This window comes from Hordeum vulgare, chromosome 3H, assembly GCF_904849725.1.
Source record: "Hordeum vulgare subsp. vulgare chromosome 3H, MorexV3_pseudomolecules_assembly, whole genome shotgun sequence".
Lineage (NCBI taxonomy): Eukaryota > Viridiplantae > Streptophyta > Magnoliopsida > Poales > Poaceae > Hordeum > Hordeum vulgare.
In genome coordinates this window covers 189,699,482-189,843,660 of record NC_058520.1, presented here as the reverse complement: position 1 = coordinate 189,843,660, position 144,179 = coordinate 189,699,482, and positions in this window count along the sequence as shown.

Genomic DNA, 144,179 nt, shown 5'->3' with positions numbered 1-144,179 from the left:
ATTTTGGTATGCTCTACCCCTCCGGATACATCTGATTATCCGACTGACGGATATCACCCCTCTGATGAGCAACAAGGCAAGCAACCATTTTGATCACCCCGATAAATCCCATGTTCTCGCTCCTGTTCTTACTTATTGCATTAGTTTAAAAATGCTTTCAATGCTTTTCCCACGTTAGTTGAACCCACTTCCTTTGCATGACCTATCCTTGTCACAGTAAATAGCTGACCTTGCAACCTAGCATACCTGGTAGATGCTTGAGCCACGATGTGTCTTGTCCTGCTATGCATGCTATGCTTAGAGTTGTGTAAGGTCTGTCATCTAGGTGATGAACAGTATCGTGAGAATGTGTTCAGTTAATAAAGGTTGTGTGTTGAACCTGATTTGGTAAAGTTATCGGTGAAAGGCTATGTAGGAGTACATGGCGGGTTGTTTCATTGGAACCGTCCTTAGGAACTGAGTTCCGTGTATGTAATCCAAGACAAGATACTACCACATGTTGGGCCCTGAAATATGACCCCGCTCGACTTATTAATCACTTAGTACTCAGTCCAGGAATTGCAAGAAATTTCTGGTGTTTATAGTTATGCTAGAGGTCGTGCGTAGCGCTGACGTTAGAGGTGGGCTATGATGCGGTAGGCAGTGGAACGGTGGACCAAGTGGCACCCAGATGGTGGGCTTGGGAACCCTGCGCACATCGTTTGGGGCCGTGGCGGAAACCTCGGTCGTACTTCCGTGCGGGTTACCCTCAGATAGGCGATAGACCTGGACTAGGTATTAGAGTGGTTAACGATCGTGGCCGACTCCCTCGCTGGGCTTCCGCTTGAAGGTTGCCGAGGTGCATGACGTGCACATGGCGATAAGTGGCGAGAGCGTGTGTGAAGAAGTACACCCCTGCAGGGTTATGATCTATTCGAATAGCCGCGTCCGCGGATATGGACTACTTGGAAACATATGTTGTTCATAGATAACCATAATGGCTACTCATAAAATTTTCAAGATAAGTGTGAGTGTCGTGGATGGCATTTCCACAGGGAGACGGAATGATTCCACAATGGAGTATTGTTCTGGTGTTAGTGGACTCGTGTGTGACGAAACAAAGTTGTCAAAACTATTTGAAAATGCAAGTTTGTCTAGCCAAGAGTCAAATGCTGGCTTTCTGCATGAGACCCCACAACTCCTTGTTGATACATTGCATGAGTAGATAGATTATCCTAAAGTCTTGTTGAGTATGTTTGTATTCGCGTTTTCTTAATAAATTGTTGCAGAGGCTGTTAATGACCCTAGTGGTGGGTTCTATCTAGACGTTGCCGACGACGAGTAGCTGGTGTCCCAGCTACGATCTGGCCCTAGGTTGGGTCTGTAGATAGTCAGGCCATGTGCCTTTATCTTCCCATCTGTGTGTACTCAGACAGTTTTAATCTTCCGCTGGCTTGTAATACTTGTGTGTATGACTTGTGATGATGGGTCGTGAGACCCCTATCTGTGTAATATTATGTGTGTGGCTCGTTTGAGCCTTCTAAATAAAGTTTGTATGTTTATGGTTATGTTGTGATGCCATTGATGTATCTATGCATATCGGTATGCCATGCGTACGTGTGTTGTACTTGATATGTATGGGGTTCGAATACCTAGTCGTATGCCTTATTGGCACTCCTTACAGGGAAATGCCCCTTTGTGATTCCATCGAGCCATGGTAGTTCGCTACTGCTCTGGACACATTGGTTGACCGGCGTGTGTCCTTCTTAGCTGTTGTGTCTGTCACTTTGGGAAATGTCACACGTTGTAATGGATTTCTTGTAGCTTGCTACGACTCGTCTACATTCACTGATGACCGACACCTGCTTTGCTGGGTCATGTATGCCTGTCCCTGTACGGAACTGCCGCTTGAGTTTTTGACTAGACATGTCGATACGGGTTCTTTGACATTGGATTGCTAGCAAAACAATTGCATACGCGAGTCAAAAGGCGCAAACGGTCCCGGCTAAGGTAAGGTTGCAGCCGTGGGGATAACTGTGCGTGAGACCGCAAAGAGATGTGATGTGTTACAGGCTGGATTCCTATGGCCTAGGATCGGGGTCCCGGCAGCGTTGGTATCAGAGCCTGACTGACTGTAGGATTACTAAGCCAAACTGGTCGAAGTTGAGTCTAGAATTTCTTTAGTTATATATAAGGGAATTGTTTGTGGAAGGGAACGTAAGACTCTTGCTTCTCTTCTTAAATTATTCTATTCTGGTCATCCTCGTCTTTTCTGCGGGGATTAAGGACTAGGATACTTATCTTTCTCTTAGGATCGTGTGTTATTGATTGGTAGATTATAGGACAACGAGTCGAGAGTTACTCCAGGATTCTTTCATTCCATGAAAAAGAAAGTAAGTTTTGGTGACCATGGAATTGCACTTGATAGTTGAGTGGTTATGCTATCCTATCTTTGTGGGTTGTCTCAAAATTGTTTTTGAGCATTTACAGCCGTTATGCTGCCCAATTTTGTCTTCAGAGCTCTAATGTTGTTGCATTATTATCTATTTTCAGATGCATGGCCGTCCTTCTCGTCAGGTGGTCCATCTGACTAGGTGCATTGATATGCCGGGTCACACGGCCATGCTAGTCAGGATGATGTTAGTAGCCGGTTACCGCTGGTACCCAGAGTACACAGTGGAGGAGAAGTACCGGGATTTTAATCAGAGTCAGTATCTGTGCACTGTTAGGGTATTCCCAGATTACCCTGGAGCCGAGGAGCCAATCCATTGGTCTTATGGATTGGGGTCACTGTTGACATGGCAGTACAAGATGCTTCCTACTCAATGCTGACCATCATTAGGGCCAGACATGCACTGTTGCAGAATTCAGAGTTCCGCTATGTTCCTACCTCTCAGCAAGGGGAAGAAGGATACCTCAGTGGGGTCTACTTTGATTCCTCTATGGAGGATCCGCTGCTGCAGTCCACCGCTGAGATGCTAGAGAATAGAGACAGGGATGCTCGTTCCCTTCTTATGGAGCTCTATGCTACACGTGCCCGTCTGTGGACGGCTTTGACACAGCTGGCACCTGTAGTCCAGACAGGGTATGGAGATATGGAGATGCTGAACCCTGTTAGGACCCATCTTCCAGCTCATGTTGACGGGCCTGCTATAGGAGGAGTCACCCCTCTTCGGGGACCTCTACTACCACCAGTCAGGGGACCAAGGCCACACCCGTGCCCTTACGGTTCCCAGGGGTCTCAGGCTCGAGTATTTCCTAATGTGCAGGTTGAGGTCCCAGGCCATGGAGGCAACCTTTATGAGATGTTCTATACGGATGCCTGAACCCGTGAGTGGAAGAGTAGCATGGTAGTAACTGTACTTCCACAATCCTGTGTGTCTTGTGGAGTATGCTTATGTCGAGAGATGAATTCTGGAGGCATAGATAAATAATGTATAGGAAGCTTGGAAAGCCTCTGGTGAGTAGTATCATCGTTTCAGTAGTTTTCTCTTCGGTTAAGGTTGTCCTTCACTATGTAATGGTGTGTATGAACCATGGTGTATATATAGCAGTTGCTTGTTACCATGTTGTTCGGATGTTCATTTCCGCATTCCATGTGTTCAGTGCATTCTTAATCCATAGCTGGTATTGATGTTGATTTTGGTCTAAGATGTGAGTTTGTTTGTCAGGATGGTGTTCACCAGGTTGAACCGTGCCATGCTCATGAGCAAGGAGAGGGTAGTCAAGCATCGCAAGAGGAACTGCCTCACCCGCCCTCTTAGGCGGAAGTTATGCTTGAGGCAGAAAGAAACAAAAGAGACCAAGCATCTGCTAGAGCGTATTGAGCAAAATACGGCTCGTCAGCCGAGGAATTATGCAGTGTCCCTCAATGACATTGTGAAGCTGAATCCTCCAAAGTTTCATCATTCCGTCGACCCCCTCGACGCTGATGACTGGTTGTGCAGTATATCATGCAAGATTCGCTCTGCAAATGTTTCCGAGGCCGATAAGGTGACTGTTGCGGCGTACTTTCTAGAAGGACCTGCCAATCTATGGTGGGAGAACTTTGAAGCTATGCGTCCTGCCGGACCAGCAGCCACATGGGCAGACTTTAGTGCAGCCTTCTGTCTGCACCATATTCCAGAGGGTCTAATGGACAGAAAGAGAGAGGAATTATGTGCATTCACCCAGGGAAAATTGTCCGTGGATGCTTATATCCGCGAGTTCGGTAACCTCGCCTGCTATGCAACCGAAGAGGTGTCAACTGATGCCAAGAAGCAAGCAAGATTCCGCAAGGGTCTGAGCCCTGAACTTCATCGTGATCTGCGTCTCCATGAGTGTACAAGTTTACAAGCTCTTGTTAACAAGGCGATCAGTGCCGAGACTGGTCATACCGACTATGAAGCCACAAAGAAGCACTTCCATGACTCTGGTTCGTCATCTGGCTCAGCATTCCCAAAACGAAGGCTGTGGGTTCCAAATAGTTCTCTACCACCAAGATACACCCCGAGGCCATCCTATGTGGCGCCTCAGGCGAATCAGACCAACCCTCCAGCAAAAACCTATGGTGGTCCAGCTAGCAATGCTGCACCACATGCCAATCAGGTGATCGGTTACAAGTGTGGAGAACCAGGGCACTACTCTAAAGAGTGTCCTCAGAATATGGGTGCCAAGCAACCTAGAAAGTCTGTTGGGCAAGGCAAGTCGCGCAAAGCTTACTATGTGAAGCCAACTCCTGCACGTGGCCGTGTGAACTATGTTTCAGCAGAAGAAGCTGCAGAGGATCCCGATGTTATACTGGGTATGCTCCTTGTCAATCATCACCCAGCGTCTGTTCTTTTTGACACTGGGTCATCTCATTCCTTCATTTCAGAAAGTTATGCATAGTTGCATAACATGTCTTTCTGTGATATGCCAATCCCATTGGTTGTCCAAACCCCAGGTAGTAAGTGGCAAACCTCCAGGATAACCTATGACAATGAAATTCTAGTAGACAGGCTAGTTTTTCTAGCATCTTTGATAGCCTTGAAATCTTCGGATATCAGTATCATCTTGGGTATGGACTCGATGTCGGCCCATTATGCCAAGATTGATACTCATTCTAGAAATGTTCAGCTTACCCATCCCTCGGGTGAGATAGTCAATGTCTCTTCTCGAGTTGCCAAATGCCAACTCTATTCCCTCAATGCCAACCCTCTTCCAGAAATTGAAGACATTCCGGTAGTCCATGACTTTCCAGATGTTTTTCCAAAAGAAGTGCGAGGAATTCCACCTGATACGGATGTAGAGTTTGTGATAGACCTTTTTCCGGGAACTGTTCCAATAGCCAAAAGACCTTATAAGATGGCATCCTTGGAGCTAGCTGAACTTAAGAAGCAACTAGATGAGGCCTTGAATAAAGGTTTCATTCGTCCTATCTCTTCTCCTTGGGCTTGTCTCGTCCTCTTCGTCAAGAAGAAAGACGGAACGGATTGGATGGTTGTAGATTATGGACCAGTTAACCTGGTCACCATAAAGAACAAGTATCCGCTCCCCAAGATCAACGACCTGTATGATCAGCTCGCTGGATCCTCAGTCTTCTCCAAAATGGATTTGAGGTTGGGTTACCATCAAATCAAGATCAAGAATGGGGACATTCCAAAAATGCCTTTTGTCACTCGTTATGGCCAATACGAGTACACCGTCATGTCCTTTGGGTTAACCAATGCCCCAGCCACCTTCTCTCGCATGACGAATTCAATCTTCATGGAGTATTTGGATAAATTCATCGTAGTATACCTCGATGATATTCTCATCTACTCGAAGAACAAACAAGAACATGCCGAGCATCTAAGGCTGGTATAGATGAAACTTCGAGAGCACCACCTGTATGCCAGGTTTTCAAAATGTGAATTTTGGTTACCAGAAGTGACCTATCTAGGTCACGTAATCTCTGGTAAGGGTATTGTTGTCAATCCCGAGAGAGTTCAAGCCGTCCTTGATTGGACTCAACCTGAATCGGTTAAGCAAGTTAGTAGTTTTCTTGGTCTAGCGAGCTATTGTCGCCGCTTTTTCGAGAATTTCTCCAAGGTTGCAAAGCCTCTAATTGAACTCGTCAAGAAAGATAAAAAGTTTGAGTGGACACCACAGTGTGAGCATAGTTTTCAGGAACTGAAAAGACGCCTGACTTCCTCACCTGTGTTGCTAACACCAGACTTCTCTAAGGACTTTGTTATCTATTGCGACGCCTCGCGACAAGGATTAGGTTGCATTCTCATGCAGGATCGTCATGTGATTGCATACACATCTCGACAGTTGCGTCCACATGAGGATAATTATCCCACACATGATCTTCAGCTTGCAGCTGTAGTCCATGCACTTAAAACCTGGCGACATTACCTTCTTGGTGATCGTTGTGAAATATTCACTGATCACCAAAGTCTGAAATATATTTTCACCCAGCCGGATTTGAATCTCACGCAAATACGGTGGGTTGAGTTGATCACAGATTACGATTTAGGGATAACTTACACCCCGGGGAAGGCCAATGTTATGGCTGATGCACTAAGTCGTAAGTCTTATTGTAACAACCTGATGCTACAACGAGGTCAACCACATCTCTATGAGGAATTTCGAAAGTTAAATCTTAAAATTTTTCCTCAAGGATTCCTTTCTAACCTGGTGGCGAAGCCTACTCTTAAGGATCAAATCGTAGCTGGCCAGAAGTGTGAGAAGGGTATATCACGGATCACGGAGAAGATTATTAGTGGAAACGCTAAGGAATTCTCCATGAATGATCAAGATGTTGTCTTCTTCCAGAATCGTCTAGTGGTTCCTAAGAATCCACATCTAAGGCAGTTAATCCTTAAGGAGGCTCATGATTCTCCTCTCACCATTCATCCCGGTAGTACTAAGATGTATCAGGACCTACGCCAGAGGTTTTGGTGGACTAGGATGAAGAGGGAAATTGCTGAGTTCGTTGTTAACTGCGACGTTTGTCGTCGAGTTAAGGTAGAACATCAAAGGCGTGCTGGCACCCTTCAACCTTTAGCTATTCCTGAATGGAAATGGGATAAAGTCAGTATGGATTTCATCACCGGATTTCCCAAGACCAAGAAAGGAAATAATGCTATCTTTGTGGTCATTGACCGTCTTTCCAAAGTAGCTCATTTTCTTCCAGTTCGTGAGAGTATAACAGCTAGCCAGCTAGCAGAGTTATATGTCTCTCGGATAGTGTCTCTTCATGGTGTTCCCTTGGAGATTAACTCGGACCGTGGGAGTATCTTTACTTCTCGCTTCTGGGAAAGTTTTCAGAATGCCATGGGGACTCACTTATCTTTTAGCACTGCTTTCCATCCCTAATCAAGTGGTCAAGTAGAAAGAGTGAATCAAATCCTAGAAGATATGCTCCGAGCTTGTGTTATATCGTTCGGTATGAACTGGGAGAAGTGCCTTCCATTCGCCGAATTCTCTTATAACAATTGTTATCAATCAAGCTTGGGCAAAGCTCCTTTTGAAGTTCTCTATGGACGAAGATGTCGAACACCTCTTAATTGGTCAGAAACTAGAGAGAGGAAACACTTTGGCCCGGACATGATCCAGGATGCAGAAGAGCAGGTTCGCATTATTCGTGAAAAGTTGAAAACAGCCCAGTCTCGTCAAAAAGCCAATATGATCGTCATCATAAGGTTGTGACCTTTGAAGTTGACGAGAAGGCTTACCTTCGGGTTACACGTTTGAAGGGAACCCATCGTTTCGGTATCAAGGGCAAGTTGGATCCTCATTATATTGGTCCTTTTCGCATTCTTGCCAAACGAGGAGAAGTTGCCTACCAATTGGAAGTTCCTCCGCATCTTTCCAAGGTTCATGATCTATTCCACGTCTCGCAACTCAGGGGTTGCTTTTCAGATCCTATCCGCGAAGTACACCATGAAACGCTTGATCTCCAAGATAACCTTTCATACCGAGAATACCCTGTGCGTATTCTTGATCAAGCTGAGCGTACCACTCGACGTCGAAACCTCAAGGTTCTTAAAGTTCAATGGTCAAATCATTCTGAAAAAGAGGCAACATGGGAAAGGGAGGATCGTCTTCGACTTGAGTATCCCGCGCTATTCCTGACGACTTCTAAATCCCGGGACGAGATTCTTTTGAGTGGGGGTGAGTTGTCACATCCCTGATCCCTGTTAGGGTTTAGCAAGTTGTGCTCATGTCTTCTTTCCTTGCATCCAAGAAAATAAAATTAAATCCAAAAGCAAAGCAGAGAAAACCAAAGCAAAACCCTAGCCACTCTATTTTCATGAAATAATTCAACTAGTGCCAAATCAATGAATCCAAAATGGCCATTAGAAAAGTTCATCTTTTCTGATAAATGTTGAAAACAAGATATCACGGGTAAAATATATTTTCAAAATGCTTTTAGCATTTTATTTTAAAGTTAAAAGCTAATGAAATCAATTATATATTTGATTTCAAATATTTCAAAGTTTCCAAAAATGCTGAAACTTTTATAAATATTTGGAAATATTTCAAATAACATTTCAGCATGTTTCAAACAATTTAAGGAATAGTTTGGAGCCAATAATAAAACAAAACAAAGTCACTAAGTAAATAACAGAAACAGAAATGAAAAAAATTGAAAGAAACCTTACATGTCGCTCACCTGAGGCCCAGCCCACCTCCACGCCTGTCGTCTTCCTTGTGCGAGTCGGCACCAGGAGGTGGCCGCCGCTCCTCCGGCGCGGGCACGCACGTGCATGCCTACCTGTCCGCCGCATCGCGCTGGCGTGGAGGAGATAAGCTCCCGAAGCCATCCCCATGCTCATCCCTTCGCCATTCGCCCCCAGCTCCTTCCCCCTCTCGGCCCCATTAGAGCCCGAGCTGAGCTCGAGCTCGCCGTCACTCCAGCCCCTCTTCCTCTCACCCGAGCTGCGCATTAGCTCCGCCTTGGTCCCCTGAAGCTCTCCATCCAGTCGCTCGACGCCGAGAACCCCCGAGACGCCGTGACGCCATCGTCTTCAACCTCGGATCCCCAGAGCTCGCCGCCCTCGTTCTCCCTCCTCAGACCAACCCCGAGCCTGCTCTCGTCGCCTCTGCACTCCCCGTGAGTTCAGGGTTCTTTTCCCCTCATTTCCCCCTTCGATTCCGAGCTCGAGGCCCCGGTTCCACCGGAGCCCGACAAGATCCGCCGCGGGACCTCGTCGTCGGTAGCCCTCCAGAGATCGGCTGGTCATTCTGAGGCCACCAATGGCTTCAGTGCGTTGCGTAGGTGCTGTAGGAGCCTAGACCCGCGCGTGTTGAAAGAAAGATTATTTTGAAACCTAATCAGACACTAACATGTGGGTCCAACCCTGTTAATTAGCTAATTAAGTTAAATTTAAACTAAAAACTGGCCAGAGTCACTGACCAGTAGGTCCCACTGGTCAGGTTCGACTTTCAACGGCCATATTGACCCGATGATGTCATGCTGATGCAATAAAACATTTTTTGTTTAAAAATAATTCCAGAATAAGTTCAAAACTTCGGAAATTCATAGAAAATTGAATATAACTCCAAATTTGACAAATAATATATGTAAAATGATCAAAAAAATTCAAGGAATCCAATGGTGCTATTTTCATGCATGAAAAACAAAGTTATGAAACAGCATCAGGTCAAATCAATTAAAAGAATTTGGTAAATTATAATTCAAATGATATTTGAATTATGATTTCAAATCAAGATCACCCAAACAGGTTCTGTCAGTCATCTCAAACCATGCTACATGGCATTTCATGCATCATTTTGTTGCATATGATTGACATTGATTGTATGATATTATTTCATTAGGCTCTGCCCCTCCGGATACATCTGATTATCCAACTGACGGATATCACCCCTCTGCTGAGCAACAAGGCGAGCAACCATGTTGCTCATCCTAATAAATCCCATGTTCTCGCTCCTGCTCTTACTTATGGCATTAGGTTAAAAATTCTTTCAATGCTTTTACCACATTAGTTGAACCCACTTCCTTTGCATGACCTGTCCTTGTCACAGTACAAAGATGAACATTGCAACCTAGCATACCTGGTAGATGCTTGAGCCATGATGTGTCTTATCCTACTATGCATGCTATGCTTAGAGTTGTGTAAAGTTTGTCATCTGGGTGATGAATATTATCGTGAGAATGTGTTCAGTTAATAAAGGTTGTCTGTTGAACCTGATTTCGTAAAGGTACCGGTGAAAGGCTATGTAGGAGTACATGGCGGGTTGTTTCATTGGAACCGTCCTTAGGAACTGAGTTCCGTGTATGTAATCCAAGACAAGATACTACCACATGCTGGGACCTGAAATATGGCCCCGCTCGACTTATTAATCACTTAGTACTTGGTCCAAGAGTTGCAAGTAGTTTATGATATTTATAGTTATGCTGGAGGCCGTGTGTAGCGCTGACCTTAGAGGTGGGCTATCATGCGGTAGGCAGTGGCACGGTGTACCAAGTGGCACTCGGATGGTGGGCTTGGGAACCCTGCGCACATCGTTTGGAGCTGTGGAGGAAACCTCGGCCGGACTTCCGTCCGGGTTACCCTCAGATAGGCGATAGACCTGGACTAGGCATTAGCATGGTTAACTGTCGTGGCCGACTCCCTCACTGGGCTTCTGCTTGAAGGTTGCCGAGGTGCATGACGTGCAGATGGCGATAAGTGGCGAGAGCGTGTGTGAAGAAGTACAACCCTGCAGGGTTATGATCTATTCGAATAGCCGCATCCGCGCATATGGACTACTTGGAAACATATGTTGTTCATAGATAACTATAATGGCTACTCATAAAATTATCAAGATAAGTGTAAGTGTCGTGGATGGCATTTCCGCAGGGAGACGGAATGATTCCACGATGGAGTATTGTTGTGGTGTTAGTGGACTCGTGTCCGAGGAAACAAAGTTGTCAAAACTATTTGAAAATGCAAGTTTGTCTAGCCAAGAGTCAAATGCAGGCTTTCTGCATGAGACCCCACAACTCCTTGTTGATACATTACATGAGTAGAGAGATTATCCTAAAGTCTTGCTGATGTACATTTGTACTCACGTTTCCTTAATAAATTGTTGCAGACGCTGTTAGTGACCCTAATGGCGGGTTCTATCTAGACGTTGAGGACGACGAGTAGCTGGTGTCCCAGCTATGATCTGGCCCTAGGTTGGGTCTGTAGATAGTCAGGCCATGTGCCTTTATCTTCCCATCTGTGTATACTCAGATAGTTTTAATCTTCCGCTGGCTTGTAATACTTGTGTGTATGACTTGTGATGATGGGTCGTGAGACCCCTATCTGTGTAATATTATGTGTGTGGCTCGTCTGAGCCTTCTAAATAAAGTTTGTATGTTTATGGTTAAGTTGTGATGCCATCGATGTATCTATGCATATTGGTATGCCATGCGTACGTGTGTCGTACTTGATATGTATGGGGTTCGAATACCTAGTCGTATGCCTTAGTGGCACTCCTTATAGGGAAATGCCCCTTTCTAATTCCATCGAGCCATGGTAGTTTGCTACTGCTCCAGACACATTGCTTGACCGGAGTGTGTCCTTCTTAGCTGTTGTGTCTGTCCCTTTGGGAAATGTCACACGTTGTAATGGAGTACTTGTAGCTTGCTACGACTCGTCTACATTCGCTGATGACCGACACCTGCTTTGTTGGGTCATGTATGCATGTCCCTGTACGGAACTGCCGCTTGAGTTTTTGACTAGACATGTCGATCCGGGTTCTTTGACATTGGATTGCTAGCAAAACAATTGCATACGCGAGTCAAAAGGCGCAAACGGTCCCGGCTAAGGTAAGGATGCAGCCGTGGGGATAACCATGCGTGAGACCGCAAAGAGATGTGATGTGTTACAGGCTGGATTCCTATGGCTTAGGATCGGGGTCCCGACACCAAAAATACAAAAATACCTTGCTGCAATTTATTTGTTTTGTGGTCTATTTATCCTATCTACCACTTTTACCTCACGTTATTTGCCTATCTTGAGGCGTCGTACCCGAAAGGGATTGACAACCCCTTTAACACGCCGGGTTGCAAGTATTTGTTATTTGTGTGCAGGTGTTGTTTACGTGGTGTGAGGAGGTTCTCCTACTCGTTCGATAACCTTGAATCTCATCACTGAGGGAAATACCCACCGTCGCTATAGTGCATCACCCACCCACAGTCAAACGGCCATGCGGAAAGGGAAAACGGCCTGATCCTGGACGGCATCAAACCAATACTTGTGGCATCACTCGTCAGGTCAGCCGGCTGCTCGATCAAAGAGCTGCCGGCTGTACTGTGGAGCCTCTGCACCATGCCCAACCGGTCAACTGGCTTCACCCCATTTTTCCTGATGTAGGGTTCCGAGGCGGTCATCCCCATGGATGTTGAGTTTGACATGCCTCGTGTCACCCTGTACATAGAGACAGACGCAAAAGAAGCAAGAGAAGACGACGTCGACCTACTCGAAGAGGCGCGTGAGCTGGCCTTATGCCGAACGGCTATCTACGAGCTCAAGCTGAGACACAGCCACAACAAAAGGATCATGCCCCTCTCTTTCCGCAAGGGGGACCTAGTACTTAGAAGAATCCAGCGAATAGCCTGCTAGCACAAGCTAACATCCCCATGGGAGGGACCCTTCATCATCAGCAAGGCACTGCACAACAACGCGTACTATCAGATAGATGCCGAGAAGCCACAAAAGCATAAACGAGAGGCCTTCAGCGAGGAGACATAGCGTATGTGGAACGCGGCACTCCTTCGCCCGTTCTACTACTAAGAGAAAGAAAGAAGGCAAGTGTACGTATGTCTCTCGTACCCTTTTGGGCTTAAATGAATGTAGTGGATGCTCCAAACCAATGTTTGGGGCATACCTTCTCGATTCCCCAAATATGTTGGTTTCTGAACACACTTCCCGGTCCGACCCCTCGGAACCGGGGGGTTGATGGCTGGCCCGAGTCTTCCCCCTATTCGTAGCCGAAGACAAGGTGCGCGTCAAGCCAAAACCCTTACCACCCGCCTAGCTACACACCGGCTCCCGGCTGTCCGGCTAGCGGGTCCGTAGGATGGAAGGCTTACCACCCGCAAAGACCGACTATGAAGGTGTAACCGGCTTGAGCTAGTCTAACTGTCTCTGGTTCCTTTCTTAGCCAGCCTCTGCCGACCTGTCCTAAGCCTAAGTGTTCTCACAACTTCCAGAAATCCATGAAGGACACCCCAAATATAGAGGCCCCATCCCAGTCATAGACCGGCTCTCGGCTGTCGGACTGGCGGGACAAAAGCTGGAGAAGGTAAAGTTTTGGGTAGCCAGAAGCCAAGGGAAAAAAAGATCGAAAATGAGTCGACAAGCACAATTTCTTTCAAGCAAGCATTCAAACACATGCATATATTACACAAAAGTGCCAAAGGCCCATGACCAAGGTTATTACACCACACCCCCAATGGGTGGAGCTGCGAATTATCTACAAATGCAGGAAAAAGGAAAAGTTCTAGCTGGTGGCGGCTCCACCCTTGGCACCAACATCAGCCATGACAGTCGAGCCGGAGGCTCCGTTATCCGCTCGGGCACCTCCTGCGTCGGCCTTCGTGGTCATGTCCACCACTGCCACAGAGTCAGCATAGGCTTCATCGTTGGAGTCGGAATACTCGAGATACGTCTCACCAGTGCTGCCGGCGGGATCGTCAAGGGCGAGCCGGTATTTGTCCTCCGGAATCGGACTGCCATCAGCCTTCCACTCCAGGACGTACTCGCCCTATGGGGCAAACAACGCAAGGTCACTGGACTGCACCAGCTTCTCATACTCAGCTGCGTCCAGCTCCGCCTTCGTGCCATCGCGCTATGCCACGAGCAGGCCCAAGTCGAGGTTCGGGTACCACGACTTGGCAACGCGAAGCGACATGTACGCTCCAGCTCGTGCCGCCAACGCGCGCCAGGCGCTCACCCGAGGGCTCCCTGCCTCGAGCCACGGCGACAACCGGCTCATGGAAACCAGCTGCACCACATCCGGCCAAAGGGCGTGAACTACGGCGAGTCCAGCTTCCTGGAGCCAGGCCGTGGATCGTGCCAGCTCGAGCAGGCGAGCTTTGGCGGCGATCGCCACCTCGCCCACGGTCCAACCGGCAAACGCCTGAACCTGGGCGCCCGCAGCTCACTGCTCCTTGCAGTGGCCTCCACAGCCGCATCTGCCACCTCCCGCGTCCCTGGGAAGAGGTCCGGGGAGCAAAAATGGACGCACAGTGTAACAAAAAAGGAACAAGAGTCTGAATCAACATCAGGATAGTGAAACAAGACAAGGAAGACTCACTGTCGAGGAGTATGTCGACTTCTGCCGCCTCCTCCTCCAGCTCGCGATCCCAGGTCGCAAACGCCTGGACCCGGCTGGCGAGCTTAGCTCGCGCAACCCGCGTCGCCTCGACCTCCTCTTCTAGCCGGGCGTCCTTGTCCTTCAAGGCCGCAGCGTGGGACGCGTCCTGATGCTTTAACTCCCCGTGGTGGACCCCGTCCAGCCACTCCAACTCTGTGCCGCGGACCTCTTCCTTCTCTGACATGGCATCGTGATGGGTAGCATCCTGCCGCTCCAACTATGCACGATGGGCCGCCTCGCGGTTCTTCTTCTCCGCCCGGAGAAGCTCCACCTCCTGCCGCAGCCGGGTGCCCTCCTGACGAAGGGCATCCCGCTCCTGACCGGCTCGGGCCAGCCGGTCCCGAAGATTGATCAACTAGCCCTCTGCCTCCCTGTGCCGGCTCAACAGCATGTTGTGAGCAAGCTCGCGGCGGTCGTGATACTCCTGCAATGGAAGAAGAAAAGAGTTAGCCGTGAGTAAGACTCGACCCGGTTGATAACCATCCGGCTCGACTCTTCACTACTAGGGAAAACCCTAGCAGTAGCGCGGGTATTTGTTGTATCAGTAGCGCGGGTAACCGCACTACTGATACGACACTACAGCTAAAGCTTATCAGCAGCGCATCTTGGCACGCGCTGCTTCTATCCCTACTTAGTAGTAGTGCTTTCTGTACCCGCGCTACTGCTAAGTGTATTAGTAGCATGTTTTGACACGCGCCACTGTTACTTTAGCAGGAGCGTTTTCCTGTCCAGCGCTAAGGAGCGCTGCTACTATATTTTCTCAATTTGTTTTCTACGTATTTGCGATGTTTCTGTACAGTTTTTATACAGTATTTTAACCATATCATAAACATGCAATATGCTCATCATATCATACACATAATAGTCTCATCATATCATCCAACACAAATCATGTCGTCACATCATAATCACGATAGAGCTATACAAGTTACATGACATGTTTCATCATACATAATGTAGTACTTCTTGAGGCGTCGGTTCGTATACCTCTCTCGCACTAGCCTGGGCCTGACATTTCGGCCACTCGTCATATACTCCTGGCATAGCACTCTTCGCCATCGATGATCTATGCACCTGCATCGTCACATGAGTTGATGATATGCAACATACATAGTTGAGCAACAGTAAGAGACAGACTTGGCAAAAATAGAAGCAACAGATCATAAGCATACAAAGTTCATCGTACCCAAAATGCCCTAACTAGAGTGATCTTCGCTAGTTGAGGAGGACGGTTTAATTACATCACAAATAAAGTTTCGTCGTGCATAACTCAAAGTTTCGTCATAGAGGAAGTATGGACTAAACAGACACATTGTCATATATCGTCAATATGGAGGAAGTATGGACTAAATGTGCATAACTCCAACATGTAGTGCCATCCATCCAATTTAGGGAGATAGTCCCTGAGCGCTGTGAAAGGCTTTAGGTCAAGACGTTGAGCGGCTACGCAAGTTTGGACGTCTTCCCGCGACATTTTCCCTTCTTCGTAGAACATACCTATTTTTCCGAGGACCTCCTTCATGATGATTTGGGCAAGTTCACGCTGGATGTGATAGAACTCATCTTGGAGTCGGTGATCCGGGATATCTCCTAGGTTCTTTGCCCATTGCAGAATACGGGCATCGCCGGATCTAGGTGACATGCGAAGGTTCTGCTGATCCCGTCTGAACTCCTGCATGTGGTGGAGGACATAGAATCAATCACTGATAGTACCACTCGGTTGCTGGACTCAACAGAAGTCAGTCTTATGGCCGAAGAAGGGCACGCGGTTCCTTGTCTTCCTGTGCGAGATCTCTCCATCCCGTACGCCGTACGTAAAGATAGGACTATCGAGAACAGACTTGATGTGGGTGTAATCATTTTTCTTCATGTTCTTCGACGAGTCCAAGTAAATAGTGTGGGAGACTCGGGGGTAAAGTATGATGAGGACGGCGCGCCTGTCGCTGCGCAAAATAAGTACACCTCAAATTAGCCTCCACGCGTGCAAATGAAATGATTGAAATAGAAGGAAGGATATCCGCGTGGATGACTTACATGGGATGATAAGGCACGAGAATCGTCTCCTTGTCCTTATTGCCGACCAGGAAATCAACGATGTAGTTACTCGCGTATTCACGGTGCTCTTTGCAGACTGCCAAGAAGCTCTCGTGCATGATGTACGGGTCAGCGACACAGATATAAGGTATCTGCTCAATCCTGATGATGTAGTTCATGTGCAAGGAAAAAAGGCGGACGAAAGTAAAATCCAGCTTTTTCACGTGAAACATGTCAAAGATGTAATCAAATCGAAGGAAGAACTTTTCCGCTGGGAATGTGTCGACGTACAACCTTTGTTGCAGCACGTTAACCACCTAGAGCAGGTATCCTGGATTTTGTGAGGCGATCAGGCTTTTCTCTCTTCGCAGCACATCGTCATGAAGCCTCCTGAGATCGCTATATATGGCCTCTAACGCTGCCTTAGGTAGGATTGGTTCACCGGGGATATGGTATTTCGCCGCATCTATGATAGGTATAGGGTCTTGAACCCGAGGCTGCGGAGGCGGCTGGATCATAGAAGCAACTTTGTTGCCTTTCGTCACTCTCTTCCTATGCTTCTTTGCTAATGGAAGGTCGTCTACAATACTTTCAGCCTATGGAGGCGGCAATTCAGGCACCGACTCATGACGCTCAAACCCTGAGTACTCATACTGCTGAGCCATCACTCCTCCATCATCTTAGGTGCCAGTATTGAGATACTGTAGAGTGTCATGATCATCCTCATCGATGGCATCAATATCATGCATTGCTTCTTTGTTGGCGGCGACGTCATCAGCGACTAATGGAGCCTCTTCCTCACCCCGTCCGCTATCACCCGGCACGACAGACGATGCTAATTGGGTAGGTGGGGTGTTGATGTTCATACCTTCTGAGGCTGCGTGCTCGTGGGTGTGTTCCTGGCCGCCTCCATACAAAGCAGACTCTTTGGCCACAACAGAACCCACCTCTTGCAATCGCCAAGCCGCTCCTGGGTCTCGCCGATGTCTCCCCTAGTAATGGAGAAGCCAAATTCTCGTGGCCCAATTTGACACTTTGGAACAATTGTTCCTTCGGCTTCACTATCATCTTCTTCCCCACGTCCACCTTCTGGCCGCAGATGGTGTACAATATGCTACACGGGGTAACGTCGGCCTACAAAGACATGTCTGCGACGTGAGACATCCGAAAGGCAACGAAAACGGGAGATTACGCATTTATTGAAGAGGGCCGGTGTGACAGGTACCATGAGGTCGTCGAGCTAAGACAAAGACGAAGCACCGCCGAGCACGTCCGAGACGGAGGAAGGGATGCTATGAGCAAGTGCGGGAGCCGGTGAAGGAGCTGGTGCAGGAGCTGGTGCGGGAGCAGGTGTAGAAATCGTGCAGGAGCAGGTACGGGAGCTGGTGTAGGAGTTGTTGCTGGAGCTAGTGCAGGAGCCGGTGCAGGAGCAGGTCCTGGTGCAACGCTAGTCAAGCTGCTCCCAAAGAAGTTGGACAGGGGAAAGTCCGCTGCCTCTTTATTTGGATTTTGCCTACCACACGTGACGATATCCGGAACCAAGACACCATGCAAAGCTGGAATCTCCTGTTTTGCGGCAGCTACCGCTGCTGCGACCGCAATGGCAACCTTCTTGTCGATGATTTCTTCATTTAACCTCCGTCTTTCCTTTCTATCCTCCGTGGTCTCATGGTAGTACTTCTTCCGTGTGGCGTCGTCTTCGACACCGTGCACGCATCCATACGACGACCGAGTGTCCATCGGGAGTCCTTTCAATATGTTGAAGGCCCGGTTGAATCGGTTGTCCCACTTGGGCATCGCCAACGCCTCCGGCGGCAAGTCACTTTCGGCCATGATCCTTTGCTATTCTCTCTGCAAAAGGAACAAGGATCGTTCACAAATATGCCTAAATGTGCAGTCAAGTTGATCAGAAGCTAAAAATTACCAACAGTATGTGATACGTCCATTTTGCATCATGCTTTCATGTTGATATTTATTGCTTCTTGGGCTGTTATGTTACTTTGTGGTACCATACTTATGCCTTTTCTCTCTTATTTTGCAAGGTTTATTTGAAGAGGGAGAATACCGGCAGTTAGAATTCTGGACTAGAAAAGCAGCAAGACTGAGTCCACTATTCTACGCAACTCCAAATGCCCTGAAAGTCAACGTGGAATTTTTTGGGTATATATAAAAAATATTGGGCGAAAGAAGTGCCAGAGGGGAGCTACCAGGAACCCACAAGCCTGGTAGCCGCCACCTACCCCCCTGGCGGGGGCTACAGGGCTTGTGGGCACCCTGGCGGCCCACTGGCCCCCTCTTTTGCTATATGAAGTGTTTCGTCCAGGAAAAAAATCAGGGTGGAGCTTTTTCGTGGATTCTCCGCCCCCACGAGGCGGAACTTGAGCAGAACCAATCTAGAGCTCCGGCAGGACGATCCCGCCGAGGAAACTTCCCTCTCGGAGGGGGAAATCGTCGCCATTGTGATCACCAACACTCCTCTCGTCAGAGGGGAGTCATCTCCATCAACATCTTCATCAGCACCATCTCCTCTCCAAACCCTAGTTCATCTCTTGTAACCAATCTCCGTCTCGTGACTCCGATTGGTACTTGTAAGGTTGCTAGTAGTGTTGATTACTCTTTGTAGTTGATGCTAGTTGGATTACTTGGTGGAAGAGTTTATGTTTAGATCCTTGATGCTACTCATTACACCTCTGATAATCATTATGATTATGCTTTGTGAGTAGTTACTTTTGTTCCTGAGGACATGGGATAAGTCATACTGACAATAGTCATGTGAATTTGGTATTCGTTCGGTATTTTCATATGATGTATGTTGTCTTTGCCTCTAGTGGTTTTATGTGAACGTCGACTACATAACACTTCACCATATTTGGGCCTAGACGAAGCATTGGGGAGTAGTAAGTAGATGATGGGTTGCTAGAGTGATAGAAGCTTAAACCCCAGTCTATGCGTTGCTTCGTAAGGGGCTGATTTGGATCCACTAGTTTAATGCTATGGTTAGAGGTTGTCTTATTTCTTCTTTCCTAGTTGCGGATGCTTGCGAGAGGGGTTAGTCATAAGTGGGATGCTTGTCCAAGTAAGGGTAGTACCCAAGCGACGGTCCACCCACATATCAAACTATCAAAGTAACGAACGTGAATCACATGAACATGATGAAACTAGCATGAACGAAATTCATGTGTGTCCTCGGGAGCGTTTTTCCTCCTATAAGACTTTGTTCAGGCTTGTCCCTTGCTACAAAAGGGATTGGTCCACTTTTTTTCACCGTTGTTACTACTTGTTACTTGTTACTTTTCACTTGCTATGTTTCACCTCACTGCACCATCACTTGTTACCGCTACTTTTAGTGCTTGCAGTTATTACCTTGCTGAAAACCGTTTATCACAGCCTTTCGCTCCTCGTTGGGTTCGACACTCTTACTTATCGAAAGGACTACGATTGATCCCCTATATTTGTGGGTCATCAAGACTCTTTTCTGGCGCCGTTGCCGGGGAGTGAAGCGCCTTTGGTAAGTGGAATTTGGTAAGGAAACATTTATATACTGTCCTGAAATTTATTGTCACTTGTCACTATGGAAACTGTTCCTTTGAATTTGTTCGGGGTATATTCACCACGAACGGAAGTACCAGGAGTTGCTCCTCAACCTGAGTTACCTACTGAAAATATCTTTTATGAAATTCCTTCGGGTATTCTTGAGAAACTGCTGGCTAATCCTTTTACTAGAGATGGATCATCACATCCATACTTGCATCTAATCTACGTACAAGAGGTTTGTGGTTTATTTAAGCTTGCAGGTGTTGGAATTATACCCTAGAGGCAATAATAAATATAGTTATTATTAAAATTCCTGTATCAAGATAATCGTTTATTATCCATGCTATAATTGTATTGAATGAAGACTCATTTATATGTGTGGATACATAGACAAAACACTGTCCCTAGCAAGCCTCTAGTTGGCTAGCCAGTTGATCAAAGATAGTCAGTGTCTTCTGATTATGAACAAGGTGTTGTTGCTTGATAACTGGATCACGCCATTAGGAGAATCACATGATGGACTAGACCCAAACTAATAGACGTAGCATGTTGATCGTGTCATTTTGTTGCTACTGTTTTCTGCGTGTCAAGAGTTTTGTTCCTATGACCATGAGATCATATAACTCACTGACACCGGAGGAATACTTTGTGTGTATCAAACGTCGCAACGTAACTGGGTGACTATAAAGATGCTCTACAGGTATCTCCGAAGGTGTTAGTTGAGTTAGTATGGATCAAGACTGGGATTTGTCACTCCGTGTGACGGAGAGGTATCTCGAGGCCCACTCGGTAATACAACATCACACACAAGCCTTGCAAGCAATGTGACTTAGTGTAAGTTGTGGGATCTTGTATTACGGAACGAGTAAAGAGACTTGCCGGTAAACGAGATTGAAATAGGTATGTGGATACTGACGATCGAATCTCGGGCAAGTAACATACCGAATGACATACGGGATTATATGAATCCTTGGCACTGAGGTTCAAACGATAAGTTCTTCGTAGAATATGTAGGATCCAATATGGGCATCCATGTCCCGCTATTGGATATTGATCGAGGAGTCTCTCGGGTCATGTCTACATAGTTCTCGAACCCGCAGGGTCTACACACTTAAGGTTCGACGTTGTTTTATGCGTATTTGAGTTATATGGTTGGTTACCGAATGTTGTTCGGAGTCCCGGATGAGATCACGGACGTCACTGGTCCGGAAACGCAGATTGATATATAGGATGACCTCATTTGATTATCGGAAGGTTTTCCAAGTTACCGGGAATGTACCGGGAATGACGAATGGGTTCCGGGAGTTCACCGGGGGGGCAACCCACCTCGGGGAAGCCCATAGGCCTCGAGGGTGGCGCACCAGCCCTTAGTGGTCTGGTGGGACAGCCCAAAAGGGCCCTATGCACATTGGAAGAAAAATCACATAGAAAAAAAAAGAGGAGGTGGGAAGGGAAGGAAGGACTCCCACCCACCAAACCAAGTCCAACTCTGTTTGGGGGGGAGACCTTCCCCCCTTGGCTCGGCCGACCCCCTTGGGGCTCCTTGTGCCCCAAGGCAAGGTCCTCCCTCTCCCACCTATATATACGGAGGTTTTAGGGCTGATTTGAGACGAATTTTCCATGGAGCCCTGCTGAGACAAGGTCATGACCAACCTCCGGAGCGCCGTGACGCTGCCGGAGAACTCTTCTACCTCTCCGTCTCTCTTGCTGGATCAAGAAGGCCGAGATCATCGTCGAGCTGTACGTGTGCTGAACACGGAGGTGCCGTCTGTTCGGTACTAGATTGTGGGACTGATCGCAGGATTGTTCGCGGGGCAGATCGAGGGACGTGAGGACGTTCCACTACATCAACCGCGTTCACTAACGCTTCTACTGTACGGTCTACAAGGGTACGTAGATCACTCATCCCCTCTCGTAGATGGACATCACCATGATAGGTCATCATGTGCGTAGGAAAATCTTTGTTTACCATGCAACGTTCCCCAACAGTGGCATCATGAGCTAGGTTCATGCGTAGATGTCTTCTCGAGTATAACACAAAAGTTTTTGTGGGTGGTGATGTGCGTTTTGCTGCCCTCCTTAGTCTTTTCTTGATTCCGCGGTATTGTTGGTTTGAAGCGGCTTGGACCGACATTACTCGTACGCTTACGAGAGACTCGTTTCATCGCTACGAGTAACCCCGTTGCTCAAAGATGACTGGCAAGTGTCGGTTTCTCCAACTTTAGTTGAATCAGATTTGACCGAGAAGGTCCTTGGATCAGGTTAAATAGCAACTCATATATCTCCGTTGTGGTGTTTGCGTAAGTAAGATGCAATCCTACTAGATACCCGTGGTCACCACGTAAAACATGCAACAACAAAATTAGAGGACGTCTAACTTGTTTTTGCAGGATATGCTTGTGATGTGATATGGCCAACGATGTGATGTGATATATTGGATGTATGAGATGATCATGTTGTAATAGATAATATCGACTTGCACGTCGATGGTATGGCAACCGGCAGGAGCCATAGGGTTGTCTTTATACTAACGTTTGTGCTTGCAGATGCGTTTACTATTTTGCTAGGATGTAGCTTTAGTAGTAATAGCATGAGTAGCACGACAACCCCGATGGCGACACGTTGATGGAGATCATGGTGTGGCGCCGGTGACAAGAAGATCGTGCCGGTGCTTTGGTGATGGAGATCAAGAAGCACGTGATGATGGCCATATCATGTCACTTATGAATTGCATGTGATGTTAATCCTTTTATGCACCTTATTTTTCTTAGAACGACGGTAGCATTATGAGGTGATCTCTCACTAAAATTTCAAGACGAAATTGTGTTCTCCCCGACTGTGCACCGTTGCTACAGTTCGTCGTTTCGAGACACCACGTGATGATCGTGTGTGATAGACTCAATGTTCACATACAACGGGTGCAAAACAGTTGCGCACGCGGAACACTCGGGTTAACCTTGACGAGCCTAGCATGTGCAGACATGGCCTCGGAACACATGAGACCGAAAGGTCGATCATGAATCATATAGATGATATGATTAGCATAGGGATGCTTACCACTGAAACTATACTCAACTCACGTGATGATCGGACTTGAGCTAGTGTAAGTGGATCATGAACCACTCAAATGACTAGAGAGATGTACTTTTTGAGTGGGAGTTTAGTGTATAATTTTGATTAAGTTAAACTCTAATTATCTTGAACATAGTCTAAGTCCACTTTGGTTATATTTGTGTTGTAGATCATGGCTCACGCGACAGTCACCCTGAATTTTAATACATTCCTAGAGAAAGCTAAGTTGAAAGATGATGGAAGCAACTTTGTAGACTGGGCTCGTAATCTTAAGCTAATCTTACAAGCTGGGAAGAAGGATTATGTCCTTAATGCTGCGCTAGGAGATGAACCACCTGCTACGGCTGATCAGGATGTTAAGAACGCTTGGTTAGCACGTAAGGAGGACTACTCAGTAGTTCAATGTGCAGTCTTGTATGGCTTAGAACCGGGACTTCAACGTCGCTTTGAGCGTCATGGAGCATTTGAGATGTTCCAGGAGTTGAAGTTTATCTTTCAGAAGAATGCCCGGATCGAGAGGTATGAGACCTCCGATAAATTCTATGCTTGCAAGATGGAGGAAAACTCGTCTGTCAGTGAACATGTGCTCAAAATGTCTGGGTACTCAAACCGTCTAGCTGAGCTGGGGATTGAACTCCCACAAGAGGCTATCACCGACAGAATCCTTCAATCACTGCCGCCAAGCTATAAAGGCTTTGTGTTGAACTACAACATGGAAGGGATGAACAAGTCTCCCGGCGAGTTGTTTGCGATGCTGAAAGTCGCAGAGTCTAAACTCCGTAAAGAGCATCAAGTGTTGATGGTGAATAAGACCACTAGTTTCAAGAGAAACGACAAAGGCAAGAAGGGTAATTCAAAGAAGAGTGGCAAGCCTGTTGCCAATCTGACAAAGAAACCCAAAGCTGGACCTAAGCCTGAAATAGAGTGTTACTATTGCAAGGGTATGGGTCACTGGAAGCGCAATTGCCCCAAGTATCTGGGAGATAAGAAGGCGGCCAAAGAAAAATCTGGTATATTTGATATACAAGTTATTGATGTGTACTTAACCGGCTCTCGTAGTAGTGCCTGGGTATTCAATACCGGTTCTGTTGCTCATATTTGCAACTCGAAACAGGAACTGCGGAATAGACGAAGGCTGGCGAAAGATGAAGTGACGATGCGCGTAGGAGATGGTTCCAAGGTTGATGCAATCTCCGTCGGCACAGTTTCACTTCAGTTACCATCAGGATTAGTTATGAACTTAAATCATTGTTATTTAGTGCCTGCGTTGAGGATGAACATTATATCTGGATCTTGTTTATTGCGAGACGGTTACTCTTTTAAGTTAGAGAATAATGGTTGTTCTATTTCTATGAGTAACATCTTTTATGGTCATGCACCCAATGTGAGAGGATTGTTCATATTGAATCTTGATAGCGATACACACATACATAACATTGATACCAAAAGAGTTAGAGTTAACAATGATAGCGCCATATTTTTGTGGCACTGCCGCTTAGGTCATATTGGTGTAAAGCACATGGAGAAACTCCATGCTGATGGACTTTTGGAGTCACTTGACTTTTATTCACTTGACACGTGCGAACCATGCCTCATGGGCAAGATGACTAAGACTCCGTTCTCCGGAACAATGGCGCGTGCAAGTGACTTGTTGGAAATCATACATACCGATGTGTGTGGTCCGATGAGCGTGGAGGCACGCGGCGGATATCATTATTTTCTCACCTTCACTGACGATTTGAGTAGATATGGTTATGTCTACTTCATGAAGCACAAGTCTGAAACATTTGAAAAGTTCAAGAAATTTCAGAGTGAAGTTGAAAATCATCGTAACAAGAAGATCAAGTTCCTACGGTCTGATCGTGGGGGTGAATATCTGAGTTTCGAGTTTGGTGCTCACTTAAGACAATGTGGAATTGTTTCACAATTAACACCGCCTCGAACACCACAGCGTAATGGTGTGTTCGAACGTCGTAATAGTACTTTATTAGAGATGGTGCGATCTATGATGTCTCTTACCGATTTGCCGTTATCGTTTTGGGGTTATGCATTAGAAACATCTGCATTCACTTTAAATAGGGCACCATCAAAATCCGTTGAGACGACGCCATATGAACTATGGTATGGCAAAAGGCCAAAGTTGTCGTTTCTTAAAGTTTGGGGATGTGATGCTTATGTCAAAAAGCTTCAGCCTGAAAAGCTGGAACCCAAAGCGGAAAGGTGCGTCTTCATAGGTTACCCAAAGGAGACAGTTGGGTACACCTTCTATCTCAAATCCGAGGGAAAAGTGTTTGTTGCTAAAAACGGAGCTTTTCTCGAGAAGGAATTTCTCTCGAGAGAATTGAGTGGGAGGAAGATAGAACTTGACGAGGTTGTCGAACCTCTCATCCCTCTGGATGGTGGCGCAGTGCAAGGGGAAACCTCTGTCGTTGCGACGCCGGCTGAGGAGGAAGTTAATGATGGTGATCATGAAACTCCGGTTCAAGTTTCTGTCGAACCATGCAGGTCGACGAGACCACGTGCTGCTCCAGAGTGGTATGGTAATCCCGTCTTATCAATCATGTTGTTGGACAACAATGAACCTGCAAATTATGAAGAAGCAATGGTGGGCCCGGATTCCAACAAATGGCTAGAAGCCATGAAGTCCGAGATAGGATCCATGTATGAGAACAAAGTATGGACTTTGGAGGTACTGCCTGAGGGCCGCAAGGCTATTCAGAACAAATGAATCTTTAAGAGGAAGACGGACGCTGACGGCAATGTAACCGTTTATAAAGCTCGACTTGTGGCAAAGGGTTTTTCACAAGTTCAAGGAGTTGACTACGATGAGACATTCTCACCCGTAGCGATGCTTAAGTCCGTCAGAATCATGTTAGCAATAGCTGCATTTTTCGATTATGAAATCTGGCAGATGGATGTCAAAACGGCGTTCCTTAATGGTTTCCCTAAAGAAAAAATGTATATGATACAACCCGAAGGTTTTTTCGATCCTAAGAATGCTAACAAGGGGTGCAAGCTCCAGCGATCCATTTATGGACTGGTGCAAGTATCTCAGAGTTGGAACAAACGCTTTGATGAGGTGATCAAAGCATTTGGGTTTATACAAGTGGTTGGAGAATCTTGTATTTACAAGAAAGTGAGTGGGAGCTCTGTGGCGTTTCTAATATTATATGTGGATGACATATTGCTGATTGGAAACAACGTGGAGTTTTTGGAGAGCATAAAGGATTACTTGAATAAAAGTTTCTCTATGAAGGACCTAGGAGAAGCTGCTTACATTCTAGGCATTAAGATCTATAGGGATAGATCAAAACGCCTGATAGGACTTTCACAAAGCACATACCTTGATAAAGTTTTGAAGAGGTTCAAAATGGAACAGTCCAAGAAGGGGTTCTTGCCAGTTTTACAAGGTACGAGATTGAGTAAGACTCAGTGCCCAGCAATTGATGAAGATAGAGAGCATATGCGCTCCGTCCCCTATGCTTCAGCCATAGGTTCTATCATGTATGCAATGTTGTGCACTAGACCGGATGTTAGCCTGGCCATAAGTATGGCAGGTAGGTTCCAGAGTAATCCAGGAGTGGATCACTGGACATCGGTCAAGAATATCCTGAAGTACCTGAAAAGGACTAAGGAGATGTTTCTCGTGTATGGAGGTGACGAAGAGCTCGCCGTAAAAGGTTACGTCGATGCAAGCTTTGACACAGATCCGGACGACTCTAAGTCGCAAACCGGATATGTATTTATTCTTAATGGGGGTGCGGTAAGCTGGTGCAGTTCCAAGCAAAGCGTCGTAGCAGATTCTACATGTGAAGCGGAGTACATGGCTGCCTCGGAGGCGGCTAAGGAGGGTGTCTGGATGAAGCAGTTCATGACGGATCTTGGAGTGGTGCCAAGCGCACTGAATCCAATAACCTTGTTTTGTGACAAACGGGTGCCATTGCCTTAGCAAAGGAACCACGGTTTCACAAGAAGTCCAGACACATCAAACGATGCTCCAAACTCATCCGCGACTACATCGAAGGAGAGGACGTAAATATATGCAAAGTGCACACGGATCTGAATGTAGCAGACCCGCTGACTAAACCTCTTCCACGGCCAAAGCATGATCAACACCAGAACTGTATGGGTGTTAGATTTATTACAATGTAATTCGCATGATGATGTGAGGGCTAGATTATTGACTCTAGTGCAAGTGGGAGACTGTTGGAATTATGCCCTAGAGGCAATAATAAATATAGTTATTATTATAATTCCTGTATCAAGATAATAGTTTATTATCCATGCTATAATTGTATTGAATGAAGACTCATTTACATGTGTGGATACATAGACAAAACACTGTCCCTAGCAAGCCTCTAGTTGGCTAGCCAGTTGATCAAAGATAGTCAGTGTCTTCTGATTATGAACAAGGTGTTGTTGCTTGATAACTGGATCACGTCATTAGGAGAATCACGTGATGGACTAGACCCAAACTAATAGACGTAGCATGTTGATCGTGTCATTTTGTTGCTACCGTTTTCTGCGTGTCAAGTATTTTGTTCCTATGACCATGAGATCATATAACTCACTGACACCGGAGGAATACTTTGTGTGTATCAAACATCGCAACGTAACTGGGTGACTATAAAGATGCTCTACAGGTATCTCCGAAGGTGTTAGTTGAGTTAGTATGGATCAAGACTGGGATTTGTCACTCCGTGTGACGGAGAGGTATCTCGGGGCCCACTCGGTAATACAACATAACACACAAGCCTTGCAAGCAATGTGACTTAGTGTAAGTTGCAGGATCTTGTATTACGGAACGAGTAAAGAGACTTGCCGGTAAACTAGATTGAAATAGGTATGTGGATACTGACGATCGAATCTCGGGCAAGTAACATACCGAAGGACAAAGGGAATGACATACGGGATTATATGAATCCTTGGCACTGAGGTTCAAACGATAAGTTCTTCGTAGAATATGTAGGATCCAATATGGGCATCCAGGTCCCGCTATTGGATATTGATCGAGGAGTCTCTCGGGTCATGTCTACATAGTTCTCGAACCCGCAGGGTCTCCACACTTAAGGTTCGACGTTGTTTTATGCGTATTTGAGTTATATGGTTGGTTACCGAATGTTGTTCGGAGTCCCGGATGAGATCACGGACATCACGAGGGTTTTCGGAATGGTCCGGAAACGAAGATTGATATATAGGATGACCTCATTTGATTACCGGAAGGTTTTCGGAGTTACCGGGAATGTACCGGGAATGACGAATGGGTTCCGGGAGTTCACCGGGGGGGCAACCCACCCCGGGGAAGCCCATAGGCCTTGAGGGTGGTGCACCAGCCCTTAGTGGGTTGGTGGGACAGCCCAAAAGGGCCCTATGCGCATTGGAAGAAAAATCAAAGAGAAAGAAAAAAAAAGAGGAGGTGAGAAGGGAAGGAAGGACTCCCACCCACCAAACCAAGTCCAACTCGGTTTGGGGGGGGAGACCTTCCCCGCTTGGCTCGGCCGACCCCTTGAGCCCCAAGGCAAGGTCCCCCCTCTCCCACCTATATATACGGAGGTTTTAGGGCTGATTTGAGACGATTTTTCCACGGCAGCCCGACCACATACCTCCACGGTTTTTCCTCTAGATCGCGTTTCTGCGGAGCTCGGGCGGAGCCCTGCTGAGACAAGGTCATGACCAACCTCCGGAGCGCCATCACGCTGCCGGAGAACTCTTCTACCTCTCCGTCTCTCTTGCTGGATCAAGAAGGCCGAGATCATCGTCGAGCTGTACGTGTGCTGAACGCGGAGGTGCCGTCCGTTCGGTACTAGATCGTAGGACTGATCGCGGGATTGTTCGCGGGGCAGATCGAGGGACGTGAGGACGTTCCACTACATCAACCGCGTTCACTAACGCTTCTGCTGTACGGTCTACAAGGGTACGTAGATCACTCATCCCCTCTCGTAGATGGACATCACCATGATAGGTCTTCGTGTGCGTAGGAAATTTTTTGTTTCCCATGCGACGTTCCCCAACAGCAGGTTTGCCCGAGGATGAGGTAAAGATGAAAGTCTTTCCTTTATCTTTGAAGGATAAGACATTGACATGGTATAGGCTATGTAATGATACTGGATCATGGGACTACAATCGGTTGAAATTGGAATTTCATCAAAAGTTTTATCCTATGCATTTAGTACATCATGATCGGAATTATATTTATAACTTTTGGCCTCGTGATAGGGAAAGCATAGCTCAAGCTTGGGGGAGGCTTAAATCAATGCTATATTCATGCCCCAATCATGAGCTCTCGAGAGAAATTATCACTCAAAACTTTTATGCTCGGCTTTCTCATGAAGATCGTACCATGCTTGACACTTCTTGTACCAGTTCTTTTATGAAGAAGGATATTGACCACAAGTGGAATTTATTGGAAAGAATCAAACGTAACTCTGAAGATTGGGAGCTTGAAGAAGGTAAGGAGTCAGGTATAAATTTCCAGTTTGATTGCGTTAAATCTTTTGTTGAAACAAACACTTCTAGAGATTTTAGCGCTAAGTATGGAGTTGACTCTGAGATAGTAGCTTCTCTATGTGAATCTTTTGCTGCTCATGTTGATCTTCCCAAAGAGAAGTGGTTTAAATATCACCCCCCTGTAGAAGTCAACATTGTTAAACCCAATCTAGTTGAATAGAAAGTCATTGCCTTCAATGATCCTGTTGTTCCTTGTGCCTACGCTGAGAAACCACCTTACCCTGCTAGGGAAAAGGATTATTCTAAAGCTCCAACTGTGATACGTAGGGGTTACATTAGACCACTTGCACCCCCTGAGGAAATTAGAGTTGAACCTAGTGTTGCTATTATCAAAGATCTCTTAGCCGAAGACATAGACGGGCATGTTATCAAATTCTGTGAGGACTCCTCTAGAATTGCTAAACCTCACGCGAAAGACAAATACGGACCTGTAGTTGGCCTGCCCGTTGTTTCTGGCAAGATAGGGGATCACTGTTATCATGGTTTGTGCGATATGGGTGCTAGTGTTAGTGCAATACCCCGGTCCCTATATGATGAAATCAAAGATGAGATTGCACCTGCTGAGTTAGAACCCATTGATGTCACTATTACGCTAGCTAATAGAGACACTATCTGCCCTCTGGGAATTGTGAGAGACGTAGAAGTCCTGTGTGGTAAGACGAAGTATCCTACTAATTTCCTCGTCCTTGCTACTGCACAAGATAGCTTTTGTCCCATCATATTTGGTAGACCCTTTCTCAACACTGTCAATGCTCATATTGATTGCATTAGGCAGACTGTCACTGTTAGTTTTGAGGGTGTGTCTCATGAATTTAACTTCTCCAAGTTTGGAAGACAACCCCATGAAAAAGAGTCGTCTGGTAGGGATGAAATCATTGCTCTTGCCTCTATTGCCGTGCCTCCTACGGATCCTTTAGAGCAATATCTGCTTGAGCATGAAAATGATATGCATATGGATGAAAGAGATGAGATAGATAAAATTGTTTTAGAACAATATCCTATTTTCAAGAATAATTTTGCTGTTGAACTGCTTGGCGATCCACCCCCACCAAAGGGTGATCCTGTGTTCGAGCTTAAACAGTTGCCTGATACTCTTAAGTATGCCTATCTCGATGAAAAGGAGATATATCCTGTTATTATTAGTGATAGCCTCTCAGATCATGAAGAAAAGAAGTTACTAAAAACTCTGAGGAAGCACCGTGCTGCTATTGGATATACTCTTGATGATCTTAAGGGTATTAGTCCCACTCTATGTTAGCACAAGATTAAAACTGACCCTGATTCTAAACCAGTTGCTGATCATTAAAGGAGATTCAATCCTAAGTGAAAGAGGTCATGAGAAAAGAAATATTAAAGATTCTGGAAGCAGGAATCATTTATCCTGTTGCTCATAGTGATTGGGTAAGTCTAGTACATTGCGTACCTAAGAAGGGACGTATCACCATCGTTCCTAATGATAAGAATGAATTAATCCCACAAAGGAATATTACTGGCTATAGGATGGTGATAGACTTTCGGAAATTAAACAAGGCAACCAGGAATGACCATTATCCTTTGTCGTTTATCGACCAAATGCTAGAAAGGCTATCCAAACACACACACTTCTGCTTTCTAGACGGTTATTCAGGTTTCTCGCAAATACCTGTTGCACAATCTGATCAGGAGAAAACCACTTTCACCTGCCCATTCGGTACCTTTGCTTATAGACGTATGCCTTTTGGCTTATGCAATGCACCTGCCACCATTCAAAGATGTATGATGGATATATTCTCTGACTTTTGTGAAAACATTGTTGAGGTTTTCATGGATGACTTCTCCGTTTACGGGTCTTCCTTTGAGGACTACCTCACCAACCTTAATCGAGTCTTACAGAGATGCAAAGATACCAACCTCGTCTTGAACTGGGAGAAGTGCCACTTCATGGTTAATGAAGGCGTCGTCTTAGGACACAAAATCTATGATAAAGGCATTCAAGTTGATAAGGCTAAGGTTGATGCAATTGAGAAAATGCCTTGCCCCACATATATCATAGGTATACGAAGTTTCCTAGGTCATGTTGGTTTCTATAGAAGGTTTATTAAAGACTTCTCTAAGAATTCTAGGCCTCTTACCAACCTCTTGCACAAGGATGTTCCTTTTGTTTTTGAAGAGGATTGTGAGGAAGCTTTCGAAATACTTAAGAAGGCCTTGATAACCTCACCTATTGTTCAACCACTTGATTGGAACTTGCCCTTTGAAATCATGTGCGATGCTAGTGATTACGCTGTTGGTGTTGTTCTAGGACAAAGAGTTGAGAAGAAGTTGAATGTCATTCACTACGCTAGTAAAACTCTAGACATGCCCAAAGAAACTATGCCACTACGGAAAAGGAGTTTTTAGCAGTCGTGTTTGCATGTGAAAAGTTCAGATCTTATATAGTTGACTCGAAAGTCACTATTCACTCTGATCATGCTGCTATTAAGTACCTTATGGAGAAGAAGGACGCTAAGCCTTGGCTAATCAGATGGGTTCTCCTGCTACAGGAATTTGATTTGCACGTTGTTGACCGAAAGGGTGCTGATAACCCTGTAGCAGATAACTTGTCCAAGCTAGAGAATGTCCTGGATGACCCACGACCTATTGATGACAGCTCTCCTGATGAGCAATTAAATGTCATCCGCACTTCACATAGTGCATCGTGGTATGCTGATTACGCAAACTATATTGTAGCCAAATACATACCACCCAGTTTCACCTACCAGCAAAAGAAGAAATTCTTCTTTGATTTGAGGCACTACTTTTGGGATGATCCTCACCTTTATAAGGAAGGAGTAGATGGTGTTATTAGACGTTGTGTGCCTGCAAAACATGAACAGGGATAGATCCTGCAAAAGTGCCATTCCAAAGCCTACGGAGGAAACCATGCTGGAGATAGAACTGCTCATAAGGTATTGCAATCAGGTTTCTATTGGCCAACTCTCTTCAAGGATGCCCGTAAGTTTGTCTTGTCTTGTGACGAATGTCAAAGAATAGGGAACATCAGTAAACGTCAGTAAATGCCTATGAACTATTCACTTGTCATTGAACCATTTGATGTCTGGGGCTTTGATTATATGGGACCCTTCCTGAGTTCCAATGGGTATACTCACATCTTAGTCGCTGTTGATTATGTCACTAAGTGGGTAGAAGCTATCCCCACTAGAAATGTTGATCATCACACCTATATTAAGATGCTGAAAGAAGTCATTTTCCCAAGATTTGGAGTCCCTAGATATTTGATGACTGGTGGCGGTTCACACTTCATTCATGGTGTTTTCCCCAAAATGCTCGCTAAGTATGATGTCAACCATAGAGTTGCATCTCCTTATCATCCTCAGTCTAGTGGTCAAGTGGAGTTGTGTAATAGGGAGATCAAATTGATATTACAAAACACTGTCAATAGATCTCGGAAGAATTTGTCTAGCAAACTTGACGATGCACTATGGGCTTATAGGACTGCTTATAAGAATCCCATGGGCATGTCGCCGTATAAAATGGTTTACGGTAAGGCCTGTCATTTACCTCTTGAGTTGGAACACAAAGCTTATTGGGCAATCAAAGAGCTCAACTTCGATTTCAAACTTGCCGGTGAGAAGCGGTTGTTTGGTATCAGCTCATTAGATGAATGGAGGGCCCAAGCATATGAGAATGCCAAGTTGTTCAAGGAAAAGGTTAAGAGATGGCACGATAAAAGAATACAAAAACGAGAGTTCAATGTAGGTGATTATGTCCTGCTATACAACTCTCGCTTAAGATTCTTCGCAGGCAAGCTTCTCTCTAAATGGGAAGGTACTTACGTTGTCGAGGAAGTATATTGTCCTAGTGCCATCAAAATAAATAACACGGAAGGTAATTTTCCTAGAGTGGTAAATGGGCAAAGAATCAAGCATTATATCTCTGATACTCCCATAAATGTTGAGATCAATATCATCAATATCATAACTCCAGAGGAGTACATAAGGGATGTTTATCAGCCTGTTTCATACCCTGAAAACGAAGAGGTATGTGTTTCGGTAAGTAATTGGACTCCGAAACTTTTCCTATAGGAAATTTTCTCCGTTTTGGAATTTATGGAAAAATTGAAAAATAAAAAAGCAGTTCAGAGAGCGCACGAGGCGGCCACAAGCTTGGTAGCCGCCACCTACCCCCCTGGCGGCGGCTACAGGGCTTGTGGTTACCTCGTGTGCCTCCCGGACTCCGTTTTCGTGCGGAGCACTCCTTCTGGTCCAGAAAAAATCATTATATATACGCATCGCGCAGTTTTCCTCTGTTTTCGTTTCGAGCCTGTTTTCTGCCACAGATCTAGGTCAAGGTGTCTTCTCAGGATTGAGAGGGGGAGAGCTATGTGTCTGATTACCTTGCTAACCCCAAGGTCTATGGGGACTTTGAACCATATGGTTAGACCACTGACGAGGAAGAGGACTATGATCCCAAGGGGAAGGAACAAACGAGTTCCGACGAAGAGGAGGCTCCTCTATCTCAACCTGAACGCACTCATGTGGAGTTCAAGAAGTCAAGCCTCCCTGACCAAAGGAAGAAGCCTAAGACCTTGTTTATCCCTTCTCGTTTCTTGGAGGAGAGTAAGTAGGAACTTTGCCATAGAGTGTTGAAGCTTGAGGAGGAAAATGACGATCTGAGGGAGCAGAACTTTATTCTCAAGTGGAAATTAGATAAGCTCAAGACTGCTTCAACAACTCCACCACCATCACCACCAAAGGAAGACAACTAGTCATTGGTATGGGCAATCCCCTTGGCTTTTTCCAAGCTTGGGGGAGTTGCCCTGGTATCGTATCACCTTTATATCTTTTGCTTTTACTATTTTTTAGTTCTTTCCTTTTTCGGTTTTTATTTCTTCTCTTAGTGGATTACGTCTTTAGTGTTTAGTTTGAGTCTTTTGCCTTGTGTCTCCCCCGATTTATTCGAGCTTGTGAGCTATATAATAAAGAGTATCTTAGTCAAGGGCTTTATTTTGTCCCGTGATCAAAAATATGAAAAGAACGATAGCATGAAAGATCATGAGATGATCCTATGGAAACTGATAGCTTCACTTATAACAAGTATGATGATTGAAACTTGTTGAGAATAGACCAACATAGACCCCAGCCATTGTTGCAATTAATAAGAAGTAATAAGGGAAGAGAGGTTCACATATAAATATATCATCTTAGACACTTTTTACAATTGTGAGCACTCACCAAACTATTACATGCTTTGAAGTAGATGTTGGACAAGGAAGACAACATAATGAATTGTGTTTGCTTGGTTCCAAACAATGTTATATGATTAGAGATCCCTTAGCATGTGACGATTGCTTCCACCTCATATTAGCCAAAACTCCCGCACCAAGTAGAGAGACTACTTGTGCATCCATAAACCTTCAACCCAGTTTTGCCATGGGAGTCCACCATACTTGCCTATGGATTGAATAAGATCCCTCAAGTAAGTTGTCATCGGTGCAAGCAATAAGAATTGCTCTCTAATATGTATGATCTATTAGTGTGTGGAAAATAATCTTTATACGAACCTATGATGAGGAAGACATAAAAGCGACAGACTGCGTAATAAAGTTCTTTATCCCAGGAGGCAATATAAAGTGACGTTCCTCCGCACTAAGAGGACACGCATCCAAACCTCAAAAGTGCATGACAACCTCTGCTTCCCTCTGTGAAGGGCCTATCTTGTACCTTTACTTTTTTCCCTTGGAAGAGTCATGGTGATCCTCACCAATTCCTTATTTTTCCTTTGTCTTGGCTACCGTCACATGCTAGGGAAATATCTATATTCATATATCAACTTGGAGATGAGTACTTATGGTTTATTATTGTTGACTTTACCCTTGAGGTTAATGGTTGGGAGGCAAAACTATAAGCCCCTATCTTTCTCTGTGTCCAGCTGAAACATTGATACCATGAGTACCACGTGAGTTGTAACAATTGTGGAAAAGAAAAGAGATGATTGAGTATGTGGGTTTGCTTTACAAGCTCTTATTTGACTCTTTCTGATGTTATGATAAATTGCAATTGCTTCAATGACTACGGACTGTTGTTGGCTACTTCTCGGTAAGGTTTTTATTTCATACTTTGCTTTGTGAAGGAATTGTTACTTTCCCATAAGAATCTTTATGATTTATTGTTGTTCTATGTGTGATCATGATGCCCTCATGTCCACATTATGTTTTATCGACACCTTCATCCCTAAACATGTGGACATGTTTATGGATCTTGGTTTTCGCTTGAGGACAAGCGAGGTCTAAGCTTGGGGGAGTTGATACGTCCATTTTGCATCATGCTTTCATGTTGATATTTATCGCTTCTTGGGCTGTTATATTATTTTGTGGTACCATACTTATGCCTTTTCTCTCTTATTTTGCAAGGTTTATTTGAAGAGGGAGAATACCGGCAGTTAGAATTCTGGACTAGAAAAGCAGCAAGACTGAGTCCACTATTCTACGCAACTCCAAATGCCCTGAAAGTCAACGTGGAATTTTTTGGGTATATATAAAAAATATTGGGCGAAAGAAGTGCCAGAGGGGAGCTACCAGGAACCCACAAGCCTGGTAGCCGCCACCTACCCCCCTGGCGGCGGCTACAGGGCTTGTGGGCACCCTGGCGGCCCACTGGCCCCCTCTTTTGCTATATGAAGTGTTTCGTCCAGGAAAAAATCAGGGTGGAGCTTTTTCGTGGATTCTCCGCCCCCACGAGGCGGAACTTGAGCAGAACCAATCTAGAGCTCCGGCAGGACGGTCCTGCCGGGGAAACTTCCCTCCCGGAGGGGGAAATCATCGCCATCGTCATCACCAACACTCCTCTCGTCGGAGGTGAGTCATCTCCATCAACATCTTCATCAACACCATCTGCTCTCCAAAACCTAGCTCATCTCTTGTAACCAATCTCCGTCTCGCGACTCCGATTGGTACTTGTAAGGTTGCTAGTAGTGTTGATTACTCTTTGTAGTTGATGCTAGTTGGATTACTTGGTGGAAGAGTTTATGTTTAGATCCTTGATGCTACTCATTACACCTCTGATCATGATTATGATTATGCTTTGTGAGTAGTTACTTTTGTTCCCGAGGACATGGATAAGTCATGCTGATAATAGTCATGTGAATTTGGTATTCGTTCGGTATTTTGATATGCTGTGTGTTGTCTTTTCCTCTAGTGGTGTTATGTGAACGTCGACTACATAACACTTCACCATATTTGGGCCTAGAGAAAGGCATTGGGGAGTAGGAAGTAGATGATGGGTTGCTAGAGTGACAGAAGCTTAAACCCCAGTCTATGCGTTGCTTCGTAAGGGGCTGATTTAGATCCACTTGTTTAATGATATGGTTAGACGTTGTCTTAATTCTTCTTTCGTAGTTGCGGATGCTTGCGAGAGGGGTTAATCATAAGTGGGATGCTTGTCCAATTAAGGCCAGTACCCAAGCGAAGGTCCACCCACATATCAAACTATCAAAGTAACGGACGCGAATCACATGAACATGATGAAACTAGCATGACAGAAATTCCCGTGTGTCCTCGGGAGCATTTTTCCTCCTATAAGACTTTGTTCAGGCTTGTCCCTTGCTACAAAAGGGATTGGGCCACTTTGCTACACCATTGATACTACTTGTTACTTGTTACTTTTCACTTGCTACGTTTCACCTCACTTAACCATCACTTGTTACCGCTACTTTCAGTGCTTGCAGTTATTACCTTGCTGAAAACCGTTTATCACAGCCTTTCGCTCCTCGTTGGGTTCGACACACTTACTTATCGAAAGGACTATGATTGATCCCCTATACTTGTGGGTCATTAGTATCATGAACTCAGTCGTGACCGCGTCCGTCTCGAAAACCTTCTTCACTAGGTCCCAATGGTACCGGGCCCTAAGGACGTCACGCTCCTGCGGGACGGTAAACTCCGCCAAGGGGTCTGGGATGCCCAGACTTTCGCGTTCCGCGTCCTCCTTGGCCCTTATGGACCTCTTCCCCGCGTAACCACGACTTCCGAGGTGGTGGCACCCCATGTTCCTCTCTTGAAGCCCCTTCATGTACTCCAACTTGTCTTTGGCAGCTTCGGCAACGCAAGCCGCCTTGAATATTTCAAACTGGTCTTCCGTAATTGTCGGATTATCCTTTACAATCTCGGAGTAGGGTTCCTTTTTGTCGATGATCCTTGCTTCACCGTTACTTTCCAGGCGGACAACGCGCCGCTAAACTTGCCCATGGCGCGTTTGTTTATCTTCTTCATTGTCGAGTCTTTACCTGGATTTTTATAATTGATTTCATCCTGGCCCGGGAACAAGAACACCTGGTGCAGCTTCGTTAGGAGGGACTGCCTCATATCTGGTATCTTCCATAGTTTCGCGTCGTTGATGGTGGAAGTTGCCCGTAGGATCCAGCCTATTTGATTGCCAAAGCACGCGCGCGCTTCCGGAAGGTCTTTTGGCTCAAAATTGTCGTCGTCCACGTCCGTGACCACCAGTCTACTATTGATGAGCTTGTTTGGGCGCCGTTACCTCTTTGGTTTCGGTTCTATACTGACTTCGCCAGGCTTGGTGCGAGTCTCGGCGCCGGTGTCAGTCTCGTATGTGACAGGTGGGCCCTGCAACAACCGTTGCTCATTGAGAAGGTTCAAATAGGCGTGTGCTGCCACGTAGATGTTGCAATCACCAGAAACATGTCCTTCATCGTTTCTAGCCATGTTCCCTATGATTAAATCTAGTCAATTAATTCTAGACCTAATAAAATGAATAATGACATAAAATAAGGCCAATGTTTATAGGAATGTTGATTCATTCCCGTTGCGGCAAATCCCGTGCACTCGATATTTCCTAGTTTCTAGCACAAGTCATGCCGAAATTCACGGAAAATTTTGGCATGACCTTTGCTACATACTCGACAAATAAAGCACGTGAAATTTGCTGGAATGGAAATGAATCAACATTCCAGCAAAGCATAGGCCACTCAGAATCATTCCCTGCTAACAGAAAAAGGCCACTTGGGCACAATCGAACCACTTCAATGAAAAGATATAACATGACCACTTCGGAAAAAAGAAAATAAGCTAACTAGAAGAATTTGGTATTTTATGTTTTCTTCTTCTTCTTCTTCTTCTTCTTCTTCTTCTTCTTTCCTTCTCTTTTTTGCTTCTTCTTTTTTCTTCTTCTTCTTCTTCTTCTTCTTCTTCCTTCTTTTCCTTTTTCATCTTCTTTCTCCTCCTCCTCCTCTTCTTCTTCTTCTCCTCCTCCTCCTATCCTCTTATCCTCTTATTCTACTCTTCTATTTTCTTCTTCTTCTTCTTCTTCTTCTTCTTCTTCTTCATCTTCTTCCTTCTCCTCCTCTTCTTCTTCTTCTTTTTCTTCTTCTTCTTCATCTTCTTCTTCCTCCTACTTATTCTTCTTTTGTTCTTCCTCTTTTTTCCTCTTTTTCTACTTCTTTTAATTATGACTAATTAACTAAAACATATCACTAATCTAGTCTAATCTAATCTAGCACTAAACCTAACAGAAAAAAAGAAGAAAAAACAAAAAAAGCTCACCGGAGGGCGCCGGGGTGCTGGGCGGCAGGGTGCGAAGGAGGGTGCTGGGGAGAGGGTCGCCGGCATTAGGCAGGGGGCGCACGGGGAGGGGGATCGCCGGCGCGGGGGAGGTGCGGCAGCCGGTGGTGCTGGGCAGCCGGGAGGGAGCAGGTGGGAGGGGACAGCTCACGAGGATGGGGTTGCCGGTGCTGGGCAGGGGGCGCACGGGGAGGGGGTCGCCGGTGGCGAAGTGGGCGAGGGAATTTGGGGAAGAAGTGGTGGCCGAGGGGCCGGGGAGAGTAACCGTGCGGGGGTTAAGTCAAAATTAGGAGTAGCGCGGGTAAACAGACAACGCTATTGCTAAGTTAGCTATAGCGCTTTCTGCAAAGCACGCTACTGCCATTTTATTTTGTTTTTCATTGTATTTTGTTTTCATTAGCAGTAGCGCTTTTTCCAGAAAATGCACTGCTACAATAAACTTAGCGGTGGCGGGGTCCAGGCGCACGCGCTACTGGTATTCATAGCCTACCATCTTAGTAGTGGGAATTTTAGTAGTAGCTCTTTTCCTAGGACACGCGTTGCTGCTACACACTTATCTGTAGCGCGGTTCAGGTGCACATGCTACTGGTAATTAGCAGTAGCGCTTTATTTTAACAAGCTCTACTGGTAAGATTCTGTGTATAAGCTTTTCCCTAGTAGTGCTTGGGGGCTACACCCTGTGGGTGCGCTCGCTCGCCCCCACTCGAAGAAGAAGAAACAACTAGTCGTGAGTAAGACTCGACCCGGCAGATTCCCAGCCGGCCCGATTCTCGGAGGCTACACCCACAGGGTGTGCTGGCACGCCCCCACTGAAGCAAAGCAAGACGAAAAAATCCCAAAGAAGACACAAGGGGATGGAAAACTTACCATAACCGATTGCTCAAGGCAGAGCAACTCATCCCGCGTTTCCTAGGCTACCTATGCCACATGATTGCGGCATTGGGCGAACCCTGTGATCAGCGCGGGGACCCCGCTCACCGGGGCATCGGGGACTCCTCCTCAGGTCCCTAGGTCTCCATCGACCGATTCCTAGAATTTGAGCCAGCTCCAAGCGTAGCCAGAACGCGCATCGACACGACCACGGTTCCGGCCCCCGGAGACACGTTCCTAGCCGGCTCCCTCGGTGCGTCGGGCTAGCAAGGACCTCAACCCTTGGGGCCCCGTCTCCCGCCTTCGACACCGACCCATTCGAGCCATCCACTCCGCCACTCGGGGTCTCCGCCCTTGGCGGCAGGCCCTCTGCCTCAGGCGCGTCCTTTGGTGCGTCCGGTGTGGTGTCCGACTGAGCCTCGAGTGCTTATGGTGCTGCCCCGGCCCCCTCCAGTGGATTGTCGAGCCCCGGTTCGGGCTCCTTGGCCGCATCCGCTGCACTCACATCCGCGCGCGTCGGCTCGTCATCCTGCACGTCCACTCTCTACTGCTACACCGGGTCGTGCTTCTTCTTGCAGCGCTTCTCTTTGGACGGCGGCTCCAGTCTGGAGTCGTTCGCCCACTTCTACGCGGGGTCCTGGTTGGCAGCCGCCTTCCAGGCCGCCTCCTCCCACGGACGGTGCTCCTGCTCATGCAGCGCCTTTTGTACATCTTCCACCTCAGCACACGTGGCGTGCTCCTTCTCGGAGCCCCCTCTCCCTCCTTCATCGCCATCCGAGTGGGCTTCTCCAGGGCGCCAGCGGCCCTACTAGACGTCTCCCTATGGGTGAGGAACCACGCAAAGGAAAAAGGGATGCAAAGGAAACAGGATGCTCGGTCGACTCACCCTGTGCTGACAGGAACCGGCCACCTGGAGGGCCCCGCCAGGGAGAACCGTTGCTTCTTCGCGCCGCCTCCACAACCTCTAGCCGGAGGCCCACCAGCCGCGCACTTGGGAGCCGGGAGTGCACCAACCGGCTGCTTGCCCTTCTTCCTCATTGCCTCGTCATCTCTGACTTGGTCACGGTCAGTTTGGCACAACCGTCTCCTCGGCATGCCGGAGGCATCTTGCCGCTTCTTCAAATCCTCTGTAGTGGGTGCACCATGCAACTCGAGTGACTCCACATTGTCATCAATCCAACCAAGCAACCCGGACTTGAGAAACTCACATGCCGGCTCGGATCCGTCCGACTCCGCCGCGTCATCGCTCGACTTCCGGTTCCTAGCAGGGACGCCTCATGCGGATCCACCTCGTTGATGTCCTCGATCTCCTTGGGGTCCTACTCGAACATATCCTCTGCTTGCTGGCCGTAAATCTACAACCAGGCAAACAACTATCGACGGAGTCGGCATCCCGCGTCAGGAACCGGGGTACGACACGATCAACAAGAGAAACTAAGGCCGATGCGCGGCTTACCGTCGAGGCCGGATGCGCCCGGTCGTAAGGGGCCTTGCCCCAAAGCCTCCCGCCCTCGTCCATCGAGGCAGAGGATATTATGTTCACCCACACTGATATGGTGGATGCCCGCAGTTCCATTGTCGAGAGTCGGCACGGGTCGCGCCGGCTTCCCATCTGGCAGATAAGATGCGGTCAGCGCTGCAGCGGCAGGACCCGGCGCATGACCATGGTGGCAAGGAGAGCCACGACAGTAAGGCCCTCCGCCTTGAGGAGTTCTAGTCGGGCGCAGATCATCTCCACCTCCACAACCGGAAGCGGCAGGTGAGTCTGCGAGTTCTGCTTCTCGATCGGCGACGCGTTGACGAAGGGAGGCAGGTTGATATGGTCATCCGCCGGACTGACGTTCTTCACATAGAAGAACCACCTTTGCCAGTTCGTCGCCAAGTCTTGGATGGTCAGTCTCGGGACGCCGGATCTAGACCGGTGATAGATGAGCGTAGCGATGCAAGCAGTCATCCACTTGTTGCCGGTGGCCCCGTCCTTCACCGACTGCTGCTTGAAGAAAAAGAGTCGATGCTAGAGGTCCACGTGCGGCTCGATCTCCAGGAAGCCGTCATAGAGGGTGACATAGGCGGCCAGCTGCAGCACGGCGTTGGCGGCAAGGTGGTGCTACTGTCGGCCGAAATTCATCATGAAGCGGAAGAAGAAGTTGCTCGTCGGCAACCCAAACCCATGAGCGAAATTCTCGACGGACACCACCACCTCGTTGGCTTGTGGGGCTGGGTAGTTCTTCGCCCCCAGGATGCACGCGATGACAAGATCCACCGACAGCACCTTGCGGCGGTGGCGGAGGAACTCGATGTGTTCCTCATCAACATCGCAGCCGTCCCATGCACCCCGGGTCACCGACATGCCGGTGGCGGCTCAAGGCACAGTGCTGAAGGCGAGCAAGGGCGACGAGGCGCGTCGGGCGACTGCGGTGAGCGGCGGCGATGAGCGCGCTATCAGCGTCTCTCTCTCTCTTGCTTCGGGAAGGGAGGGGCGTCGGAATAGCATGGGACGGGTGCGAGGATCGAATGGCTTCCTCGGCCCCTCCTCCTGCCCATTTATACCCCGCGCGGGATTGTGAGGGAGGGGATCTGTTACACACGGACTCCACCCCATCCACGCCGCGCGGTGGCTTTATTGCTCTTCGAGGGCGTCAACTGTCGCCCACAAATCCATCAAAGATCCGCACGCGTGGGCCGAGGCCACGATCGTGCGGGCCCCGCCATGCGGCCCAGTGTTGTCATCTGCGTGGCCTATCAGGGCACGGCCAACGACACGCTACACGTGGCACACCAAGGCATTAACGAAGAAGCCGAGGCATCCCGCCTGTGCTTGCCGGCGGCAGTCCCGACCGTCTCTGACCAATGGGCAAGCCTGCCGCATGTTCAACGGCTTGCGGGTGCCACTTCCAAGCCGACGAGGTCCATCGCACCGAGCCGATGGGCCCTCGCTGCTTCGGGGACTATTGACAGAGGGATAACCCTGGGGTAGGCTCATCGAGGATACTCCTTCACATTTCGGCATAGTACGGGATGGATGCTTCCGTTACGCCGGCTCCTCCTGGGCGGATGCGAGGACGGCGCCGGTTAGGGACACGACGGCTCGCCATCCGGCTCGATGGCTAACCGCCAGACGGATGGTGAGCACGTGTCGCATCAACGCGACTAATGTGATAGGTGCACACGACTAAAGGCATGTGCACGTCAGCTCAAGTACCACAGTGTGACATGCACGTGGCTATGGTGGAGGCGGCCATACCGCTGACCGGTGCCGGTTGTGCTGGTCGGCCTCGCACAGCGTGGGCACGCCTCCACCCACTTCATTACCTGCCCCGCTGACCGGTGCCAGTTGAGTCGGTCAGCCTTGCACTGTGTCCGCACACCTCCACCCACTCCATTAACCACTGTGTCCGTGAGAGGTAACACCCCTAGTCCCTTGGTTCATTAACCACTTCGGCAGGACTAGGGGTGTTACCTCTCACGGAGGGCCCCAAACCTGGGTACATCGTGTGTCTTGCACCGCTAGTTACCAATCCTGTTCCCGGAGCCCTCTAGTGTCCTTTCGGCCCCAACCACTCCCGATAAGCCACCCCATGGCATATGTCGTGAGAAAATGACGACAGGGACGAATTGCAATTTGGATCACGAAGACATTCGACTACATCAACCGCGTTATATACGCTTTCGCTTAGCAATCTACAAGTGTATGTAGACGCACTCCCCGCTCTCATAGGTGTTAGTCTCCATAGATTGATCTCGGTGAGTGTAGGAATTTTTTTGTTTATCATGCGACGTTCCCCAACAATTTCTCCATGTGCGGTTTTTGTAATTAATGAAAATCCCTATGAACTAATGGTTGTCTTCAGTTATATTTGATGGATTTGTCCATAGGAACTTCTCGAAGTCCATATGTTGGTTTCAAGGAGTTTATATGGTGACCAAGGTCGTATTCAAGGTTTACCCAAAGATTGGACATGTCAGAGTTGAGAAGATTGTGTGAACATTCATGTTTACCTTCAAGACATCACCTTTATGAACAGAGAAGATAATATACAAGGTTGATTAAGACTAAGTGAAAGAATGAATAAAGTTGACCAACACACAAAGCATACAATATGTACCAAGAGGGATCAAGTGATCCACTGGCATGGTAAGAATTGCCCATTACACTTTGTGTACTAACCCATTGTCTACGTGAGAGTTCTATGTGTGGTTAGATATGTTTCCATGGGCTTGCGTCAAGAGGAAGATCTCATACAACCCATGGCGGATGACATCAAGTGGTGATTGCTATCAAGATTGTAGTGTGCATGTTCAAGTGGAGCATCACGAAGATATCATGCTTGAAGCTTGTCGTACATTGTGGTGACAATGGACATGTGAAGATGTGTCAAAAAGTGGCTCACAGATAGTGGAGTATGAGGAAGCAATCTACTACTCTTCTTTGAGCCGGCTCAATCAAGAAAGGCGGTCCATATTGCGGAGGAAAATATCATCATCATCTAGCTCAAGTGGACTATGTGCATGGCAAAGGTTTGTCCTGGATATGTTTTCTAATTTATTGGCCTAAGGGCATTAGTTGGGAGACGGTGTTATATGATAGACTGTCGTACTATCAACGTGGGCTCTCAAGAGAGTACCTTGGACGTATTGTTCGTTGAGAGCTCAAACCATTACATTATTGGCATCATCACCTTTCTTGGATCTTCTTTGGTTTTTCCCTATGTTCGTTCTCGAGCTTATGGTCATCTTCATGACAAGTCCAAGTTCATTGAAAACGGAGTCCATATGCATCTTCTATGATGTTTCCAATGTTGGTGTTTTTGACGGTTCTTCACTCATAGAGTTTTCACATCTCTTTATCATTGTCAAGAGTTGTTGGATATCTCTTAACGTCTTAAATCCAACAAGCTTGTGGGTGCTCAATTCGGAGCTCATTTGCAGAAGTTATGGTTGTTTTAGTGTTCCTGCATTTATATATTTCCTATGTTGTGTTCCGAAAGGAGCCAAGCGGATTACCGCGCAAGGTAGCGGTACTACCTCTTATCTGCGGTGGTACCACACTGGGCAATGGTAATACTACTTATGGGTGGTAGTTCCATCGCCCAGTACCGTGCATTGTACTGCTGGCTTCGATGTTTCGTCTTTTCCTATCGTACTGAGGAGATTCTGGTCGGTAGTACGACGCGGTACTACTGCTCCCAAGCGGTAGTACCTAAAAGTGTGTTATATCGACTAGAGGGGCGGTGAATACGCGATTTTTATGAATTCGTTGCTACAGAAATTGCTAAGTAATGAACTACATGCAGTGGAATAAGAACTCAGGTGTAAGTGTAACACGGCAAAGGCATAGTCATCATGATGGAATAAAACAAACACAGAGTGCAAGTAGCGTGTACAGGATAAGTAGGTGAAGAACAAGTTGGCTGAAGAATTTGAGATGAGGAAATTGAGAAAGTCTTCAGTCAAATTCATCAAACAGTAACGATCAATTTCATCTACACGTAAATGATGAAATATAAGGGTTGAGGAAATAGAACCAGGTACTCGGTGAAGACAGTGATTTGATGACCCAGTTCCAATTGTTATCATAGTCGTATGTCTGGTTTGGAACGGTTTGGTATTTAAACCAAAGGACACAGAGTCCCAAGACACACAGTCCTTCCGAATTTTACTCGAGCTAAAGTCACACAAACCTCATCCAACGCTCGTGGTAAGTCTTCAAGGTAGACTACCAAACCCTCACAAACTCAGTCACCTGGCAATCCACAATTTACTGCTGGATCTTCTAGACCAGTGACGCCTAATCGTTTGGAAGATACACATTCTTCAAAGACAACAAGCGTCGGTTCCACATAGGAACAACCTTTGCAGTGATGCTCAATCACTTTGGGTTTTGGGTTTTGGGTTTTGGTTTGGGTGTTTGGGTTTTTTCCTCACAGATGATTTGCTCTCAAAGTCCTCAGAGGATGAGATGCTCTCAAATGACATGTGTCAAGTTCTCTCTCGGAGCGGCCAACCAGCTAGTTGTTATGAGGGGGGCTAATTATAGCCGGGGAGATATCCCGGCATGATTTGACATAAATGCCCCAATGATATGACTGTTATGTGGATAAGGTTTGAGGACAGTTGGCACTTGGCGCAACAACGGTTGGAACTTTCAAACTATGCAAGTCCTCATATCTCTCATGTTCCTCACTTGTAGACAATTCGCACGGGCGAAATCCTACCTTCTCAATGACAACAATTTCCTCATAGAACAGAATATCTTTGTCTCTGTCACTGAAGAAATTGACTGAATTATAAGAGATTTCCAAAGGCTTCACTCGAAGGATTGGGTATGTGTTGACTTTGAGATGAGTATCACTTGGAAACTTTTCCTTCCAATTACCTCGACCCCCTTTAATAGCATGGTGTTCCTATGACTCAAAATAAAGGAAATGAAACAACAAAAACAGAAGTCTTCACGCTTCAAAATCCTCGCATCAATATCTTCAAGGACACACCAATTTCCGCACTTTCAAAATCTTCACAAAAGTATGTACACTAGCAAACATATTAGTCCCTTAACCTATAAGTCTTCAATACACCAAAATCACTAAGGGGCACTAGATGCACTTATAGTCTCCCCCTTTTTGGTGATTGATGACAAATAGGTTAAGTTTTCAACAGGGATAAATATATGATGTGTAAGTACAAAGTTTGAGGAATTTGATTGTAAGATCTAGAGAAACTCCCTATGAAGATGTGCATATTTGAAGAATTTGCTTTGGACTGCAAATGCACATTATTGGTTTATACCATGGAGATCGACCCTATATCTTGTAATATATACACGCATTTAACATATATCATGAGTAAATTGAAATCCATGATCGAAAGTGGTGTGTGAAAAAATTCAGCACGCGTGCATTAATCAACATGAGGAATAAGCATCTGAAGAAAAATGGTTCAAAAGTGTCAGACCACCACCGGACATAAGTCTACAACTCATACAGCCAAACACTTCAGAAGAATGAGAGTTGCAACTTAACAAAAATATAGCCCATATAGGTAGACCTGCTTTAATACTAACTCAAATTTGTCCTCCTTTGTCATAAAGTGACGAAAAGGGATGAAATTAAGGACTAACACCCGTGAAGAATTTCATATTTTTGGTGGTGGAGGAGCGCCTGCTTTATCGGGGTCGCTTGTTGATGAAGGGCCGACAGAAGTGTCGTCAAGATCCTCAGCTTCATCCATCGAGCACGGTGAATAAAATGAACTGGTCACAAGTAGAGGAACTTGAACCTTCTTGAATTTCTTCTTTAGAGGAAACGACCAATCGAAGTCCTTAAATTCCATCTCCTTAGGTTCTTCAGGAGTCTTGAGATGACACACAATGGCCCATGTGTGATCGAATATTTCATGAAGATAATAGTGATTCTTCCTCACATCATTATGCGTCACAGTCATGTCACGAAGAATTGCACCAAACTGACACTTTACCCACTTGTGATTGCGATCGACCTTCTGATCAAGATTTAGAAGAAGTTCACGGTCAGTCATCACGCATGGGGCAGTTTCACGAGGAACTTGAGCTGAGGATTTTGCAGCAGAATCTTGTGATGCAGTCTCATCATTGGTGGAGTAACATGCTACTTGACGAAATTGTCCATCAAGGGGACGAGATCCTTCATCAATGATAGTTTTTCCCTTACCTTCTATTTGGTCAAAGGTGTTCTTGATGACTTCGAGTGGGGGCAGGAAACTGAAGTGATTCCGAAAATCAGCTTTGTATGGAATTGAGGATCTAGTCGTGATGAATTTCATGATCCACGGTGCATAAGGCTCTAGTTCAAACGGTGACACAACAATGTTGGCCAAAGTCCTAATGAAGAAATCGTGAAGATTTATGGGAATCCCATGAATGATGTTAAAGAGAAAATTCTTCATGATTCCCACCACATCTTCTTATTCGGAGTTATGACCCATGATAGGACCGATGTTTTTGGTCAATATGTGATAGACCGTTCCTCGCACATAAAGTAGGTCCTTCACGAGGAAGCTGGTTCTTGGAGATTTTCTAGGATCATATGATTTGGTAGTTGAGGTTCATCATAGATGCATCGAGCTCCTATTGAGGGAATACCAACTGGGTTCACACGTAGAAATTCCGTTGCAGGAGCAGTGTAGAGTGTGTCTTCGGTCATCTAGTCAAGTACCCATGTGTTAATATCCTGTGCTTCACCAAAGATATGCAAGGTCGCCTAGAACTGAAGAATTAGCTCTTCATTCTAGTCATAGATACCCATGCAGAACAGCAAGAGGCCAGCATCATGATGAACACTTAGGATTGGAGTGAAGCAATGACTGAATTCCTTATCTGCATGAGGAATTTGACGGTGCTGGAAGAGTTTGTTCTTCCCAAAGAGCACAACACCATTGTTATTCTCCATATGTGACTTTGGTAATTGATGAAAATCCCTATGGACTACTAGTTTCCTTGAGTTATATTCGATGGATTTGTCCATAGGCACTTCTTGAAGTCCATCTGTTGGTTTCAAGGAGTTTATTTGTTGACCAAGGTGGTACTCAAGGTTTTATCCAAAGATTGGTCATTAAGACACAAGGTTGATCAATACTAAGTCGAAGAGTGAATCAAGTTGATCAACACACAAAGTGTACAAGATGTACCGAGAGGGATCAAGTGATCCCATGGTATGGTAAGTGTCCCGGTTTTATCACGACAGATGTCCTCGTGGAAGGACTTAGTGGTGAAGCCATCGCAACTACATGGCGACTCAAAGGGGTTGACCGGAACGAGAGACGAGTTTACCCAGGTTCGGCCCCTCCGATGGAGGTAAAAGCCTATGTCATGCTTTGTGTGTATTGATGATGACATCGATTACAAGGATGCGGTTTCGCCTGACCTAGATCTCGATTGATTGTAACTTATGTCTATCAGCCCTAGAGACTCACATTTATATACAGGTCGAGACCCTAGGTTTACAAGAGTCGGGGTCATGTTATGATTCGTGACCTGTTATGTTTCTAACTCTCCTTGGTCCTTTAACCAAGGAAACTCCTGGCGACCTTCTCCCTTGTGGGCCAAGAATCGCCATCTTCGTGTCCTGGGACGTCGCCGGCTATCTTTAATGAACCACCTTATGCCTCCTTCCTTGTATGTCAGGGCCGTCTTGAGTATGTACATTGAGCCGCCAACATCTTGACTCGGACTCATAGGGTGGGTCATACGACGGGATAATATCCCCCATAGTAGGCATTGCCCATTACGCTTTGTGTACTAACCCATGGTCTTCATGAGAGTTCTTCTTGGGGATAGGTGTGTTTCCATGGGCTTGCGTCGAGATGAAGATCTCATTCAACCCATGGAAGATTACCGTGTGAAAGTTCAAGTGGAGCATCACGAAGAGATCATGCTTGAAGCTTGCCATCCATTATGGTGGCAATGGACTTGTGAAGATATGCTGAAGAGTGGCTCACCCATAGTGTGTATGGGGGAGAAATCAACTAGTGTTCATCGAGCCAACGCAATCAAGAAAGGTGGTCTATCTTGTGGAAGTCAAGATTGTCATCATCTAGCTCAAGTGGACTATGTGCAAGGTACAGGTTTGCCCTTTATAGGTTTTCTATTTTACCCGTCTCACGGTGGTAGTTGGGAGACTTGGTTATAGGATAGATTCTCATGCTATTAGGGGGGCTCTCAAGTGAGTATCATGATTCTATCGTTCATTGAGAGCTCAAATCATTTGTATCCTTGGATCATCTTTCTTGGTTCTTGTTTAGTGTTTCTCTTTGTGAGTTTTAGATCTTATGGTCATCTTTATGACAAGCTCGAGTTCATCAAAAATGAAGTCCATATGCATCTTCTCTGATGTTTTCGATGTTGGAGTTTTTGCCGGTGCTTCACTCATAGAGGTTTCACATCTCTATATCATTGGCATTTTTTAATATCGCCCTGGCAGCAGTAGTACCTCTCTCGGGCGGAAGTTCTCTGGCCTGTTCTGCTGGATAGGTCCGTGATACGTCCATTTTGCATCATGTTTTCATGTTGATATTTATCGCTTCTTTGGCTATTATTTAACTTTATGGTACAATTCTTATGACTTTTCTCTCTTATTTTGCAATGTTTACATGAAGAGGGAGAATACTGGGAACTGGAATTATGGCCTGAAAGTGGAGCAAAGTTGAGATACCTTTTCTGCGCAACTCCTAACGCCGTGAAAATTAACGGGGATTTTTTTCCAATTTATAAAAAATACTAGGCCGAAGAAGTGCCAGAGGGGCACCAGGGGGTGCCCACAAGCCTGCACGGCGTGGCCACCCCCCGAGGCCGCGCCACTGTGGGCAGCCCACTGGCCCACTTGCTCCCCTCTTTTGCTATATGGAGGGTTTCATCCAGCAAAAAATCAAGGAGGAGCTTTTTTGTGGTTTCACCGCCGCCACGAGGCGGAACTTGAGAAGAACCAATCTAGAGCTCCGGCAGGACGATCCTACCTGAGAAACTTCCCTCCGGAGGGGGAAATCGTCGCCATCATCATCACCAACACTCCTCTCATCGGAGGGGGCTCATCACCATCAACATCTTCATCAGCACCATCTCATCTCCAAACCCTAGTTCATCACTTGTAACCAATCTCCATCTCGCGACTCCGATTGGTACTTGTAAGGTTGCTAGTAGTGTTGCTTACTCTTTGTAGTTGATGCTAGTTGGATTACTTGGTGGAAGAGTTTATGTTCAGATCCTTGATGCTACTCAGTACCTCTCTGATCATGAATATGATTATGCTTTGTGAGTAGTTACTTTTGTTCCTGAGGACATGGGATAAGTCATGCAAATAGTAGTCATGTGAATTTGGTATTCGTTCGGTATTTTGATATGGTGTATGTTGTTTTTCCTCTAGTGGTGTTATGTGAACATCGACTACATAACACTTCACCATTATTTGGGCCTAGAGGAAGGCATTGGGAAGTAGTAAGTAGATGATGGGTTGCTAGAGTGACAGAAGCTTAAACCCTAGTTTATGCGTTACTTCATAAGGGGCTCATTTGGATCCACTAGTTTAATGCTATGGTTAGAGTTTTTCTTAATTCTTCTTTTGTAGTTCAGGATGCTTGTGAGAGGGCTTAATCATAAGTGGGATGCTTGTCCAAGTAAGGGTAGTACCCAAGCGCTGGTCCACCCACATATCAAACTATCACAGTAATGAATGTGAATCATATGAACATGATGAAACTAGCATGACAGAAATTCCCATATGTCCTTGGGAGCGTTTTTCCTCCTATAAGACTTTGTCCAGGCTTGTCCTTGCTACAAACAGGATTGGGCCACTTTGCTGCACCACTGATACTTTTGTTACTTGTTGCTTGCTACGAATCATCTCACCACACAATCACTTGTAACCGACAATTTCAGTGCCTTCAGATTTTACCTTGCTGAAAACCACTTGTCAGATCCTTCTGCTCCTCGTTGGGTTCGGCACTCTTACTTATCGAAAGGACTACGATTGATCCCCTATACTTGTGGGTCATCAAGACTCTTTTCTGGCACCGTTGTCGGGGAGTGAAGTGCCTTTGGTAAGTGGAACTTGGTAAGGAAACATTCATATAGTGTGCTGAAATTTATTGTCACTTGTCACTATGGATACTAATCCTTTGAGGGGCTTGTTCGGGGTATCTTCACCACGAACGGAAGCACGAATGGTTGCTCCTCAATCTGCTGCACCTACTGAAAATATTTTCTTTGAATTTCCTTCGGGTATGCTTGAGAAACTGCTGGCTAATCCTTTTACAGGAGATGGAACTTCACATCTAGACTTGCATCTAATCAATGTAGATGAAGTTTGCGGTTTATTTAAGCTTGCAGGTGTGCCCGAGGATTAGGTGAAGAAGAAGGTCTTTCCTTTATCTTTGAAGGATAAGGCGTTGACATGGTATAGGCTATGTGATGATATTGGATCATGGGACTAAAATCGGTTGAAATTGGAATTTCATCAAAAGTTTTATCCTATGCATTTAGTACATCATGATCGAAATTATATTTACAATTTTTGTCCTCGTGATAGATAAAGCATCTCTCAAGCTTGGGGGAGGCTTAAATCAATGCTATATTCATGCCCCAATCATGAGCTCTCGAGAGAAATTATCATTCAGAACTTCTATGCTCGGCTTTCTCATGATGATCGCACCATGCTTGACACTTCTTGTACCGGTTCTTTTATGAAGAGAGATATTGACTTCAAATGGAATTTATTGGAGAGAATTAAACTCAACTCTGAAGATTGGGAGCTTAAAGAAGGTAAGGACTCGGGTATTTATTTCACGTTTGATTGCGTTAAATCCTTTGTTGAGACAAATACCTTTAGTGATTTTAGCGTTAAGTATGGACTTGACTCTGAGATACTAGCTTCATTGTGTGAATCCTTTGCTGCTCATATTGATCTCCCGAAAGGGAAGTGGTTTAAATATCATCCTCCCTTGGAAGTGAATGTAGTTAAACCCACTCCAGTTGAAGATAAAATCATTGCCTATAGTGATCATGTTGTTCCCAGTGCTTACATTGAGAGACCACCTTTCCCTGTTAGGATAAAGGATCATTCTAAAGCTTCAACTATGATACGTAGAGGCTACATTAGAACACCTACACCCCCTGAGCAAATTAGAGTTGAACCTAGCATTGCTATTATCAAAGATCTTCTGTCTGAACAAGTTGAGGGACATAATATTCACTTCTGTAAAGATGCTGCTAGAATTGCTAAACCTCACGCTAGAGACAAACATAGGCCTGTTGTTGGCATGCCTGTGGTTTCTGTTAAGATAGGAGATCATTGTTATCATGGCTTATGTGACGTGGGTGCTAGTGTTAGTGCAATACCTCAATCCTTATATGATGAAATCAAAGATGAGATTGCACCTGTTGAGATAGAGCATGTTGATGTCACTATTCAACTTGCCAATAGAGATACTATCTGCCCTGTGGGAATTGTTAGGGATGTTGAAGTATTGTGTGGTAAAACGAAGTATCCTGCTGAGTTCCTTGTTCTTGCTACCGCACAAGATAGCTTTTGTACCATCATATTTGGTAGACCTTTTCTCAATACTGTCAATGCTCATATTGATTGTGAGAAGCAAAATGTCACTGTTGGCTTTGAAGGTGTGTCACATGAGTTCAATTTCTCTAAGTTAGGTAGACAACCTCATGAAAAGGAGTTGCCTAGTAGGGATGAAACTATTGCCTTAGCCTCTATTGCCGTGCCTCCCACTGATCCCTTAGAGCAATACTTTCTTGAGCATGAAAATGATATGCAGATGGATGAAAGGGATGAGATAGATAGAGTTGCCTTAGAAAAATATCCTATCCTTAAGAATAATCTACCTGTTGAACTGCTTGGGGATCCACCCTCACCAAAGGGTGATCCTGTGTTCGAGCTTAAACAGTTGCCTAATACTCTTAAGTATGCCTATCATGATGAAAAGGAGATATATCCTATTATTATTAGTGCTAGCCTCTCAGAGCATGAAGAAAAGAAGTTACTAAAAACTCTGAAGAAGCACCGTGCTTCTATTGGATAAACTCTTGATGATCTTAAGGGCATTAGTCCTACTCTATGCCAGCACAAGAATAAAACTTATCCTGATTTCAAACCAGATGCTGATCATGAAAGGAGATTAAATCCTAAGATGAAAGAGGTAGTAAGAAAAGAAATACTAAAGCTCCTGGAAGCAGGTATCATCTATCCTGTTGCTCATAGCGATTGGGTGAGACCGGTGCACTGCGTCCCTAAGAAGGGAGGCCTTACCGTTGTCCCTAATGATAAGGATGAATTGATCCCACAGAGGATTATTACTGGCTATAGGATGGTGATCGATTTTAGGAAACTGAATAAAGCCACTAGGAAAGATCATTACCCTTTGCCTTTTATCGACCAAATGCTAGAAAGGTTGGCCAAACACACACACTTCTGCTTTCTAGAAAGTTATTCTGGTTTCTCCCAAATACCAGTTGCATAATCTGATCAGGAGAAAACGACTTTCACCTGCCCTTTCGGTACCTTTGCCAATAGACGTATGCCTTTTGGCTTATGTAATGCACCTGCCACCTTTCAAAGATGTATGATGGCTATATTCTCTGACTTTTGTGAAAAGATTGTCGAGGTTTTCATGGATGACTTCTCTGTTTACGGGTCTTCCTTTGATGATTGCCTCAGCAACCTTGATCGAGTCTTACAGAGATGTAAAGACACCAATCTTGTCTTGAATTGGGAGAAGTGCCACTTTATGGTTAATGAAGGCTTCGTCTTAGGACATAAAATTTCTGAAAGAGGTATTGAAGTCGATAAGGCTAAGGTTGATGCAATAGAGAAAATGCCATACCCCACAGATATCAAAAGGGATAAGAAGTTTCCTTGGTCATGATGGTTTCTATAGAAGGTTCATCAAAAACTTCTCTAAGATTTCTAGGCCTCTTACCAATCTCTTGCAAAAGGATATTCCTTTTGTCTTTGATGATGATTGTGAGGAAGCCTTCGAAATACTTAAGAGGGCTTTGATAACTGCACCTATTGTTCAACCACCTGATTGGAACCTACCTTTTGAAATCATGTGTGATGCTAGAGATTACGTTGTTGGTGTTGTTCTAGGGCAAAGAGTCGATAAGAAGCTGAATGTTATTCACTACGCTAGTAAAACTCTAGACAGTGCCCAAAGAAACTATGCCACTGCGGTGAAGGAATTTTTAGCACTCGTGTTTGCATGTGAAAAGTTCAGGTCTTACATAGTTGATTCCAAAGTCACTATTCACACTGATCATGCTGCTATTAAGTACCTCATGGAGAAGAAAGACACTAAACCTAGACTTATCAGATGGGTTCTCTTGCTACAAGAATTTGATTTGCACGTTGTCGACAGAAAGGGTGCTGATAACCCAGTAGCAGACAACTTGTCTAGGTTGGAGAACGTTCTTGATGACCCACAACCTATTGATGATAGCTTTCCCGATGAGCAATTGAATGTCATCAATGCTTCACGTAGTGCACCGTGGTATGCTGATTATGCAAACTATATTGGTGCCAAATATATACCACCTAGTTTCACGTACCAGCAAAAGAAGAAATTCTTCTTTGACTTGAGACATTACTTTTGGGATGATCCTCACCTTTATAAGGAAGGAGTAGATGGTGTTATTAGACGTTGTGTACCTGAACATGAACAGGGACATATCCTACAGAAGTGTCACTCCGAGGCCTACCGAGGACACCATGCTGGAGATAGAACTACACACAAGGTATTGCAATCAGGTTTCTATTGGCCCACTCTCTTCAAGGATGCCCGTAAGTTTGTCTTGTCTTGTGACGAATGTCAAAGAATAGGTAATATTAGCAAACGTCAGGAAATGCCTATGAACTATTCACTTGTCATTGAACCATTTGATGTTTGGGGCTTTGATTATATGGGACCTTTTCCAAAATCCAATGGCTATACTCACATCCTAGTTGCTGTTGACTACGCCACTAAGTGGATAGAAGCTATCCTCACTAGTAGTGCTGATCACAACACCTCTATCAAGATGCTGAAAGAAGTTATCTTCCCTAGATTTGGAGTCCCTAGATATCTAATGACCGAAGTTGGTTCACACTTCATTCATGGTGCTTTCCGTAAAACGCTTGCTAAGTATGATGTCAACCATAGAATTGCGTCTCCCTATCACCCTCAGTCCAGTGGTCAAGTAGAGCTAAGTAATAGAGAGATTAAACTGATTCTGCAAAAGACTGTCAACAGGTCTAGAAACAATTGGTCTAAGAAGCTCGATGATGCAATGTGGGTTTATAGAACTGCCTATAAGAATCCCATGGGCATGTCTCCGTACAAAATGGTGTATGGGAAAGCATGTCATTTACCTCTTGAGCTAGAGCATAAATCTTATTGGGCAATCAAAGAGCTCAACTTTGATTTCAAACATGTCGGTGAGAAGATGTTATTTGATATTAGCTCGCTTGATGAGTGGAGAACTCAGGCATATGAGAATGCCAAGATGTTCAAAGAGAATGTTAAGAGGTGGCATGATAAGAGGATACAAAAGCGTGAGTTCAATGTAGGTGATTATGTCTTGCTATATAACTCTCGTTTAAGATACTTTGCAGGCAAGCTTCTCTCAAAATGGGAAGGTCCCTATGTTGTTGAGGAAGTATATCGTTCCGGTGCTATCAAGATCAACAACACGGAAGGTAATTGTTCAAGAGTTGTAAATGGGCAGAGAATCAAGCATTATATCTCAGGTACTCCCATAAATGTTGAAAGCAATATCATCAATACAATAAATCCGGAGGAATACCTAAGGGATATTTATCAACCTGTTTCAGACTCCGAAAACGAAGAGGTATGTGATTCGGTAAGAAAACAGAGTCCAAAACTTTCCCAATAGGAAATTTTCTCCGTTTTGGAACATTTGAAAAAAATACGATAATTGGAAGTAGTCCAGAAAGTGCGCGAGGAGGCGACAAGCCTGCATGGCGCGGGCCCACCCCCTGGCCGCGCCGTGAGGGCTTGTGGCCACCTCGTGCGCCTCCCGGACTCCGTTTTCATGCAGGGGACTCCTTCTGATCTGTGAAAAATCATTATATATACTTCGTTAGTCTGACCCCTGCATCATGTAGATTTCCTCTGTTTTTCGTTTCGTGCCTGTTTTCTGCCGCAGATCTAGGTCAAGATGTCTTCTCAGGATTCAAAGGGGGAGAGCTATGTGGCTGATTACCTTGCTAACCCCAAGGTCTATGGGGACTTCGATCCATATGGCTAGACCATGATGAGAAAGAATACTATGATCCCAAGGGGAAGGAACAAACAAGTTCCGATGAAGAGGAGGCTCCTCTACCTCAACGTGGACGCACTCATGTGGATTTCAAGAAGTCGAGCCTCCTTGGCTCAAGGAAGAAGCCTAAGACCTTGTTTATCCCTTCTCGTTTCTTGGAGGAAAGTAAGCATGAATTATGCCAAAGGGTGTTGAAGCTTGAAGAGGAAAATGATGATCTGAGGGAGCAGAATTTTATGCTCAAGTGGAAATTAAACAAGCTCAAGACCTCTTCAACAACTCCTCCACCATAACCACCAAAGGAAGACAACTGAGCATTGGTATGGGCAATCCCCTTGGCTTTTGCCAAGCTTGGGGGAGTTGCCCCGGTATCGTATCACCATCACATCTTTTGCCTTACCTTTGTTTTAGTTTGTTCCTTTTTAGTTCTCTTTTTCTCTGGTAGTTTAAAAGTCTTAGTGTTTTAGTTTCGAGTTTTTCTTTGTGTCACCCCCGATGTATTCTTGCTCGTGAGCCATATAATAAAGAGTGTCTTAGTTGAAGAGCTTTGCCTCTTGCCATGATCAAAAGAGTGAGAATAGAACAAAAGCATGAAAGATCACGTAATGATCTTATGGGAAGTGATGGCTTCACGTATAAAAAGAATGAGGATTGAAACTTGTTGAGGGTAGGCAAACGTAGGCCTTGGTCATTGTTGCAATTAATAGGAAGTGATAAAGAAGGAGAGGTTCACATATAAATATATCATCTCTCACAGCATCTATGATTGTGAACACTCACTAAATTATTACAGGCCTAGAAGTAGATGTTGGACAAGGAAGACAATGTAATGAATTGTGTTTGCTTAGCTCTGAACAATGTTATATGATTAGAGATCCCTTAGCATGTGACGATTGCTTCCACCTCACATTAGCCAAAACTTCCGCACCAAGTAGAGATACTACTTGTGCATCCATAAACGTTCAACCCAGTTTTGCCATTAGTGTCCACCATACCTACCTATGGATTGAATAAGATCCCTCAAGTAAGTTGTCATCGGTGGAAGCAATAAAAATTGCTCTCTAATATGTATGATCTATTAGTGTGTGGAAAATAAGCTTTATATGAACCTGTGATGAGGAAGACATAAAAGCGACAGACTGCATAATAAAGTTCTTTATCACAGGAGGCAATATAAAGTGACGTTCCTCCGCACTAAGAGGGCACACATCCAAACCTCAAAAGCGCATGGCAACCTCTGCTTCCCTCTGCGAGGGGCCTATCTTGTACCTTTACTTTTTACCCTTGAACGAGTCATGGTGATCTTCACCAATTCCTTATTTTGCCTTTGTCTTGGCTACCGTCACATGCTTGGGAAAGATCTATATTCATATGTCAACATGGAGGTAGGCATTCATGAATTATTATTGTTGACATTACCCTTGAGGTAAGTAGTTGGGAGGCAAAACTGTAAGCCCCTATCTGTCTCTGTGTCTAGCTGAAACTTTGATCTCACGAGTACCACGTGAGTTGTAGCAATTGTAGAGAACGAAAGAATGATTGAGTATGTGGATTTTCTTTACAAGTTCTTGTTTGACTCTTTTTGATGTTGTGATAAATTGCAATTTCTTCAATGACTAAAGGCTATCGGTTGTTACTTCTCGGTAAGGTTCTTGATCCATGCTTGACTTTGTGAAGGAATTATCACTTTAGCATGAGAGATTTTATGTTGATATTGTTGTTCTGATCTTGATCATGATGCATGCATGTTCGTATCTTGTTTTGTCGACACCTCTCTCCCTAAACATGTGGACATATTTATTGAGCTTGGCTTTTGCTTGAGGACAAGCGAGATCTAAGCTTGGGGGAGTTGATACGTCCATTTGGCATCATGTTTTCATGTTGATATTTATCGCTTCTTTGGCTGTTATTTCACTTCACGGTACAATTCTTATGCCTTTTATCTCTTATTTTGCAAGGTTTACATGAAGAGGGATAATACCGGCAACTGGAATTCTGGCCTGAAAGTGGAGCAAAGTTGAGATACCTTTTCTGCGCAACTCCAAACACCGTGAAAATCAACGGGGATTTTTTTCCAATTTATAAAAAATACTCGGCCGAAGAAGTGCCAAAGGGGCACTAGGGGGTGCCCACAAGCCTGCACGGCGCGGCCACCCCCCAGGCCGCGACATGGGGGCTTATGGGCAGCCCACTGGCCCACTTGCTCCCCTCTTTTGCTATATGGAGGGTTTCGTCCAGGAAAAAATCAAGGAGGAGCTTTTTCGTGGTTTCGCCGCCGCCACGAGGCGGAACTTGAGTAGAACCAATCTAGAGCTCCGGCAGGACGATCTAGTCGGAGAAACTTCCCTCCCGGAGGGGAAATCATCGCCATCATCATCACCAACACTCCTCTCATCGGAGGGGACTCGTCACCATCAATATCTTCAACACCACCATCTCATCTCCAAACCCTAGTTCATCACTTGTAACCAATCTCCGTCTCGCGACTCTGATTGGTACTTGTAAGGTTGCTAGTAGTGTTGATTACTCTTTGTAGTTGATGATAGTTGGATTACTTGGTGGATGAGTTTATGTTCAGATCCTTGATGCTACTCATTACCTCTCTGATCATGAATATGATTATGCTTTGTGAGTAGTTACTTTTGTTCCTGAGGACATGGGATAAGTCATTCAAATAGTAGTCATGTGAATTTGGTATTCGTTCGATATTTTTATATGTTGTATGTTGTTTTTCCTCTAGTGGTGTTATGTGAACGTTGACTACATAACACTTCACCATTATTTGGGCCTAGAGGAAGGCATTGGGAAGTAGTAAGTAGATGATAGGTTGCTAGAGTGACAAAAGCTTAAACCCTAGTTTATGCGTTACTTCATAAGGGGCTGATTTGGATCCACTAGTTTAATGCTATGGTTAGAATTTGTCTCAATTCTTCTTTCGTAGTTGCGGATGCTTGCGAGTGGGGTTAATCAAACTATCAATCTAACGAACGTGAATCATATGAACATCATGAAACTAGCATGACAGAAATTCCCGTGTATCCTCGGGAGCGTTTTTCCTTCTATAAGACTTTGTCCAGGCTTGTCCCTTTCTACAAAAGGGATTGGGCCACTTTACTGCACCGTTGCTACTTTTTTTACTTGTTGCTTGCTACGAATCATCTCACCACACAATCACTTGTTACCGCTACTTTCAGTGCGTGCAGATTTTACCTTGCTGAAAACCACTTGTCAGATCCTTCTGCTCCTCGTTGGGTTCGACACTCTTACTTATCGAAAGGACTACGATTGATCCCCTATACTTGTGGGTCATCAGTCTACTGTCCGTGGGTCTCGACACTTTTCGTGTCAGACCAAGCGGTTTCTGGAGCGGTAGTGCAGGGTGGTAGTACCCCCAGCAAGTGGTAGTACTACTTGTTACTACCGCGCCAAAACCACAATTGGTATTTCTGGGATAGGTCTGCAGCATGTCATGAGTGGATATAGGAGGCGGTACTATCTCTTATGACCGGTAGTACCGCTCCTGGAAGCAATAGTGCCCCTCCGACTGTACTATCGGCCTCTGCCTCTCTAGTTGGTTGCTGCCCTGTGCCATCGCAGTAGTACCACTCCCTAGAGAGGTAATACTGCTTATGTGTGGGCTGAGGGGATAATGGTTGGATTTTTTCCGTCCTATAAAGGGGTTCTTCTTCCCCATTGAACCTAATCCTTTGAGCTCGTGTTCTTCCCCCATTGTTGACCTTCTTTGAACTTGCTAACTCTCAATCCCTCGAATGGTTCTTGCTAGTTCTTGAGGGAAAAGAGAGAGGAGATCTAGATCCACATTTCCACCAATCACTTTCTCCTCTATGTGAGGGGAACCCCTTTGTATCTAGATCTTGGAGTTCTTTGTGTTCTTCTTCGTTCTTCCTATCATTTTCCTCCATAGCATTAGTTGTTGTGGTGGTATTTGGGAGAGACAGACTTGGGCACTCTGTGTGCCCTTCCATTGCATTTGGTGCATAGATTTGAGTTCTCCACGATGATACGTGGAAGTGAAGTTTGAGAAGCTTATTAATCTTGGCTTCTTGGTACCCTGGAACTTGTTCATCTTGGGAATTTTGGCGTCCAAGATGCTTGGTGGTGCCTCGGATATCAATCACTATGGTGTAATGCTCCAGGCGAATGTCGGGATATCCAATTAGTTGTGGAGATTTCCCCAAGCATTTGAGGTCATCTCAGAGCCACAATCCATTGTGGTGAAGCTTCGTGGTGTTGTTGGGAGCCTCTTACTAAGTTGTGGAGATTGCGCCAACCTTGTTTGTACAGGTTCGGTGACTACCCTCAAGGGTCCCTTAGTGGAATCACGGCATATTGCATTGTGCAAGGGCATGAGGAGATTACAGTGGACTTAGTGGCATCTTGGGGAGCATTGTGTCTCCATACCGCTCCAAACACAGATTAGCATCTGCAAGGGTTTGAACTTCAGGATACATCATCGTCTTCGCGTGCCTCGGTTATCTCTTACCCGAGCCCTTTACTTATGCACTTTACTTTCTGATAGCAATATTGTTTCTTGTTATATATCTTGGTATCACTTAGTTGTTTATCCTGCTTAGCATAAGTTTTTGGTCCACATAGGTGATCCTAGCTGTTTTAGGTTTTGTGCTTGACTAATTAAACGTTAGTTTTATGGCGCATTTGTTCAAGCCTAAACCATAATTATTTTAAAGCGCCTATTCTCCCCCCTCTAGGCGACACCCACGTCCTTTCAACCGTAAAAATTCACTTGAGTGGGAGTCCAGAACCTCTTGTGCCTTATCCTCGGAGTGTCATACGGATTTGCACCCTGAATAAATGATGTTCACCATAGAAATCCTCCTTAAGGAATTTGGGTCGCTGTGTACCTTTGTATGACTGAAGTATCTTGGGTTGAATATTTGGCCTATATCTCCCAATAAGTCCTCTTAGCACATCTTCAGTTTGAGGAATTTGAGCCATAAAAACTGCAGACTGAGGATTTTGAACGATGGGTTCATCAGCAGGTTCCTCAACTATTGACTAAGGAATTTGAGGTATAGTTTCTCCAGCCACCGGTTCTTCAACTGAGGAATATGCAGAGCAGGTTCATGAAAGTATGGCTAGCAGTGAACTCAGGAACAGGAGCAGCAAAATCTTTAATGGCAGTTTGGTCAACAGTTTCATCAGCTGATGCAGCTGGTACTTCTTATGGCATTGATTGCATCGGAGTTTGACGTTAATTAGACCCAATATCAATTTACTTAGTGATAGCAGGGGATTGAGGAAATTTATGAAGTGGTGTGGCTAGAGGCGAATTGCGGTGAGCTATTTCCCAATATTTATCATTGATCACTGGTGTGGTGCACCCAATATGCACATCTTCTTAAATTTCGTCAATGCCCGCCTCTTCAACAGATAACTGAGGCGGGGGTGATGATGCTTGAGGTATTGAAGTGTTCTCATCGACTTCAATTTCTTCATCGATCGGCTCTATGGAAGCACGAGATCGATTTTCTTCATCCAATTCAGGGATGACATATTCTTCACCAAATGGCACCATCTCGTAAGAAGGTACAGTCCTGATGGGAGTAGCATCAAGTGGTTTACTTGTCAAACTTGTCAAAGTCCTCCAGCGTTTGGCTTAAGAGGATTATATACTTGTTGATGCTTTCCGCTTCTTAGCGACTTCCTTCTCAACAACTTTAGTCTTGTTCAATTCTGATGCAGAAGGAAGTGTCAATCTCTTCACCCTTGAAGACTTTGAAGTTGGAGCAAAGGGTGAAATTGATGCAGATTCTTTAGGCACGACACATGCACTCGTCCTTGTACGAGCATTTCCCTCAGGCTCAACAATTTCTTCAGCTGGCGTGGCAGGTTCTTCAGGTGCAACAATGGAGGTTGCCCTGGCTATTTCTGCAGGCGCTACAATTTCTTCAGCAGGCCTGACAAATTCTTTGGCAGGCAGAGGGGAGGATCTTGCGTGAGTAATTTTTGGTTGCGATGGAGCTGCAACCCTGGCATTGTATTCTGAGATGTCCATGGTCACCAAGTTGACGAATCTAACCTTGGCACTTTTCTAGTCTGCATGATAGCGGTTTTATTATTCACTAATGTTTTTGATCTCAGTCTAAGTGAAAATGAGTTGTTCAGGAGACAAGGTGAGAAGGTTCTTTTTCAGAAATCTTTCCTTATGAGTCTGCTCCTTTCTGGACGTTTTGGCCTCCTCAACCTACCATTTTTCTTTGGCAATAAATGATGTCAGCACATGGCTTGCCCTAGGTAGAAGTTTCAAATCATCAATTGGTGTTTGAGGATTTTGATACGAGATGTCAATGAAGTCTAGCACAACCCCGGGGTCCAGCATTAGAGTCATGTTTATGCCTTTGGCCTGAGCAACCCTTTCTTCTTTGCTTCTGATGATTTGAGCAAGTTCGTCATCATCACCTTCATCATCCTCAGATCCCGAGGGAACATTGAAGACCACTTTGTTAGGACTTAGTCTTTTTCCTCACCCTACAGTCATATTTTTCTTCATGGTTGCACTTGAAAAATTGAGTGCAGAGCCAGATGCACACGGTCCTGAGGTAATTGTGGTTCCCGCCGTTCGCTGACTTGTATCGAGTTGCACTAATGTTGAGGACTTTGCAGCAGTCAACGAGGAAGTTGCAGCCACGGTTGGAGGGGATTGAGGAATTTGCTGTGAGGATTTTGAGCTTGAAGATATTGTCTTCACAGCAGGTTTCTTCACCAGAGCTCCCTTTGGAGCAGTTTCAGTGGTAGATGCTTTAGCAGGAGAGGATGTCACAACAACAGCTATAGTAGCAGTCTCTAGGTTGAAGTTCCTCATTGCCTCTTTTGCAATCTTCTTCAGCTTTGCTTGACGTTTTTCCCATTCTACGAGAAATTCTTCACCACTAATGATGCTAGTGGGATTAACAACTTGGCCTTCAACAAGTGGAGGTCTTGGAGTCAAGTATGTGTACTCCTTCCATTGTCTTGCCCATCTCCTCTCAATTTTCTGTATGCGCGTTTTGCGCTTTTCCTTGGTCTCCTTGCCATAAATTTCCTCATTTGAAGTCCAATATTCATCATAGATATCCTAAGGGATTTGAAAAGGCAGTGCTGGTCTCTGCCTTCTTTCCTCCTTTCTGTGGTCTTTTCCGTTCAACAATTTTCTTCACTTGAGGAATTTGAGCTTTTGCCGATTCTGAGGAAGTGTGCAAATTATCTTCAAGAAATGCTGCAAATGAGTTAAGTTGATGAGAACCTAGACATTTGCCAGCAGACATTTTGTACCTATGAACAGAGTATAGGTGCAAAGAATTTGAAGAGGTCATATGCGTTCTCAGAAATTTTTAAAATTATATCAAGTTGAGGAATTTGACCAAAGATATCTTGAAGAATTTCACTAAGTGTTCTTGACTGAGGTTCCAGAGTTGTGCAGATATGAAAATTCACACACTTGAGAAATCTTTTGAAGAATAAAATGTCTTAGTGAAATAAATCAAGCGAATTAAGCTTAGGAGGTGTTCATATGATGAACTGTTGAGGAATAAACACTTTCTGAAGATTCTGATAAATCATAAAGATCTACTAGGGCACAGATGTTATCTACCCTTTGTGATGAGCACGACAACCACAAAGAAGTGGAGGAGCAGAAGTTCGTCGGTTTAGATCTTCTACACCCTAATTTGGCGGTAGAAGACAACTACACTGGCGGCGGAGTGAAGATGTTCATGACCGGTGCTAGTACGACGACGAGGAGGTCGGGGTAGTGAAGCTCTTACTATCCGGCGGCAATGAGTTTCAGCAGCACTACTAGGTTTGATATCGAGCAGTGGAGAGTGAGGTCGAGGCGAAGAGAGTTACTGAAGGAGGGTGAAGGGGTATTTATAGCTCAGGTGAAAATGGTCCGGCCCGAAGATTTAGGACCAAATTACCCACGTATAAAGAGGTGGAGATCGTGGGGGGTCGTAGGTTATCCATTCGTGGTAAGTGGGAGTAGTTTAAGCAGCAACGACCGAAAATTTTAATAAGATATTTTTGAAGATTTTGTTCGCAAATTCTTGAGCTGACAAGGACACAGTGAAGACTTTGAACGGTTTTCAAGTAGAACACATATGAAGAATTTGAGAACAGGTTGGATTGAGCTTAGCATAGATGGGGAACGGGTCCGATCACATTCACTTAGAGGAAAATCAACTTGAAGAATTAAAAATAAGTGAATGTTGTTGAGGACTTTGAATGCTCAAATATATATATATATATATATATATATATATATATATATATGTATGTATATAGTCAATGAATAACACATGTCGAAAAAGTTTGAAGAATTTGAACTTTTGACGAATTTGCAAAATTGAGGAATTTGAGAATTTAAATAATTTGAAAATTTGAAGAATTTGAAGATTGAAGAATTTTGCATAAATCTCAAATTTGAAGAATTTCAACTTCGGTTGGTGACTATCCCACCGTATAAGAATGATGATTTCACACACCACATACAATTGTTATAGGGTTTTGGAAATCAAATTCTTCGTTAGTTTCTTCACACTTAGAGGGTTAGTCTTCATTGATTGAAGAAAAATGTTACTTCATGTGTTGCACATCTAAGTCATCAATTTTGCGTAAGTGTTAGGATGTGTGTATTTTCACTGAACATTAGAAGACTCTAAGATATTTGGCTCACACCGCAACTTGCAAAATCTCCTTTCATCCAAGGGCTTAATGAAGATATCTGCTAGTTGTTCTTTAGTATTCACGTGGTCGAGGAAGATGTTGCCCTTGAGGACATGATCACGAAGAAAATGATGACGAATCTGGATGTACTTGGTCTTCGTATGTTGTACTTGATTGTTTGCAATCTTGATTGCAATCTCATTATTTCACTAGAGTGACACAGTCTTCATATTGATGTCGTAGTCCTTGAGGGTTTGCTTAACAACAGTAGTTGAGCACAAACCAAACCAGCAACAATATACTCAGCTTCAGCAGTGGAAAGTGACACACAGTTCTATTTCCTGGAGGACCAATAGACTAAGGATCGTCCAAGGAAATGGCATGTGCCTGATGTTGGCTTGCAATCCACACGAGCACCAGGATAGTCAGAGTCAGAATATCCAACGCATTAAATATTTGAGCCCTTGGGGTACCATAATCCAAACGTTGGTGTGTGGGCTAGATATCAAAGAATAAGCTTGACAACCTTATGGTGTGATTCCTTTGATGTTGCTTGGAAATGGGCACACATGCAAACACTGAGAATAATATCTAGCCTAGATACACATAGGTACAATAAGGAGCCAATCATGGAGCGATATACTTTTTGAACGAAATCTTTACCATTTTTGTCAGTGTGGATGTGGTCGTTTGTGGGCATTGGAATCTTGACACATGTGCAAACTTTCATGCTGAATTTCTTCACGACATCCTTGAGGTATTTCTCTTGAGAGATGAAGATGCCATTGCATTGTTGATGAATTTGAATACCTAGGAAGAATTTCAACTCCCCATTGTATGGCCAAATTCGTCATTGTAACGCTTGTCAGTACAACCAAAGATAATATCATCTACATATATTTTACACACGAATAGTTCATTGTCATAGGATTTTGTAAAAAGAGTTGGCTCGAGTGAACCGGGTTTGAATCCTTTCTTCATGAGGAATTCCCTCAACGTGGCGTACCATGCCCGAGGGGCCTGCTTGAGATCATAGAGAGCCTTGTTGAGTCTGAATACTTCCTTAGAATGATTTGGGTCTTCAAAACCTCGGGGATGAGAACATATACTTGTTCCTCAAGCTTACCATTGAGTAAAGCACTTTTCACATCCATTTTATATAAGGTAATATTGTGATGGTTAGCATAAGCAAGCAATATACGAATAGCTTCAAGTCTAGCAATAGGTGCAAAAGTTTAATGAAAGTCAATTCCCTCAACCTGTGTGTAGCCTTGTGCTACAAGTCAAGCCTTATTCATCACTACCTGGCCATCTTCGTCTTGCTTGTTTTGGTCCATCCACTTGGTACTGATAATATTGTGCTTGCGAGGATCGGGCCGCTTGACCAATTCCCATACATTGTTAAGCTTGAATTGATGTAGTTCCTCTTGCATTACTTGATTCCACTCTGGCCCCGTAAAGGCTTCATCAACCTTTGAGAGTTCTGTGATAGACACAAAGGAAGAGTGCCCAAAAAATTTAGTTAAATGTGAAGAATTGATCGAGTGAGGGGGCCAGGTGCATTGATGTCATCAAGGATTTTGTCAATATGCACTTCATTTGCAACCCTTGGATGAGTGGGTTCATGACTTTGTTGCGGTTAAGGTTTTTCTTCAACAACAACTTCCTCACGTGCACCAGTACGAATTTCTCTGTTCCTTGGGATGACTTGTTCAACAAGTAGAGGTTCTTCAGTGGGGATGATATCTTCAGTTGCCTTGAACCTAATGGATTCCACAGGAGGCATTTCATCTAGCACGGTAGGTAGTTGCTCTCTTCATGAGCCGTTAGTTTCATCGAACCGCACATCTACAGTTTCAACAACTTCGTTGTGGTAGTTGTCGAAGACTCTATACGTGCGTGAGTACCTTCTGTAACCAAGCATAAAACCCTCATGTGCTTTCGGTCCAATTTTAGAACTGTGGTGAGGATCTCTAATCTGGCATCTTGCACCGAACACTTTGAGATAACTTACATTGGGTTTCTTGTCAGTGAGTAGTTCATATGATGTATTTTTGAGGAATTTGTGAAGATATATCCTGCTGATGATGTGGCGGGCAGTGTTGATTGCCTCAGGCCAAAAACACGAGGGGTCTGATATTATTCAAGCATAGTGCAAGCCATCTCAACAAGTGTCCTATTCTTGCATTCCATGACGCCATTCTGCTGAGGAGTATATGGGGCATGTAGCTCATGAGTAATACCAACTTCATCAAGATAATCATCAAGACCAGTGTTTTTGAACTCAGTCCCATTAACACTCCTAATGTGCTTGATCTTGACAACGAAGTTCATCGAGGCCCTTGAGGAAAATCGTCTAAAGACTTCCTGCACTTTAGTTTTGTAATAGATAATATGCACCGAAGTGTAACGTGAATAATCATCAATAATGACAAAGCCATATAGAGATGCTGCATTGGTTAGTGTGGCATAATGAGTAGGGCCAAAGAGGTCCATGTGAAGCAATTCAAAAGGACGAGTGGTAGTCATGCTAGTCTTTGAGGGATGCTTGGATTTGGTTATCTTTCTAGACTCACAAGCCCCACATAGATGATCCTTGATGAATTTGGCACCCTTGATGCCAATGACATGCTTCTTCTTCACGAGAGTATGTAGGTTCCTCATGCCAGCATGACCAAGTTGTCGATGCCATAACCAGCCATGTGAGGCTTTTGCATGTAGATGCATGGCCGGTTGTGAACCAGTAGAGAAATCAACAATATAAAAATCTCCTCTCCTAAAGCCTTCAAACACTTTGGATTTGTCAGATTCTGTGATGACTACGCAATGATATTTGCCAAAGATTACAATCATATCAATACACAAGGCATTAAGACTGGCATGAGGTTAAACCGAAGGGATTCGACAATCATGACTTTGTCCATGTGTTAGTCCTAGGAGATAGCAACCTTACCAAGACCTAATACCTTGCTTTTTTTCTTTGTCTACGTAGGTGATATGCTTCAGGGGTGATGGAGTTAATGGAATGTCCATCAACAAATTCTTGTCACCAGTCGTGTGATTAGTACATCCGTCGAGAACCCACTTAGTGGCTTTAGGGGTATCATCCTTCATATGAATTAGTATAGCTTACCATCTCATATGCTTCAGAGTGAAGAATATGATATCAAATTCAGCACACTTCAAATTCATCAACAGTGTAGAATTAAGATAACATGAGGACGTGTGGAATGAATGTCATTTCATCATGAATAGCTTGCATCCTTTCAAGCATTTCCTCAGGTCTCCAGCAAATTCATCAAACGTTAAGCTCGTCTCGAGACCTACCCTGCATATATGGTTAGTTCAATTTCTTCACCACCCACATATGAAGGTGTGCTAAAGAGTTCATCATTCTACGAGCACCATATGAAAATTTTGGCATTGAAGCTAATGCACTTCATTTCACAGGAGGGGGGTTAGTGTACTCGAATGTATATGCAGAGAAATTCTCTGAGGATTTATGAACATAATGATTTGAGGAAGAATGCACATATTCATGACCCTTTTGTTTCCTTGCATAACAGAAGCATTAGCACGAGTATGAGCAAAACTTTGACCATATGAGGAATTTGATCCTTGTGAAGACTTTGGTCCACTTGAGGAATTTGATCCGGGGTTCCTGTTCTTCATGGGCGGTGTCACGAGGACATTCACCTGAATATTTTCCAAGATGCTCCCGGGAACCCATATTTTCCTCAAGGGTGGTCCATTCCTACTTCTAGTTCCAATGTATCAAGAAAATACTTCACAATTTTGATGTTTGAACAGTTTATAGTTGTACACAAGTGACTCATCAAAGGAATATGAAGTTTCACCTGAAAAGTCAGATAATGTAGATGGATCTACATGAGGTCCTTTCGCAGCAGCCCATGAGGTTTTGGGATACCGCTCAGGTTTCCAATATGATCCATCAGCATTCAATTTCCTCTCAAAGGCAATACCCTCTTTCCTAGGGTTTCTCTTCAGAATCTGCTTTTTGAGCACATCGCAAAGGGTTTGGTGCCCTTTGAGACTTTTGTATATGCCTATCACATACAATTCCTTCAACCTTGCATTTTCGTCAGTGACATTTGTGGGTTCCCCAAGTGAGGAATTTGTGAGCACAGATAATTGAAGAATTTGTAGTAATAGAAGCTTTCAAACTTTCACCTGAAGAATTAGCGGATTCACGTTCGATGCATTTTGTGCATGCTAGAATTAATCCTTCCCGGGCGGAACTGATCGGTCGAGCGAGCAAAGAATCATTTTCACATCGAAGCTCATCATGAAATGCTCTTAGTTTCTCAAGATCTTGCTTTCTTTGAAGAAATTCATAATAAAGCTTCTCATGATCAGCCAAGAGAGTGTCATGACATTCTTGGAGACTATCAAATTTAGATTAAAGACTTTGAATATCGTGAGTCGGAATTTGAGTGTGATCCATTTCCTCGTTCAACACGTCATCGCTTTTATCTAGCAGTTTTTGAAGTGCATTCTGCTGCGTAGTGGCAATATTACAAAGTTTGTAGTAACTAGGTTTCTGATAATCATCAGGTTCACTGTCACTTGAGTCACAAGAGGATGTGTGTTTGGGTACCTTGGCACCTTTTTCCATGAAGCTATAGGTGGGAGCAAATTCATCGTCGTAGTCATTATTGTTGTTGACGTAGTCATTTTCTTCTAGGTTGAAGATGGACTTGCTGACTAATGTGGTAGCAAGGGCTAGACTTGCCAAACCTAACTCTGACTCCTCCTCAAATCCTTACTCTTCATGACATCCCTCATATTCTTCCTCAGAATCCATTTCCTTGCCAATAAGATCCCGAGCATTTCTAAAACTGTTCTTCTTGTGCAATGAGGACTTTGATGATGAGTATTTTGAATATTTATTCTTTTTCTTTGATTCATCAGAATTGTCATCCTTGTACTTCATCTTTGATTTCTTTACCCAGCGAGGATAATCAGCAATGTAGTGACCAGACTTCTTGCATTTGTGGAAGATTCTTTTCTTGTAGTCGTGGGATGAAGCTTCTGGTGTCCTCACATCTCTTCTTGAAGATTTTCCTAACTGACCTCGTCTCGAGAACTTCTAGAATTTCCTCACAAGCATCACAAATTCATGACCAAGTTCTTCAGGATGACCAAGACTACAATCAGATTCTTCTACTTCAGATAAGGAAACAGCCTTTGCCTTCAGCGCACGAGTTCTTCCATAGCTTGGACCATAGAGATCTCTCTTCTTATATTGTTGGAATTCATGAGCATTGAGTCTCTCAAGAATATCCCCAGGATCTAGTGACTTATAGTCTCCACGCTCTTGAATCGTGAGAACCGGTGTATCGAATGAGGAATCAAGAGATCTCAGCAATTTCTTCACCTCCTTATGGTGAGTGATGTTAGTGGCCCCAAGAGCTTGTATCTCATTGGAGATATCAGTGAGGCGATCGAAGGTTTGCTCACAATTTTCATTATCGAGTCTTTTGAAGCGGTTGAAGAAATTGCAAAGAACATCAACCCGAGAGTCACGTTGAGTAGACATTCCTTCGTTGACTTTGGACAGTGTGTCCCAGGTGATTTTTGCAGATCCCAAAGCACTTACTATGCCATACTGACATTTGCTCAGATGGCCACATATGATATTCTTCGCTTGAGAGTCGAGTTGCTTGAATCTCTTCACATCAGCAACGTTGATAGCTTGAGAGACAGCGGGAACACCATTTTCCACAATGTACTAGAGATCATTGTTAATTGCTTCAAGATGCATGCGCGTCTTGTTCTTCCAGTAGGGGTAGTCTGCCCCTTCAAAGGTAGGACAACCCGCAGTGACCTTGATCATACATGCGGTCGACATAACTAAAACTCCAAGTGGTTAAACAAAAACACAAAGAACAAGGGAGTACCTTGCTAATATACCAATTGAAAGTGCGTTATATCAACTAGAGGGGGGGGGGGTTAATAGGCGATTTGTATGAATTCTGTGCTAAGGAATTCCCTTTGAGAAAATTGCTAAGTAATAAACTATGTGTAGTGGAATAAGCACTTAGGTGTAAGTGTAACATGGCAAACGCATAGTCATCATGATGGAATAAAATAAACACAGAGTGCGAGTAGCGTGAACAAGATAAGCAGGTGAAGAACAAGTTGGCTCGAGAATTTGAGGTCAGGAAATTGAGGAAGTCTTCAGTCAAATTCTTCAAAGAGTAACGATCGATTTCATCAACACATAAATGAGGAAATATAATTAGGTACTCGGTGAAGACAGTGATTTGATGACCCAGTTCCATCTGTTGTTACATTCGTTCATCTTGTTTGGAGCGTCTTGGTATTTAAACCAAAGGACACACTGTCCGAGGACACGGTCCTTACTGTATTCTCCTTGAGCTAAAGTCACACATACCTCGCCCAACACTCATGGTAAGTCTTCAGGGCAGACTTTCAAACCCTCACAAACTAGGTCACCTGGAAATCCATAATTTACTCTTGGATGCTTTAGACCATTGACACCTAACCATCTGGAAGATACACTATCGTCAAAGGTAATAAGCATCAGTTCCACACAGGAACAATCTCTTCAGTGACGCTGGGTTTTGGTTTGGGTGTTTGGGTTTTTCCTCATAGATGATTTTCTATCAAAGTCCTCACAGGATGTGATGCTCTCAAATGACAAGTGTCAAGTTCTCTCTCGGAGCAGCCAACCAGCTAGTGGTTATGGGGGGGAAACTATTTATAGCCGAGGAGCAAGCCCCACACGATTTTACATAAATGCCTCAATGATATGACTGTTGTGTGGATAAGCTTTGGGTACAGCTGGCGGTTGGCAGAGCAATGGTCGGAACTTTTGAACGATGAAAGTCCTCATATCTCTCATGTTCCTCACTTGTAGGCAATTCGCACTGGCAAAATCCTAACTCCTCAGTCAGAGAAATTTCCTCAAAGACCAAAAGATCTTGTCTCTGTCACTCAAGAAATTGACTGAACACTAAGAGATTTCCAAAGGCTTCACTCGAAGGATTGGGTATGTGTATGCTTTGAGATGAGCATCACTTGGAAACTTTTCCTTAGTATTACCTCGACCCCCTTTAATAGTATGATGTTCCTATGACTCAAAATAAAGTAAATGAAACTACAAAAACAAAAGTCTTCTCGATTCAAAATCCTCGCATCAATATGTTCAAGGGCACACCAATTTCCTCACTTTCAGGACCTTCAGGAAAGTATCAAAGTCTTCAGTTGAAGACATTCATTTTTAGGGTCGACTTTATTTTATTATCTCAATCTCCTTAGCGGCTTATAGAGCCTATGTACACTCACAAACATATTAGTCCCTTAACCTATAAGTCTTAAATACACCAAAATCACTCTGGGGAACTAGATGCACTTACTGTACTGCCTGTTACTACCGCGAGACTATCGCCCTTCTTTCTGGGCCTGTAACACTCAGCAAACTACGAGCGGTAGTATGGCGTGGTACAACCTCTTATCGGTGGTAGTACTGCTCTCGCAAGCAGTAGTACCGCTTAGGCGGAACTACCTCTGCTCCTACCTCCACTCTATTTGTAGAGCTGTTGCGCTGCAACCCAAGTGGTAGTACCACTCCGGTGGCACTTCCACCTCATGGCCTCGTGCCATTGCCATGTGTGGTTGGCTCAGCCGCTTGAAAGCACATATGCTCCCTTGAGGATTTTGATAATTCATCACAACATACGTTGCCTCTTGGACTAACACTTTTACCCAGTGTATTTCAGGTATAGTCCACATAGATGATTGGCTAAGGATTTTATGGAGAATCACCAAGGAAGGAAAGGAATAGGATTTGCCAAGCTTCAAGCTACAATACTCTACATTTTATATTTGGTGAGAAATCACATTTGAGTCCAGAAGAAAGCCAATACTATTAAAAGGGGGTGAGGTATCTATGATGAATTGGTTGCTCAAGTGCTTAGAGATAGCCAGCAAAAATTCTCACCAATTCTCTCACAAAATCTCTATCCAATGCATATACATAAAAAATTGGTGCCATCAAGAATCCCATTTCGTCCCTACACATTTTCCATAGACAAAACCTTTGCCAAACCCTAATATCTCGGTACCACCAACTTTCACTTCGGTGCCACCGAAAATCAAGGACCAACTTTCTTGTTTGTCAATTTCAAAAATCGGAATTTCCGAGTTTTGAAATCGGTCTCACCGAGATTCAGAAACTGCCCTAGGTCACCATATCAGTACCACCGAGATTCTCATACAGGTCTCACCGAGAATTCGAAAGTTGCCACATTTAGTGCAACTCGGTGCCATCGAGATTCATTAATAGAGGAAATAATGTTGTAACGATTGGATTTTTGGAGATGCCTATATATACCCCTCCACCGCCTCTCATTCATAGAGGAAGGACTCATAACACACACACACTTGCCATATCCATTTTTTCTGAGAGAGAACCACCTACTCAGAGATCAAGATAGTCCAATCCATCCACTAGAAACTTGATCTCTAGCCTCCCCAAGTTGCTTTCCACCCAATCAATCTCTTCTACCCACGCATAATATGTGAGAGAGTGATTGAGTGTTGAGGAGACTATATTTTGAAGCACAATATCAAGGAGTTCATCGTTCTACCGCATCTTTTACCGTTTGGAGGGTGGCCCCTCCTAGATTGGTTAGGTGTCGCTTGGGAGCCTCCTGCATCAGGTTGTGGAGTTGAACCAAGAAATTTGTACACGCGAGGACATCGCCTACTTTGTGAAGATCTAACCCGAGTGAGGCTAGTCCTTCATGGACATAAGCCATGGTGGAACAGACAAGGCCGCTTCTTCGTGGACCCTTCGTGGGTGGAGCCCTCCGTGGACTCTCGCACCTGTTACCCTCTGTGGGTTGAACTCTCTACTAACGTGGGCGTATGATAGCACCACCTATCGGAACCACGCCAAAAATCGTTGTGTCCATCTTCGCGTTTGATCTTACTAAACTCTACTCCTTACTTACATGTGCAATTTATTTACTTTCCGCTACCATATATGTTGAATAGCATGTGTAGGGTGCACTAGACTTGTTAGAATTGCAAAAATATGCCAACCATCAAATTTGGGAAAACTCTAGTATTTAATCTATTAATCCAACACCACCCAAGTGGTAGTACCGCTCTCGAGTGATCAAAATTGAGAAAAGGCTAGTATTTAATCTATTTACTTACATCGCCTAATTCATGAAGATCTACCCCGACTGATGCTAGTCCATCTAGTCTATTCACCCCCTTCTAGATATCCCTTCTAGTGATCCAACACTGCTCAAGTGGTAGTACCGCTCCCGTCAGCGGTAGTACCGCTTGTGTGCAGGCTGAGGGGGTAATGATTGGATTTTTTGCCTCATAAAAAAGGGGTTCTTCTTTCCCATTGGACCTAATCTATTGAGCTCATGATTGCCCCTCATTGTTGAGCTTCTTCGAGCTTGCTGATTCTCAAACCCTCCAACGATTCTTGCTAGTTCTTGAGGGAAAAGAGAGAGAAGATCTAGATCTATGTTTCCACCATTCACTTTCTCCACTATGTGAGTGGAACCGCTTCGATTTTGATATTTGAGTTCTTCGTGGGCTCCTCGTTCTTCCTCTCATATTCCTCCATAGATTTTGTTGTTTGGTGTGATTTGAGTGTGAGGGACTTGACCACTTCGTGTTTTCTTTCCATTGCATTAATTGCATCGGTTTGAGTTTTCCATAGTGATATGTGCAAGTGAAGTTTGAGAAACTTATTACTCTTGGGTGTTTGGGCATGCTATAGTGTCACGCCCAAGATGCGACCCTATCCTCAATTTGGCACGAAGGCCTCGTCACAGATACAAGCGCATCTCGTCGTGTCGCAAGAATGGATATCGTTACAAGTACATGTACTGAAAAGAAGATATATATATATATATAGAATTTGCATACACTCGCCACAAGCTACAGCAGAGTCACAGCAGTACATTACATATTCGTCAAGAGTAAGAGCAGAGTCTGACTACGGACGAAAACAAATGACAAAAGAAGAACGACGTCCATCCTTGCTATCCCAGGCTGCCGGCCTGGAACCCATCCTAGATCGATCAAGAAGAAGAAGCAACTCCAAATGAACAATCAACGCGCTCCGTCAAGTAACCTTTACCTGTACCTCCAACTGGTGTTGTAGTAATCTGTGAGCCACACGGGACTCAGCAATCTTATTTCCAAAGGTATCAAGTCTAGCAAAGCTTAATGGGTGAGGTATGGTTAAGTGGTGAGGTTGCAGCAGCGGCTAAGCATACATTTGGTGGCTAAACTTACGAGTACAAGAAATAAGAGGGGGGAAGATCTACGCATAGCGGACGTAATCTACTGATGATCAAATGAATGATTCTGAACACCTACCTACGTCAGACATAACCCCACCGTGTCCTCGATCGGAGAAGGAACTCACGAAAGAGACAGTCACGGTTACGCACAAAGTTGGCATATTTTAATTAAGTTAACTTCAAGTTATCTAGAACCAGTGTTAAATAAAGTTTCCACGTTGCCACATAACCACGGGCACGGCTTTTCGAAAGATCTAACCCTGCAGGGGCGCTCCAACTAGTCCATCACAAATTACCACAAGTCGCATAGAAGTCCTCGATAACGACACTCGCGATCTCGTTGGATTCCTTAGTGGAAAACCTCAACTCTGAGATTACCCAAAGCATCGCCGGAATCCTGATGCACAAGATATTTCGTCAAAGGTAAAACTAATCCAGCAAGGCCGCCCGTCGTGTTGACTATCCCGATAGGATCCGCGTATCTCGTTCTCACGACACGACGGATGGGTCACACTAGGAGAAACCAAACCTCGGGTTGCCCCGTGGTGGCCCCGTAGTGTGCCAATTTGGACCAACACTCATGAGGAGCACTGGCCCGGGGGTTGATTAAATTTCCTCGGGTGTCGGCGGGTCCCTATGCATTATTATTAGGTTATTAGGCAAATGTAGTACCAAAGTTGGGCCTTGCCAGACCAGTCTTAATCTAAAACGAATTATCAAGGGGGTCCCCATAACAACCCCGATCGTGTTAGGAGCGCTCATTTATGGAACATAACACCGGTAGCCGAAAACTAAGGGGGCAAAGGTGGAACAAAACACCAGGCTGACACAGGGTTAAGCAAGCAGTAACATAGCCACTGAGTGGTTTGCTAGGTTGAATAGGTTGAAGGTTTTCATGGCATTGTTGAGATGCTGATATTTAAGAGGTGGTAGGCAACGAGACATAATCGATAGAAACCGTAAAACTAGCATGGCAATGATAGTAATGGTATCTGGGGAAATGGTCATCTTGCCTGAGATCCTGTTTGGAAGAAGAATGACTCTGTGAAGCAGACGAACCGACGTAGTCGAACGGGTCCTGACATCTGACACGCTTGCGAAACTCTATCGAGACGAAGCAAACCGGAAACACAAATCAACACACGGAATTCACCACATGATGCACAACACAAATGATGCATGAGCAGCTGAATACATGCAAGTCACGGCATGACAATCCACGACAAACAAACACTACACATTAAGTGAAGTTCAATATGCAACAAGTTGCATATTGACGAAACTCCACGCTTTATTTTTTAGTTCTATCCTGTTAGATACACGGCAATATTAAATGTGGTTAAACATGGCAAGAGGTGAACCGTAATTAAACTAACTATCCAGGCATTTTAAATGAGGTCGGAAATGACATATAGCACCTCCAAAACGACCTCACATGTTAATTTACAATTCTGTCCAGATCTGAACTAACGCATTTAATTGGTTGTTAAACAGCAAAACAAATAGGTTCATGTGATTCTACGCGTCTTTACAAGAAATTTACACATAGAGAACATCTCCAACGGAGTTACGGATCAAAATATACAAGCACCGCAAGATATGATGGCATGAATGCAATATGTGTGCAACGACGGTCACGAGCACTTCAAAACATACAACCAGCAAGGGAAACCAAAACTACATGATATTCTAAGCAAGTTTCATGTAGGACACTATCAAATCGAAGCTACGGTTCAAAAACTACGAGCAAAACAAGATATCACTACAATCTGCCAAAATCAGCCACATAGCGTTTTCCACACCCTACAACTATGAGCTACTCAACTCAAATATAATCAACCAAGGCATGACACAAAAGAGGGCAAGAATCACTACAACAAACAACTAACAACAACTAGCATGGCATCATGGATCACTAGGGAAAGAAGTCACAAAATGGCATCTCACACACTATTTCGGACTTAGTGAAAATTACACTTCATGAAAGTGCAGTTTTCGATCTGAAGGCATATTGATAGCAGCAAAACCATAAGCTACAGGACTCCACAGGGCATGAAAATTCATATCATGCTAGAGAAACACAAGGTTTACAACTAACTCCATTGGACCAACCTCAAAAGAGCTACAGAACACAAGATAGAAGCAAGACAAGACAGCAATAATATATAACATATTCTAGACTTTGAAATATTTCAGCACCTCCAAATCAGCACTATTTCTAGCAACTTCAGAGTAAGAAAACCACATCTAAACATGCTTTTCCATTTCAACTAAAAATACCAGGGGCTAGACTAAACATCAAAGAACAACTCCCTAGTTGACAACTTAATCAAACGAAGCACGAAATAAATCCTATGAAATAGACAAGAGGGCAACATAGCAAATAATCGCGCGAACTAACTTGCTCTAATGCTAAAACTAATTGCACAGAAAAATCCCATGGATTTTTCTACCCCGAAAACATATAAAATATGTGGGGTTGTGCAACAAAAATAATACCACACGTAAATGCGAGATAATAACCTATACACGAAAAATAAACTAGAGGAAAATCCCTACACGCAAAAATACGAATGACTACTCTAAATACATGGAAAAATGGTTCCTAAAACATGGAAATTTTATCTAAGGCATTCGAGCAATCCGGACTTGCGCGAAAAATAAATACTGGCACTATCCTATCTGGACAACACGTAAACCTAGGAATATGGTGGCTCAAACTATGTCAAACAATTATGCAAGTTGCAATAACGTAATCTTCGCGCAAAACTACACGAAAACCATATACTACACGTCTCTATCCGATTTACGGATTAAAAGATACGGCATTCTAATATTCGGCTATTTCTTGAAATTTAGTTAATCTCGAAAAACCTAAATATATCTAATGGGCCGAACAGGTGGACGCAACATAGAAAAAGGCACGCAGGGACGCTGGATAGAAGGGCGCACCTGCGTGGCCTGGGCCGAAGGGAAGGCTAGGAATCGGCTCGGCTTGGGCCGAAGCTTGGCCAGAGTAGGAGCTCGGGGCCCATGCTGGCGCGGGGTGGGCTGCGTGGTCGGCCATGCGCGGCGAGGGAGCGAGCGCTCTCGTCCCCGACCTCTGGACGAGGCCGAGAACGAGGCGATGTCCAGGCGAAGGCCGGCCAGCACGGAGGCGCGCGGGGAGGCGGATCCGGCGGGGCGGCGTGCAGGAGACGGCGGGGCCGGCCGGATCTGCCCGGATCCGGGCCAGGGCGGCGACCCGAGGCGGAGGACGGACCCCGACGAGGAGCTGCAGAACGGGAACCAAGGCGGCTGCGGCTTCCTGGCAGAGGCCGGTGATGGGGTAGGCATGGCGGCGCGGAAGGTCCTCGGCGGCGACGGGGAACCGGTGGCGCGGGCTGCGGATCTGCAGGCGGCTGGTGCGGCGGCATGCCAGAGCAGGCTGGCGGCGGGGCGAAGGCAGGGCACGGGAGCTCGGTGCCATGGGCAGGAGCCTAGGGGAGCTCGCGGGGCTGCGGATCTGGGCCCGGGACGGGCCTGCTATGGGCCTCGCGGGCCCTGGCGGCTAGCAGGAGGTGGGTGGAGCTGAGTTGCGGCTAGGGTTTGAGGGGTGACGCGGATTTCGAGGAGGAGAGAGTAGTGCTACCTATTTATAGACGTAGGGGCTAGGTTTATCCGAATTCGGCCCCGTTTTCACCCACGCGATCGTAAACGAACGAAGTCGAACGCGGGGTCGGCTAAATGACCGCGTAGAGTAGGCTAGCCAGGGAAGAGAGGGAAACGGTGCGTCGCGGCAACGAATTTTAAAACACCGACAAACGTCCGACGGTAGACCGAATACGGTGCCGCTACGGTCGACCGTTCGGGTACCAGACGGACTCCGATCGCGACGAAATTCGACAGGCGGCCACTCTGCTATAACTAATCACGACCGCATGCCAAGTTTCATCTCGATCAGAGAAAGTTTTCAACACACTTTTAAAACAGAGTTTTGAGGATGCCGCGGGTGCGTGCGTGTGCGGTCGGGCTCAGAACGGACAACGACTCGAACCGGCAACTAACAATGGATGCAACTTTTGAAAACTGGCGGCACGGAGATGCCGATGCAATGCGGATAATGCGCATGATGCGATGATGATGTGACAAAAGAAAATAGACACACGATGAAAACGGAATAGAAGGGGAATCTTCTGGAACGCCGGCATCGGGCTGTCACATATAGCTTGTTCCTCTTGGGTCCTTTGGCACCCTACATGGTTGGTGGTGCTTGAGAGCTCAACCATTGTGGTGTAAAGCTTTGGGCAGGCGTTCAGGGTCTACAATTAGGTTGTGGATATTGCCCCGAGAAATTTGCACCTTGGAGCCACAATCCATTTTAGTGAAACTTCTTGATGGTGTCGGCAGCCTTCAATTAAGTTGTGGGGATTGGCCCATCCTTGTTAGTAAAGGTCCGGTTGCCACCTTTGATACTTGTGATCGGCGTTGGGTTTCCCGTGAAAAGGATCGTGTAATTGCATCACAATCTTGCTTTCTAGATGGCTATTATGGTTTCTCTCAAATACGTGTGTCACAACCTGATCAAGAGAAAACCACTTTTACTTGTACTTTTTGAACATATGCTTATAGATGTATGCCTTTTATATTATGCAATGCACCTCCTACCTTTCAAAGATGTATGACTACTATATTCTCTGATTTTTGTGAAAATATTGTTGAGGTCTTCATGGATGATTTTTCTGTTTATGGAACTTCTTTCGATGATTTGTTAATCAACCTTGATCGAGTTTTGCAGAGATGTGAGCAAACTAACCTTGTCTTGAATTGGGAGAATTGTCACTTTATGTTGAATGAAGGTATTGTCTTGGGTCATAAAATTTCCGAATGGGGTATTGAGGTGGATAAGGGTAAGGTTGACGCAATTGAGAAGATGCCATGCCCAAAAGATGTTAAAGGTATCCGTAGTTTCCTTTTTCATGTTGGTTTCCGTAGGAGGTTTATTAAAGACTTCTCTAAAATTTCTAGGCCTCTTACTAATTTATTACAAAAGTATGGTGCTTTCATTTTTTATGATTAATGTGTAGAAGCATTCGAAACACTTAAGAAAGCCTTAACTTCTTCACCTATTGTTCAACCACCTCATTGGAAGTTGCCTTTTGAAATTATGTGTGATGCTATTAATTATGTTGTTGGTGCTGTTCTAGGACAAAGAGTTGATAAGAAACTAAATATCATACATTATGCTAGTAAAACTCTAGACAATGCTTGGAAAAATTATGCTACCACTGAAAAAGAATTCTCAGGAGTTGTATTTGCTTGTGATAAATTCAGATCTTACATTGTTGATTCTAAGGTAATTGTTCACATTGATCATGCTGCTATTAAATATCTTATGGAAAAGAAAGTTGCTAAGCCTAGACTTATTAGGTGAGTTCTCTTGCTACAAGAATTTGATTTGCATAACACATATAGGAAAGGAGCTGAGAACCCCATAGAAGATACTTGTCTAGGTTAGAATATCTTCTTGATGACCCACTACCTATTGATGATAGATTTCCTGATGAACAACTAGCTTTGGTTAATGTTTTTAAAAATACACCATGGTTTGTTGATTATGCTAATTACATTGTTGCTAAGCACATACTACCTAGTTTCACCTATCAACAGAAGAAGAAAAATCTTCTTTGATTTAATTCATAACTTTTGGGATGAACCACATCTTTATAAAGAAGGAGTAGATGACATTATTAGATATCATATACCTGAGCATGAACAGGAACAAATCCTTGAGAAGTGTCACTCCAAGGCTTATGGAGGGCACCATGCAGGAGATAGAACTGCACACAAGGGATTACAGTCTGGATTTTATTGGCCTACTCTTTTCAAAGATTCTCGTAAGTTTGTCCTCTCTTGTGATTAATGTCAAAGAATTGGTAATCTTAGTAGATGTTAGGAAATGACTATGAATTGTTCACATGTTATTTAAACATTGGATGTTTGGGGATTTGATTATACAGTACCTTTTCCTTCCTCCAATGGGTATACACATATTTTGGTTGTTGTTGATTATGTCACTAAATGGGTAGAAGCTATTCCAACCTATAGTGCTCATCATAACACCTCTATTAAGATGCTTAGTTAAGTTATTTTCCAATGTTTTGGAGTCCCTAGATATTTGATGACTCATGGTGGTTCACATTTTATTCATGGTGATTTTCGTAAGCTGCTTGCTAGATATGATGTTAACCATAGAATTGCATCTCCCTATCATCCTCAGTCTAGTGGTCAAGTAGAATTAGCCAATAGAGAAATAAAATTAATATTGCAAAAGACTGTCAATAGGTCCCAAAAGAATTGGTCTAAGAAATTAGATTATGCATTGCAGGCCTATAGAACAACTTATAAAAATCCTATGGGTATGTCTCCTTATAAAATGCCTTATGGTAAAGCATGTCATTTACCTCTTGAGTTAGAACATAAAGCTTATTGGGCTATTGAGGAACTCAACTATGATTTCAAACTTGCTGGTGATAAGAGATTATTTGGTATTTTATTATTAGGTGAGTGGAGAACTCAAGCTTATGAAAATGCCAAACTATTCAAAGAAAAAGTTAAAAGATGGCATGACAAAAGAATCCAAAGGCGAGAAGTCAAAGTTGGTGAATATGTTCTATTGTACAATTCTCGTCTTGGATTATTTGTAGGAAAACTTCTCTCCAAATCGAAGGACCATATATCATCGAAGAAGTTTATTAAGATCGATAATCCCGAAGACACTAAGCCGAAGGTGGCCAATGGACAAAGAATAATGCACTATATTCCAGGTACACCAATTAATGTTGAAACAAATATTATCCAAACCATGACACCGGAGGAGCACCTTTGGGAAAACTTCCAGAACACTTCAGAACCCTTCAAAGGAAGAGGTATGTGATATGATAAGTAAACGGGCTCAGAAAAATCCAAAAAAACAATTGGCAGTTTTAAAAAAATGTGCTATTTTTCTGACATATCTAGATTACCATGGCCTCATCGGGCTCCTCTAAGGACAAGTTCTTCGAGAAGGTCATAAACCCCTACTTTCTAGAGGTGATGAAGCACCCTCAAACCATTGAGATGCGTGATGGGGTGTGAGGGAGTCTGGGACTAAGGGGCCCTCGGGCCGCTGGCCTATCTCTAAGGGCCAGAATCCTGGTCTACTTCGGGCAGCCAATAACAGACACGAGGAAGTTTCACAAGACTTGGTGATCAAGACAAGGAATCCTCTCCACCGACGTAGCCGACTAGGACTCTTATTATCCTAGGCCTCCGGTATGTTATATAAGCCGAGGCCAGACTAGTTGATAGATATTCATTAGACATAACATCTACAACATTAGGGTTTAGACCACAACATATGATGTCGAGGTAGATAAACTTTGTACTTGATACTACATCATCAATACAACAAGAGCAGGACGTAGGGTTTTACCTCCATCAAGAGGGCCCGGACCTGGGTAAAACATCGTCTCCATCATCCCTTGTTAGCCATAAATCGGTTAGATTGAGAGCTTCGCTCTGTGATCGGCAGAAGGATTGATGGCCATCAATCCCTTACCTGAGATCCGCCGGTTTTGACACCGACATTGATGCTTTCATTGAGAGCTCCACTGTGTGATCGACAGAAGGATCGATGGCTCCTGTGCAGATTGATTGCAGATTTTTTTGGACAGCAAATTTGTCTTTGTTGTCCCGTTTCCTTGAGCGTCGCTTTGACGATTGCTTCTGTGGAATTGTGCAGAATTGTAGCTACAACAACCCTGCAAAATTTCATCGCGTTCCGATTGAGGAATATCCGGCGATTCCCAATATACCGAAGCCATGTCGAATTTGGACGGGAATCTAGATGAGTTTAGGGCGAGGGGTCGAGTATCCAGCTTGGACATGTGTTGGAAAATCCCACTGTTCATCGGCTGCGGAATTCCTATATTTATAACCCCTCCAAATTTCACACCGAACCGACGTCCAAACTCTGGGAGACATCCGGTGAGTACAATGAATTTTGGATCTATTTTCTTTGCGAAAAAGAATCCAACTCGAGTTCATCTTTCTTCATGAACGCAATTTTGGAAATCTGTTTTGAACGAAGTTTTTAAGGTATTATGTGTTGTTCTAAACACATCCCATAAATTTTGAGCTTTTTTTAAGGCAATCTTCACCCTCGCGCCGGTGTCAAACTGGCTCGATAATGTTCCTCCATGGATTACGAGCTATGCCGGCATAACTGCATCACCGCTCTATCAAGCCAACGACAACCATCTCGGATCATCATCTCGATCAGCCGACTAATAGTTCGTCATTGCGAGGGCTGAATAATCTTTGGAGAATCTCATTGCCCACGGGTTGCACGGTTCAGGCGTGTCGTAGCTTCATCAAGCCAGCATTGACCGTGTCTTCAAACCCAAGTTTAACAGGCCGACCTACCTCGACACATCGGCTGGCATGGGGGATCTAATACCAACTTACCGAACTACTGCGTCACCTCGGCTAGACCGGGGGCTTCGGCACCACTTCATCAACCTTCTCCAAGGACTTTGGCGACACTAGTCGAACAACTTCGTCACCTCGGCTGGACCGAGGGCTTCGCCTCGCCACATCGGTCGTGCCGCATCGCGACTACATAAAGCTCAGCTCTTTGCTCGGGCACCTCAGCGTTCAGGCTATATTTTTCTAAATATTTACTTCACTTAAGTTCATTAAGTAAAGGATTTTTATTATTATTTGATATTACTTTTGGCTTGCACTAATTTATGTGCACACGTGATCGTTTCAGATCGTGATAGACTGTCACCTTGGCGCACCGACGTCGTCGTCATGCATCCATCAACCGAAGTGCATCGTCGACATGGTCGACTGGTGTGGGGGCATTTTCGTCACACTACCGAACTACTCTATCTCCTCGGCTCGACCGGGGGTTTTTCCTCGGCCTTTTCGAAGTGTTGTGTTGTCACTTCATCAAGCCAAACTCTTCATCGGCTACCTCGTGACATGCTTGGGGGCTGCAACCTCGGACCACTACAAGCTCGGACCATATCACACCGAGAATATTAACCAGATAAGTCGATTTCATGCTCAACCTTTTGTTAATTTTTAATTTTTGTGCGGTTCAACCAAGCATTATATTTGTGTTAAACCCTAAAGTTGTTTGTTAAAATCTTAGCTTCTTGAAAGCGTTGTTACGAACACTTCCTTTACCCACGTTAACCGGGCGCTCTTAAATTTATATGAGCCATTTTATAAATAAATATTCTTTCTTCTTGGTCGTTGCAAATTATTTTTCTAGTACTCATTATTCCGACACTAGTGTGTGGTTAATAGCTGGATTACCTGGTTTCTTTGTAAAGCCGCTCGAGTTTAGTTCACTAAACAGGCCTCGGAGAAAAACTACGCCTTCAGGATATGGATGTTCAAGCCAAAGGCTGGCCTGCTTGAAGTCTGGAGATAGGATATATCATGTTAAAGCACAACCGAAGCACATATTAATTTTTTGAAAGTCTAATTTTGGATGGGATCCAAAAATTTGATTCAATTAAATCGTCAAGTTCGTACATAATTTTTTGGTTCGATCTTATGAAAATTTTAGCCTCTTGAATATTTTTAAGAGGGGGAACATCCTATTCACCAAGGTGCCAAAATAATAATTCAGCTGGGGAAATATTTACCGACCCGCAGTTCTGCATCTTCACTACCGACCTACGCCTCGGTTTCTCAGATATTGCTTTATATGCATCAGTTTCGAATTGTGTCTTCGGTCAATACTTTGGTTGCCCAGCTCCTATGATTGCCTCCTATATTCTGCTTTGTTCGGCTGGGTGTACAAAGGGAGAACCACTGCGATGGTACTTTCAATTTGACTAGTCAAGTACCTTAGTGGAGAAAGCCGGAAACTGGATGTCACGATGAGCGCATGCTTGTCAGCAACCCGATGACTCTGTCAAACTATAGACCGATAATGGTTACCTCGTGGGCCTTACATACAATTGGCCGAAGAGTTAACGGCTTAACCTCGGCCGATGCCGAACACTAACCAGGGGCTAGTAAATTGCCTCCCTACTTGAGTGCTCCTATGACTAAGTGGAAGCTATAAAGCCTGAATATCCGATTACTTTGTTTCCAGTAAACACAGCCGCCTTCGGGCACCGAGACATCAGCTAAGGGTTGTATTGTTAGTACGGAAACACCCTGTGTAGTATCTACAAAGGGGCAGAAGCCAATGATGGGCCACTTTTATATTATAAACAATCGCATTGGAGTCCAAATAACATATAGCATAAAAACATTTGTATTCAATATGCGAGTGTTGCCTTCCGTAATCATCATTATAAATCCATAAGTATGCATCAATTTGACTTAAGATTTTGGCCAAGATGGGTTGCCTGGCTCCTGTGCTTACCCCCTACATTCTCGGTTGTTCGGCTATGGGGTAAAGGGAGCACCTTAGTGATTGATACTTCCGGGTCATTCCGGTTAGTACCTCAGACTAGGTGAAGCCGAAAGCTATCCATCTTAAGAATATAATTGGTTGGCAATGACGAAAGTGAAAATTTTGGTTCATTAAAGACCATAGAGTTCGAGTACTTTCCCCGAACTAAATCGTCACTATTTTACTCCCACATTGATTGGAATTGAGGTTTCAGGATCATGGTGAAACATGATATCCTTGGAAAAGGAATTTATAAATGAACTATTTTCCTAGAAGATGTTTTTATGATAAATAAGTAATCTCTCTGCGTTCCTTTGTTTATAAAACCGTATGGCCGGATTGCCTTGTTTGCCATAAATCTTTGCCCTTATAAAGGCTTTATAAATTAGGAAAAACACTCCTCGACTACTGGCCCAGGAGGTTGAAGCCGATGGTCGGTCAACAAAATGTTGTACAATGCACATCCGAGCATTAATTATGTAAAGTACTAGTATACATAGAATCATTACACATAAATCGTGTCGAAGGTAACGAAGTTTGTGTTAAACAAATATCAATCCATAATTCGACCACCCGTGCCCAAATTAAGGCTTGGGGGATATTGCATTGCTTATTCAATGCAGCAAATTCAAAGTGCAATACGGTTTCTCAGGAGATTCGATGCTCAGGTGGGTCGGCCTCACACAACATGAGTCTCGGAGGCTACTGCACACCTGAAAGAAACTTGATTTAGTTCGGAACGTAATGTTTTTGCTAAAAAAAATTGGTATTGCCGAACTTGTGGAACCTTTACCCTATTTATATGTTTTTCTTTCAGGAAGTGGGACATCCTCTTGTTTGAGGTGTTCTGCATGGTGATTCTTCTCGGAGAATTGTTTTTCTGACCTACAGTTCGGCACCTTCCCTGTCGAGCTCCACCTCGGCGTTGTCCAAACACAATTAATGGATGAAATAGTTACCGAGGAGATACGATACTAGGGTCGGCCATGTCGACCAACCCAAGTCTCGGGGGCTACTAGTTATACAGCTCGTCAGAGAATAAATAACACCAACCGGAAAATCTTTTCCGACCACTGTTCGGCATCTTTCCTGCCAATCTGCACCTTGTTGTTGTTAAAACATACACAATAAGTGCAATATGGTTTTCGAGGAGATTAAATCCTCTGTTTGGTCCGTCGCACCCAACCTGAGTCTCGGGGGCTACTCCACATTGTGTTTTAATTCCTAAAGTATGCTGCCGAGTAAAGGATTGATCCTCCAGCTGATTTCACGAATCGACCTGATTCTAGGGGGCTACTAGGATCAACGGTTTATTTCTATCCTTTAGGTGCATATCGGGCTTTAGACGGACACACACCGTGAGGGCTATTGGCTATGCATATCGGTAATAAATAAATTAAACCAACCGGGAAATAAATTACACAAAAAATAGCATGAGAACGAGGTGGTACACCACCTCAGAAGCAGTATGGCATATAGTTCAGATGCGAATGGCTGGCTCCATAAAATACTATTCTCGCATTTAAGCTTCGATGAATTCCTCCAAATGTCCTCGTATGCTGACCAACGTTGGAGCTCGTCTACAAAATGACACCTCGAATGCAGTCTAGTGTTGTAGCCCAGACGCAAGAGGATACCTCGAATGCAGTCTGGCATTGGAGCCCAGACACAAAAGGACACCTCGGATATAGTTTGGCATCGGAGCTTGGAAGCAAGAGGATATCATCGCATGGGAAACATTCCAAACCCGAGGTGTGGTGTGAAAAATTACAAGGCATTAATAATGGTCGATAACTTAAAGGGGCTCCTCGAATGCCCGATGCGTGAAACTCTTCGGATTAACCCTAGCGATCCTCAAGATCAATGATGGGAAGATTTATTGAACTAGTATTCAGGATTGACGGCCGAAGAGGAAGAACAGTTCCGAAGAACCGAGGATTGTCCCCAACTTAAAGACCTTTGCTCGGAAATCGGAAAGTCATCGACGACCGAACTGGTGCTCGCAGAACCTAAATGGGGAGATGAACTCGCCCAGCAAGCCGAAGACTTTGGACGCGTGACGCTAAGGATCAAGACTATGGCATTGGCGGCTAGTTTTGGGGGCTACTAAGGGAGTCTGGGACTAAGGGGTCCTCTATGACATATACAAGGAAGATTCCACAAGACTTGGTGATCAAGACAAGGACTCCTCTCCATCGACGTAGCCGACTAAGACTCTTGTTATCCTAGGCCTCTGGTGTGTTATATAAGTCGAGGCTAGACTAGTTGATAGTATTCATTAGACATAACGTCTGCATCATTCGGGTTTAGACCACAACATATGATCTCGAGGTAGATCAACTCTATACTTGATACTACATAATCAACACAACAAGACCAGGACGTAGGGTTTTACCTCCATCAAGAGGGCCCAAACCTGGCTAAAACATCGTCTCCGTAGTCCCTTGTTACTCATCAATCCAAGATCCACAGTTCGGGCCCCTACCCGAGATCTGCCGGTTTTGACACTGACAGGGTGCTTCACATCCGGGATGTTCAAGGGCCAAAGAAGATGGGAACCATAGAGGCTACGCTCGAGGCGGTGGAGGAGGAGGTCTTCAGGTGCCAAGGCATGGTAGAGTGTGGACTCAGTGCCAACCACACTATAATCATGGAATTCTCCCAGGATCTAAAGGTGGATGGCATGTCCTTTGAGGATATCGTCTTCACCCTCAATGATGAAATCAATTTTCTGCAAGGCCAATTCTTTATCTTCAAAACCAAATCTTTGAGTATGAATAAATGTTTAAAGGTCTGAGTTTAGCTGTCAGTTGCGGGACTCTGGAGACTTGTGTCTCTTTTTATAATGGTGAGCCACTTCAATGGAAGCCGAAGGTCAAGTTTGACGCTACCTTATCCTCTACACCACCACCTCCATCTTCACCACCAAACAAGGAGACTTGAGTACATGGCTATGGGCACTCCCATTGGCTTGTTCCAAGCTTGGGAGAGGCGCCCCGGTATCATAGCACCATCACCCATATTTTTCTTTACCCATCTTAGTTGGATCTTTAGCTATTTTGAAATCTAGTCAAATAAAAGTTTAGTTCAATCTTTTTGTTTTGAGTGCTAGTTTCGTGATCTATCTATCTATCTATGTAATCGAGTGAGAGTTATATAATAAATTTTAGTTTGAGTTTTGCTTCTCTACTTCTTGCTACAATAAAACTAAAAGAAAAATAATTAAAAAGATCATATGCCAATCTTATAGTAAGTAGTGACACCACAAAAGGAAAAGTATAAGTGGTCAAATTTGTTGAAGATCCACAAACATAGCATTGGTCAGTGATGCAACACTTGAAAGAATTAATAAGGGGAGAGAAGATTTACATGCAAATACACTATTCTTGACATCTTTTATGATTGTGAGGCCCCATTGATTATAATATGCCAAAACTATTGACATCGGACAAGGAAGACAATGTAATGATTTATGCTTGTTCACATTCATATAGAAGTTATATTGTTATAGATCCTCTAACATGTGGTGCTTTCCCAATACCTTTGCTAGCCAAAAACTCCGCACTAAGTAGAAATACTACTTGTGCATCCAAAACTTAAACCCAAACATATGTTTCAGGAATCCACCATACCTACCTATATATTGAGTAAGATCCTTCAATTAAGTTGTCATCGGTGCACAAAGCAATAAAAATTGCTTCTAAACATGTTTGATAATTTAGAGTAAGGGAAATTTAGCGTTGTACAAACTTGTGATGGTGATAATAAAAACGATGGACTGCATAATAAAGGTTGCCATCACAAGAGGCAATATAAGGTAACGTTCCTTTGCACTAAGAGATTCAGCATACAACCAAAAAGCGCATGAAAACCTCTGCTTCCCTCTGCAAAGGGCCTATCTTTTATCTTTATGTTTTTACTTTTGTGCAAGAGTCAAAGTATTTTTATCTACTTCCTTTATATTCTTATTGGCAAGCATCATGTGGTGGGGAAAGATCTAAACATATATATCCAGCTGAATGTGGGTGGCCATGAGTTATTATTGTTGATATCACCCTTGAGGTGAATACGTTCAGAGGCAATACTATAAGCCCTTATCTTTCTATGTGTCTGGTTGAAACCTTTTGCTCATAGGAATGTGGTGAGAGTTAGCAATCATAGAATACTAAATGATGGTTGAGTATGTAGACTTGCTTAAAAGCTCCGACATGTGACCCTTCCTGAAAATATGATGAATTGTGTTGCAAAGTTGACCGAGAACATAGTTTGTTAGTTTTCAATAGAGTTTATGCTTCATACTTCAATGTTGTGATGAATTTCTACTTGTTTATAAGAAGCCTTTATGATAAAAGTTATATCATGAAAATGATGTGATGAGGTATTTTATAAAGTTTTATTTGTTGTTATAGTAATCAGCATGATGCTGCTATGTTCGTATTTTGTTTTTATCGACACCCCTCTCTCAAAGCATGTAATCATGATTTTTGCTATCGGCTTTCGCTTGAGGACAGGCGAGGTCTAAGCTTCGGGGAGTTGATACGTCCATTTTGCACCATGTTTTGTTACTGTTATTTATAGTGTTTGTATGCATTTTGCCACTTGGTGGGGGTATTTCTAATGCCTTTTCTCTCATAATATGCAAGGTTTAGATCAAGTGGGAGAATACCAGCAGATGGAATTCAAGACAAGAAGAAGCTACATCAAAGATACCTATTCTACACACCTCCAACTGGCTGAAAAATTATGAAGATTTATTTTATAAAAAATAAAAAATACTGGAATGAAGAAATGCCAAAGGGGGGCCACTAGGCGGACACTAGACACCAGGGAGCGCAGGCACCCATGGTGTGGCCTGATGTCTAGTGGGCCACCTTGGCCACCTTTGGCGCCCATCTTATGGTATATATTCTCCTTCGACCTAAAAAATCAAGGAGAGGACATTCGGGACAAAGCGCCGCCGTCTCGTGGCGGAACCTGAGCAGGAGCACTTTTGCCCTCCAGTAGAGCAATTCCGTCGGAGGAACTTCCCTCCCGAAGGGGGAAATCGAGGCCATCGTCATCACCAAGAACCCACTCATCTTGGGGAGGCCAATCTTCATCAACACCATCTCCTATCAAAATCCTAGTTCATCTCTTGTACTCAATCTCGTACCGGAACCTCGGATTGGTACTTGTGGTGTGTCTACTAGTGTTAATTACATCTTGTAGTTGATGCTTTCTGGTTTACTTGGTGGAAGATCATAGATCAATATGATATTCAATACCTCTCTGATCATGAACATGTTTATCACTTGTGAGTAGTTACTTTTGTTCTTCGGGCCACGGGAGAAATCATGTCGCAAGTAGTCTTGTGAACTTGATATTCGTTTGATATTTTGATGATATGAATGTTGTGATTCCCTTAGTGGTGTTATGTGAATGTCGACTACATAACACTTCACCTTGTTTTCGGCCTAAGGGAATGCATTGTGGAGTAGTAATTAGAGGGTGGGTTGCGAGAGTGCCAGAAACTTAAACCCCAGTCTAGATAATACTTCATAAGGGGCTGATTTGGATCCCTATGTTTAATGCTATGGTTAGAATTTATTCTTAATACTTTTCTCGTAGTTGCGGATGCTTGAGGGAGGGTTAATCATAAGTGGGAGGTTTTTTCATGTAGGAACAGGATGCAAGCACCGGTCCACCCACATATCAAATTATCAAAATACCAAACGCGAATTAACCCAACATGACGAAAGTGACTAGATGAAATTTCTAAGTGCCCTCAAGAATTCTTTGCGTGTTATAACTATTTTTTATGGCCTTTCCTTTGCCACGAAAGTATTGGGCTACCTTGCTGGACATATTTTTACTATTATTTCTTGTCACTTGTACAATTATGTTCTGTCAAACAACTTGTCACCGCTATTTCATTGCTTGCAGAAATTACCTTGCTGAAAGCCGCTTGTCATTTCCTTCTCCTCCTTGTTGGGTTCGACACTCTTACTTATCATAAGGGCTACGATTGACCACCTATGCTTGTGGGTCATCACAACCCAAGAAATACAATCGAAGATGCATGTAGAGTATCATAAGGGCTATCGCACGTTTGATCTATCGTCATTGTGTTGAGTTAGGTACCCACTACTTTGGAAGACTTGGATGGCTGAAGCCTGAGGGAGCACACATCCTCCTGATAGGCGAGAAGAAGGTGAAGTTTTCACCTGTAGTGGTGTATAATCACGAACTAGAACATTATATCAAGAACCTTCAAATGGACCTTCTCTCAGAATTGTTTGAGAATGACGCACTCCGTGAGAGTCTCAAGACCGAGAAACTAAAGGTAGCCAATGTGAAGAAACACGATCTTGAGATCCAGAAGCTTCGCGAAGACTTGAAGAATAGTCAAGCCATGGCACATGTTGGTGATGTTGAAATTCAGAAGCTCAAGAACCAACTCCTGGAACTACAAGGACGACATCGGAAACTCCGCGTCAACAGGGAATATATGGCAGAAGAACTTGAGAAGATCAAGCCTGACCAGAAGAAGCCCACTGATGATGAAGACATGATATGCCCTAGATTAGTAGTAGTAGCCCCGCCATGAGAAAAATAAAGATGAACATTATTGCGTACAGTGTGATCGACCATACCAACCTTATGTGGGTGGCGATACTATATTATTGGTTGAACTTTATGAATGTGTGGTTTTGAGTTTAGATACTTTTGTGCCTTTTGTTTATATCTTTTTCCTCTCTCTCTTACCCATCTCATCCAAAAAACCTTGGACACAATAGATGGCGTATGAAGCTGGACTTGTAATCTCTGGACCACTGACCAAGCTGGAAGCTGAAATATGGATTCAGAACATGGAGAACCACTTCGGGAGCAATTTGATTTCAAGGAAGTCTGAAGTGGCACACTCTCATCAGTACTTTACACGAGGTGTTGCTATCTAGTGGGAAATGCACCATGCCGTACAAGGATTTAGTGGAGCAGAAACCTGGGAAGAATTCAAGAAGACTTTGTTGAGATCCTGTCTGATTCAAAAGTGCTATGATAGCCCGATGAAGATGCCTTGTGCATGCAAGATCTATGGAGAAATAGGACACACCTAGGAAGAACACAAGGAAGGATGCCCTCATTGTGAAGAGAATCACCCAGCGGAGGAATGCCCAACTAGTTAGGTGACTTGTTACTTGTGTGAAGGAACCACCCACTACCCAGCTCAGTGTCACATTTACCCCAAGGTGCAACAAGTTGTCAAGCAGCTGAAAGAAGCAATGAAGGAAATGCTCAAGAAGAAGATTTTAGAAGAACATGTGATGAAGGAAAATAATGAAGACCCTGATGGGCAAGGCCTAACCTGATTTTTCTCCAATGTCTGTTACTCATGTGGAGAAGAAGGACATTTTTCAGAGGATTGCACGAAGGAAAGCCATAAATATCTAGGAGACTTCCCGACAGAAACAGTAGAGTTTGATCCACTTGAAATAGAAGAACTAGACAGAATGAAGGAGTCCGGAAAGACTGAAAGTATACCATCCAGAGTCAAATCCCTGTACATAAAGACCTGAGTCATATCAGGTGTTTCAGGTGTAAGGAATTGGGCCACTACATCAATATGTGCCCAGGAAGGAAGCAGGAAACCCAACGAGCAAAAGCAAACACCCACAAGCCCCGAGACTAGTCGGAACTCTTTTTTTGTTGCAAGGAAGCAGGACATTATGCTAGTAATTGTCAACAGGGGAAGAAAGCTAAAATGGAGTAGTTAAGTTTTGACAATGGAAATAAGTGTAACCTAAAGCACTCTTGTCTTCATGAGTTTGTGGAGTTAAAATTTTGTAATGGAAGTCTTTGAGATTGTAATAACCTCATGAATCAATGGGAATTTATTGTGTTATGTTTTCCTATGTTGAAATTGTATGAGTTGCTTCTCTATGAACAAAGATCTCCCACCATTTTCGAGGATATGAGAAAAATATGGTCTATGCAGGCCAGAGTATATTTTATTTTAAGTGTGGTAGTAATCAGTAAACCCACAGGACCCAAGGAGAAGGAATGTACCATGCATAGCAAGGATCCAAACGCACGGAATACAATTGAAGGAACTGTTGGATCATATCAAACTATGGGGATGACAACAGATGAATAATGTAACTTGGAATTGAAATTTTGAGGAGAGACTTAATATGAGGAACAAACACTTTTATTGGTAAGCAGACCAATGGAAAGGAAAAATGAGTTCAAGGAATACAACCGGTACCAAGGATGCATCCCAAGTTTTCCATGAAGGTTACCCTAAGAGCATAAAGGAATATGCTATGATGGATCAGCAAATGTTCTTCTTAGGAGCATACGAAAACCTGAGAGTTGTGAAGTTACGATAGATGTTTTGTTCAGCTTGCAGAATCCATGGATTTTCCGAACTTCGTTCGTGCATAAAAGAAATTCTGCAACGCTTGTGAGGATGCCCAAGAGTTAGAATATGAGATTCACTAAACCTTATACAAGGTAATGATTTCAGTGCGACATGGCTTGGCCACCATGACGACTTACTCTTTTCATTCCCTTGCTATTCGGAATGGTAAATCTGAGAGACTTACCCATAGTGAGAGACAACGCTCTTTGAAGCTTTTGTTTAAGCCTTAGAATGGTATGACGAAGGCCCATGTACATGGCAATTGTTGTCACGCATAGGAAATTTTTACGGTGAGGATGAAGCCAAGACCATTCTCACTGCATGATAACCACAAATGGTAGACCACCATGAGAATCATCGTTAGGTTATTTAGAATGGTCATGAGACTTGTCAGACAAGAAGACCCAGTGACGAAAGAAGCTTAAATCCGCGAAAGACATCGGATTTTGAGGGGAGCGTTATGAATATAATGGAACAACATCACCAAAGGAGTTAGTATGAAGAATGTGAGGAGTCAGAGGCCAAGACCCCACAGGATTGCTAAAACTTTGAGGAATCGGTGACTCTCATTTTAAGTGTGGTAGCACCCCACTTTGCAGGAGATTGCATTTGTTAGAAGACCCCAAACCCTAACCTTTTCTTTCTAGCCTCTTCGAATCTCGAGGACGAGATTCATTTTCAGTGTGGTAGGTTTGTAACATCCCAAATTTTGGTATGTTATAATAATTACTAGATTGATTGATTGTTTGATTGAGTGATTGAAACTTGAGTGAAATTTGATTTTTTTTTAACTTTTCAATGAGAGGGAACAAAATAACTTTCCCATTTTCTTTTGAATTCCAATTTCATCCAATACAAATCACTAAGAGAAGATAACATGACTTCTTGAAAATAAAGGACTTGTAAAAAAAAGGTGGTCCATGAAAATAATTCCTTTCGCAATCTATTTCATATTTGGTCCTATGTGAAAGTTTAAATGATTTCAAAATCCCCTTACCCAAAATTAAAAATCTTCACAGGAGCAATACGACACTCCAAACTAGGGGCATTTGTAATTTTATTTGAACTTATGAAACTCACAAGACTCTTTTGAAAATGTTTTATATTATGTTTCAAAAACAATTTTTGAAGTGGTTTCAAATTTGTTTTTCTCCAAAAATAAAATACATGGAAAAAGGGTAAAATGATTCCCTTCAATATAAAAATGCAGAGAAATAAATTTGAATCCATTTTAGTATTTTCAAAATGTTTTCTTTGCATTTTACTTAAACCAGCAACACTTTTGAATTTTCTGATTTTGTGAGAATTTTATTTGGCCTAGATAATATGTTCATCTCGTAGGAAATATTTTTCTGCAAATTTTTATATATAATATGTCTATATAAAAATATTATTTATTTTCTTTTATTTAGTTTTCTTTCTTGTTTTTGTATAAAAGAAAATAAATTGTTTTTATTAGGAAAGTGACATGGGCCCGTACCGAATATGGCCCAAATCTCTTTCTTCTTCTCCAAGCGATCTCCTTCCTTCATGTGCGTGCTCTTCTTGCCTTCAATGGAGGATTCAAATCGAGAGCCCGATCTCCTTGCTCCTTCCATCTCAGCGCCTCCCGAGCCCCTATAAATATTCGCCTCCTCCCCCTCTCTCCGTTCCGCCACAGAACCGCTCGACCCCATCACTGGAATGCCGCCACGAGCTCGCCGGAGTTCATGACCGGCCGAAGCCGCCACGAGCTCCTGCAGCCCCTGCTCGTCGCCCCCACGCCCCACCGTCACCACCAACCGACGCTGGAGCGTCTCCTCCATCACCTGGTGATCTCCCCATCGCCAAGGACCCCTCGAGCCACCGCCCACACCACCACCGAGCCACCGTCACCGGAGTCTCGCCGCAGTTCAACCACCCCCTCTAAGTACCTCCTCCTCACCCATAGCCGTCGGATCTGTAGTGGACGCGTAGGCTTAGATCTGTGTACCTCTTCGGTTTATTTTAAATAAACCTTCCGGTTTTTTGTAAGTTGGATTTAGCCGTAACGTTTTCTTCTATTTTGCGGCCATCCGCTGGTTTAGCTAAAGCACGCACACCCCACAACCAATCAGAGAAGGCCACGTAGCCCCCTGTGCGCTAGTTAGTTTTTTTTAATTATTTAACAGAAATAGTTCTCCTTTTGTTTTCTTATATCTTTTATGTTTTAAATTATTTTTGAGTGAAACATGTTGCATTGTGTCGCAAGTTTTATGCAGTTTCTGTAGATATAAAATTTGACCATGTTTGAATATTTTAAATTTGAGTTTAAATAGATTTGGTTTAAACCTTGTTTTGTAAGTATGTGGAGTTTAAAAATAGCTTTTTTAGTTGATTCTTTTTGCTACTGATCACTAGTGCTATTATTTATCAGTGGGTTCAATTTCAGAATTGTCGGGATATTTTAAACTAGGGTTTTAAGCAAAACAGATTTTGTTTAGTTCTTTTTAGGATTTTTGCTACTTCTTAAGCTATAATTGTTTTTAATTTGTTTTCTTTTATACCTATGAAAAGTAATATTTTTGTTTTTTGTTAGTTAACAGTAGATTTTCTACCATTAACAAAATTTTAGTTTTATTTGATAGCATGAATTCAATTCTAGTTCGGTAATAACTTGCAAATTGATTTCGTTGCTAGTTCATTTCCTATTTGAAAATACTTTCCAAATAATATTGTTTTATGAAAAATACTTTTTGTTATCTTAGTTAATTTTATATTTTATTTTCTTTTATTTTACTTGCTGTTAGGTTTAATTAGAACAAAAACTATTTAGTGATTGTTATAGTAGAAGGCTCGAGAGTTTTTCTTTGAAGTTTCTTTTGGATTCTCGTTTGATTTGATTTATTGGATAAATTCTATTTGTTGTTGTGCTATTGATTGCTAGGATGATTGCTAGTATGATTGCTTATATGAATACTATGTTTGATTATATAGATTTCATCGGAGAATGACAAATAGTTTTATCCAGTTTTTCCTCTAAGCGATATCTATCTTCAACAACCTTACCACGCAAGTTCACTTTGATCATAATTCACCCATTGCATGCAAGTAGGTACTTGGAAATTTTGGTTCTTGATGTAGTATCATGTGCTAGGCACTCATAAACTCTTGGTACTTGGCCGGGACGTTAATTTGCTATGCTCCTAGTAGACGTGGTCTGGTTGAGTGTTTACCATGAGTGTTGTGAGAACTTAATAATCAAGACCTGAAGACTTCAAGGCTTTCAAGACCACATGATGCAATATACCTCTGGGTGAAGGACGGTTTTGATGGGCTCCCTGGGGAAACCAGTGGATGACCCGGGATGCATGGGGAAGCGCCATGACATCTTGCGGAAAAATTCACCCAGGCACAAAGAGATGGATGGATAATTCAAGACCCGAGGCTTACCTGCAAAGCCACAAGTCATTATAGGATCTGGCTTGGTTGGACATTGTGGTGACTCTGGACGGGCGGTGCTACGAGATGTAGAAGAACGGTAGGATTGGATGCTCACTGACAGTGTCTCAGAGGAACCCTTTGGAATACCATGTTTTGATCATACGGTTCTCAAACACCCTGAAGTGCGAGGACTCCAACGAAGGCGATCAAATCTTGTGGGGAACGTGTGCTAAACTCTGCAGAGTACTCAAACCTAATCGATTAGCCGTGTCCATGGTCATGGACAACTTGAGCCAAAGGAACTGAAGCTATCAAGAATTATCAACACCATTAAATCTATTTGATGTGGGTAATATTGATAACTTGGGTATAAGAAATGGTTGGTGGAACCTTCTCATTAACAACCAACGACGTAGTAAATTTTGCTTTTACCTCTGTCTTGTTGTAGGAAAAATTTGCTTTACGCAAAACTTTAACTACAGCCCCACTTGCCATATATGCATTTAGTATAGATGATATTTTCACCCCTCTCTTTTATGACTTGCCTGCGTATTCAATGTGCTGACCTACACGGCTGCAACGTCTTATGTTGCAGATATTTTTCTACGATGAGTAAGAGTACGATTCAGGGTTACGGTCTGCACTCAACCTACCGTTGGTGTTTATTGGGACTCCACTTCCTTTGATTGTTTCCGCTGAGATTTTTGAGGTATATATCAATTTAACGTTATTTACATGTGATTGCACTTTGATATATACATTGATGTACTGTGTGTGCCAGCATACTGATCCAGGGATGGCACAGATAAACAAAGGCATGAATCATTTTGAGTCGGGTCACTACAATGCATAACTATGTGGGGACCCTTACACTATAGAACTTGGCTTGTATATTCCAATGATGAGCCTCCTCAAATGAGATCTAGGGCTTCATGAGCAAGCAAGTTGGATGAACCCCCACTAGTTCCATTTGAGAGCTTACCTTAGCTCATATGTGCATCCATTGCATGGCAATCCCTACTCCTCACATCATATCTATCATTTGGCTTTCTCTCGCATATGGTTGTCCTCATTGATGTGAGTCTTTCACACCTTCTTTGTCTTCCTTCCCCATCATTATTCTCTTTGCCATCCTAAGTGCCAACATATCTTGCTTGAGCTCATCCATTGCATGAGTGCTCAAAGTAGAAAGGGAGAGGATCATCTTGACTTGTGCCTGGCTAGTGGTCTGGGGATGAGTCAAAATAAGATTACGAAGGAGACCAAGTGTGAAGTTTTAGTAGATTGAGTTATCAATTAAATTATATAATATTTTAATGCTCTAAACCCATCTCCCACTTCTTGCACGCAAACACCATTTGGAGACATTCGAGTCACGGACAGTGAGAGCTCTTGCATCTTTACGTTCTTACTTTGTTAATTTCAATACTAGATATAGACTCTTGCTTGTTATTGTCTTGACTTCAATTGCGTATCTTACTTGCTTTACTTCGAAGTTATTATATGTGTGTTATCATGTCACCACATAAATTATTTGTGTTATCATTTACCTACTCGAGGACGAGCAGGAATTAAGCTTGGGGATGTTGATACGTCCCAAACGTATCTATATTTTATGTTTGTTCCATGCTCTTTTGGGTGACATTGTTATATGTTTTGCTACACTTTCATACCTTTTTAGACATATTTGGACTAACCTACTAACTCAGTGCACCTAGTGCCAGTTTCTGTCTGCTCATGTCTTTTAATTGCAGGGACTTCACCCCAATTTTCAGAGTCCCAAGAATCTCGAGAAAAATATATAAAAATCAGCGTGACAGAAGCTTCACGAAGCACCAAGGTGGGCCAGAGGGGAGCGAGGCCTCACCTAGGTGGCCACCTAGCACGGCCCCCCTCCTAGCCGCGCCACCAGGTCGCCTGGGCGACTGGTCCACCCCCTGGCGCCCTCCTTTCGCCTATATTTACCCCTCGGACGGGAAACACTAAACATATATCCAGAAGCGCGAATTTCTCCACCGTTTCGCTGTTGTAGCGCTTTCGAGATTGGGAGCACGAGAAGACCTCTTCGCGGCACCCTATTGGAGGAATGATTCACCTCCTGGAGCTTCTCCACCACCATGGACGCTTCCCGGACGTGTCGTGCATAGTCCTCCTTGGACCATGAGTCCATGACCAGTAGCTATGTGATGTCTTCTCTCCAATCTTGTGCTTCAATGCTTAGCCCTTGTGAGCTGCCCTACATGATCAAGGCATCTATGTAATTTACAGGTTGTTACTATGCTAAGTTTCCTGGGATCCGATGGATTATGAGATTATGTTCAGATTGCGATGAGTTATATATTTGGTTCTCCTTTTATATTATGTTCTTGAGTAATTCATGGATGTTCTCCGTTCCTTTTTATTGCTTTGGCCAAGTAGTAGATTGTAACTCCAAGAGGGAGTGTTATGCATGATTGTGGGTTCATGCACCCTGATGTCTAGCTTGAGTGATAGAAACATGAGACTCGGGGATGTGGTGTTGCCACCAGGAAGAAAACAACGGTCCTTGTGACCACGGTTGCAAGGATTGTTTACCTTAGGCAAAGTTCGTTAATGTAGTTGTCTGTTGCTTTGAGTTTACACTTTGGGTGGGCTCGCAACTTAATACCAGCGAGATGTTCTGGATAGATATCTCTTGATAACCCACAAGTATAGGGGATCGCAACAGTTTTCGAGGGTAGAGTATTCAACCCAAATTTATTGATTCGACACAAGGGGAGCCAAAGAATATTCTCGAGTATTAGCAGTTGAGTTGTCAATTCAACCACACCTGAAAGACTTAGTATCTGCAGCAAAGTTTTAGTAGCAAAGTAGTATGATAGTAACAGTAGCGGCGGTAACAGTAACAGTAGTGATTTGTATAGCAAGTGTGACAACAGTAGCGGTAAAGTAACTTAGCAAGGACCGGTATAGGAAAAGCTCGTAGGCATTGGATCGGTGATGGATAATTATGTCGGATGACATTCATCATGTAGCAGTTATAACATAGGGTGATATGTAACTAGCTCCAGTTCGTCAGTGTAATGTAGGCATGTATTCCGTATTTAGTCATACGTGCTTATGGAAAAGAACTTGCATAACATCTATTGTCCATCCCTCCCGTAGCAGCGGGGTCCTAATGGAAACTAAGGGATATTAAGGTCCCCTTTTTAATAGAGAACCGGAACAAAGCATTAGCACATAGTGAATACATGAACTCCTCATACTATGGTCATCTTCGGGAGTGGTTCCGGCTATTGTCACTCAGGGGTTGCCGAGTCATAACACATAGTAGGTGACTACAACTTGCAAGATAGGATCAAGAACACACATATATTGATGGAAACATAATAGTTCAGATCTGAAATCATGGCACTCGGGCCCTAGTGACAAGCATTAAGCATAGCAAAGTAGTAGCAACATCAATCTTAGAACATATTGGATACTAGGGATCAAACCCCATCAAAACTAACTTGATTACATGATAGATCCCATCCAACCCATCACCGTCTAGCAAGCCTACGATGAGATTACTCATGAACGATGGAGAGCATCATGTAATTGGTGATGGAGGATGGTTGATGATGACGACGGCGTCAATTTCCCCTCTCCGAAGCCCAGAACGGACTCCAGATGTGCCCTCCCGAGGAAGAACACGTGGTGGCGGCGGCTCCGTATCGTGAAACGCGATGAACTCTTCTCTGGGCGAGAGGGAATATATAGAGTTGGAGTTGGAGGCTGCGGATCTACATGGGCCCCACGAGCCTGTCAGGCATGCCCTAGGGGGGGCGCGCCTCCTTTACTCGTGGGCCCCTGGCTCCGTATCTTCGTGTAATTCTTGCGCCAGTATTTTTATATATTCCACAAAAAATCCTCATAACTTTCTAGGTCATTCTGAGAACTTTTATTTCTGCACAAAAACAACACCATGGCAATTCTGCTGAAAACAGCATCAGTCCTCAAGCAATTCAGTTGACAAACTGAAAGAGACAAAAGCAAAACTTTTACGAACTCTGTTTGATCTTGTTGTTGTAATTATGTCTAACTCATATTCGGATTTTCAGCAAGATCATAAGATAACCACATAAGCAGTAACATTTAGGTATCAAGGTGTACTCATATCAATGGCATAATCAACTAGCGAGCAATAATAATAAGTTCCAAAAGTCAACACTTCAATCAAAACAATCATGATACAATATGAACAGATGGTATCTCGCTAGCCCTTTCTGAGACCGCAAAACATAAATGCAGAGCACCTTCAAAGACCAAGGGCTGACTGAACATTGTAATTCATGGCAAAGAAGATCCAGTCACAGTCATACTCAATATCAATTAATAGCAAAGCATAAAAATGACGGAGGTGCTCTCTAATTGGTGCCTTTTATAGGAAGAGGATGACTCAACAGTAATGTAAATAGATAGGCCCTTCGCACAGGGAAGCATTGATTTGCAAAGGTGACAGAGCTCAAGCTTTTAAAACAGAGATAAATAATTTTGGGTGGCATGCTTTCATTGTCAACGCGATGACCAAGAATTTTCACCATCTTCCATGCTACACATATTATTTGCGGTTCCCAAACAGAACAGTAAAGTTTTGACTCCCCCACCACCGATCAATCACACTCCACGACTAGCCGAATCCTTGGGTGCCGTCCATACCAACAACAATCCAGGGGGAGTTTTGTTTGCAATTATATTTTAGATTTGAGCATGGAACTGGGCATTCCGATTACCGACCCCTTTCTCGTGAGTGATAGTGAATAAACATGTATCGAGGATGACACGCCTAGCATGGAAGATACTGACCGCCCCTTGTCACCACATGAGCGGTTAGGGCATACAAAATAGATTATTATTGGAAGATTTAGAGAGTGGCACATGCAAATTTACTTGGAACGGAAGATAGATACCGCATATAGGTAGCTATGGTGGACTCATATGGAAAAACTTTGGGTTTATGGAAGTGAATGCACAAGCAGTATTCCCGCTTAGTACAAATGAAGGCCAGCAAAAGACTGGGAGGCGACCAACTAGAGAGCGACAACAGTTATCAATATGCATGGAAATTACCTAATGTTGAGTGCAAGCATGAGTAGGATATAAATCACCATAAACATGAATATCGTAGAGGCTATGTTGATTTTGTTTCAACTACATGCGTGAACATGTGCCAAGTCAAGCCACTTGAATCATTCAAAGGAGGATACCATCCTATCAAACTACATCATAATCATCTTGAAATTCATGTTGGCATCCAAGACAAACCATTATAAGCTCCTAGCTAATTAAGCATGGCATCAGAAACTATGATCTCTAAGTTGTCATCGCAAACATGTTTCTCTCATAACAATGCTGAATAAGGAACGATGTGCTAGTCATATTTACAAAAACAAAATAGGTCGAGTTCATACCAGCTTTTCCAGGCTCAGTCACTTCATCATATATCGTCATTATTGCCTTTCACTTGCACGACCGAATGATGTGAATAATAATAAGAGTGTTCGTGCATTGGACTAAGCTGGAATCTGCAAGCAAAATCAGAGGAGAAGACAAAGTAATACGGGCTCTCTGACGGATAAACAATAATGCAGATGAGAGCCACTAATCATTTTAATCATGGTATTCTACCTCGACCCAAAGAAAAAGAAAACTATTTACAAGGGAAACCTCCCAACAAGCAAAAGAAAAATGGGAAATCTTTTTGGGTTTTATTTTTAATTACCACTAAGCAAGCTAGAAAGTAAACTTACAACTAATTTTTCTTGTTTTTCTCATTTTTAAACAAACACACGAGAAGAAAGCAAGAAAAAGAAATAAACTAGCATGGATGATACAATGGAGAAGTGTGAACACCGACTATCAAAGTGAATATGTGAGCATGAATATAAAGTCGGTGAGAAACTTGTACTCCCCCAAGCTTAGGCGTTTGGCCTAAGTTGGTCTACTCCCAAGGAGGGAAGTAACTGAAATTATAATGGGGGTTGTACTGGGATGCGGCAGCTACCGCCTGAATAGCTGCCTCACGGAGGCGAGCGGCCTTCACCTCCCTCTCATTCTCCTCTGCCTCTCCTATGGTTATGTAATATCTCCGTTTTCCCTGAAAGTCAAAGAAGGCACGAGCAGGAAGGGTAATATGGAAAACACGTTGTGGGTTAAATATTAACCGGTATAGGAGGGATTCATTATCCCTCTCAAGGAACTGATAACGTATCATAGTGGCGCGATCAAGGAAAGCTATATGGAGCGGGGGATCTCCTGTGCGGATGGGTATTCCAAGAAAATTTGCTATGCGAGTGGCATACATCCCACCAAAGAAATCCCCTTCATTAGCATTATTATTTAGCCTCCTCGCAATTATAGCTCCCATGTTGAAACTTCTATCACCCGTTACTCCGCTCTTAAGAATACAAAGGTCAGGTGCATGGAGGTGACAATGCTCATGTGTGTCGTTAATGCATCTACCTATGAAGAGGGCAAAATAATGTAAGGAGGGAAAATGAATGCTCCCCATGGTAGCCTGCGTAATATCTATAGTTTCTCCAACAGTTATACTTAAAATAAAATCTCTAACCGGGGACTTAGGAGGGTCGTTGGGACTACCCCAATCAGGTATCTTGCAAATTCTATTAAAATCCTCTAAATCCATGGTATACGATTTGTCATAAAGATCGAATAGTATGGATGTGTCACGGCCAAATGAAAATTTGAATCTATGAACAAAAGAGGCAGTGAGTGTAGTATACTATTCACATTTATTGGAGATGAATTCTTCGAGCCCGGCGTCGCGAAAAAATGTATCAAACTCGTCCTTGAAACCTCCATCAATCATGAATTCATCGGAAGGCCATTCACATGGTTGCACCGGTGCGTTCCTCGGCTGATAAGGATCGGGCTCCCAAATCGCGAGACGGGGACCCCTTTTGCTTGAGGAACCACCATGATAGTTTTTCCTGAACATCTTCCTTTTTCTGAAATTTTTAGTGACTCAAAATAAAAGTGAACAAGGCTTAACAAAACTCATAGCAACTACTCCTACAAGTGCCTAGAGGCCAAATCATGCATCAAAACTACTTGGGACCAACTAAAATTAGCATGCAAAGCTCAAGAACAGGGTCACCAAGGCAGCAATAATATGAAATTAATAAAGCACTAGAACAAAAACTAGTTGGACCAATGGAGGAGTCACATACCAAGGAACAATTCCACAAAACAGTTTGGCGAATGGGGCTTTGCACAAGGAGATCGAAAAATGCAGCAAAATGAGTGATACGTCTCCATCGTATCTACTTTTCCAAAATCTTTTGCCCTTGTCTTGGACTCTAATTTGCATGATTTGAACGGAACTAACCCGGACTGACGTTGTTTTCAGCAGAATTGCCATGGTGTTGTTTTTGTGCAGAAATGGAAGTTCTCGGAACCTCCTGAAAATTTACGGAGAATATTTCTGGAAAATATGAAAAATACCTGCGCAAAGATCCACTGGAGGGGACGGGCCAGTGGGCCACAAGCCCTGTTGCCGCGGCCCCCTTGCCGCGGCAACAAACCTTGTGGGGCCCACATGGCTCTGCCGCCCCCAAACTCAGCTCTATAAATTCCCTTTCGTCCTGGAAAAAATCACGAGAGAAGATTTCATCGCGTTTGCGATACGGAGGCGCCGCCACATCCTGTTCTTCAACTGGAGGGCAGATCTGGAGTCCGTTTTGGGCTCCGGAGAGGGGAAATCGTCGCCATCGTCATCATCAACCTTCTTCCCTCTCCAATTCCAGGAAGCTCTTCATTGTTCGTAAGTAATCTATTCGTCGGCTCGCTGGGCGGTGATGAGTAGGGTGAGATCTATCATGTAATCGAGTTAGTTTTGACGGGGATTAATCCCTAGTATCCACTATGTTCTGAGATTGAGTTTGCTACTACTTTGCCATGCTTAATGCTTGTCACTAGGGCCCGAGTGCCATGATTTCAAATCTGAAATTATTATGTTGTCACCAATATATGTGTGTTTTAGATCCGATCTAGCAAGCTGTAGTTACCTACTATGTGTTATGACCCGGCAACCCCGGAGTGACAATAACCGGAACCACTCCCGGTGATGACCATAGTTTGAGGAGTTCATGTGTTCACCAAGTGCTAATGCGTTGGTCCAGTTCTTTATTTAAAGGAGAACCTTAATATCCCATAGTATCCTTTTGGACCTCGCTGCCACGGGAGGGATGTCATGCAAGTTCTTTTCCCTAAGCACGTATGACGACACACGGAATGCATGCCTACATCACATTGACGAACGGGATCTAGCCACCTATCTCTCCGTGTTATAACTGTTTAATGATGAATATCATCCGACGAATCGCCGACCCATTGCCTACGAGTTTGTCCCACTGCTGCTGTTACTTGTTTTGCTCTGCTGCTGTTACTTGTTTTGCTCTGCTGCTGTTACTTGCTTTGCTCTTCCGCTGTTACCATTGTTGTTGCTTCTGTTACTTGCTACTGCTGTTACTCGCTACTGCTGACACTACTGCTGTTCCTTGCCACTGCTGCTACCTGCTACAATACTTTTTCTAGCGCCGTTGACGGGAAAGAATATTTCCCGTCCACGGGCAACTTCTGGCGCCATTGATACAACAGGTAGGAATAGTCTGCCTTGTCACCAGATTGTTTCTGGCACCGTTGCTATCATACTACTTTGGTGTTGATACTTTCCTTGCACACACTAATATTTCAGGTATGGTTGAATCTGACACATTCAGCTGCTAATACTTGAGAATATTCTTTCACTTCCCGTCGCGCGAACCAACAAATTTGTGTTGAATACTCTACCCTCGAAAACTGCCTCGATCCCACACGCTGGTGGGCCATTGCAAGACAATTGCTAATTGTTGAGCAACGGGGACGAGCTCTTTTCTGGCTCTGTTGCCATGGAGGCATCAAGTCAGGAATAGTTGCATGTCAGCAGCATTTTCCTAGCGTCGTTGCCAGGGAAGGTATTGCTATATTCTCTGAGTCACTTGGGATTTATATCTGCTGATCACTATGAATAATCTGAAAGATCCAAAAACCAAAGTCTTGCCCTCAACTACGAGGGGAGGTAAGGAACTTCCATCTTGCTCTGCACTTGATTCACCTTCAGTTATGAGTAAGTTTGCGACATCACCTCCTACTAGAAATCTTGATATGTCGCCTGTGCTTGATGATGCTTATGATGCTACTGCTAGAAATGCTATGCCTGATACTGCTAGAGAAGCTATGCTTGATACTGCTTTGCCTAATGATGCTAGAGATGCTATGCCTGATACTACTTTGCCTGATGATGCTAGAGATGTTATTTTGCCTGATGATGCTATGATTGATACTAATAGATATACTACTTTGCCTGATATGCCACTAGGGGTATTCCTTGATGCTCATATTGCTAGAATTACTGCCAATGCTCGTGATGCTTCTGAAACTGCCGATACTATTGAGATAGAACCTGCTTTTGCTCCTACTAGATCTAGCTCTCCTAGATATGAATTGCCTGATATACCTGAGGGTTACGTTATGGAGGGAGAGATAGCTGAGGATTTTCTTGCGTGTAAGGATGCCTATGGCGCTGAGAAATTACTTCTCAAGTGGAAGGAAAAAATCTCTGAAAGCTAGGATGTAATACGACCCGAACTTTGCCACTTCACCTATCCTTATCACCGATAAGGATTATGAATTCTCTGTCGACCCTGAGATAATCTCTCTAGTCGAACCTGATCCTTTCCATGCTTATGAGTCTAAGACGGCACTACACCCAGACACTGCATTCCCTACGGATGGGTGTTGGGAAAAGTAAGTATCGCCGACCGACTGTTTGTCACGAAAACTTATGACAAACAGTCGGTCGGGAAATCTAACTAACAATAACAAACAGTCGGTCGGTAATACCAGAAACTTTCCTGTTGATCGGTCGGTCGGGCAAGGTTTTGTGCCCATCGGACCGTCGGTCGGCAAATAATCCCGACCAACAGTTGGACACTAAATGGGCCTAACACGGGAATCACCAAATTTTAGCGCCAATTCAGCCCAACTCACGGTCTTCTTCCCTTATTTTTTCCACTGCCTTATCTTCTCCCCTGCCTTATCTTCTCCAACGCAAAAAAACTCCCGTGCATGCCTCACAAGCCCCGCCGTCCCCCGCCGCCCGCACCGTCCCCCGCCGCCCGCGCCGTCCCCCGCCATCACCCACCGCCCGCGTCGCCCCCGCCGTCCCCCGCCGCCCGCGCCGTCCCCTGCCGCCCCGCGCCGCCCAGCTCCTCGCCGCGCCGCCCAGCTCCGCCCCGCAACGCCAGGTCCTCCCCGCGCCGCCCAGCTCCGCCCCGCGCCGCCCAGCTCCTCCCCGCGCCGCCCAACTCCACCCAGCGCCGGCCGCCGCACCGGCCCATGTCGTCCCCCGCCACCCCCACTGCCCTCGGTCGCCCCGGTCTCCACCACTGCCCCGATCTCAAACTTTCCCACATTTAGTTGAGGTACAGCTCCTCTTTGTGACCTTACTTAAACTATCTTGTTTTCTTGCAGGTAGCACAGAGAACCGCTACTCGTACTACTGAGCGAAGGAAGAAGATCTAGTAGAAGAATATTTGGTACTTAGCAATCAGCTTGTGGTATTTCATTTTACCTAGCAGAATATTTGCTAGTGAAAAATTGATGAGTTTAATAACAAATGTCGACTCCAAGATTTACTGAAGTTGTTATCTTAGTGTATTCCTAGCATAACCAAATGGATGTTGCCCATGAACATAAATTGAAGGTTTTGCTTAGGCTTCGGTTCTTATGAAATTTTTTCTTCACGAGGCTGCACCATGGGAGCTGATCTTGAAGAGATCATCCACTAACGTGCTTACTGCATTCACTCAAGTGAGTTCCTCTGCCCCACTCAAGTCCAAATGCCGTCCATATGTGTGGATGCCATGAATATGTAGGGATGCCTCCTTATGTTTGACACTAATTTTTGTAGTGTGTAACTAGGTTGGTTATTAGGATTCTTGTTACCAAGTGTGAAGCTAGCTACCATGGATAGAAGTTGGATGGATGCACATAGGTATAACGCCATATATATATTTTAAATTTCTTAGATGCCGAAACTTTATATAACACACTACACATGTACACTTGCATGTAGGCATACAGAGAAGCACTTACATGGGCTCGCCAAATTCCTAGGCTACGCATTTACTAAATCATCAGTCGAGAATAAAATCTTATGTCCTTGCAAAAACTGTGTGAACTCGTACTGGAGAGAAGAATCTGAAGTCCGTGAGCACCTGGTATGCGAGGGATTTGTAGATGGCTACAAGAAGTGGATATTTCATGGTGAATGCGTCTCTTCTTCTGCCATTCCTCCAAATCTAGATGAGGGCGGCGATAGGGATGAGGACGATGATATATCCGATTTGCTAAGAGACCTTGCTGCTGGTTTAGATAAAGAGGGAGATCTTGAAGATGACTGTGGTTTAGATCAGGATGATTCTTTTCTAGAATTTCTTCACAAACTTGAAGCTGATTCTAAACAGGAGCTATATCCACTCTGTAAGAATTTCTCAAAGCTCCATTTCCTGGTGAGACTTCTTCACACGAAGCTTCTTGGAGGATGGTCTGGTAGAAGTTTTGATCTGTTTTTAGGTCTACTAAAAGATGCTTACCCTGAGTCCGCGATACCCAAAAACTCGAATGAAGCCAAAAAACTTGTCAAGTGCTTAGGACTTGGGTATGTTAATATCCATGCATGTGAAAATGACTGCATTCTATTTTGGAAGAACAATGCCAATGATAATTCATGCCCAGAATGTAAGACTTCACGATGGAAATCTGAAAGAAAGAGTGCAAATGGGAAACGTGTCCACAAGGTTCCTAAGAAGGTTCTTTGTTACTTCCCAATAAAGAAGAGGCTTCAAAGGTTGTTTGTGTGTTCCAGAACTGCGGCTCTCACAAGATGACATGCAGAAGAGCGCACACAAGATGGCTCGATTAGGCATCCTGCAGATTATCTCCTATGGAAAAACTTTGATGAAAAGAATAATGATTTTGCAGAAGACAACAGAAATGTTAAGCTTGTAGTATGTGCAGATGGTTTTAATCCATTTAGATCCATGAATCTTAGCTATAGCATTTGGCCAGTACTATTGGTTCCTTATAACTTTCCACCCTGGATGATTATGAAGCAATCAAATTTCATTCTATCATTGTTGATTCCTGGCCTAAATGCTCCAGGTAGTGATATGGATGTCTATCTTGAGCCACTAGTTGATGATATGGTAGATATGTTTGTTGATGGTGTTAGGACCTATGATGCTTCAACTGGAGAGTATTTTCAGTTGCGTGCTGCCATAATATGTACAGTTACAGATAAACCTGGTCTTGGGTCTTTGGTTGGCTGTGCTACCTGTGGAGAAGGAGCTTCCCCAGAATGCCACTCCCATGTATGTTCTCTCAGGCTGAAAAATGGTAGCAAGACTTGCTACATGGGGCATCGTAAGTTCTTACATGCAGATCACCCCTTGAGGCATGATACAGCACATTCGGTGACATAGAACTTGGGAGAGCACCTGTTCCACTTACCGGTAGGAAAATCTTAGAGCTGACAGAAAATATTCAAACCAAGTTTGGGAAGGACCCTAAACAAAGAAGCCTAGAACTAAGAAATGCAAGAAAGGGGATCCGCTGATCATTTGGAAAAGAAAGTCTATTTGGTTTAAAATGCCTTACTGGGAGGATTTGAAGATGCATCATAACTTTGATATCATGCACATTGAAAAAAACATGTGTGATAACATAGTTAACACTTTGTTGGCTGTGAATGGAAAAACCAAGGATAACATTAATTCTTGATATGACCTTGAAGCACACAATATTAGAAAGGATCTTCAACCTATTGATCTTGATGATGATGAAGTTTTTTTTCCCTCCGGCGCCTTACGCAATGGAATCTGATCAGCAGAGGACATTTTGCAAAGAATTTAAAAATGCCATGTTTCCTAATGGTTATGCATCTGACATACGTCGTAATGTGCATGTTAAGGAGAAAAGGATAATTGGGTTAAAGAGCCATGACAACCATGTCCTTTTGCAAGACTTGCTACCACTTGTTGTGAGAAGAACATTACCAGAACGAGTGAGTGCGGTATTGATTCGTGTGAGCAGATTTTTCAAGCAAATGTAGTCACATGTTATTCGCATAAGTGACATGCAAAGGTTGCAGGCTGAAATAGCTGAGACCTTGAGCCTTCTTGAGGCTATATTCCTCCCTTCATTTTTTGATATTATGGTGCATTTGATGGTTCATCTTCCAGCCCAAGCAATGATAGCTGGTCCAGTACATTTTCACAGCATGTGGGCTGTAGAGAGGTATATAGGAAAGCTCAAGGGACATGTACACACTAGATGTCATGTGGAAGGATCAATTGTGGAGGGCTATTTGTTTGACGAGAGCTTGACATTTTGCTCACGCTATTTAGATGGTGAGACTCGGTCCAACCGAGCTAGGAATGATGGAGGTTTGGATATGGAAGTTGACGATACAGCTCCTTTCTTCCTCAACATTGGTCGAGGGCTGGCCGGAAAGTGCATGGTGATGTTAGATAACAAAACTTGGCTGCAAGCACACAAATATGTCTTGTTCAACTATGACAACATAGAACCATACCTAGAGTAACATATCCATACTAGGTATTGCTTTTACGTTATTTTTTTGTTCCTTGTCGGTTGATAAATTTAGCCTATATATGCAGGAAACATATGGAGGACCTTTCTTCTATTGGTGTTGGAAGGCATCGAGAAGTCAATCGTGTGCATTATGAGACCTTTCATGAGTGGTTTAAAATGCACGTAAGTGGGCATGTGACTTTGTAAACCTACAATACATAATTCCATTGTAGAGTAACATTACATTTTGTAATCACAGGTGGCAGAAATGGGTGATGAAGCACCACACGAGATAAAAATATTAGGTAAAGAGCCAAACATGGTCGCGGTGAAGTATAGTAGCTACACTATAAATGGGGTAGACTTCCATACACAAGCATACGATGAGGGCCGGCCGTTTCAGAGTAGTGGAGTAGCTCTTGTTGCACAAATCACGTCTTTTGCAAAAGGAGAAGGTGGCAATATTAGTGTAAGAAACAAGATATATTATGGCATTATAAAGGAAATTCTTGAGTTAAACTATCAACATGAAGGGAAAGTAGTGTTGTTCAAATGTGATTGGGTTGATAATCGTGTAGAAGATGAATGGGTAAAAACCGATCATTTTTGGATCACTTCTGTGAATTTCAAGCATGTATTTAATACCGGTGAGAAAATATCAGACGAGCCCTTCATATTAGCCACACAAGCAACTCAAGTTTACTATGTTGAAGATCCCATTGATGCTGAGTGGTCTAGTGTTGTTGTGCCATCATTGTATGACATAGAGGAGTCTGAAGATGACAATGGTAATGTTTTACGTGTGATGTTGCCTGATCCATGTACTGCCATACGTGTGAGTGTTGCGGATGGAGGCATTGGTTCTGCTACGACAGATATAGATGGACTAGTTCTTAAAGCTAATGATATTGAAAAAAAGTAAGTGTTGTGTACGATCCTATAAGTATTCCGAGTGATGTACATGTACTCATATAATGTGTCTTTTGCAGGAGGAAAAATGGCAAGCGCAAATGGAAAAGCTAAAAATGGCGGGGTCACGGTGGATCAACTTAAAGCGGTAGAGTATGAGCTACAGAGAAGTAAGAACATTGAAGAAAATGATAAACGGCTAGCAGCGGTACGAGCAACAAAAGCTTCTATGCAGGCAAATATGGAGGCAAACCAATCCTCCAAAAAGAAAAGAAAGGTGAATTTCCATCAGATTCATTTTCTACCTGAAGAAAGAAAATGTAGCTTTCAACACTAACTATATATCTATGTAGGGCGCACCTGTAAGCGCGAATGAAGGGCGCGTTTTGAGGTCTATGGTATCAAAAGATCAAGATCATGTAGATCCTCAGCATCAGCCTTCCAAAGGTATTGTAGTATAGTTGCTCATATTGTATCCTAATGTCACTTGCTAGAATTGTTGTATGACTATGTTAATTTTATTGCATGAAGAAATTACTTGTGAGCTTGATGATGAAGGTAGTCAAAAGAAAGGTGGACAAAAAATTACTCGAAAGGCTAACATATATGCTAGGCTCAGTCAACCCAAAATCCATATTCCACTTAATGGGAATGGCCAGCCTGTTGGGCCAGATGCCACTGAATTTACCAATTTCATTGGTACTTTGGTGAGGAAGCATATACCACCTGCAGAGTTAGATTGGCGAGATGTTGATGTAGAAAAGAAGTTGTTGGTGTGGGAGACCTTGAAGGTATAAATGGGCATAGTTTGATTAACGTACACTATTTCAATTCTTGTCTAACTGAGTTTCCTGGTTTCTCTCTTTTTAATAGGCATTTTATGATCTGGATTCATCCGCTTTGAGCTTTGTTATCAACACTTCACACATAAAATGGAAGGATTGGAAGTCAGATTTGAAGAGGCACAAGTTTGATGCTGCACTCACTGATGCACAACTTATGAAAAGACATGATAGCAGAATTAGTGAAGCTGATTGGAAGGCCCTTATTACTTACTAGAGATCTTCGGTATTTGAAGTAAGCCATCCCGCTGAATCATGGTATACATGCAGCACTCTGTCAACATGGCTACTCATAGTATAAATCTGCTTTCCTTTCTTTCTTCTTGTAGTCTCGCAGTGCTATCGCAAAGAGGAATCGTGCCAAGGCAGTGCCTCATACATCTGGCAGCAAGAGTCATGCCCGTGTTGCCGATGAAATGGTAAAAATAGTTACCCCCATTAAAAATGGCAGCAAGAGTCTATGTTGCTAATGCAGAAATAAATGATTGCAGGTTGTCAAACTTGGGCATGAGCCTCGAAGAGATCAAGTTTATATCAAACACATACATGCAAGAAAGGGGATAGGAAAGGTAGTTATGTGCCTCAGGCAGCATCAACAATTGTAAGTCTCTTTTGCCATGCTCAGAAATTGTACAAGTAGAATTACTCAGAAATTGTACAAGTAGAATTAACATAGCAAGTGAATGTCATTTTGCAGAAAGACCTCACAGAGAATGCTGAAACACACCCTGAATGGAAGGAAAAAAGTATTAAAGAAGGTGATCTGTTTGCACGCGTATGTGGAATTAAGGAGCCAAGGGGTCGTGTCCGTGTGTTAGGTCTAGGGCCAATGCCTCAAGATTTGGGCACACCTGGTACACGGGGTAAAATGAGCACAAGAGTTCTGGTTGCAATGGAAGTGCGTCGAGTAGCTGAAAATTGTGTTAGCATGCTGGAGGAGCATGTGCTAGAAATGCATGAACGACTGGACCGAATGGAATTGATGTTGGCTTCACAAAGAGGGCATGATATGGAAACTCCTAGCTCGCATAACGGTTCCAATTCTCGAGAAGTAAAGAACTATTTCCACATCTTTTCATTGCATCAATAATCCTTCTTGCATGCAATAACTCTGTTTTCCATATTGTTGTCTGAATAGAACTCAAGACTTGCAGTTGAGGAAGATAATGATGGCGAAGAAGATGATCAAGGGGGTGATGAAGAGCCGTTTGTTCGTAGAAGAGTTGTTGCGAAGCCCCCTCCAAGAAGCTCATCAGGCCATGAAGATGAAAGCCTGGTAATCTTCTCATGCTTACCTATATGTTTAAATTCTATATTATTTTCATGTTTCTAAAATCATCATTGATTCAGATTAGTACGGATGTGCTTCTATATGCATGGACGGGTCCTGAAACTCCTGTTGCTAAGGCAACAATTATCTCAGTTGATCCAGACACTATTGTGGGTGAAGAGCCCCTTGGACCAGGGACTTATGAGGTTGTTGTCAATGTTGCGATCAGAAGGGATGCTACGATGCCTTTTGAATGTGACGGTTTACAATGTATCGTTGATGCTGTCACAAAGTCCATTCCATGGCCATCTAGCAAGGTAATCACCAACAATATATGTTCTGTCACAAAGTGGCATCAAATTGATTTTGCTCCTTTACCTCTCCTTTACCTCTTCAATTTGCTTTTTTAGTCAAAAAAATTAAAAAATGAACCTGCAGGTCAAGGGAATATTAGATTTGTAGAGTTTTTTATTTAAGTTTTAAATCTTGATATTTTTAGTAATTTATACCTAAATTTCCATGCCACTCAAATATGTAAGAAGTGTTTTTCAATGTTGCGCCAATCAAAAATCAATGAATTTTGAGTCGAACGATACAATAATGTCTTTTTTCCTGTACCTATATGATTACTTTTTTGAGTTAAAGATGACAAATAATCAAAAAAAGTTATATGTACGTGTAAGGCTGGAGATTCAACCAAAGTCTTCACACGGACATATTAATTTTCCTCGGCTGGAGCTTATGTCCTTTTCTCTTTGACATCACGTACGGGTATGATTGGAGATTGAACCAATGCCAACACCTGATGTTCTTGCTTTTTTTCCTTGATGGGAGAAGAGTACTAATTTTTTGTTGACATGACCTGCTATTTTTAAGGCATAAAATAAATAGATGCAGCTATAGTGGTTCAGTGTGACGAATTAAGCCGAAGAGAAGCTCGGGCCAAACTTGTACTGATTTTGTTTAGGGATAAAACTTCTTTAGGCACGTAAGCTTCGCAGTCGTTCAAATTGATTTACTGCAGGGAATAACGATCGTACTGGATCGTGTCTCTTAGTTGACATCAACACCTCAATTCTAGTAGGACTCAACCTTGATTTGTTTTTGGAAATAGACTCATATCTACACGTGGTTTTTTCAGGAATAGGCATATGAGTTAAATGAACGTGTTAATCTTCTACACGTGACTTTTTCAGGAAAAAGGCATATGAGTTCGTCGAACGTGTTGTACTAATTTTTATGTGATGTGTCAGTCGTTTTGCAAGTTCACCTTATAATATTTGCACGTAACGATATATTTTTCTTGTGGAGAGCTGCATTAATCTAGTCCGTTCATATTTTTTAACTTTTGAATTTACCTATTAATTTTTCTGAGCACTAGTTCTGTGCACTGGTTAAATTTTTCTGTGCACTGGTTCTATGTCTTAAAGGATGATTTGTATTGTACAACAGTCCACTCGTTAAGATATTGACTTATGATTACTTTGCCAGATGAAGCCGTACAAGCCAGGGGCATCTTCCTCGACCCGCCGTTAAGGTGCTATCCTTAATAGTTAACGGTAGTTTACATTAAACTTATAGTAAACCAGCACAAAGGGTATAGATACCTTTGAAGGCATAGAATTTTGTTCAATGATCAAAACCATAGCAATGACAAAATTGCTGCTGCTTTAACAAAATTGTTGCTGCTGTATTTTAAGATTGTTGTTGCTGCTGTATTTTAAGATTGCTGTTGCTGCTGTATTTTAAGATTGCTGCTGCTCCTGTATTTTAAGATTGCTGCTGCTGCTGTATTTTAAGATTGCTGCTGTTGCTGTAACAAAACTGCTACTCCTGCGTGAAAAATGCTCAGTATTTTAAGATTGATGTTGCTGCTGTAACAAAACTGCTACTCCTGTGTGAAAAACTTAATGCCAACCAACATTTAGCCTTACTGGAGTAGCTCACAGGAAAATTTTCACTCGAGTTTGCTAGTCATCTCTGTTGATAACCGCAATTTCCACTTTCCCTGTGTGCTACTCGAGTTGATAACCGCTATGACCCTTACTATGTCATCTCTGTTGTTAACATTGGAGGAAAGACAAGACGACAAGGAAGGCACCATGAAGCTGTTGGTTTGAGCCTGTATAGTGGATCTCTTAGCTATCATTTTGTAATGGTGGATCTCTTAGCTATCATTTTTTAATGGTGGATCATTTAGCCATACTGGGAATAATGGAGTAGAAACAATGCACATTTTGTCTCTTGTTCATTAGTTGGGTACTTTGTAGCAAACAAACATAAATGTTTGCAAGTGTAACGGAGCAACAAAAATTGATATGTTTGCATCTGTTTTAATATTTCGGAGTACATGCATACTCTATGGTGAGTTAGATATCTAACGTGGTTGATATTGTTTAAGTAAGGCCAAAATAATATATATCATCAGCCTCTGCTGAATTGTTGGTTGGCATTAAGTAAGTTCAAATAATATATATCATCAGCCTCTGATGAATTGTTGGTTGACAAAACAAAACATCATCAGACTGTTGGTTGGGAAATGTTTATGATAGGGTTGACGGCAAGTCGGTCGGCAAAGAAGCCACCATCAGGCAATCAGTTGGGGAAGGTTCATACATGTAGAACATACATTCAGTCGGCAAAAAAATAATATCAACGACACATCGGTCGGTAAAGGTTACTTCATGGGCCAACAGTTCGTCGGTCGGGAAAGATCCATGACATAGTCGATGGACTGTCGGTCGGCAATTCTTCCTACTATCGTCGGTCTGTTGGTCGGCAAAACTTTGTCGGTCGGCAATGGGCTTTCCCGTCTGGTTTTTCCCCAACAGACCTCATCGGTTGGCAATACTTTTTCCCAACAGACTGTCTGTTGGTGGAAGCTATTATACCGACCAACTTGTGTGTTAAGAATGTAGTGTTGTGGTGTAGTGAGGTTGTAGCCCATCTTACCAAACTGCACGATATAGCCACCCTTTTCACTAGTGAGGAGAAGATCCGCTACTACTATATCCTTAAGCTGTTTCCTTTCTCTCTAAAGGATGACGCTAAAGCCTGGTTCACTTCTCTTGCTCCTGGATGTGTGAGTAGTCCCCAGGATATGGTCTATTACTTCTGTGAGAAATATTTCCCATCCCATAAGAAGCAAGCTGCCTTGCAGGAAATATACAACTTTGCTTAACTCAAAGAAGAGAGTATCCCAGAAGTTTGGGGAGGCTCATCCAGCTACAGAATGCTTTGCCTCATCACCCTCTTAAGAAGAACGGTATACTTGATATCTTCTATAACGGACTTACCGATGCTTCCAGAGACCACCTAGATAGTTGTGCCGGTTGTGTTTTTAGGGAACGAACTATAGAACAAGGTGAGATTCTGCTGAATAACATCTTGGTCAACGATAATGCTTGGACTATTCCCGAACCACCTCCTGAGCCAACTCCTAAGAAAAGAGGTTTTCTATTCCTCAGTCCCGAAGATATGCAAGAAGCCAAGAAATCTATGCAAGAGAAAGGCATTAGATCTGAAGATGTCAAAAATCTAACACCTATCGAAGAGATCCATGGTCTCGACAACCCGATACAAGTAGTAGAGGTGAATTCTCTGTGTAGGTTCGATGAGAGTGATATTCCTTTTGATAAACCTTCTAGCCTATGTTTTGATGAATTTGACAACTTTGTTGCCAAACAACAGCGTTTCAATGATTATGTTAGCAGACATTTGGAACAGAGTACTCGTATGCTTAGTCATTTAAGTGCTTGTATACACAGAAATGTCAATGATCTGAAGCTCCTGAGTAAACATGCCTCTATGATTACTACTCAGGTAGAACAAGTACTTAAATCTCAAAATGGCTTGCTTAATGAATTAAATGACAACTCTGTCAAAGTCATTACAAGAGGAGGCAAAATGACTTAGGAACCTTTGTATCCTGAAGGCCATCCTAAGAGAATTGATCAAGATTCTCAAGGAATTAATGCTGATACACCCAGTCATCCTAAGGAGAAGAAGAAGGATGATAGAAACCTACATGTCAGTTCCTGAAGAACCAAATGATATTTCTGCGTCTGATGCAGAAACACAATCTGGTGATGAACATGAACCTGGTGACAATATGGACAGCGATGTTCATAATGATGCTAAACCTAGCAATGATAAGGATGTGGAGATTGAACCTAGGGTTAATCTTGATAACCCGCAACCTAAGAGATATGATAAGAATGACTTCACTGCTAGGAAGCATGGTAAAGAAAGGGATCCATGGGTTCAGAGACCTATGCCCTTTCCTCCTAAGCCATCCAAGAAAAAGGATGATGAGGATTTTGAGCGCTTTATTGAAATGATAAGACCTGTCTTTCTGCAGATGCGGTTAGTTGATATGCTCAAAATGTCTCCATATGCCAAGTACATGAAACATATCGTGACCAATAAACGGAAGATACCAGATCTTGAGATCTCCACCATGCTTGCCAATTACACTTTCAAAGGTCGAACTCCTAAGAAACTTGGTGATCCCGGAGTGCCCACTATACCTTGCTCCATCAAAGGAAACTACGTAAGAACTGCCTTATGTGACCTTGGATCCGGTGTTAGTGTTATGCCTCTCTCTCTTTATCGTAGACTTGAACTGGATAAGTTGACACCCACTGAAATTTCTCTTCAAATGGTCGACAAATCAACTGCTTTCCCTGTCGGCATTTGCGAGGATGTGCCTGTTGTGGTTGCTAACACCACTATCTTAACAGACTTTGTTATCTTGGATATTCCCGAGGACGATGCCATGGCTGCCATCCTTGGAAGACCCTTTTTAAACATGGCAGGGGCTGTTATAGATTGCAACAAAGGCAATGTCACTTTCCATGTGAACGGAAATGAGCATACAATGCACTTTCCGAAGAAACGATATCAAGTACATTGCATCAATGCTATCGAAAAAACTTCATCGATTATTATTGGGAGCTTTGAATGCCCTATTCCTCGTGTCAAGATGAAGTATGATTTGCTTGTTGGGGAGATACATATCCCCATTGAGGTGACTTAGTAGCTATTCGAAAATTCTCTGTTTCCTCTTGCGATTCGAAAAAGTTTTGTCATGAGGATTTGATCAACCCCATTGATGGATTTCTTTCAATGACCATGAAATGGATGAATCGAAGAGTCACAAACCTCTGTTTTAAGCTTTCACCTTTTGTTGCTTCGAAGAAAAATAATAGATTTAGTTTAGTTTTCCCTGTTTTCTATTTTAGCGTCTCGGAGCTGGTTATTTCCCTCCTTGGGAGTAGACCAAGCTAGGCCAAAAGCCTAACTTGGGGGAGTACGTGTTCACACCGACTTTACATTCATGCTCATGCTTTCACTTTGTTAGCCGGTGTTTACACTTTGCACTGTATTATTCATGCTAGTTTATTTTCGTTTCTTGTTTTCTTGTTTTGTGTTCTTTTGAGAAAACCCAAAAAGATTTTCCTTTCTTCTTTTGCTTGTTGGGAGCTTTCCCATGTAAATAGTTTTCTTTTTCTTTGGGTCAAGGTAGAAGATATTAGTTACAATGTTTAGTGGCTCTTGTATGCATACCTATTTAGCTTTCAAAGAGCCATATTACTTTGTCTTCTCCTTTGTGTTTGCTTGCAGATTCAGATTAGTCCAATGCAGGAGCACTCTTATTATTGTTCACATTGTTCGATCGTGCAAGTGAAAGGCAATAATGATGATATATGATGAAGTGACTGAGACTGGAAAAGCTAGTATGAACTCGATCTATTTTGTTTTTGTTAATATCACTAGCTTGTCGTTCCAGATTCAGCTTTGTTGTGAGAGAACCATGTTTGCAATGACAACTTAGAGATCATAGTTTCTGATGCCATGCTTAATTAGCTAGGAGCTTATAATGGTTTGTCTTGAATGCCAACATAGATTTTGAGATGACTATGATGTAGTATGATAGGATGGTATTCTCCTTTGAATGTTTCAAGGGGCTTTACTTGCGCATGTTCATGCATGTAGTTAAAACAAAATCAACATAGCCTATATGATGTTCGTGTTCATGGTGATTTATATCATGTTCATGCTTGCACTCCATGTTAGTTAAACTCATTGCATCTTGATGACTATTGTCGCTCTCTAGTTGGTCGCTTCCCAGTCTTGTGCTAGCCTTCACCTTTACTAAGCGGAATACTGCTTGTGCATCCACTTCCATAAACCCAAAAGTTTTTCCATGAGAGTCCACCATACCTACCTATTTGCGGTATCTACCTGCCATTCCAAGTAAATTTGCATGTGCCATTCTCTAAACCTTCAAGAAATAATCTGTTTTGCATGCCCAAACCGCTCATGTGGTGACAGGGGGCTATTGGTATCTTCCATGTTAGGCGTTGTTATCCTCGACATGTGTTTCTTCACTGTCATTCACGAGAAAGGGGTCGGTAATTGGAATGCCCAGTTCAACGCTTAAATCGAAAACATAACTGTAAAACAAGACTCCCCTGGATTGATGTTAGTATGGACGGTACCCGAGGATTCGGCTAGCCGTGGAGTGTGATTGATTGGTGGTGGGGGAGTTAAAACTTTACTTTTTTGTTTGGGAACCGCCTATAGCATGAGTAGCATGGAAGATATTGAGAACTCTTGGTCATTGCATTGACAATGAAAGCATGCCACCCAAAATTATTTTCTCTGTTTTCAAAGCTTGAGCTCTGGCACCTCTGCAAATCAATGCTCCCCTCTGCGAAGGGCATGTCTATTTATTTTCCTGTTGAGTCACCCACTTCTTATTTAAGCACCAATTAGAGAGCACCTCTGTCATTTTTATGCTTTGCTTTTGATTGATATTGAGTCTGACTATGAATGGATCATCGTTGCTATGAATTACAATGTTTAGTCAGCCCTTGATCTTCTAAAGTGCTCTGCATTTATGTTTTGCGGTCTTAGAAAGAGCTAGCGAGATACCACCTATTCATATTGCTTCATGCTTGTTTTGAATGAACTGTTGGTATCTGAAACTCATTATTATTTGCTCACTAGCTGATTATGCCATTGATATTAGTTTAAAGTGAGACCTATGTGTCACTTGCTCATGTGGTTAACTTGTGATCTTGCTGAAATTCTGGTTATGAGTTAGACATAGTTGCAACAACAAGATCAAACAGAGTTTGTCAATGTTTTTCTTTCTCTTTCAGTTTGTCAATTACAGTTGCTTGAGGACAAGCAAGGTTTTAAGCTTGGGGAGTTTGATACGTCTCCATCGTATATACTTTTCCATACTCTTTTTCCCTTGTCTTGGACTCTAATTTGCATGATTTGAATGGAACTAACCCGGACTGATGTTGTTTTCAGCAGAATTGCCATGGTGTTGTTTTTGTGCAGAAATGGAAGTTCTCGGAACGTCCTGAAAATTTACGGAGAATATTTTTGGAAAATGTGAAAAATACCTACGCAAAGATCCACCGGAGGGGACGGGCCAGTGGGCCACAACCCCTGTTGCCGCGGCCCCCCTAGCCGCGGCAACCAAGCTTGTGGGGCCCACATGGCTCTGCCGCCCCCAAACTCAACTCTATAAATTCCCTTTCATCCCAGAAAAAATCAGGAGAGAATATTTCATCGTGTTTGCCATATGGAGGCGCCGCCACATCCTGTTCTTCATCTGGAGGGCAGATCTGGAGCCCGTTTTGGGCTCCGGAGAGGGGAAATCGTCGCCATCGTCATCATCAACCTTCTTCCCTCTCCAATTCCATGAAGCTCTTCATCGTTCATGAGTAATCTATTTGTAGGCTCGCTGGGCGGTGATGAGTAGGATGAGATCTATGATGTAATCTAGTTAGTTTTGACGGGGATTGATCCCTAGTATCCACTATGTTCTGAGATTGATGTTGCTACTACTTTGCCATGCTTAATGCTTGTCACTAGGGCCCGAGTGCCATGATTTCAGATCTGAAATTATTATGTTGGCACCAATATATGTGTGTTTTAGATCCGATCTTGCAAGTTGTAGTTAGCTACTATGTGTTATGACCCGGCAACCCCGGAGTGACAATAACCGGAACCACTCCCGGTGATGACCATAGTTTGAGGAGTTCATGTGTTCACCAAGTGCTAATGTGTTGGTCCGGTTCTTTATTAAAAGGAGAACCTTAATATCACGTAGCATCCTTTTGGAACCCGCTACCACAGGAGGGATGGACAATAGATGTCATGCAAGTTCTTTTCCCTAAGCATGTATGACGACACACGGAATGCATGCCTACATCACATTGACGAACGCGAGCTAGCCACATATCTCTCCGTGTTATAACTGTTGCATGATGAATATCATCCGACGAATCGCCGACCCATTGCCTACGAGTTTGTCCCACAGCTGTTGTTACTTGTTTTTCTCTGCTGCTGTTACTTGTTTTGCTCTGCTGCTGTTACTTGCTTTGCTCTGCTGTTGTTACCACTGTTGCTGCTGCTATTACTTGCTACTGTTGTTACTCGCTACTGCTGCTACTTGCTACTACTGTCACTACTGTTGTTCCTTGCCACTGCTGCTACCTGCTACAATACTTTTTCTAGCTCCGTTGACGGGAAAGAATATTTCCCGTCCACGGGCAACTTCTGGCGCCATTGATACAACAGTTAGGAATAGTCTGCCTTGTCACCAGATTGTTTCTGGCACCGTTGCTACCATACTACTTTGTTGTTGATACTTTGCTTGCAGACACTAATCTTTCATGTGTGGTTGAATCTGACACATTCAGGTGCTAATACTTGAGAATATTCTTTTAGTTCCCATCGCGCGAACCAAAAAATTTGGGTTGAATACTCTACCCTCGAAAACTGCCGCAATCCCACGCGTTGGTGGGCCATTGCAAGACAATTGCTAATTGTTGAGCAATGGGGACGAGCTCTTTTCTGGCTCCGTTGTCGTGGAGGCATCAAGTCAGGAATAGTTGCACGTCAGCAATGAGCAAGAACACGGGTTTGAGCTATGGAATGATTTTTTCTGGAGGTAAACGAAGGAGATGGGTGCTGGAATAAGTGGAGTGGGGCCACGTGGGACCCACGAGCCTACCACGCGCGTCGAGGGGGGTGGGCGCGCCTTTTTGGCTCGTGGCCCACTGGTGCATCCCCCTGACTAGGTATCTATCTCAAAAAAATTTAAATATTCCATCAAAAATCATACTTGAATTTCAGGGCATTTGGAGAACATTCATTTTCAGGTCATTTTTCTATTGAATGGAAAAAAGCAGAAAACAGGAAAATAAAGCTATATTTATTATTTTTCTTCTAAATAACAGAGAGTAAGAGTTGGGAAGAGAAGGTTGTGACTTCTAGATTCATCAATCCCATGGAAATCAAAAGAAATCCGTCAATGAGGTTGATCAAGTCTCCTTGACAAACTTTTTTCGTATCACATAAAACTGGAGAATTTTTGAATAATCACTAGGTTACCTCAACGGGGATGTGCATATCCCCAACAAGTATATCATATTTCATCTTGACAGTAGGTATAGGGCATTCAAAGCTTCCAATAATAATTGATGAAGATTTTTCAATAGCATTTATGCAATGAACTCGATATTGTTTCTTCAGAAAGTGCACCGTGTGCTCATTACCATTAACATGGAAAGTGACATTGCCTTTGGTGCAATCAGTAATAGCCCCTGCAGTGTTTCAAAAGGGTCTTCCAAGGATGACCGCCATGGCATCATCCTCGGGAATATCAAGAATAACAAAGTCCGTTAAGATAGTAACGTTCTCAACGACAACAGGCCCATCCTCGCAAATGTCGATAGGTAAAGCAGCTGATTTGTCGGCCATTTGCAAAGAAATTTCAGTAGGTGTCGACTTATCCAATTCAAGTCTACAATATAACGAGAGAGGCATAACACTAACACCAGCTCCAAGATCACATAAAGCAGTTCTAACATAATTTCCATTAATGGAGCAAGGTACAGTGGGCACTCCGGGATCACCTAGTTTCTTAGGAGTCCCACCCTTAAAAGTGTAATTAGCAAGCATGGTGGAAATCTCAACATCGGGTATCTTCCTTTTAGTAGTCACAATATCTTTCATGTACTTGGCATAAGGATAAATTTTAAGCATATCAGTCAAACGCATTTGCAAAAAGACAGGTATAATCATTTCAACAAAGCGCTCAAAATCCTCATCATCCTTTTTCTTGGATGGCTTGGGAGGAAAGGGCATGGGTTTCTAAACCCATGGTTCTCTTTCTTTACTATGCTTCCTAGCAATAAAATCATTCCTATCATATCTCTTGTTCTTAGGTTGTCGGTTATCAAGATCAACAGTAGGTTCAATCTCCACATCGTTATTATTACTAGGTTGAGCATCAACATGAACACCATTATCACTATTATCACTAGGCTCATGTTCATCACCAGATTGTGTTTCGGCATTAGAAATAGAGACATCATTTGGATTCTTAGGTGTAATAGCAACAGGTTTGCTAGCATGCAAGTCCCTATCATCTTTCTTTTTCTTCCTATTACCAGGATGACTAGGTGCATCAGTATTAACTCCTTGAGAATCTTGTTCAATTCTCTTAGGATGGCCCTCAGGATACAAAGGTTCCTGAGTCATTCTACCACCTCTAGTGACAACTCTAACAGAATTATCATTCAACTCGTTAAGCAAGTCATTTTGAGCCTTAAGTACTTGTTCTACTTGAGTAATGACCGTAGAAGCATGTTTACTAATAAGCTTAAGATCATTAACATTTCTATCCACACAAGCACTTATATGATTAATCATACGAGCATTTTGTTGCACTTGTCTGCTAACATAACCATTAAAACTTTGTTGTTTGGCAACAAAGTTATCAAAATCATCTAAGCATAAGCTAGCAGGTTTATCATAAGGAATATCACTCACATTGACTCTACGAAGAGAATTTACCTCTACTACCTATGTCGGGTTATCAAGACCATGTATTTCTTCAATAGGTGGTAGATTCTTAACATCTTCAGATCTAATGCCTTTCTCTTGCATAGATTTCTTGGCTTCTTGCATATCTTCAGGACAGAGGAATAGAATACCTATTTTCTTCGGAGTTGGCTTCGGAGGTGGTTCGGGAATAGTCCAAGCATTATCATTGCTCAAGATATTATTAAATAGAATTTCAGCTTGTTCCACAATTTGTTCCCTGAAAACACAACCAGCACAACTATCTAGGTGGTCCGTAGAAGCATCGGTTAGTCCATTATAAAAGATATCAAGTATTTCATTTTTCTCAAGAGGGTGATCAGGCAAAGCATTAAGTAACTGGACAAGCCTCCCCCAAGCTTGTGGGAGACTCTCTTCTTCATTCTGTACAAAGATATATATATCCTGCAACGCAGCTTGTTTCTTATGGGCAGGAAAATATTTCTCAGAGAAGTAGTATATCATATCCTGGGGACTACAAACACAACCAGGAGCAAGAGATGTAAACCAAGTTTTAGCATCACCCTTTAGTGAGAAAGGAAACAACTTAAGGATATAGTAATGGCGAATTTTTTCCTCATTAGTGAATAGGGGTGGCTATATCATTCAGTTTAGTAAGATGTGCTACAACCGTTTCAGATTCATAACCATGAAAAGGATCAGATTCAACCAAAGTGATTAACTCAGGATCGACAGAGAATTCATAATCCTTATTAGTAACAAAGATGGGTGAAGTAGCAAACTTGGGATCATATTTCATTCTAGCATTGAGAGATTTTTCTTTCCAGTTGTGTAATAAATTCTCAAGATCATAGCTATCCTTACAAACAAGAAAGTCTTCAGCTACCTCTCCCTCCATAACATAACCCTTAGGTATATCAGGCAATTCATATCTAGGAGAGCTAGGTCTAACAGGTGAAACAGCAGGTTCAACTTCAATAATTTCATCAGTTTCAGAAGTATCATCAGATTCAGCAGTAACTCTAGCAATTTGTGCATCAAGAAATTCACCCAGTGGCATGTCATTATCAAGCAAAGCATCATCATAAGCATCATGGATAGCAGAAGTAGCATCATCAAGCACACGCGACATATCAGAATTACTAGTAGGTGGTGGTGTCGCAATTTTACTCATAACTGAAGGTGAATCAAGCGCAGAGCTAGATGGCAGTTCCTTACCTGTCCTCGTAGTTGAGGGCAAGACTTTAGTTTTTGGATCTCTCGGATTCCTCATAGTGATCAACAGATATAAATCCCAAGTGACTCAGAGAATCGAGCTATGCTCCCCGGCAATGGCGCCAGAAAAAGGTCTTGATAACCCACAAGTATAGGGTATCGCAACAGTTTTCGAGGGTAGAGTATTCAACCCAAATTTATTGATTCGACACAAGGGGACTCAAAGAATATTCTTGAGTATTAGCAGTTGAGTTGTCAATTCAACCACACCTGAAAGACTTAGTATCTGCAGAAAAGTTTTTGTAGCAAAGTAGTATGATAGTAACAGTAGCGGCGGTAACAGTAACAGTAGTGATTTGTATAGCAAGCATGACAGCAGTAGCGGTAAAGTAACTCCGCAAGGACCAGTATAGGAAAAGCTCGTAGGCATTGGATCAGTGATGAATAATTATGTCGGATGACATTCATCATGTAACAGTTATAACATAGGGTGATACGTAACTAGCTCCAGTTCGTCAATGTAATGTAGGCATGTATTCCGTATTTAGTCATACGTGCTTATGGAAAAGAACTTGCATGACATCTATTGTCCATCCCTCCTATGGTAGCGGGGTCCTAATGGAAACCAAGGGATATTAAGGTCCCCTTTTTAATAGAGAACTGGGACAAAACATTAGCACATAGTGAATACATGAACTCCTCATACTATGGTCATCTCCGGGAGTGGTTCCGGCTATTGTCACTCCGGGGTTGCCGGGTCATAACACATAGTAGGTGACTACAACTTGCAAGATAGGATCAAGAACACACATATATTGATGAAAACATAATAGGTTCAGATCTGAAATCATGGCACTCGGGCCCTAGTGATAAGCATTAAGCATAGCAAAGTAGTAGCGACATCAATCTTAGAACATAGTGGATACTAGGGATCAAACCCCATCAAAACTAACTCGATTACATGATAGATCTCATCCAACCCATCACCATCCAGCAAGCCTACGATGATATTACTCATGAACGATGGAGAGCATCATGGAATTGGCGATGGAGGATGGTTGATGATGACGACAGCGTCGATTTCCCCTCTCCGGAGCCCATAACGGACTCCAGATCTGCCCTCCTGAGGAAGAACAGGTGGTGGTGGTGGTTTCGTATCATGAAATGCGATGAACTCTTCTCTCCTAATTTTTTCTGGGCAAGAGAGAATATATAGAGTTGGAGTTGGAGGCTGTGGAGCTACATGGGCCCCATGAGCCTGCCAGGTGCGCCCTATGGGGGGCGCGCCTCCTGGGCTTGTGGGCCCCTGGCTCCATATCTTCGGGTAATTCTTGTGCCAGTATTTTTATATATTCCACAAAAATCTTCGTAAGTTTCCAGGTCATTCCAAGAACTTTTATTTCCGCACAAAAACAACACCATGGCAATTCTGCTGAAAATAGCGTCAGTCCGGGTTAGTTCCATTCAAATCATGTAAATTATAGTCCAAAACAAGGGCAAAAGAGTTTGGAAAAGTATATACGATGGAGACGTATCAATATCTCAAGGTGGATGATTAGAGAGTAGATGTTGATGGATAAACGGTCTACTTGTCTTGGCGTATTGCCCATTACTTTTGAGCCTCTAACTTTCTAGTAGCATGATTAGCATTGCGGTGCATTTATAATTCTGTCAATTGCCCAGATGTAATTTGTTTACCCAACATAGTTGTTTATCGTCTTTTGGGAGAGAGACATCACTAGTGAACATCATGGGATTCTGGTCCATATTACCACCATTGTTTACATCTCCACCATTTACTGCTTTTATTTACTTTTCAGTTGCAATCACTATCGCTATTCTCGCTTGTGTTTTGATCCTTTGCAAACTACAAGGCCAGAGAGATTGACAACCTCTCCAAACTTGTTGGGGGCAAAGTTATTTGTTGTGTGTGCAGGTCCACGTCTTCTGCTAGCACTAGAGCAGCGAAACCTACTTGTTGATCCTTGGAGTCCTCCTGGTTCGATAAACCTTATAGTCCCCGTGTAAGGGAAATCTCCTGCTGACTACATCTCCACCTTCCACTTGGGGTAACAAACGAGGGGCGAGAAGTATATCCATCAACTCGTCATCAGTGGTTGATTTCCTTCATCAACCACAGACTTGCCTTTGCCTTCAACATGTTCAAAAGTTTGCTTGATGACTTTGAGAGGCGGTAGATAGCCGAGGTGATTCTGAAAGTCAGCTTGGTAGTTGATGGAAGATCTGTTTCTGATGAATCTCATGATCCAAGGTGCATAAACCTTCAGCTCAAATGGTGACAAAGCATTGTTAGCCAAAATCCTCAAGAAGAAATCATGGAAGTTTATTTTGATGCCATGAATAACATTGAACAGGATATTCTTCATGTGTCCAACAACATCTTCTTCCTGGTCATGCCCTTTGATAGGTGCGATTGAATATGACAATATTATGTAAAGTGTCCTAGGCACATACTTCAATTCCTTCACAAGGAATCTTGTCCTTGGAGGTTGGTCCAGAACCAATGGTTTCATAAGGGCCTCCATGAGGTAATTTTGCATCTCTCTTTCATCGTACAACTTGAGTGCATCTCCTGAAGGAATTGGGATTTGAATAGCTCGAAGCAATTCTGTGGTTGTAGCTTTGTAGTGAGTGTGCTGTGTCATCTAGTCCAGGACCCACGAGTTGACGTCTTTGGGGTCACCTGAGATGTGCGGTGTGGCATAGAACCGAAGAATAATATCAGTATTCCAATCACCAATATATGAGCAGAATGGCAACAACCCTTCATCATGAAGAACACTCAGAACTGGGGTGAAGCAAGGAATTTCCTCTATTTCACGATGAGGAATAAGGGTGTGAAGAAATATCTTACTTTTCCCAAAGAGCACAAAAGAATAGTAGTTCAGTTGAGTTCTGGTCCAGAACTTTCTGTGCCTGATGCGAAGCCTATCATAAGGATTTTATCCTGTGAAGAAATGATGTTCATCATAGAATGCTTACTTCTGAAACTTTGGCCTCTTTCAAAAGGGATGATGAGGCATTGGTTGAAGATGATGATGTTGCTCATCTTGAGGTGTTTGAGCCACCACAATTGCAGTTTTGGGATTTATCACTACAAGTGCAGTTTCATCAGCGGCAGTTCTATCCTGAGATGAGGCATTTTCATCAGGGGCTTGTTATTCAGTTTGAGTATTCTACTTTGCTAAGTGAGTAGATGTAGTTTCTGGTGCAGTAATTTCCTTTTCAACTTCTTCAGCTCATGCAGCTGAATCTTGATCTGGTGTAGATTTCACATATGAGCTATTTTCCTTAGAGACAGTCAGTACTTCAGTGGCTGCACGTGTTTGAGGAATTTGATTTGTTGATGGCGAGTTTGGGTGAGCCTTTTCCCAAAACTCATCATGGATAACAGGTGTGCTGCTTCCAATGTCTTCATCACCCTCCTTTTCTTCAGCAGTCATTTCTGGGTTTTGAGGAGGAGGTGTTGTGACTTGAGAGTTTCATCTGCTTGAATCTCTTCATCCATTGGCATGGATGAAGCAGAGCGATTATCATCCATTTCCTCATCCGTTTCTGGAATGGTATACTATTCACCAAATGGAACAATCATATATGATGGTGCTACATTGAGGGGAGTAGCATCCACTCGAGCTGATGATGAGGTAGGTATAATATTCAGAAGTTTTGCCTCTGAAGACTCTAAAGTAGATGAAGCTTTTCTCTTTTTGGCTTCCTTCCATGCCGCTTTTGTTTTCTTCACGTATGTTGCAGATGGAGGAGTCACTTTATTCACCTTTGAAGACTTTGGTGAAGGTGCATTTTCATCAGCCACTCCTTTATCAGTGTCAGGCCTGGCATATTCTTCAGCAGGAATATGCTGAGTGATTTCATCAGCAGCTTCTTCTTGTGCTTCAAGGATGGGCTAAGGATTTTCTGGTTTCTTTGGACCTGCAATCCTGCTGTTGTATTCATCAACTGCAGTTGTTGCTGCTTTGACAAACTTCACCTTGACACCCTTTTCATACGCATTGAGACTTGTGCATTGGTCAATGAGGGTTTTCAGTTCTGCTTGAGTACAAACAAGTTTTCAAGCGACAGGTTTAGGATGTTTTGCTTCAAGAATTTCTCCTTTTTAACCTTCGCAGTCCTAGCCTGTTTGGCTTGCTGATCCTTCCATTTTGCCTCATTGATGAATGAGGTGATCATGTGACTGACTCCAGGTGGAAGTTTCAAGTCATCAATTGGTGTGTTTGGATTCTCATACCAGAGGTCGATGAAATTCAGCACAACTTTGGGATCCAGTGCCACAGGAATCGTGCTCCCAATAGCTTGTGCAACTCTTTCTTGCTTGTTCCTGATGATGGCTTGAAGAGTTTCATCATCATATTCTCCACTTCCTTCTGATGCACAAGGATTGTTGACAATCTTGCTTGGACTTGGCCTAGCACCTCTACCAGCAGTCATCTTGGTCTTCAACAAACCAGGTGAGGATTTTGAAGCTGAGCTTGTGGCTGATGGTACACAGGAACTTGGATTGCCAGATTGATGTTGACTGAGCTCTGACTGTATAGGCGGTGAAGACTTTGGTGCAGTTGAGTACTTGGCAGTTGTTGTTGCTACTTTCTGAGGAAGTTTCTCTTTTGATACTGCACATGAGGCTTTTGGCTTGAGACTTGGTTTCTTCAATAGAACCTTCTTCTGAGGTTTTTCTGTAGCAGAAGCCTCAGCAGCAGAAGAAGTGGCAGCAGTAGCTGCAGTAGCAGATTCCTCATTAGGCTTTGTGACAGCAGCTTTAGCCTTTTCTGTAGTTTAGACAAATACTTGTATTTTTCATCAGGGTAGTCCTCAATTGTGGCTACGCTTGAGGGATGTGTTGTTTGTTGATCTCCCTGTGGCAACCTTTTGCAAGGAGGTTGGAGGGCAAACTTCTTGGCATATTTTGGAGTGACATACCTATATTCCTTCCACTCGTTTGCCCATCTCTGCTGAATCTTTTCAAGCCTTATCTTGCGTTTGGCCATAGTTTCTTTTCCATGAATTTTTTCATCTGGTGTGTAGTACTTAGCATATATCTCCTCAGGGATCTCAAAAGCAGTGTTTTGCTCGAGTTTCTTGCCACCTTTCTATTTTCTGTCTTCCTCCATTTTCTTCAACTGAGTTTTTTGCTGAGGAATTTGTATTCTTGAGGAATCTGAGGACACAGGTAATGTTTCTTCAAGAAATGCTGCAAATGAGTTAAGTTGATGAGAACCTAGTGATTCATCAGCTGACATTGTGTACGTGTGAACGGAGTATAGGTGCGAAGAATTTGGAGAGGTCATATGCGTTCTCGGATTTGAGGAAATTGAAAAAATTCCTAAGTTGAGGAATGTGACCAGTGAGTTGAGAAATTTGACTAAGCGCTCTCATCTTGGGTTCCAGAATTGTGCAGATTCAAAAATTTACACAATTGAGGAATCTCATGAAGGTTTTAGTGGCTTAGTGAAATTCATCAAGTGTTCTCGACATGGGTGTGCACGGCTGAGAGATTTTATGAGGAAAAACTGATTTTACAAATCCTAAGAGAACAAAGAGATCAACATGGGCAGTAAAATAGGATTTTAATTACCATGTGCAAAGAACATGATGAACTAGGGAAATAAAAGCAGAAGCTCTTCTGTTCAGATCTTCAGTGCCCTAACTCGGCGTCTGAAGACAACTACGGCGGTGGCGGAGGAAGATGTTCCGCAGTCGACGTGAGTCCGGGACGACGAGGTCAAGGCGGTGAAGCTTTTCCTCGCCGGCGACGAAGATGCTAGCGGCGGTGCTAGGTTTTGATCTCGAGCGGAGAATACGAGAGGGAGAGAAGAGTTTTGACTAAGGGGGTAAGGGGCTATTTATAGCTCAGGTGAAAAACGGTCTGGGGCAAAACTTTCGGACCGAATTGCCCTTGCCCTTTCGTCTCCGCATGACACATGTTACCCACGATCGGAGCGGTGGAGATCGTGGTTATCCGTTCGTGAGTAGTGGATCATGGTTACTATGGTAACGTTAAAATAATTTTTAAAATTTTGAGGATTTTGTTTCAAAGTCCTCAGCTGACAAGGACTCGGTGAGGATTTTGAACAGGTGTCAAACAGAACGCATATGAAGAATAGAGAATAGACTGGATGGAGCTTAGCATAGAGGGAAGACGGGTCTGATCACATTCACCTAGAAGAAATACCAACTTGAAGATTTTAGCAATAAGTGAATGTTGTTGAGGACATTGAACACTCAATATATTATATGTATATATATATATATAATCAAATGAAGATCATCACAAATAGTTTTGAAGAATTTGAAAATTTTGAAGATTTTTGAAAATTTTGAGGAATTTGTGAAAAGTCTGAGATTGAAGAATTTCCAACTTGAAGAATTTCAAGGTTGGGTGGTGGCGTGACCCACAGTTTAAGAATAATAATTTCAAGCGCCACGTACAATTGTCGTAGGGCCCTGAGAACCAAGTTCTTCATTAATTTCATCACACTTAGAGTGATATTCTTCATTGATAGAAGAAAATCGTTACTGTGTGTGTTGCACATCTAAGTCATCAATTTTGCATAAGTGTTAGGATGTGTGCATGTTTTAAAAGACATTTGAAGATTCTAATATATTTAGCTAACACCGCAACTTGCAAAACCTTCTCTCATCCAAGGGCTTTGTGAAGATATCAGCTAGTTGAACATCAGTCTTCTCATGGTCGATGAAGATATTGCCCTTGAGTACATTGTCATGAAGAAAATGATGATGAATCTGAATGTGCTTGGTCTTCCAGGGTTGTACTAGGTTGTAGGCAATCTTGATTGCACTCTCATTGTCGCAATAGAGGGGCACATTCTTCATGTTGATGCTATAGTCTCTGAGGGTTGAGCACAGCAAAATCTAGCAGCAATGTATTCAGCTTCAGCAGTGGAGAGTGATACGCAGTTTTGCTTCTTTGAGGACGAGCAAACTAAAGATCTTCCGACGAAATGACATGTGCTTAACATTGACTTGCGATCCACATGGTCACCAACATAATCAGAATCAGAATATCCAACGAGGTGAAGGTTTGAGCCCTTGGGGTACTATAATCCTAGTGTTGGTGTGTGAGCCAGATATCGAAGAATGTGTTTCACAGCCTTATGGTGTGATTCCTTCGGCTTTGCTTGAAAACGTGCACACATGCAAACACTAAGCATAATATCTGGCCTAGATGCACATAGGTACAATAAAGAGCCAATCATAGAGCAATATACCTGATGATCAAAATTTATACCATTTTCGTCAATGCAGAGGTGGTCGTTCGTAGGCATGGGTATCTTGACGTCTTTGCATTCATGCATGCCTAATTTCCTCAGAACATCCTTGAGGTATTTCTCCTGAGATTTGAAGATGCCATTGCGTTGTTGACGAATTTGTAGACCTAAGAAGAATTTAAGCTCCCACATCATGGACATTTGATATTCTTCACCCATCATGTAGGCAAATTCATCACTATAAAGTTTGTCAGTACAACCAAAATAATGCCGTCGACATATATTTGGCACACAAATAGTTCATTATCATAGGATTCTGTGAAAAGAGTAGGATCAAGTGAACCGGGTTTGAAGCCTTTCTTTATGAGGAATTCCTTCAATGTATCATACCACGCCCGAGGGGCTTGCATGAGGCCATAGAGTGTCTTTTTGAGTCTGAAGACTTTGTCAGGATGCTTCGGGTTTTCAAAATATAGGGGTTTAGCAACATATACTTCTTCCTCAAGCTTACCATTGAGGAATGTACTTTTCACATCCATTTGATGTAGAGTAACATTGTGATGGTTAGCATAAGCAATTAATATTTGAATAGCTTCAAGTCTAGCAACAAGTGCAAAAGTTCCACCAAAGTCAATTCCTTCAACCTGTGTGTAGCCTTGGGCTATAAGCCGTGCCTTGTTCCTCACAACCTGACCATCCTCATCTTGCTTGTTTCGGTATATCCACTTGGTGTCGATGATATTGTGCTTGCGAGGATCTGATCTTTTGACAAGTTCCCACACGTCATTTAGCTTGAACTGACGAAGTTCATCTTGCGTGGCTTGAATTCATTCAGGTTCCATGAAGTCTTCAGCAACTTTTGAGGGTTCTGTGATAGACACAAAAGAGGAATGCCCACAAAAGTTAACTAAATGTGAAGCTTTCGACCGAGTGATAGGACCTCGCGCATTGATGTCATCGAGGATTTTGGCAAGTTCCACTTCATTTGCAATCCTTGGATGAGCTGGTTGAAGACTTTGGTTGGGCTGAGGAATTTGATCTATAGCATTTTCCTCAAGTGCATATGCTTGAATTTCATTAGTGTTGGGGAAGACTTCTTCAGCAAGAGGTTGTTCCTCAGTTGGAATTATATCTTCAGTAGCCTTGAGCTTGATGGCTTACTTAAGTGTCAATTTATATGGCACATTAGGTAGTTGCTCTCTTTGCAAGCCGTTAGTTTCATCGAACCACACATTTACAGTTTTAACAACCTTGTTGTGATAGGTGTTGAAGACTTTGTAGGTGTGCGAGTCTTTTTTGTAACCAAGCATAAAACCCTCATGTGCTTTAGGTGTAAACTTTGAGATATGGTGAGGATCTCTAATCCAGCATCTTGCACCGAAGACTTTGAAATAACTTACAGTGGGTTTCTTGTCAGTGAGGAGTTCATATGAGGTTTTCTTGAGGAATTTGTGAAGATATACCTTGTTGATGATGTGGCAAGCAGTGTTGATTGCTTCAGGCCAGAAGAGACAAGGAGTCTGATATTCTTCATGTTGGGAACGTCGCATGGGAAACAAAAATTTACGTGGTGACCATGGGTATCTAGTAGGATCGCATCTTACTTACGCAAACACCACAACGGAGATATATGAGTTGCTATTTAACCTCATCCAAGGACCTCCTCAGTCAAATCCGATTCAACTAAAGTTGGAGAAACTGACACCCGCCAGTCATCTTTGAGCAACGGAGTTACTCGTAGCGATGAAACCAGTCTCCCGTAAGCGTACGAGTAATGTCGGTCCGAGCCGCTTCGATCCAACAATACCGCGGAATCAAGAAAAGACTAAGGAGGGCAGCAAAACGCACATCACCGCCCACAAAAACTTTTGTGTTCTACTCGAGAAGACATCTACGCATGAACCTACCTCTGATACCACTGTTGGGAACGTCGCATGGGAAACAAAAAATTTCCTACGCGCACGAAGACCTATCATGGTGATGTCCATCTACGAGAGGGGATGTGTGATCTACGTACCCTTGTAGACCGTATAGCAGAAGCGTTAGTGAACGCGGTTGATGTAGTGGAACGTCCTCACGTACCTCGATCCGCCCCGCGAACCGTCCCGCGATTAGTCCCACGATCTAGTGCCGAACGAACGGCACCTCCGCGTTCAGCACATGTACAGCTCGATGATGATCTCGGCCTTCTTGATCCAGCAAGAGAGACGGAGAGGTAGAAGAGTTCTCCGGCAGTGTGACGGCGCACCGGAGGTTGGTGATGATCTTGTCTCAGCAGGGCTCCGCCCGAGCTCCGCAGAAACGCGATCTAGAGGAAAAACCGTGGAGGTATGTGGTCGGGCTGCCGTGGAAAAGTTGTCTCAAATCAGCCCTAAAACCTCCGTATATATAGGGGGAAGAGGGGGAGCCTTGCTTTTGGGTCCAAGGACCCCTAAGGGTTTCGGCCGAGCCAAGGGGGGAAGGTCTCCCCTTCCAAACCAAATCCAACTTGGTTTGGAAGGAGGAGTCCTTCCCCTTTTTCCCACCTCCTCTTTTTTTTTCTCTTTGATTTTTCTTCCTATGGCGCATAGGGCCTTCTTGGGCTGTCCCACCAGCCCACTAAGGGCTGGTGTGCCACCCCCAAGGCCTATGGGCTTCCCCGGGGTGGGTTGCCCCCCCCCCCCCGATGAACTCCCGGAACCCATTCGTCATTCCCGGTACATTCCCGGTAACTCCGAAAACCTTCCGGTAATCAAATGAGGTCATCCTATATATCAATATTTGTTTTTGGACCATTCCGGAAACCCTCGTGACGTCCGTGATCTCATCCGGGACGCCGAACAACATTCGGTAACCAACCATATAACTCAAATACGCATAAAACAACGTCGAACCTTAAGTGTGCAGACCCTGCGGGTTCGAGAACTATGTAGACATGACCCGAGAGACTCCTCGGTCAATATCCAATAGCGGGACCTGGATGCCCATATTGGATCCTACATATTCTACGAAGATCTTATCGTTTGAAACTCAGTGCCAAGGGTTCATATAATCTCGTATGTCATTCCCTTTGTCCTTCGGTATGTTACTTGCCCGAGATTCGATCGTCAGTATCCGCATACCTATTTCAATCTCGTTTACCGGCAAGTATCTTTACTCGTTCCGTAATACAAGATCCCAAAACTTACACTAAGTCACATTGCTTGCAAGGCTTGTGTGTGATGTTGTATTACCGAGTGGGCCCCGAGATACCTCTCCGTCACACGGAGTGACAAATCCCAGTCTTGATCCATCCTAACTCAACGAACACCTTCGGAGATACCTGTAGAGCATCTTTATAGTCACCCAGTTAAGTTGCGACGTTTGATACACACAAAGTATTCCTCCGGTGTTAGTGAGTTATATGATCTCATGGTCATAGAAACAAATACTTGACACGCAGAAAAACAGTAGGAACAAAATGACACGATCAACATGCTACGTCTATTAGTTTGGGTCTAGTCCATCACGTGGTTCTCCTAATGACGTGATCCAGTTATCAAGTAACAACACCTTGTTCATAATCAGAAGACACTGACTATCTTTGATCAACTGGCTAGCCAACTAGAGGCTTGCTAGGGACAGTGTTTTGTCTATGTATCCACACATGTAAATGAGTCTTCATTCAATACAATTATAGCATGGATAATAAACGATTATCTTGATACAGGAATTATAATAATAACTATATTTATTATTGCCTCTAGGGCATAATTCCAACAGTCTCCCACTTGCACTAGAGTCAATAATCTAGCCCTCACATCATCATGCGAATTACATTGTAATAAATCTAACACCCATACAGTTCTGGTGTTGATCATGCTTTGCCCGTGGAAGAGGTTTAGTCAGCGGGTCTGCTACATTCAGATCCGTGTGCACTTTGCATATATTTACGTCCTCCCCTTCGACGTAGTCGCGGATGAGGTTGAAGCGTCGTTTGATGTGTCTGGACTTCTTGTGAAACCGTGGTTCCTTTGCTAAGGCAATGGCACCCGTGTTGTCACAGAACAAGGTTATTGGATTCAGTGCACTTGGCACCACTCCAAGATCCGTCATGAACTGCTTCATCCAGCCACCCTCCTTAGCCGCCTCCGAGGCAGCCATGTACTCCGCTTCATATTTAGAATCTGCTACGACACTTTGCTTGGAACTGCACCAGCTTACCGCACCCCCATTAAGAATAAATACGTATCCGGTTTGCGACTTAGAGTCGTCCGGATCTGTGTCAAAGCTTGCATCGACGTAACCTTTTACGGCGAGCTCTTCGTCACCTCCATACACGAGAAACATCTCCTAAGTCCTTTTCAGGTACTTCAGGATATTCTTGACCGTCGTCCAGTGATCCACTCCTGGATTACTCTGGAACCTACCTGCCATACTTATGGCCAGGCTAACGTCCGGTCTAGTGCACAGCATTGCATACATGATAGAACCTATGGCTGAAGCATAGGGGACGGTGCGCATCTGCTCTCTATCCTCATCAGTTGCTGGGCACTGAGTCTTACTCAATCTCGTACCTTGTAAAACTGGCAAGAACCCTTTCTTGGACTGTCCCATTTTGAACCTCTTCAAAACTTTATCAAGGTATGTGCTTTATGAAAGTCCTATCAGGCGTTTTGATCTATCCCTGTAGATCTTAATGCCTAGAATGTAAGCAGCTTCTCCTACGTCCTTCATAGAGAAACTTTTATTCAAGTAATCCTTTATGCTCTCCAAAAACTCTACGTTGTTTCCAATCAGCAATATGTCATCCACATATAATATTAGAAATGCCACACAGCTCCCACTCACTTTCTTGTAAATACAAGATTCTCCAACCACTTGTATAAACCCAAATGCTTTGATCACCTCAGCAAAGCGTTTGTTCCAACTCCGAGATGCTTGCACCAGTCCATAAATGGATCACTGGAGCTTGCACACCTTGTTAGCATTCTTAGGATCGACAAAACCTTCGGGTTGCATCATATACAACTCTTCCTTAAGGAAACCGTTAAGGAACGCTGTTTTGACATCCATCTGCCAGATTTCATAATCGAAAAATGCAGCTATTGCTAACATGATTCTGACGGACTTAAGCATCGCTACGGGTGAGAATGTCTCATCGTAGTCAACTCCTTGAACTTGTGAAAAACCCTTTGCCACAAGTCGAGCTTTATAAACGGTTACATTGTCGTCAGCGTCCGTCTTCCTCTTAAAGATCCATTTGTTCTGAATAGCCTTGCGGCCCTCAGGTAGTACTTCCAAAGTCCACACTTTGTTCTCATACATGGATCCTATCTCGGACTTCATGGCTTCTAGCCATTTGTTGGAATCTGGGCCCACCATTGCTTCTTCATAATTTGTAGGTTCATTGTTGTCCAACAACATGATTGATAAGACGGGATTACCGTACCACTCTGGAGCAGCACGTGGTCTCGTCGACCTGCGTGGTTCGACAGAAACTTGAACCGGAGTTTCATGACCATCATCATTAACTTCCTCCTCAACCGGCGTCGCAACGACAGAGGTTTCCCCTTGCCCTGCGCTACCATCCAGAGGGATGAGAGGTTCGACAACCTCCTCAGGTTCTATCTTCCTCCCACTCAATTCTCTCGAGAGAAACTCCTTCTCGAGAAAAGCTCTGTTTTAGCAACAAACACTTTGCCCTCGGATTTGAGATAGAAGGTGTACCCAACTGTCTCTTTTGGGTAACCTATGAAGATGCACTTTTCCGCTTTGGGTTCCAGCTTTTCAGGCTGAAGCTTTTTGGCATAAGCATCACATCCCCAAACTTTAAGAAACGACAACTTTGGCCTTTTGCCATACCACAGTTCGTACGGTGTCGTCTCAACGGATTTTGATGGTGCCCTATTTAAAGTGAATGCAGTTGTTTCTAATGCATAACCCCAAAACGATAACGGCAAATCGGTAAGAGACATCATAGATCACACCATCTCTAATAAAGTACGATTACGACGTTCGGACACACCATTACGCTGTGGTGTTCCAGGTGGTGTCAACTGTGAAACAATTCCACATTGTCTTAAGTGAGCACCAAACTCGAAACTCAGACGTTCACCCCCATGATCAGACCGTAGGAACTTGATCTTCTTGTTACGATGATTTTCAACTTCACTCTGAAATTGCTTGAACTTTTCAAATGTTTCAGACTTGTGCTTCATTAAGTAGACATAACCATATCTACTCAAATCGTCAGTGAAGGTGAGAAAATAACGATATCCGCCGCGTGCCTCTACGCTCATCGGACCACACACATCGGTATGTATGATTTCCAACAAGTCACTTGCACGCTCCATTGTTCCGGAGAACGGAGTTTTAGTCATCTTGCCCATGAGGCATGGTTCGCATGTGTCAAGTGAATCAATGTCAAGTGACTCCAAAATTCCATTGGCATGGAGTTTCTTCATGCGCTTTACACCAATATGACCTAAGCGGCAGTGCCACAAAAATATGGCGCTATCATTGTTAACTCTAACTCTTTTGGTCTCAATGTTATGTATGTGTGTATCGCTATCGAGATTCAATATGAATAATCCTCTCACATTGGGTGCATGACCATAAAAGATGTCACTCATAGAAATAGAACAACCATTATTCTCTGACTTAATAGAGTAACCGTCTCGCAATAAACAAGATCCAGATATAATGTTCATGCTCAACGCAGGCACTAAATAACAGTGATTCAAGTTCATAACTAATCCTGATGGTAACTGAAGTGAAACTGTGCCGACAGCGATTGCATCAACCTTGGAACCATTTCCTACGCGCATCGTCACTTCATCTTTCGCCAGCCTTCGTCTATTCCGCAGTTGTTGTTTCGAGTTGCAAATATGAGCAACAGAACCGGTATCGAATACCCAGGCACTACTACGAGAGCCGGTTAAGTACACATCAATAACATGTATATCGAATATACCTGATTTTTCTTTGGCCGCCTTCTTATCAGCCAGATACTTGGGGCAATTGCGCTTCCAGTGACCCATACCCTTGCAATAGTAACACTCTGTTTCAGGCTTAGGTCCAGCTTTGGGTTTCTTCATTGGATTGGCAACAGGCTTGCCGCTCTTCTTTGATTTACCCTTCTTGCCTTTGCCGTTTCTCTTGAAACTAGTGGTCTTATTCACCATCAACACTTGATGTTCTTTACGGAGTTCAGACTCTGCGACTTTCAGCATCGCAAACAACTCGCCGGGTGACTTGTTCATCCCTTGCATGTTGTAGTTCAACACAAACCCTTTATAGCTTGGCGGCAGTAACTGAAGGATTCTGTCAGTGATAGCCTCTTGCGGGAGTTCAATCCCTAGCTCAGCTAGACGGTTTGAGTACCCAGACATTTTGAGCACATGTTCACTGACAGACGAGTTCTCCTCCATCTTGCAAGCATAGAATTTATCGGAGGTCTCATACCTCTCGATTCGGGCGTTCTTCTGAAAGATAAACTTCAACTCCTGGAACATCTCAAATGCTCCATGATGCTCAAAACGACGTTGAAGTCCCGGTTCTAAGCCATACAAGACTGCACATTGAACTACTGAGTAGTCCTCCTTACGTCCTAACCAAGCGTTCTTAACATCCTGATCAGCCGTAGCGGGTGGTTCATCTCCTAGCGCAGCATTAAGGACATAATCCTTCTTCCCATCTTGTAAGATTAGCTTAAGATTACGAGCCCAGTCTACAAAGTTGCTTCCATCATCTTTCAACTTAGCTTTCTCTAGGAACGTATTAAAATTCAGGGTGACTGTCACGTGAGCCATGATCTACAACACAAATATATTCAAAGTGGACTTAGACTATGTTCAAGACAATTAGAGTTTAACTTAATCAAATTATTCGCTAAACTCCCACTCAAAAAGTACATCTCTCTAGTCATTTGAGTGGTTCATGATCCACTTACACTAGCTCAAGTCCGATCATCACGTGAATTGAGTATAGTTTCAGTGGTAAGCATCCCTATGCTAATCATATCATCTATATGATTCATGATCTACCTTTCGGTCTCATGTGTTCCGAGGCCATGTCTGCACATGCTAGGCTCGTCAAGCTTAACCCGAGTGTTCCGCGTGCGCAACTGTTTTGCACCCGTTGTATGTGAACGTTGAGTCTATCACACCCGATCATCACATGGTGTCTCGAAGCGACGAACTGTAGCAAGGGTGCACAGTCGGGGAGAACACAATTTCGTCTTGAAATTTTAGTGAGAGATCACCTCATAATGCTACCGTCGTTCTAGGCAAAATAAGGTGCATAAAAGGATTAACATCACATGCAATTCATAAGTGACATGATATGGCCATCATCACGTGCCCCTTGATCTCCATCACCTAAGCACCAGCATGATCTTCTTGTCACCGGCGCCACACCATGATCTCCATCAACGTGTCGCCATCGTGGTTGTCGTGCTACTCATGCTATTACTACTAAAGCTACATCCTAGCAAAATAGTAAACGCATCTGCAAGCACAAACATTAGTATAAAGACAACCCTATGGCTCCTGCCGGTTGCCGTACCATCGACGTGCAAGTCTATATTATCTATTACAACATGATCATCTCATACATCCAATATATCACATCACATCGTTGGCCATATCACATCACAAGCATACCCTGCAAAAACAAGTTAGACGTCCTCTAATTTTGTTGTTGCATGTTTTACGTGGTGACCATGGGTATCTAGTAGGATCGCATCTTACTTACGCAAACACCACAACGGAGATATATGAGTTGCTATTTAACCTCATCCAAGGACCTCCTCAGTCAAATCCGATTCAACTAAAGTTGGAGAAACTGACACCCGCCAGTCATCTTTGAGCAACGGAGTTACTCGTAGCGATGAAACCAGTCTCCCGTAAGCGTACGAGTAATGTCGGTCCGAGCCGCTTCGATCCAACAATACCGCGGAATCAAGAAAAGACTAAGGAGTGCAGCAAAACGCACATCACCGCCCACAAAAACTTTTGTGTTCTACTCGAGAAGACATCTACGCATGAACCTACCTCTGATACCACTGTTGGGAACGTCGCATGGGAAACCAAAAATTTCCTACGCGCACGAAGACCTATCATGGTGATGTCCATCTACGAGAGGGGATGTGTGATCTACGTACCCTTGTAGACCGTATAGCAGAAGCGTTAGTGAACGCGGTTGATGTAGTGGAACGTCCTCACGTACCTCGATCCGCCCCGCGAACCGTCCCGCGATCAGTCCCACGATCTAGTGCCGAACGGACGGCACCTCCGCGTTCAGCACACGTACAGCTCGACGATGATCTCGGCCTTCTTGATCCAGCAAGAGAGACGGAGAGGTAGAAGAGTTCTCCGGCAGCGTGACGGCGCTCCGGAGGTTGGTGATGATCTTGTCTCAGCAGGGCTCCGCCCGAGCTCCGCAGAAACGCGATCTAGAGGAAAAACCGTGGAGGTATGTGGTCGGGCTGTCGTGGAAAAGTTGTCTCAAATCATCCCTAAAACCTCCGTATATATAGGGGGAAGAGGGGGAGCCTTGCTTTGGGGTGCAAGGACCCCTAAGGGTTTCGGCCGAGCAAAAGGGGGGAAGGTCTCCCCTTCCAAACCGAATCCAACTTGGTTTGGAAGGAGGAGTCCTTCCCCTTTTTCCCACCTCCTCTTTTTTTTCTCTTTGATTTTTCTTCCTATGGCGCATAGGGCCTTCTTGGGCTGTCCCACCAGCCCACTAAGGGCTGGTGTGCCACCCCCAAGGCCTATGGGCTTCCCCGGGGTGGGTTGCCCCCCCCCCCCGATGAACTCCCGGAACCCATTCGTCATTCCCAGTACATTCCCGGTAACTCCGAAAACCTTCCGGTAATCAAATGAGGTCATCCTATATATCAATCTTTGTTTCCGGACCATTCCGGAAACCCTCGTGACTTCCGTGATCTCATCCGGGACGCCGAACAACATTCGGTAACCAACCATATAACTCAAATACGCATAAAACAACGTCGAACCTTAAGTGTGCAGACCCTGCGGGTTCGAGAACTATGTAGACATGACCCGATAGACTCCTCGTTCAATATCCAATAGCGGGACCTGGATGCCCATATTGGATCCTACATATTCTACGAAGATCTTATCGTTTGAACCTCAGTGCCAAGGATTCATATAATCCCGTATGTCATTCCCTTTGTCCTTCGGTATGTTACTTGCCCGAGATTCGATCGTCAGTATCCGCATA